The sequence below is a fragment of the Strongylocentrotus purpuratus genome, unplaced genomic scaffold, assembly GCF_000002235.5.
Source record: "Strongylocentrotus purpuratus isolate Spur 01 unplaced genomic scaffold, Spur_5.0 spur5_scaffold_12, whole genome shotgun sequence".
NCBI classification, from domain to species: domain Eukaryota; kingdom Metazoa; phylum Echinodermata; class Echinoidea; order Camarodonta; family Strongylocentrotidae; genus Strongylocentrotus; species Strongylocentrotus purpuratus.
In genome coordinates, this window is record NW_022145597.1 from 19806334 (window position 1) to 19942462 (window position 136129).

At 39.9% G+C, this 136129-nt stretch overlaps 5 protein-coding genes and 2 long non-coding RNA genes across 7 annotated transcripts; 2 read left to right on the forward strand and 5 right to left on the reverse strand.

Annotated features, from left to right (window-relative positions):
• Positions 1–557: 557 nt before the first annotated feature.
• LOC587139 (mediator of RNA polymerase II transcription subunit 11) lies at positions 558–5027 on the reverse strand. Its single transcript, XM_030982040.1, has 3 exons — positions 4802–5027; positions 2588–2718; positions 558–1466 (listed from the first exon to the last, which is right to left on the reverse strand). Exons 1-3 carry the CDS (start codon positions 4878–4880, stop codon positions 1338–1340), a joined length of 339 nt encoding a protein of 112 aa, XP_030837900.1. The 5' UTR covers positions 4881–5027; the 3' UTR covers positions 558–1337.
• Positions 5028–6253: 1226 nt separating this feature from the next.
• LOC100891984 (histone deacetylase complex subunit SAP130) lies at positions 6254–30135 on the forward strand. The gene is made up of 18 exons (XM_030982041.1): positions 6254–6377; positions 11131–11409; positions 12160–12715; positions 13746–13882; positions 14559–14698; positions 15448–15998; positions 16685–16783; positions 18285–18578; positions 19006–19080; positions 19333–19506; positions 20335–20485; positions 21183–21296; positions 21670–21945; positions 22797–22921; positions 23297–23455; positions 24727–24830; positions 25387–25506; positions 26472–30135. The coding sequence occupies exons 2-18, from the start codon at positions 11146–11148 to the stop codon at positions 26619–26621; spliced, it is 3489 nt and encodes a 1162-aa protein (XP_030837901.1). The 5' UTR covers positions 6254–6377; positions 11131–11145; the 3' UTR covers positions 26622–30135.
• A 4957-nt stretch (positions 30136–35092) lies between these two features.
• Positions 35093–38746, reverse strand: LOC115922869 (cholesterol 24-hydroxylase-like). The gene is made up of 3 exons (XM_030982622.1): positions 38664–38746; positions 36337–36403; positions 35093–35551 (listed from the first exon to the last, which is right to left on the reverse strand). The coding sequence occupies exons 1-3, from the start codon at positions 38735–38737 to the stop codon at positions 35408–35410; spliced, it is 285 nt and encodes a 94-aa protein (XP_030838482.1). The 5' UTR covers positions 38738–38746; the 3' UTR covers positions 35093–35407.
• A 1678-nt stretch (positions 38747–40424) lies between these two features.
• Positions 40425–45589, reverse strand: LOC115922870. Its single transcript, XR_004063644.1, has 3 exons — positions 45516–45589; positions 40961–41045; positions 40425–40554 (listed from the first exon to the last, which is right to left on the reverse strand). It is a non-coding gene; the product is annotated as an uncharacterized LOC115922870 (long non-coding RNA).
• A 1442-nt stretch (positions 45590–47031) lies between these two features.
• LOC115922488 (cholesterol 24-hydroxylase-like) lies at positions 47032–58670 on the reverse strand. The gene is made up of 4 exons (XM_030981415.1): positions 58504–58670; positions 57510–57648; positions 51205–51318; positions 47032–47367 (listed from the first exon to the last, which is right to left on the reverse strand). The coding sequence occupies exons 1-4, from the start codon at positions 58668–58670 to the stop codon at positions 47077–47079; spliced, it is 711 nt and encodes a 236-aa protein (XP_030837275.1). The 3' UTR covers positions 47032–47076.
• A 1892-nt stretch (positions 58671–60562) lies between these two features.
• On the reverse strand, positions 60563–61602 carry LOC115922681. The gene is made up of 2 exons (XR_004063551.1): positions 61539–61602; positions 60563–60724 (listed from the first exon to the last, which is right to left on the reverse strand). It is a non-coding gene; the product is annotated as an uncharacterized LOC115922681 (long non-coding RNA).
• A 33492-nt stretch (positions 61603–95094) lies between these two features.
• On the forward strand, positions 95095–109578 carry LOC582287 (replication factor C subunit 4). Its single transcript, XM_011665022.2, has 11 exons — positions 95095–95143; positions 101068–101170; positions 101492–101570; positions 102509–102588; positions 103078–103197; positions 104120–104189; positions 104893–104966; positions 105271–105391; positions 106379–106504; positions 107282–107407; positions 108482–109578. Exons 2-11 carry the CDS (start codon positions 101070–101072, stop codon positions 108650–108652), a joined length of 1068 nt encoding a protein of 355 aa, XP_011663324.1. The 5' UTR covers positions 95095–95143; positions 101068–101069; the 3' UTR covers positions 108653–109578.
• The last annotated feature ends 26551 nt before the right edge of the window (positions 109579–136129 follow it).

Here is a 136129-nt window from a genome sequence, read left to right on the forward strand (position 1 = left end):
AGGAACATTGAGATTTGTTGAGCTGAGTTTGATAACAAAAATCATGATAAAATCATTAAAATGTAATTAGTTTTTATATCTTTAGTTTTAAATGAAAAAATAAAAAGTATAAAAAGTGGAAACTGGAAAACCTCCATGTCACAGACAGAGAAGACACTTATCCGAGGAGACTCTGGCACTTCAAATAAATTTGGTTTGCTGAAAGTGTTTTGAGATCGAGATGGAAAAAGGAAGATTGTCTAAAGAGCTGAACATCATTCAGACATTCATTGCTACTTTAATGGGATCCGGTAACTTTGTCTTAGATCCTTTAAAAAAATCCTTGATTTAGCTCATGCTGCAATGATAATTATAAACCTTTAGGTCAGGAAGGAACCCCATGACTTTTACAAGCCGATCGCCTGCCTGATTATTAAGATATTTATGATTGAAAATCGAAAACAAATTTTGCGTTTGCCAAACGGTTTCATAACACTACACTCTATTGGGGAAAACGAATATGGTAAAATGGGTCACTCAAAGGTCTTTACTTTTTTGAGGCACTTCTTGATATTTTGAAGTGCAATTTTTTTAGGGCTTTAATATAACACCTTATCACAGACACTGATAACTTGTAGGGCCGTGCATCTCAGATTTAACATTGTTAAAAGATGCCTTTAAGTCTTGAACAAGCACCTATGAATACCATATCATCAATTCTACAGTTCTTTGATCTGCTGTAGATGTTCATTTGTTATCAGATGAGCATCACTGCACTGCTCCTACTTTTGTACTGTATCAGATTCTGAGCCCTAGATGTATGACATGGCATCACTAAGGGCAATGAGGTAGATGATCACAGGACTGGGTGTACTCCATCTCTACCAGCTTGCATGCTATCGCCTCTCTGCAGACAACTACACGAGGGTTTTGATGAAAATGCTCGGTCATTGGACTGAGAAGTACGTTCTTGATCTCTTCATCATGAAGCAGATGATGACAATATTGGTAGAGCTCACGATCATTGACTCTTGTAACTCTCTTAACTTGGTCTTGGCATGCTTCATCATGTACTCGTACCTCAATATGGCCTGACAATAATGCCCATGTTGACAATGGTAACACCGGTCGTCATTAAACAGAGTGTTTTCAAGTTCTCCATGATCATCTTAGCAAGCTCCGATCGTCACAAGCTGGGACTTCTTTGTACATGAAAATGTCCATCACGAACAACAAGCTAGTGATCAATGGATGGAGAATTATTTTCTTGCTCTCAGCATCAGCATGGTATGTGCTATGGTTGGCACACATGAAGCAGAATGACGACGACAACGTCCCCATCACAAAGACACCCCTGATCATTGGACTGTAAGCGTTTTCTTGATTTCCGTGAGTTTCGTCTTAGCATGCTCGAGTCTGTGTATCGCCATCTGGGCTTCTTTCTGAGCCGAGTAACTAGATCCCTCGTGGGGCTGTCCCGTCGATACCTAAAATTGTGAAAATAAGATCGAATTGATCAGCAAAATGTTGATAACAAAAGAATATCTAAAAGAAAGTAATAAAGAACATTAAATACTCTGAACTAGCAGAACAAATTAATCTCTGTGACTAGGTGCTGCCTGTAATTGTGTTTACATTTTTGCAAAGAAATAGATATCATGCCATCATGGTTTGCAGTTCTATTTAAACAATTATGTGTCAAACAACTTTGGCCCGAATTCACAAAGCAAGGTTTGAGCTCAAACCTCCTTTTGTTTCGCCAAACCTCCTTTTGTTCTTTACAAACCAGGTTTGTAAAAAACGCGTAAAACGCGTCATATGACGTACGAAAACCAAGGTTTGTCGACAAACCTCCTTTGTGAATTCGGGCCTTAGCTAGATGCCCCAATCCCCACCTATTTTTCAGATGTCTCTGATTGTATTCCATAAAATGCACAACATTAAAGCTCATCAGAAAACTGGTATTTTCATCAATGGATCACTACTACAGGACTAGAACTTAGAAGAACAATAATATGCCAAAGCCAAGGAGAGGTAAATCGAGCAATGGTATTAAAGAACATTATATTTTAATTGCAATTAGAGAAAGATATCTTACTCTTAGGGCGCGTTCATGCTTGATTTTGACGGCCAGAATCAGGCATCTGTTACGCGTTTAGTTTAAAACACGCTTGCGTTCATGCTCACTTTCGTAGAATCACCGAAAAAACGGCGATCACGATCGCCGATCGTAAACTCACAAAAAGATGCGTTTACAATTTGTAAACGCGTTTAAATGGGGTCAACGCACTGACCTCTAGTGGGTCTACGTAGCATGCGCACACAGGTTTGCGAATCCAGCTGAAGGCCACCCAAGGAGAACTGCCTTCAGAAGTAAGCATGAACACTACATCGTGGAACTGCGATCACGATGAGCGTTTACGATGAGCGTTTCAGATCGCTCATTCTGCCTTCAAAATTTAAGCATGAACGCAGCCTTAGTTAGGTTTAGGCCTTCAATTTCATGTATGGTACCTGGCCCTGACAATCATCGTTCTATGGGTGATGGGGGGGGGGGGATTTAGTCATGAATCAATGTAGATTTAACTAAGTTCCCCAAAACTCTTACCTGTGAAAGATAGTTGATCTGCTCCATGAGTCTCTTCTCAACAGCTTCCAATGTCTTTGCAAAGGTTTTGGTGTTGGAGTCAATCTGTTTCTCAACAGGTCTATCCTTGGACAGTTCTAGAATCACTTTTCCTGTCAATCAGAAGGAAAAAAAAGAAGAAAAAAAAAATCAGGAATTAAAATAAATATAGATAAAAAACCAATAAAGAGGGTCCAGACGCGGATCCAGGATTTCTTAGGAGAGGGGGCCCAAATTTTAAATTATGCGACCAGCAGTGGCGTAAGGAGAAAAAAGTTTTGGGGGTGGGGCAGACAAAAAAATCTGCATCACCCCACTTTTACATGCAGGTCCGATGAGCATATTTTTATACCTCATTCATGACACAGGCAGGTAACTAATTGATGAGGGGTCCAGGGGCGGAGCACCCAGAAGCTAGGGGGTCTTAGGCATTAAGATACTGTCAGATGGGGGGAAGGGGGCTCGAGGCCCCTGACATGTAGGCTTTTAAATAAGCATATTGTTTGCTAGACCGAAAGCTTCAGTCTCTATAATCGTCGGTTGTTCCACTGAGACTACGTCTGGCTCCACTAGACCTCCGGTTATAGAGACTGAACGATCGCCTATGCCAGCCTATGTTGAAGATATCACGGCTAGATTTTAGCCGCTAGGCCCCTCCCACAAACATGACAAACTTGCCACGGCCGTATTTGTTATGCCCCCAAAATCCCCCAAAATGTCATTTTACCTCGTCCATATCCAATTTTAAATTAGGCCTAGGCTATAATACATTGGTTCCACTTACTAATTTTATGGAAATAATCTGTTTAATGGTCCCTTTTAAGGAAATTATGGGTCAAAATCGACATCCATGTTGAAAATCTTGCAAGCCGTGTTAAACTCTCGCTGCCGTCAATCTCATCCCTTCTAGTCTACGCCGAAGGCAAAATGATAATGAAGGAAAAACTGTGCTCCATCTACACGTTCGTAATGGCGTTATCACAGTTTTTCCCTTCATAATCATTTTGCCTTCGGCGTAGACTAGAAGGGATGAGATTGACGGCAGCGAGAGTTTAACACGGCTTGCAAGATTTTCAACATGGATGTCGATTTTGACCCATAATTTCCTTAAAAGGGACCATTAAACGGATTATTTCCATAAAATTAGTAAGTGGAACCGATGTATTATAGCCTAGGCCTAAATTAAAATTGGATATGGACGAGGTAAAATGACATTTTGGGGGATTTTGGGGGCATAACAATACGGCCGTGGCAAGTTTGTCATGTTTGTGGGAGGGGCCTAGCGGCTAAAATCTAGCCGTGATATCTTCAACATAGGCTGGCATAGGCGATCGTTCTGTCTCTATAACCGGAGGTCTAGTGGAGCCAGACGTAGTCTCAGTGGAACAACCGACGGTATAGAGACTGAAGCTTTCAGGTCTAATTGTTTGCCTGACTGTAAATTTAGGAATTTCTCATTTTCCAAAAGATGCATAAAAAAGTATAACTTACTAAAAAGTGAGGAAAAATCTCCCAAAATTATGTCATTTCAGCAACATTTGTAAATCTTTTGTATTGAATTAGAAATAAACCATGTTTAAATCTTGTGGGGGGGGGGGCACCTGACCCCCCCCCCAATCCACAACTTGTTGCCGTGAAATTGCGAACTGATATCCCCCTTTTCTTTTCTTCTTCCTCTTTTTTTCCTTCCCTTTATCTCCTCTCTTCCTTCCTTCTCTCTTATTTTTTTGATGGGGGTTGGGGGAGGCAAGGCCCCTTTGCCCACCCCCCCCCCCTTTTCTTTTCTTCCTCTTCCTTCTTTCCCTTTGCCTTCTTTTCCTACTTTCTCTCTCTCTCTCTCTCTCTCGCTTTTTGTAGGGGAGGGGGGTGGGCGCAAGGCCTGCTCGCCCCCCCCCCCCCCCTGAATCCGCACCTGCTCAATGGAATGCAACCATTTTCTGATGAACTTGGGCATCGCCATGGGATTATTTATAGTTTATGCACAGTTCGAATAGCGCGGGCAGAATCACAATGGATGCACGCATTTGTATTCACATTTCCGTGTGCAAATTCCAGTGTGCGGCAACGTCAACGCAAAAGGCAAAGACACACTGCAAACCACGAACTCAACTCATCAATGTAATGTAGCAAACACACAAGTCTCTTTCAAGTCATAATAATGTCAAAAAGAAAAAGAATAAAATTATTATATTTTACCTGCATGTTGGACAACTAAGGCAATATCTGTTTCGATACTCTCCAGTTGCTTTAGTCTGTCTTCAAATCCAGATGACATGATGACAATTTTTATATCAACATGTGTTGTGGTGGAGATCTAGATAGCAGTAGTACATGAACGTTATCATCAGCGCGCGCTATATGCTAAGTGTATACTACATAGAGATTGAGTCCCTAGCTGGTAAGCTAGCTGAAACATTACAGTGCAGTGTGCAGTGAGGCATACGGAGGCATAATGATTACATTAGCTTATTGTAATATGGACGATTCCATTTGGACGGGGGTGTCAATCTCATTATATCTTGCAGGTGCGACGACCAACCTGGCTGGGACGATGGTTTCTTTTTACGGATATAGGAGCAAGGGCTTTAAAATAGGGGTGGGAGGGGTGAAATCAAATGCGATAAAACTAGGCAGAATTTGCCCTTCTAGTTTTTGCTACTTCGATAGCAACTATAGCCTTCAGAGTGATACCCTTTTCCCATCACTGAATTTTGAGAAAATCGTGAAGATCCACAATTTGAGAAAAGATGGAAGAGGAACTAATAAGAAAGTAAGAAAAAACGCTGGTAGATTATTTTGTTTTCTTAGTTGTCTTTACCTATAGTTTACCATTTTCTTTGATTTTTTCATGTGAGATATATGGCATGGGTTCACCAACACTATTTAAAACGCTATCCCTGCATATATAATTAAGTTATGTGTATTATAAATGTATACACAGTGGCATATATGTAAGTTTTTTTTTCAAGGTGGGGGGGGGGGGGGGGTTAAATTGGATTGCATGTGACCTTGCGGTGAATCAGCCAGTCGGGGGGGGGGGTAGGAGCAATAATTTTTTCTCGACGGGGGGAAGGAGGAGGTGAGGGGTAGTAGTCCTAGTGTTAAGATGTTGTTCAACACCCATCCTGCACCCCCCCCCCCCTCCCCTTGAGCAAAAAAAGGGGGAAAAAGGAGCTTTTAATTTTTTTTTGGTTTTTTTTTGGGGGGGCAGGGGGTCCGAGGCCCCTTCTCCTGGATCCGCCACTGACAGGAACATTGAGGGGGATGTTTACCCTCAAACACCAAACCCCCCCCCCCCCCCCCCCCCCCCCCCCCCCCCCCCCCCCCCCCCCCCCCGCGTTCGCGCCTTACCTTTTATTTGTAGGTATTTTGATCTAGCTGATGATTATTTTTCCCAACATCTATTAAAATCATAATTTGTTTAAAACTTTCCAAATTTACTGTACATTACACCCCCTCTAAAAGTTTCCAATTTTATATCAGATTTTAGCTTGCGCTGATGGAGAATATTTCTTTATCCCCTACAAGAAATAGAACAGACTGGGAATGGGTCACAATTAAGCCAATCGCAATCCTCGTTCTAGAAAGCTTGACCCTGTAATATTTACGTGGAGTGTTGGCCAATTAGACGAAGGCTACCAAACTCAATTCCTGGCGTGGTACACGGTTCAAACATCGGAAGTACGGAGAGGATCGTTTTGCGAAAAACGTAGTGTCGTATCAAACATTTTGGGAAATTTACGCAATTTACAAGGAAGAAGAAATTATCTTTGTAAGTATTCGAGATCTGTACTCTTTTTTCAACCGGGAGGTAAATTTAAAAGAAAATTTATCGTAAGGTATGTTGATGATTCTAGTGCAAACATGAGCCTTATTTTCATGTTTTCTTGTGTCTGCTGCCGGGAAACATGTACAATTACGGTGTAGATTGTACGGTACCGCGCTGTTGTGGCTGTCGGTGTAATTCGTGATCGTGGCAAGCCTTGCTATTTTTAATGGGAAATGACAGATGATATCTGCTTGATCTTGAGTCTGAGGAAGTTACCGTGGAATGTGGCAAATGAATGAATTTATTGCGAATCATGCCTTGCTGCATGTAGAACTGATATTAGTACATTTTATACTTTTTCGTCTTCAAATGTAATGACAATGTTGACATTTTTTTGAGGAATGAAATTCAATGTGGAAATGGGCTGAATGGAATTACATTGCCAGTGCATGGCAGATGCACAGAGCTGAGCTGAGTTGACGACGTTATTAAAAAAAAGCTAACTTTCCTTTAGCTTTACTTGGTAGTCTTTGTCTTTACTTGGTAGTTCACCTTCTAATGTTACTGGTTAATACTGACTTTTGGATCTGCTTTTTTCCCCACTTGGGAAAGGAGAAATAAAAGAAGATGGATTTAGCTAGAGTAGACCTACCAAAATGTAAGATTATTTTGCAATATGGTTGTTGTTGTAATTTTGGTCTTGATTTTATGGCTGATATCTGTGCGGTATGCCAATGCAATGCTGGCCACTGGCATGGCCATTTCACGAACACTGAAAATTGAAGTAATTCAATTACTGATGTCACATGACAGAAGACAAAATTGGTCATGATTTAAAAAAAAAATGATTAGGTATCTGTTTCTTAGTCTTACCTGTTTTGTATCTATTTTCTATAAACGAAGAAATTATTAATATAGACCTCTACACTTTCTCTGTAGTTTCTCACAGGTTTCACGGCAAACCGCTGCATGATACAAATATGGTACGGACAGTGGGGCACGCGCGTCCGCACTTCACCTTTGGTATGCACTTGTATTGTGCAGCGCTTTGCTGTGAAACCTGTGAGAAAATGTAAATTACAGGTACAGTATGTCTTCATTTTTGGGAAAAACACTCCAAAAAAGATCATAAATTTGACACAGGTGAGAAACATAGCGACTTTTAAATCATGACCATTATTTGAACAATTGATGAAGATTTAGTCGATCTTTGGTATGATTTTGAAGGGTATCTCCACCCCGAAGTTACAGGTCAAAGTCTGGATATGATTCTGAATATTACTATTAGTTTGTTTGGTTCAAATCTTTACTTATGAATTCGAAAGACCACATAACTTATTTGTTTATGTAATATTCTCACTAGAGTCAGGTAGGTTAACTAGAGTCTAACAAATTTGACTTCATAAAAGTTTACCAGTATTAATTTAATGAAGAGCTGTGAAAATAACATGGCATATCTCATGTCAAAATATGTGTACATGTACAGTATTTGATGAAATTGATGGTAATTCTGTTATTGTATAGCTAGTCAAAGCAAACATCTGAAATGAAATCGCTTGTTTTTAAACAATTCTGAATTTGTATGTAAATAAATTAAAACTGTTAACTCTGCAGGGTCTGTGTTGGGGTCCTCCTTTTGTCCAGTTCATATATTGCATCGGTTGGATCTATATTTAAGTTGGTCTATATCTACACTGGATACTGGATAGATCTAATCGAGATATCCTGGGATGGTATGAGAAGTAATGTTTACTGTTTATTTTAGGGACAGCACAACTGATCAAAATCATTGTGTTATTGATGGATCAAGGCAGCTGAATATTCAGATATCTGCACAAGCAGTACCATGTATGAAAAGTCAAAGTGTTTAAACAAATTTCTTAAATTACATTGACAATTAAAATTATTTCACCAGAATTAAAAGATGAAAATCAATATATAAAACATTAAAGGTAAAGACCAGTATTGGTAACGCCCCAATTTCAAAAAATGAAATGGAAGCTCTCATTACCAATCATGTGAAAGAATATGTTTTGACTAATACATGATGATAACAAATTTGACGGGAAACCGCCTACTAATTCATATATTTGGTAAATTTATCTCTCTCATGGTCGTGTGAGAGAGATAGGGTAGTCCCATATACATCTTTCTGTGTATAGTGCTTGTAACTTTACGAAGAATGGGCCAAATTTCTTATCATTTTGATGATTCCAGAACCTTGCAGATGCTAGATGCTAGATGATCAACCTTTTCTGATCGATTCCACAACGTTTCTTACTTTCTTTCACAATGCAATCGCATGACCATTACTGGTCTTTACCTTTAAGGATTTTTAAAGATTATACATGTATATTGTGTAAACTAAAAAGAAAAGAAAAGGGGAAAACCGGTAAATACTCACTGGATGCATACATGATGTTGACTACATTACCCTCAGTCTTAGCTCTCTGTAATTGTGATTTGTTATTACTCTTAATCTTTAGGCCAAACTACAGCATATATCTTGGACTTGATGGGCATTTTGTTTTGTGAAATCATCAAAATAGTTCTGTTTTTTACAAGAAAAAATGTGAGGGGATCAATTTGCAGAAGCAATTATGGACCATACTGCTCATCTTAAACCTGATACAGTGAAACCTGCCTATAAAGACTACCCAAGGAAGACAAGAAGTGGTCTTTATGTACAGGTTCCTTTAGTACATGTTTCAATGAGAAACCATTTTCTAGGGAAACAAAACAATGTAGTCTTTCTATACAGGTGGTCACCAATTATGCAGGTTTGACTGTTAAATCAGTTAAGAATAGATAAATAATGTACAGTAAGGCCTAATTGTCTATATACTGTAATTTAACATAGAGTAGTGTGACATGTCTGAATTACACTGTACACCTGTATATTTTTTCTTGTGTATTTAGTATTTACCGAGTGTGAGTTATAAGTATACTGATTTTGTGTAGATTAGACTTAGATTTATTTATGAGGGATTTTGTGAGTAGGAGGGATGAACTTTTGAGTTTTTACGCATGTGAGAGGAAATGTTAAAGGTTATTAATCCCATTTCTAATGCACATGTAGCCACACCTCATATTTTAAGGTCACATGTACATGTACATGTACATAGGAGAATGTTTTAATTTCTGCTTGATTCTTTAGTAGTAGAATCATTTTTTTTTAAATTATTATTTTTTTAATTTTATTTATTTTTTTTATTTTTTTTATTATTACTATTATTATTTTATTTTTTTGAGGGGGACGTTTTTGTTAACATTTTTTGTTAACATGATACAGAGTTTTTAAAACATGTATTGATTGGCATTAACATTAAGATGAAAAACTAGTTTAGTAAATGTGGTGTTTTCAGCAAATTTAATTATATAACTTGGCAAGTGGTTATTTTTTTTTTACTAGGCTCTTAAAACTGTACTTTCTTTTACTTTGATTGTTGTATGTAAGTCATTTTTCAATGATAATTACAAATGTAGAAAGCAATGCATTTTGGAATGTATTCACCAAGTCCTAATGTGATTAATTGGCTAATGTGCTCTCATTAACCATTAGCAACCAGGCCCATTATGGTGTTTGCTGGAACACCTTGCTCAATACTTAAGTCATCGCTATTTGCTGGGGGTGGGGGGGGGGGGGATACATAGTACAGTATGTACATTGTACGATCTAGGCCCACATGTACAGTTCATACTTCTAAGATAAAAGATTTGTGGTTGCAGAGTACAGGCACCATGAGTATCATATTGTGCTTTCCCAGGTAAAGGGTAATCTTGGCACTGTGCCAAGTTTGAATGTCAGAGTGAGCTAAAGAGCGATGATTCACCATAGGGGAAGTACCTTATGTCATGTGACCTGTGCATTGTGTATTCATTAGAACGGTGGGCTCATAGAGTGGGCAGTGTGCTTCTTTTATTTGTTTGTGTGCTTTTGTTTTTATTTGTTTTTATTTGTTTCTTTCTTATTTTGTTGTTCTAATCTAGTTCAGAATGTAGTTGAATAAATGAATTACTAAAAAAGAAATCAAAGAACATGAACAAGATAGGCAGTAACTTTATAAAAAATAGAAAGCTCCATGTAGAATGTACATGTGTATCTGCTAATTTTCCATATAGACAAATCACCAAAATGGCTCCTAAAATTGATTGATTGATCATTCATAAACCTGACTGCTGTAAATGCATGCTTTTGCATGTACATTGCACAGTATACAAAGTATCAACATTTTGTAGGGTACAAGGGGATCCCATAGCATTAAGTCCTCCCCAAGGAACTGGTCTGTCTTACCAAGGCCACTTGCACATACATCAAATTCAAATCCTTCTTGAACCTTGTTTCTTCAGACTTTGAGCCATTTATAAAAAGTAATTAAAATAATTAATCATATGCTTACATTACATTGTATCTACAATGTAGAGGACAACTTTGGGAGTGGGAATATGGCTATGTTAGTTGGGTTAGAGTGGCCCTTTAAGTCCTCTCCAAGGGACTTGTATACCTTGAAAGGCCTATAGCACATGAAACCGGTTTTTAAAGGGCCACTCTAACCCAACTCTGTCAGAAATTATTCTACATGTCTTTTTTCCCCATTTTTTAGCCCGTTTTGGTTAGAGTGGCCCTTTAAACTTAGACCTACTGTACATGCAGATGCTTTGGGAGTTGGGACAAATGCTCTACCACTGAGCCGTTTTTTTTTAAAGTAGCAAAGATAATTAATCATTCATTATTTGTACTCTCTTTTCTTCGCAGTCCAAAATTGGCAACATGAGTAGCCACACCCTGCCCCCAGAGGGAGGGGGCGGCAAGGGGCCAGCCAGCCAGACTTCCTCGTCCCAACCCCCCAAACAACAGCAGCAGCAGACCCTGACGCAAAAGCTCGTAGCAGAGAAGAAACCGCAGGAAAAAGCGAAAGTGATTGTGCAGCCGGTTCACCCACCGCTGTCCACTACTCTGCCGTTACTGAGACAGAATGATTCACCAACACCTGTACAACAGCCGACACCTGCCATCATTGAAACTACAGTGCCAGTGAGTTTTTCCTGTTTTAACAAATATTCACCCTATTAGTGATAAGGGATAGTAATATAGCGTACTACACTGTACATGAAAGTTAAGCCTGGCTTAACTTAGTCCAGATTTTTATGGAGTGCCTCTTGCTAACTCATTTACCCTGTACAGATTATTTTAATTCTGCAATGAAAAGTGGCCCAAAAATTAGTTTTGCAACGAAATGGGAAGAAAAAGATAGTATGAGAATGAACTAAATTTCAACAAAGTCTTTGGTAAATTATCTTTGTCATGAATATTGAAGAAGGAAGATGAAACCTGGCATTCCATAGAAGTGAGAACTAAATTTCTTGGTTAGTCTGGACTTAGTCCCGGCTTAACTTATGAGAATACCACACTAGGGGTTTATGTATAAATCAGTGGGTGTTTCTTGAATAGGGGATAGGGATACATGTCAAATGCAGAAGGAGCAACGGAGATACCATTGAAGAGAAGAACTTGTTAGAGGAATTACACCGTGGAAGAATTTAGAGTAATGATCAAAGTACAGACAAATTTTGAAAGCATAAAGAATGCCAGAGACATGAAAATAGCAAGAATGATTTATGTAAGCTTATTAAGGTTCTATGTTTGGTCTGTGTATTAAACCAAGTTAATGTAAGAGTATGAAATTCTTTATATAAAGTGCCTACTGTAAATTGAAGGAAAAAAACAGATTTTACTTGGAATTGTACAAACCCTTCTTTACTTTATTTGTTTTGTTTTAAACAGGTCATCAAGTCAAGCATTCCTAATCTGAAGCAGCAGACTGTACCCATTCTATCAGGTGTCGCTTCCACCAAGCCAGCTCTGATCCCTACTATTCCCATCTCCTACACCACAACCACCTCCACCGCCCCTACCACTACCCCCATCACACACCCCCATAGTACCAGCTCTGCCACGCCCAACACCCCTGCCGTAGTCACCACCCAGGCCCGTCTAGCGTACCCGCCTCTAAACGTCACCATGACCTCTGTTGTTCCAACAAGGATCACTACAACCGTTGCTGCGGCATCAGGCGCGACTGCAGCAGCAGCAGCATCAGCTGCAGGTGGTGTCCCTGTCTCAGGTGTCCAAGCCCAGTACATCCCCTCTGTGCAAAAGCTACCACCCAACTCGTTACCTGCTGAAGTACCTGGTCATACCAAAGCAGGCTTGGTACCCGCCTCACACCTGGTAGCGGGGGCTAATATGTTAACAGGGCAGGTGCCGTACATCAGCGGTTCTCCTCTGGGGCTACAGCTACCCCCAGGCACACATCCATACTCTACACAGATTCCACGTGGTACGTAAATAAGTTTCCTAACTCATATGTTACAGATCTGTCAGTCACAAACTCAGCCCCTAAGTTTTGTTTTTTGTTTTGAATTTCTTTCTTGTCATGCACAAAATAAAATGAAGGCATAAAAATCATCTTACGGCTCACATTTGTATAAAATATAACACTACATTAACATATCATAGACAATAACTACAAATAACATAAATAACATAACAATGTAATATCATTTAACCTCTCTGTTGAGAGCCAGGGGAATTATTTGATTATTTGTACTCCCCTGGCTCCCAACAGACAATACTAACTTAAATAAATTGCATAAAATGTACATGACAACAATCAATGTCATATAACATATAAATAGAACAAGTCACAGCAAAGATCTTGACATTCAAGCCACACAATTTCTTTTTTGAAAGAATTTTCTGAATGTTCAAAGGAATGAGTGTCATAATATTCATTAACTATGCAAGAATATCAGCTCTTTACAGTTCTGTGCCATATACTGTACTCATGACAATAGTTGTAGTGTTTTCAAATACTTTAAAGCTTACCAACTCCAAACCTTACCTAATTCCCAATTATAACGCTAAACCTATAGCTATGAATGACTTAGCTTAGAGCCTGTGTTCTATAATTAGTCTAGTGTCACATTGTGTACATTTGTATTTGTGGTTCCACTCCTGGGGGGGGGGGGGGGTGTTTCACAAAAACTAAAATGAACTATATCGATCAATCGGTCTCTCAATTATGACCTTTAGATAATTTATTGTCCTTAATAAGGAACTAACAAAAAATGTAAATTCTGTAGATTTGTTACCAGGATATATATATATACGTCCAATCATTGAGAGACCAATGCCAGGAATTGTTAAAGGAACCAGTGACATGAAAGGCCTACCATAGTTAAGTCCGACTTAAAGTTGATTTTAGTCATTGTGAAACACTCCCCTGGTACATTAATATCGGCCAATGATCTTACAAAATGACTTATTTATATCCGCTTCACCCAATGTTTCAATCTGTCTGTCTGCAGGACCAACCTCAACTAATCTTAGTCTGGCTGCCACTGGGAAGTCTGGGCTGACCACAGCCTTGTTGACCAGAGCTGGTGTCCCCCAAGGAGCAGTTAGTACTGCTGCATTTCCTCAGCAGTCCATCTATGGTTACTCTGTAAGTCATGTCATATTGCTTAGGCCTAAAAAAAAAAGATGTTGTATTGCCCGTTGCGACTGACCCCCAAATCTTGAAAGCTACGGTCTGCATTTTTTTTATTTTATTTTTTTTTACGTTTAAGTTTGCAGTCTACTGTACATAAAAATATGAATATAAAGGTGTATGCTTAACATGTCATAGCATGGCTCCTGTTTGGTACCGTTATTACAACCGTAATATAGCTGAGTCTCAGAGAATTCTTATATTTGAATGTCATACGTGTCATGACACTGTACAAAGACAGGTACAGGAGGTAATTGTTAAATCGTAAATTGTTAGTTGCAGAATCAGTTATTAAGGGATATAATGGATGTACTTTACATTTATTTATACTTTGTTAATCTGCCCATTTAACCGTATAATGATATCACCAGTGGTGATCTTGGGTATGTCTATGGTTGTTATTTGTGTTATTATGTTTCTATACCAAAGCCTACATGTATACCATTTTGTACTTATGTCTATTGTGTGTTGTATTTATTCCTGATTTTGTATTTTTTTATAAATTGATAGTGCATGTATGATAATTGATGTTTTACAAATTGAAGAAACAGCTGGAAAACGAATTTTATGCCCTGTAACTATGCATGATCAGTAAAAGAGAATTGACTAAATCTCTCTTGACTTTGAACAGCGCCACCATGCACCGGGTCAGGTCCATCTCTTAACGCAACAACGGGCAGGGTCACCAGGTGTCCTAACAGCTGGAGCCCTTCCTCGAGCTGCATCCCCAGCCAGTACTCTGGCTTCATCACAGCAACATGAATCATTAAGGTAAGTCTAGGTTGTTTTTAAGCTCACTGGTATTTTGTCTGATGCTCATTTTACTAAGATTCGTATCAGAATGGATAGGGTACTACAGAAACGGTCTTAATTTCCTCTCATGATCCTTCCAAGTCACTAATCCATGCCCTTTTTTGAAGGCTTCAAATTGATACCTCAGTTATTCCTTCCCAGTTTCTAATCTTAATCTCCTCATATATGCCTTACATGATCCCTACAGGGGCGTTGTAGCGTGCGCCTGTAATCCAGCTAACAATCAAAGTTACAAACTGATACAGCTGAGGACGCAGGTTTGAAACTGAGTCACGTCTTTCGGATGGTGACTTTAAAAGTTGGTCCCCAGGCGCAAATAATCATACCTGATTGATACACGTCTGTAAAAACCCAATTACACACACACACACACACACCTTCAAGACTCTAAGCCATGCCCTTCTTGGTCCCTTTTTGATCCCCTCAGATTGAAACCTCACATGATCCCTTCAAGACTCTAAGCCATGCCCTTCTTGGTCCCTTTTTGATCCCCTCAGATTGAAACCTCACATGATCCCTTCAAGACTCTAAGCCATGCCCTTCTTGGTCCCTTTTTGATCCCCTCAGATTGATACCTCACATGATCCCTTCAAGACTCTAAGCCATGCCCTTCTTGGTCCCTTTTTGATCCCCTCAGATTGATACCTCACATGATCCCTTCAAGACTCTAAGCCATGCCCTTCTTGGTCCCTTTTTGATCCCCTCAGATTGATACCTCACATGATCCCTTCAAGTCAAGGACTGAAACCCGACAGCTCGACCCAAGCCAAGGTTGAACTCAAGATGGTCATCAAGAAAGACACGACCAAGCCGGATTCCTCTACCAAGACCGACGCCAAAGCAGACACAAGGCCATCATCGCGGACAGAGACCACCGATAAACCTGGAGATGCAAAGAAGGACGGGAAAGCAGAAGAACGTATACAAGGAGTCAAGCTAGCCGTTGCCATGGCGTCTGGCAAGGGAACGTCGGCTTCGGAGAAGGACCCGAGGGACGACGTGGCTCGAAGTGCTGCAGAGGCAACAAAGGTCGAGATGCGGTCTTCGGAAGGCCGGGTGGAGATGAGGGTCGATGTGAGACCGATTCATAGAGGTCCGGAGGTGATGGGACCGAGATGGTCCGTACCGCAGAGATGGGGTGGTCTCCCACCGTCGGGGCCCACAGGGGGTCTACCAAGTCACATGATGACCCAGGTTGTAACCAGCGTAGGGGGTATGCTTCATCCAATCTCATCAGTCCCTGCAGGTACTCCAAACAGTAAGTAGCACCTGGGCCCTGTTTCATAAAACTTGATAACAATAACAAGTTACAAGCTACTGTTATAAGCTACTGAAATCGTGGCATCTGATTGGCCGAGAGCTAATTTGTCGTAGAAATTTAGCATTTGTTATACATAACAAGTTTTATGAAACGGGCCCCAGGCTTTGAAATTCATGTGTACTTTATGGTATGTGACAAAGTGATCTTCATATTCAGAGATATATCTTTTCTTCAATGTTTTTTCATAAGGGCCGGGCCCACATGACTTATATGACAATTTGTACAGCTAGTATATCCAGAAAGGATGATGGATATCTGTCTTGCTCACTGATTTTATGTTATTGAATCTTTATCACAGATTTCCTTGGATCAAATACCCTTTTTTACATATATTTTTTTTAGTATAGGGTGATGTGTGACCAACCCTGAAGAGAATTAAAAGTTTTCTTTGAATCTAAGAGCCACTCAAAATTCCATATTCTGCAATGTACATTTCAACACTTCATAATTGGGACTGTTAAAACAGAAGTTTTACCGGTTGGATACTTAAACCTTATGAAAATTCCTGTCCTTTTAAATAAAATGTGTGAGGTATAATATATTTTTTTCACTTAAAAGTCAGAAACGTGTCTTTTGAGATGGAAGTCATCACAATTTGTATATGTTAATTTTGTTTGTTTCAGCTTCATCACATCCAATGGTACGGGCACCCCCACCCACGACATCATCAGGCACAGGAGCATCACAGCCCACTGCAACCAATTCAGGCACCATTCCCGTTGGTGAGTTTTAATAAAAATAATAATAATTTCTTTCATAACTCTTACCAGTTACAATCTGACTTACCAAAGCGTGATAGTATTATCACCCTAGTCACTGGATTCAGTTAAGAGTACAATTTTGCACTGAACAGAACACACTCCACTGGAGAAAATATTTCCTTCCAGCCAGTTACCTTTTGAATGGGTGTGAACATGCTAATAACAATCATATTTATGTTCAATTAAGGTCCGTCTTAGAAATACTTTGTGACATATTTTCTGATTTCAAAGTAATATAGACCATTTTCGGATGTAGTGTCATTTAATATATCCATTGAACTTATAGATTTTTACATTGTCTAACACTACAAAATATATAAACAGAATATATTTGGATTTGGAGAATTCTTTTTTTAATGTCAGAAATATATTCAGCCACTGCTGTCTTTGAAGAAAATGTAATAATTATTGAAGATATTGTTGCATTGCAGAGGTTAGTAGGTCCTTCAGTCACATTACCATCAGGAAGTCCATTACATTGTTTGTAAGGATGTCTCTGTTATCCTGTAAGCCACCATAATGTTGGATAAAGTTGAATTACGATGTTCTCCATTCCAATGTCAAGTTTCTTCTCTCCAACTCATACCTTATTCTCTGAGTTTTGTCATAAATCAGTAGTATTACGCAAGGGATCTGGTAACTTTGTCTCAGATTCTGAAACAAAATCCTGGATTTAGCTCATGCTGCCATGATAATTATAAACCTTTAGACAAGGGGATCGCCTGTCTGATTATCAAGATATTTATGATTGAAATTACAAATTTTGAAAACCGTTTGCCAAACGGTTTTCATAGCACTACAGTCTATTAGGGAAAAGAGTACTTTTTTGAGGCACTTCTTGATCATTTTGAATCACAATTTTTTTTTTTTTTTTTTTTTTTGGGGGGGGGGGGGGGGCTTCAATATTACACCATATCACAGACACTAATAACACATAGGACCATGCATTTCAGATTTAACATTTTTAAACGATGCCTTTAAATTGTTTTAAATTAAAATTGTCATGTAAAGTGAGACCTGCTAGCTACCCCCTGTGTAGAAAAGCCACCTTCATGTTTCTTTTCAATGGTACATGTATTTCTCATATAAAAAATTACTAAAGTTACCTGTCAGTAAAGGCCACCTGTTAGTGAAAACATATTTCTTCTCTACCTTGAACAGAAAAGCCTCCTTCCTGTTTCTTTTCAATGGTATTTCTCATATAAAAAATTACTAAAGTTACCTGTCAGTAAAGGCCACCTGTTAGTGAAAACATATTTCTTCTCTACCTTGAACAGTCTTTATATCGTCTATTTTAAGTCATAAGGGCATTAACTCATATTAGTTTACAGAGGTAATACCCTTACCCATACAACCCTACAGGTTTCACTGTAAATTTCTGTAAAAAGTGTGTTGATTTCTCGTGCTATCTGGGTTCCCCAACATTGAGTTTATATCCTATATTTTTGCATTACCCCATCAGCTAAAGTCTATCCCCGCCAACAGCAGCAGCAGCAGACGCAGCAGCCCCCTCCCCAGGTACCCACCTCCCAGCGGTTCCCCATGCTCTCTGATCAGACGGCGGGGCCTGCCTATATCCAGATGCATCGGAGCTCACCGGGCGTGACCGCCAGTACCCCGGCCTCCACCCACCCTGCTACCATCTCCACCACGGTGCCGGTCCCCCACACCACGCCCGCGGGGGCAACAGAGGTCAAGATGGAGAGACCACCGCCCCACGGATATGCCCTCTCATATTATTATCATCCAGATTTAGGTGAGGAATGGTGGATTTCTAATCATTTGATAATAATATAATAATTACGTTTTATTTACCCAGGGTAGCCACTTCAGATATGAAACTGCTCTTCCAGCGAGCCCTGCATAACATAATATGTTATTACTACCCTTTTCCAATCTCATATGCTGAGCGCCTAGCTAGAAGGCAGAAGGTCCTATTGTTATAAGTCTTTGGTATGACTCGGCCGGGGTTCGAACCCACGACCTCCCGTTCATGAGGCAGGCGCTCTAACCACTGAGCCACCATCCCCGGATTATAATATTATAATTATTGTGTTAGAACTGATATTGACACAAAATAAACTCTCTTAGAATCCAAGAAAACTGCTGTTTATGTCATACGTCTGACTATGTTTAAAAGACGCGTCCTTCAAAATTTGTGCTTGTTTTTCTTTCTTTCATAGGTTACCAGCATGCTGTTGCTATGCAACAATATCCTGGTCGTCATGGTTACAACCCAATCATTAGACCGCCTGTTGGTAAGTAGGCATCTTGCTCTCTCTGTATTGTGCTAGAAATATCATGGGGAAAAATACTTGTGCCAAATCGTATCCATAATGTTCTGAGCAGAATTATTGGGGTATTCTTCAAATGATCCCTGTCCCCCACTCCACCCCCCTAACATTTATATGTTCTCTTGCATTCCAAAGCAATTAAGACTTTAAAACTATTGTGTAGATGTAATTTATTAATTTTCAACTCTTTCTGTTAATCTTATCTCTATTCACTAGACGGTCAACACCGATTACCTCATCACCCTGGCTCATCGTTGAATCAGAACAGTCCTGTTGCAGCAGCATTAGCAGCTACGACCCATGCAGCCAATATGGCTGGGGCCCCCGGAAGGCCAGGCCAGCTGACTATGATGGTTGGAGCAGATCACAGGCGGCCTATTGGATTGCAGGGTAATACTACCCCGGGGGTGCCCAGCAATAGTGTGGGGGAAGGTTGGTCAAAAATGCTTGTTGGCATGTCGGTTGACCCGTGTAGTCGTGTCCAATGGGATAGTTTGATGTAGATTTTAGCATGTTTGCTGTGGCTAGATTTGAAAATAATATTAAATTTGTTTGAGTATTTTCTTATGGTTTGCATGTTTTCCTTTACTTTCTATTTTATGTTATTTTGTTCAATTATTTTGTAGTGTGTATACCATGTTTATTCAGTTATGTGAAAGCTTGGCAATGTTTATATTTTTAGAAGCAAGTTGTCGATATTGCATGTGTTTCTTTTCATTCTTCTATAAGTTCAGCTGGATATTTTGTTTAACAATTATGGAACAAATGCCTGACAATTTTTGGGGGAATTTGTGCATGTTCAAAGATGAAAAACAATTGCCGAATTCTTTGCAAATCAATGAGAAAATTTTACATTTCTAATGCCTGCCTCTCATTTTACTATGCTTCTGGTGATTATTAATTTATGTAAATAGTTTTTTATTTGATCTTTTTTACAGCATACACATCTTACCTTATATAGGATAACCTTTTTTAAAGTGCTAAATACCAGTAGTTTTCAGAATATATGTAATGAGAATGGGTTTTTTATTCAAGCTTGTGATGAAAATCTTCATAATCAAAAGAAAACAGCATGAATGATCAGTTTGAAGACCTGTATGGATGTTTTAATGTTATGTGCAGTGGTTATGCATTCGCTCTTCTATATCTTGTTTTTTAGACACAGTTTGCAAATAGTGTTTCTATAAATATCCTGATTGTCTTGTTATCTCCCATCAGGATCAGCTGAGGGCAGTGTTCCTTCGTTCACGATGGCACAGGTACCGCCCGGAGCCCTGGGGTTGACCCAGGGTCAGATGCCTCCATCCTCCGCAGCCAATCCCGGTGCTTCCCCTCGACCTAGTATTCTCAGGAAAAGAAATAATGATAGGTGAGTTCAGAGCTCTTTTCCTTCTGTCCCACGGAATCTAAAATCCAGTGATCATAGAAGGGACCTCAGAAAGGTCATATTTAAAGAGAAGGTTGAGTTCTGGGAAGAGATGAAAAATAATTTGTGAGCGTTATCATTGTTATTAAGCAAGTGTGGAAGAACATCCGATAGAAAATGTTCCCTGAAAAGCATTACTCTTCAAATGCCCTAACATTCTAAATATGGCATCTAACAACATAAAAATCGGGACAGATTTTAAAGCCACATGTTCGTGTAGTCCCATATACATCTTTCATTCTTTCTGTGTACAGACTGGGCCAAATTTCTTATCACTTTGATGATTCCAGAACCTTGCAGTATACACCAATACCTGTATGCTAGATGATCAACCTTTTCTGATCCATTCCACACCTTTTCTTTCACAATGCAATCACATGACCAGAACTCAACTTTATCTGTAACCATGCTTCTTCATGACCTTGCCTCCTTATAAACTCTATCCCTATTAGTCACAGGTGTTTCTGATTAAAAAATAATGCACAAACACCAAAAAAGGCAACATTTTGGTGGGTTTAGGTAGCTATTTTAGTACTTCTTTTCTTCTAAAGCTCTTGCTTTCATGCTTTTATTCTTCCACTGTCTTTGAAGATAATATTTCAACTTATGAACACTTGATTATTTTTTCCTGTCTTTTTAGCGCATCAAGCCGGAAACCCGTCATGGCCAGCGCCGTCATGTCACAACCAGGTAGCCCAGGGGTCAAAGTTGAAATCACAAGAATACCGGTCACAAGTAATTCACCAAAGCCAAGGTGAGTGTTAAAGGGATTGGGTATCTACATCTGAAACAAAATCCTGGATTAAGCTCATGCTGCAAGGATAATTATAAACCCTTGGGTCAGTCAGGAACCCCATGACTTTTACAAGCGCCTGTCTGATTATCAAGATATTTATGATTGGAAATCAAAATTTTGAAACTGTTGTTCTAACCGTTTTTATAACACTACAGTCTATTGGGGAAAAAGAGTATGGTAAAACCGGTCACTTAAAAGATTTTTACTGTTTTGTAGCACTTCATTATGAAGTGCAATTTGGTATATGAAGACTACTCTTTACTTATTTCCTTGCTCTCTTGAGAAAATGATTCTCTGTTAATATCATCTCCCACTTTCAATTTGTGTACAGTGATTCATTACCCAGTAGTCAACATTCAGAGAACAGCAACGCCTCTGAGACCAGCACAGATACTGCACCCCTCTCTACCGGTAGTGGTCCCATCTCCACCGGTCCTGGTCCTATCCGCATCAAGCAGGAGACGGATACCAATGGCCTGGACCTGGTACCCCTCGGTGGTTCGGCCTCGACGCACGAGAACAGCATTAGCAGTTTGGCGCCCTCAGTAGGTAGTACGGAGGAAGTGGGTCCATCGCCGAGAAAGAAACCAAGGAAACAGCAGCACATGTAAGTAGTACAGAATTGGTATGATTGAATAATGGTATATACACGGCCAAACCTATTGATGTGGCCACCTCTCTGTATAGGCTTACTTTCAATCGTGATCACTTTAATTATGTGTCGGGTAGAGTTCAAACATCACTGGTTTACAAGTGTAAATCAGTTCAAATCCATCCTTGGGAATGTTGGTACAGCCACCCCTTTAAGTACAGTCCATACCAGAGAGATAGCATTACCTGGAGGGGCAAATAAGTTTATTTATATGCTTCAACATCAAAGCAAGTAAGCTTGTAAATTGGTAACTTTCTTGAATGCTCCTCTTCTCCTGATTAACTAATAGTGAGGATGTAATTATTCTGCGGACCTCCCAACTGTAAGCCTACAATCATTACCTCTATATTATTTCTCTTTGCATGTGAGAAATCAGTTAATTCCTTGAAATCCTAAAGATTGCATGTATTTTTTAAAACATTGTAAAATATTGTATATACAATCCAAATCTCTCATTCACCAGTAGTGATTGTAATGAAATTGAGTTTTGTCTTAAAGCTTTGTTTAAACTGCCCTCTGGGGGCGGAATGCGCTCCATTTCGTCATCCAACTTATACCTCGTCATCGTCATACTTGCGAGTGTGGCTACAATAACTAGATTGAATTGCTTGTCTCTTTGGCTGCCTCACATGAATGGAAAAGAATGTGTACAATCCATAGTGCATCTTGTATGACCTGTGACCTCTGAATGTTTTCTCGCATTTCAGTATTGCCACTTTATTAGTGGTAGTGGAGGATGCTGGATGATCAGTCAACGGATGATGAGAAGGATAATGATGATGATGATGATATATTTTGTCTTTAAGTATTGCCACGGAACATCCGATGATGCTGGATGATCAGTCAACGGATGATGAGAAGGAGACCAAACAGAAAGTGCCTTTCAAGCTGCATAAGAAAGAGAAGAAAGAGAAGAAAAATGCTGCTAAAGGTAATTCAAACCCTTAAGAAATAACAATAAGTAACTTAGTATGAAGGTTTCAGTTCTCTTTATGCATTAAAGGTATAAATAAAATGTAGGTGATTGTGTACTGTGTTAGGTGCACAGTTGAAGGTCAACATTGACCAAGAATCAATTGTCACCTGAACATGTCTTGCAACGTTCCCACGAACATGAGACATGGGGCCCGTTTCACAAAGCCCTTTTTCAATGACAAATGACATAATTCAGTGACAAATCTGCTGATAACCAATCAGAAGCAAGGAATTCAGTAGCTTATAACAAAGACTGTCATTTGTCACTGATGACAAGTTTTGTGAAACGCCCCCCTGATCTTACTTTCCTATCTCTTCCCACACCTAATAGCAGCAGCCGCGGCGGCAGCAGCAGCCAATGCAGAAGCAGAGGCCATGAAAGTGGTACAGTTCTTCAAGAGACCATGTCCAAGGCTGGTAGATAACTACAGACAATCCTGGAAACCAGCTCACAATCACTTTGAGAAGTACTCAGATGTCAAACCTAAAGGTAAGTTTTTATCTGAACTTCTGCTGTGCCCATGGCAGAGCTGCCAACTAGTATGGATTTCCCGTAATTGATACGGAAATTAACGATCATTACGGCAGTACGGAATGTTGTCTAAGAATTACGGAATTTATCATAGCGGGTGCTGTGCATTATGGTGGCCACCCAACACATGATGAAAAAGATGAAAAAGTATCGGGTATTCTCTTAATAGAAGCCATTTTTCATTGAAAACTGATGTATTGTGATGACCTGAAAGTCAATATTTCGCAACTTTGTGTGAGTAAAATCACCAAAAATTTCAAAAAATCATGCGTGTATGCGTCCGCGCAGTGTTGGCGTGCCGTTTTTTTTTTCAGATTCATAGCGCTGCATAGGAAATTACTGATTTATTCCCACAATTACTGATTTTGAGCCTTGTGATTACTGATTTTCTGTTCTGGAGGTTGGCAGCTCTGTCACTGGGGTTTTGCTTGTTTCAAGAGTTGACCAACACACGGTGGATGCTTACTTGCAACTCGTTCAACGAGAGTATAATACAAAGTGTGTAGGAATGATACCAAACATTAAAACTATTTGAAATGTTCATGCTTGGGGAGTATCATCATAGAATTATGGAAAGTTTTATTTCTGTTTCGTAATTTACATTCTCTCTCTCTTTTGTGTTGTTGTTGTTTATTTAGTCAGTGGGAAAGTTAGTGGTCTAAAATTATGATACATGTATATTGTCATTGAATTGGCAGCTTCATAGTAACCTGTCACAGAGAAAAACACAGAAATAAATTAGTATAAGATAAGTTAATGTTTTGGGGTTTTGTTCTTCTTTTTATCAAGTAACGATCATAGTGGAGGCCCTGTTCAAAAGCTCTGAGAAATAGCTTCATAATATATCTCTTAAAGCCTTTCTGCACTAGTTTGGCCAGGAGGGATTAGACCTCCCTGTGTGGTCAAAAGTGGTCACTGGCAGGTGGTTATCTCATCAAATCAGCTCTCAATTAACATAAGAAAAAGGGGACCATGGGGGATCAACGGGTACCGCTTAGGCATTGTTGGCAATATAGAGGGCGTAAGTAGCTACGAGTAGTGCAGTCCGGCTTAAAAGTTTATAGTGAGGAGAATTTTCATGAAAGTATTTCAAATAGGTTTTAAGTCAAGATTCACAATTTCAGAGTGTCCTTTTATTACAATATAAATATAATTTAATAAAAAATATAAGTTATTGATACAAATATATATCAAAGCAATGATGAATTGTATTTTTTTTTAATTTCCAGAAGAGAAGAAGATTGGTATTCATGAAATTGCCAACCAGCGAGGTATTCTAAAGAAGACGGATGGCTGGAAAATTCATCATATTGCCTACCAATTTGAGGATTTAGTAAGTACTCAGGACATCTTTTATATGTACACCTTGGTATAGATTCTGTTGCTATTTCCATTTGAGAATTTTTGTTATGAGGAGTAAATCTGAGGAAATAGAGCCATAGATGAAGTTACTGAGCTGAGTTTGAAAGAATGAGCGAGAGTCATACAGGTGACAGATCGGAAATTAACTTTAATCACTGATAGTAATTGAGCCATATCTTGCTATCTATAGTGAAACCTAAAGACCGCTCAAGGGAAACATGAAAAGTGGTCTTTATGTACAGGTTCCTTCAGTAAACTAGTAAAGGTTTAAATGAAAAACCTTATTCATGGGAAAGAAAAAATGTGTTCTTTTACAGACAGGTGGTCTTTCTATACAGGTGGTCACTAAAGCAGGTTTGACTTTATTTGCTTATTAGTGTCATGGTGAAACAAGCACCAACTTATAAACAAGTTAGTGATCTACCATTACATACAAATTTCACAGAATAAGTGTGTAAAACCTAGTGCACACTCAGAAACTGTGTCAGGCCTAATTGTAAACTGATTTCTTTGCTTCTTGGTTTCAGAATTCAATGGAGAAGGATTGTTATGATGAGATGAAGTCAATGAAGGATGGTTTACAAGGGATGAACAGCAACAGCAAACTGAAGGAATCAGAAACGCATAAACTCTCAGAACTCGTACAGGTGAGTCATACACTTCGTACATATAAGCTTTAAAGCCCATCTGTACTAGTTTACAGGAGGGAGATTAGACCACCCTGCAAGGTCACTGACAGGTGGTTATCTCATCAAATCAGCTCTCAATTTACATAAGAAAAAGAGGATCATGGGGGACCAATGGTCACCGATTAGGCATTGTTTGCTATATAGAGGGCGCAAGAAGCTATAAGTAGTGCAGTGGGGCTTTAAATGCCACACAAATAATCTCCCTGTGCCACACTGTGTTTATCATGTGATAGATATAAAAAAAGGCTACAAGATTATTGAACTTTTTCCAGTTGCAAGATTAATCTACAGGTATTAATAGGGTTGCCAATGTTTTGCACAAAGCAATTCTTCTATCAATGAATTGTTATTGTTTTGTTCAAAACTAACAAAAGGTAGCGTGGATCCTTGCATAAGGCTAAACTGTACATTACCACCAATAACCTTGAGTTTTGATAATGACCTTGAGCTTTGATAATGATGGATAATAGATGTCTCGTAATCAAACAAAATTTATCCTGGAATGGTGAGGACTTTAAATACATGATGCATGGCAGTCATTTTGTAAGATAACTTACTGTAGCTGATTTAATGAGGTTTATGAAATCAAGCTTGTAGTCTTAGTCCCCATGTGTAACATGCAGTTCCATTGAGAGTTTTTATTTTTAATAAATGTGATTTTCATTGAGTGTTTGTTAGTTGACTTATGCTTGTGTTGCTGCAAGTTGATAGATACCAATACACAGTGAAACCTGCCTATAAAGACCATGTAAGGGAGTCAAGCAAAGTGGTCATTATAGGCAGGTGGTCTTCATGTACAGGTCTCGTTATTACTTGTTTCAATGAGAAACCATTTTCAAGGGAAACACAAAATGTGGTCTTTGTAGACAGTTGGTAACTAAAGAAGGTTTGACTGTATATGTTTTTGTCATGTTTTTTCCCAGGGGTCGATACAAAGGAGTCAGTACGTGATGGAATATTTAGAGGAAGCGAAAGGAACAATACTCAAGATGCTCGACCACAAGACAAAGGTTGCCGGCATCGTCAAGAAACACGCAAACAAGAGACATGTCAAGAAAAAGCACAGTCCCTGAGTCCAATGGCCGGGCGTTCACGTCGTGTTCTCGGCAACAAAAAAACTCTCACCGTGGACAATCATTATTTATAGGGTCAGATGGGGTCAAAGTATGTTAAGGTCAAATCAAATGGCATCAGGTCAGTTCAGCAGCGGTTCAGCAGAGATTTTGCATCTATAATTGAAATATGGCGATACCAACAGGTTGGTCTCTATTTACAGGGAGCTCAATGCATGGTGAGAAAGCAGACTGGATCACAATGGGGAATCCCCTGCGAAAATGCAATCCTTGAAATCTACAAGCCATGAGGAAGTACTCTTTTGTCCTCCCTCTCTCTCTCTCTCTCTCTCTCCCTCTCTCTCCCCCTCTCTCTCTCTCTCTCTCTCTCTCTCACGCTAATCACCTGCAGAGTACAGCAAGGCGAGACCGAGCATTGGAAATGGATGTATCACACGCTCATATAGATATTGAAACTCCGAAGCCTTGTCCACACTTGACACGGTAGCCACCCTAAAGAAAAATGAGCTGCAGCAAAATGGAAACACTGTGCATGCAAGTAAATGGCTAGTGGAGAAGATTGAAAGTAGCTACAAGCTATGAAAGCTCCTGAGCATACCTGTTTATCTCAATGTATGAGATGCAGAATCATGAAGTGCACTACGTTTACTGCATTTTTGTTTTATGATGCTGCAGCATTTTTTGTTTGATGGTTATCATTTTGTGTGAACAAGGCTTCTGCATATCTGTGAGGGAAACTGGACACAAAGTGCACTGAATTTAATAGCCTAATATGAACATCTGGACCCTGTTTCATAAAAATTGATATCAATAACAAGTTACAAGCTACTGTTATAAGCTACCGAAATCATGGCATCTGATTGGCCGAGAGCAAATTTGTCATAGAAATATAGCGTTTGTTATTGATAAAAAGTTTCATGAAACAGGCCCCAGAATGTGTGACTTGTGTACTGCGAGTAAAACAAGTTATACTTCGAGCTATACCATTAAAAATAGATTTGATATGGATGAGTATTTAGACAAGATTTTAATTTCCTCACATTACAAAGCAACTGAGAAGTGTTATTGAAGAATAAAGCCATAGTTTACTGGAAGTTGACATTTATCGCACAAATACAAGGAGTGACGGGACGGGGTGTTAAGGGGAGTCGTTTATGAAAGAGGTGCTATTTTTGAAACCTTGGTTAGATGCATTTGATGTGAAAAACAGTTGATGAGTTTTTTTTTCTGATCATGAGATTTAAGTACAACTTCGGTGCAATGATTTTAGCAGGGAACAAAAATCATGATTTTATTGATTTGTTCTGATCAGTTTTCTTGAAAAACATTCCATGTTGGGAATATAAAGAAAAAGAGGGATGTAGCAAACTACAAAGTGTGTAATGTAGCATGGCCTGATACATGCATGGGCACAGTCTACATTGCCCCCCCCCCCCCCACCAATTATTTACATGGGGCCAATGCGTACAGACCCTAATACTGTCGCTCTGGGCATCGTTTCATAAAACCGTCATGAGTACATGTTCACCGAACATCCCATTCAAACGTGCGTTAAATTCAATACATTCGTTTCAATGAGATGTCAGTGAACTTGTACTCTTGACAGTTTTGTGAAACGCTCCCCTTCACCCCTTAATGACAAAAGGTGATATGGAGCCCAGAATATTGATTTCAAGATATTGTTTGTTAATGGCTCACCACCTGAAATGAGAGGGTGGAGGTTGTTGTGAGATATTTATAGAACAAACCAAAAACTATGTCTTATAGAACAAACATTCATTACTTCAGAGTTGGTGAGTGGCTTTGATATTTTGAAACTTATCAAGCCATTCATATGACGTCCCAGCCTCTTTTTCAGTCATGCTCAGATTAATTGATGAGGGTGCGACTCAAAGCATTCTCGACTAGAGACCTTTTTAGCGTAACCATAGATTTGAAGGCGTCGTTTAACAATGCCAAATCTGAGATGCAAGGCCCTACGTGTTATCAGTGTCTCTGATATGGTGTAATATCAAAGCCCTAATAAATTTGCGCTTCAAAAAAGTAAGAATCTTTGAGTGAACGGTTTTACCATACACATTTTCCCCAATAGACGGTAATGTTAAAAAAATCGTTGGGAAAACAGTTTTTGAAATTATCTTGATAATCAAACATGCGATTGGCTTGTAAAAGTCATGGGATTCACTTCTGACCTTAAGTTTTATAATTATGATAGCAGCACAAACTAAATCCAGGATTTTGTTTAGAATCAGAGGCAAAGTTACCCAATACCTTGAATGAAACTAAATGAATGGTGGCTTTAAAGGTAGTGTCAACTCTTTGCAATGGGTCACAAACAGTGGGAGAGGGGGGGGGGGGAGGGGGGAATAGAACTGAACATTGAGCGATTTTAGCTCTCGAAAGCTCCAAAAGAGCGCTGGTAAATTGTAATGGAGCTCTGGTAACAAAAAAACACGATGAAATACATTTATATCACTGTTGAAATATCACAACATTTCTTAAAAGGAGCCCCCGCGAACAGAACATTATTTTTGTACGTCTAAATGCCCTTTGAGAAGTAGAATGGTGCTTGGCAGACGACATGGTTTCATGCCGTGTCCTTAGCATACAAAGAATGTGTGTGACATTTATGATTGGACATGGCTGCAGCCTCTGTCATAGTAGTAATTGGTTACATAACCTGTAAGGCATTATGACAAAGAATTATGATTGCAATTTTATTAACGAATAAATGTTATGTCTGCATACTCGCTTCATCAAAGAAATCATTACTTGCTGCAGGAAAGGTTTTTTTAAGAGTAAAACTAATCTGAAATTTTGACAATTTGAGGCTTTCAGTCACACCATCTGGTAGCTATACTGAAAAGGCTATTGATGTAATAATCTATAATTGTCCTTTTCTCTAAATTAAAGCAAGCAGTGCGAGCTACAGTTGTTCGACACCTGCTCTCATGACAATTTTCTGAACTAAAAGAATTCCTAACTTCAACCTTGGCTACAACACAATCCCTAACCCTTACCCTAACTCTTATCCTAACCAAAAATCAACCTAGGACACAATCGCAGCCCTGACCGTAGACCGTAAGCTTCAATTCTTTGAATGTCTGTTGTTCCACTGACTGCCTCTTGATGGGGAAGGCTGAAAAATGTCTTTTCCCCCTTTTTGTAACAATAAAAGGAGGTTATTTCTACATCTTTGGAGGAAAAGTTGCCCAAATGTTAGATCCCCTGGCTGGAAGTACTGCGACACGATCCGAGAGAGTGAAGAAATTGCCACATTTGGAGATATTAAGAGAATGTTGTATACAAATGATGTCATAGTGAGTTTATGTTGTAATATATTGCTGTTGTCTAAGGACCAGTACTGGTTCATTATTATTACTTTGTATTATACCTGTACATAAAGATGTCAAATACCTGTAGCATTCAGTTGAATCTTTTGTTGTTGACTTTTTGAACAAAAAACAAAAAAATTACATATATCAGACGAACTATGATGTCTGGAGAAACTAAACAGTAAGTGCTGGTGTTCTTTTATTTTTTTGTCTTTTAGAAGATGAGATGATCAGTGAATGAATGAGATTAAAAAAAGAGGGAAAGTAAGAAGACAGATAGAGAGAGGGTGAGAGGTTAATAAGATGGAGAAGAGAGGGAGAGAGAGAAGGGGCACAGACTGAGAGAATTAAGGTAGATGAGACCAGCAGAAGAGAAAGATGTTGGGGGGGGGGGGGCGGGCGGTGGACTGATAGAAAAATGCTTGCGACAAATAGAGGACGCAATTAGGGTGAAATTATTAAAAGGATTATAAATGAGAAAAGCTACAGGAGGGAAGAGCTTTAAAAAATTTCTTCACTTTATGACAGTAGATTTATTATTTTTTTCCAATTCACCTTGGTTCTTTAGACCCCCATTGAAGAACAGTTTTGTCATGTTGCTGAATGGGCTATTCAACCATTCACTACATTCTTGATTTTACACATGCTTTTCTATGTGATTGTTTTTTATATTGTGATCTGCAAAACGAATTCTATGCCACACCCTACGACCCCTCATATTCTAAGGAAAAAAGCAGATTGAACATTTGTTGACCCAGTTCCATCCTAAATATCTCGATGCTTTTCAGCTCTTTTGAAGATGGAGGGCAAATCTAAAATAGAGAATGGTTGATTCTGGGCAAAGTTAGTTTGTTTCATAAATTATCAAGTTTCTGAGACACCGTACAGGCCGAAAGAAAGCATCGACGATGCCCCTAAAAGAGAAAAATATAACAATGGCAATATTTAGTTGGAACTACAACTCATATTTATTTTTCGTGTGGCACCAAGAAGGTTATGACCATTGGTTCATTTTCTTTGACAACAGTGTTTTCTAATATGCTCATGGCTATAGTATACGAGTTCTTATTCGAGCCTCTGGCCGGACCTGTGTGTTTTTGTAATTGGGTTTTTACAGACGTGTATCAATCGAAAGACGTGACTTAGTTTCGAACCTGCGTCCTCGAATCGAAAGACGTGACTTAGTTTCGAACCTGCGTCCTCGGCTGAATTATTTTAAGTAACTTTCATTGTCGGCTGGATTACAAGTGCACGCAACAATGCCCCCCCCCCTTTGTATTTTTTTTTGTTTTGTAGCATTCTTTATTGCATTCATTCAGTACAAAATATATTTAAAAAAAACATACATCTTCATTGATTTACATAACATATATCAAAATGTAAAGAAAATTGTACACCCCTCAAAAAAAAAAAAAAAAATAATACACAGTACATGATATTTTCTAATTAAGTATACTGGATGAATATTATAGATCAAAGCCTTACGCACAGACAGACACCACACCAGGGGCGGGTCCAGCCGGCCGCAGGGGAGAGGGCCCAATTCGTGGGAAAATATTTAGCGGCGAAACAGCCAGAAAATAAGCGGGGGGGGGGGGGAGCACTATTTTTAAAAAAAATTGGCCCTCAAAAATATGAAAATTCGCACCCCCATCCCTTCAGCGTCAGGGTAGGGGGCCCATCTATTTGAAGAAAAAAAAGGTAAATTTAATGTGTTTTTTCCCCAGGGGAGGGGGCCCGGAGCCCCCTCCCTGTATCCGTCACTGCACCACACACGCTTACCTCCCCCCTTCATTCCAAAGCACAACAAATCCCCCGTCCCTTCCCGAGCACAGTCACATCTACACATTTGTTGGAAATCCTGTCTCTAATTCCTTTTCCTTATGACCAAATTATATAAAAATGTTTGAGTCTGAGAAAGAAGTAATTGCCTCGGCGTCTTTAACTGTGGAAGTCGTTCCACTAATCATCATCATCATCACCATCATCAAAATCATCATCATCATCATCACCATCATCACCATCATCATCACCATCATCACCATCATCATCATCATCACCATCATCACCATCATCATAATCCTCATCATAATCATCATCATCAATTATTGTCATCATCTGCATCATATGGGCCTTATCATAATTATCATCACCATCATACTATACTTATTTTTTTAAAACTTTATGGAAGCATCTGAAGATCTGCTTAATCATCATCTGCATCATAATCACCACCGCTATCATCTGTAGTATAACCGTCATCATCACCATCATCTTCATTCTCACAATCAGTGACGGATCCATGGTAGTGAGCACTATCAGGGGCCAGTCTTTAAAAAAAAACCACCACCAGTGATCCTTGTTACCACCATCATCATCATCATATATCATCACCATCAGTGATCACAATCACATCATCTGCATATCAGGATTACCTCTAAATCCTGGTCAATCATTACAATTCTGATCAATAGGCATTTACTTCCACCAGCTGATACATGCAGCTGCATAACACTGGCATATCTAGGAATGATCATAGCAAGCTGCAGTGGCCCATTGGTCAGGAGTCGAGTCTGGAATTTCGGTGACAAGATCCCCCCCCCCCCACCTTCTTTTTAATTCATCAAGTTTTTAGTGTGCCACTTTGGCTTTGGCTGACAAGCAAACAAAGAAAAGTCTAATAGTACAGGCTTCTTCCTAAAATAAAACCACCTTTGATAAAAATCCACATACCTTAGGTTACACAAATGAAAGACCAAAATGCACACACAAAATGTTATACATTAAACAAAAATTATTTTGTCTCATAAACAAAGACAAAACATATATAAATCTCTACAAGAATATCACAAGGTATCTAAGGAATATTATTTTACACATAACATTACTTGGAATACTTGGTAGCTCTACCAATATGAAGAGCCCAGTAAAACAAACTTTGTTAAACAAATTCTTAGTAATATATTCTTTAATCAAAGAAAGAATGATTTTGTTGTTAAATGTCAAAGAAACAGGCCTTTATTTTAATCTTTTTTGCGTCAGATGTGCAAATTTCAGCTAATAAAGGCAAAAAGATTGTATAAGATGAGGCCATTGCTCAAGTGGCCTAATAATACTCCTAGCGAGTATTGCACAGCAGTACAATGACTCTACCCCTAAAGGCTCATTCAGATATGAAATGAAATGAAATTAAATAAACTGCAACATTTTTTTTAAAGCTTATCTGCCGTAGTTTACAGGGGGGATTAGACCGCCCTGCAAGGTCACTGGACAGGTGGTTATCTCATCAACTCAGCTCTCAGTTAACATAAGAAAAAGAGGATCATGGGGGACCAATGGTCACCGATTATGCATTGTTTGTTATGTAGAGGGCGCAAGTAGCTACAAGTAGTGCAGTGGGCCTTTAAACGATGCGTAAAAGAATGACAGCTTCACGCAATAAAGTTCCTACGCATTTTCACTGAGGTCTGTGAATTGAATATAATGTCTGGTATGAATATAATGAATTACTGGACTTATAAATGTCAAATGGCATCACAAATATATCAATACTTATTGCGACTCCTACCGATAAGAATACTGTCTCGCTTACTGCTACTAGAACATCAAACATATATTTGTCTATTGATTGATAAATGCAATTGGAAGACATGTATCAGGACAAAACAGGAAAATGGGTATGTATAAAGAAAACAACCTTCAAGGTTACGAGGTCTCTTCTGGCAAAATGCAGTATAGTACTTATATTTGTAAGTCTTAAGATGTACAAGTTACAAACTATCAACAAATAAAATATTCAAATATTCTCACATAGTACGTATCATAATAATAATAAATAATAATAATAATAATAATAATAATAATCTAATAGTCCACTCCAAATTTAATAATCAGCAAACAAGAAAACCCAATGCATGTAACTATAGAAAATTTGCCTCTGCAATATGTTTATGTGTTAGTTTATCTCCCTTTCAAATAAAACATAATAGCCTCTTTACAGTAGGATTATTAAATAAATAACAGCCTCTTCTAATCATTTGCACATATATATGAGCACATCTAATTTTTTTAACTTTCTGGGCAGGATCGACCTATATTAAAATAGAGTTGCTATTGATTCAACTTGACTCTCTTTTCCTCTCTTCTTTTCTCTTTTCCAAGCCCTCCGCTATCCTCCTCTCCTCTTTGCCTATCCCTTTTTTACTTTCTTCCTTTCTCCCATTTATAATGTATAATTGTATTTATGTATTCGGGCGTACCCAATGCTTATCGGGTTTCGCGCCTTCTTCCTTGTAATACAAGTTCTTTAATCATATTTATGTTCCTACTTATAAATTGTATTGTTTGGAAGAAAATAAATGTTCATTTGAATTTGAATTTGAATATAGGCTTACTACGAGATAGGAGATTGCATCTTTGTTATAGGTTGGAAGACTCATGATTGATTCACATCAGTCACATCTCTTTAAAATGGCCCGGGAATCATACCCCCTCCCCCTCCCCCTTTACATTGTGTATAGGATATTGCAGGAGAGTTATCGAGATACTTGACTAGAGATCCATATCCACAGGTTTGAGTTCTGGCACTATACTTGTGTTGTCATGAAAGAGCAGTTTCATCTATATTAATTATCTTTACCCAGGTGCATAAAGGATACCGTATCCAGAGTGATCCAAATATCATAGAGACTTGAGTTAGTATGTGCACAACTGTACAATATGTATATATATGTATATGTATGTATATGTGCGTATATATGGATATATATCTATAAAAAAAAAGTTTAAGCTCACTTCCTTATTTTGTATTCATTATGTATCATGACTATATTGTTTATCTTATGAATTGTTTTGTATATTATCTTTGTAAACACATTTTATATTATGTATTGTATTATTTTGAACGCAGAAATAAAAGCAAACAAACAAACAAACAAACAAACAATGATTACTTGTTAGAGTGCTCCTTAGTGAGTGTACTCTCTTAAAAAAAAAGAATGAATTTTCACTCTTTTTTCACTTTCTTGGGAGTGACGTCCGTGATCACTTGTTTAGGTGTGAAAATCGATTGATTTTAGAGTGCTCTCTAAGAAGAAAAGAGTGAATGTTCACTCTATTTTCACTACATTTTCACTCTCCAGAGGAGTGACGTCCGTGATCACTCGATTTTTTTAGAGAGTATCCAGAGTGATCCAAATATCATAGAGACTTGAGTTAGTATGTGCACAAGTGTACAATGTTTAGTGGTTAGAGTGCTCCTTAGTGAGTGTAGTTGAATTGTACCCCCTTGTAAGTGTTTAAACATAATACATGTACATCAAATCCACAATATAAAACAATAATAACAGTTATCACACAATGTGTTCTAATAATTATGATGTGATGTCACAGGTTTCTCAATGTGATGTCACAGGTTTCTCATTGTGATGTCACAGGTTTCTCATTGTCATGTCACAGGTTTCTCATTGTCATGTAAGTTTTGCAGCCATCCTTGGGCGTAAGAGTGACTGCTTCTACAAAATCAAAGCTCTGGTTGGGTACAAGTTGGAATTCCAGTTGCTGAATGAGCTTACATATGACCACCTTGGATTCAATCTAATAGGAATACAATCAAAATTACAAAAGGAATCTGCATCAAAGGTTGAAAATAATTTATATTCTAGTTGATGGTTTAAAAAAAAATGGAAATCTGTTTATTTTGTTTTCCAATCAATACTATTACAAAGATGAGAGGAAAATAAATATCAATAACGAACAAAGATTCCTGTTCATCTGATGACTGTATCCAGCCGACAGCCCTCCTAAAGCATGATTCATATAAAACATCAACAAAATAAATACCATATTGTAATGTCAACTTGTGTTCACAATTCCATAATGCAAAAAAGAGGAATGGGACATAGGAGTTCATTAACAAAAAATCATGTTTACAAGTATGAACTGCTATGGAATTTATATTGCCCTTAAAGGTAAAGACCAGTTATGGTCATGCGATTGCATTGTGAAAGAAACGTTATGGAATCGATCAGAAAAGGTTGATCATCTAGCATCTAGCATCTGCAAGGTTCTGGAATCATCAAAATGATAAGAAATTTGGCCCATTCTTCGTAAAGTTACAAGCACTATACACAGAAAGATGTATATGGGACTACCCTATATCTCTCACAGACCATGAGAGAAACAAATTTACCAAATATATGAATTAGTAGGCGGTTTCCCGGCAAATTTGTTATCATCATGTATTAGTCAAAACATATTCTTTCACATGATTGGTAATGAGAGCTTCATTTTCATTTTTTGAAATTGGGGCGTTTCCAATACTGGTCTTTACCTTAAGGGATGCCAACTGTAGATTGTACTACTTTGATTGATATACTCACCATAGCAAACGTCTGGCCGATGCAGGCTCGAGCACCCAGAGAAAATGGTATGTACGCAAATAAGGGGCTGCACGATCAAAAAACAAAGTTCACAATATAAGGCATTTTGGTCAAGGCCATGAAAAAAATCTATTTTTTTTGTTTTGTTATCGTCTTTCACTAGGACTTAATTTGTGGTTAGTTTCATCCTATTGGCTTTGAAAGCTATTAGTACAATAAAGGTCGGGGTCATTCCCATCACCAGGAAGAAAAAAAATATTTTTAAATCAATTTTTACCTTTTTACTGACTTGAGATTTATTAACATGTATTGTTTTGTGGTTTCACATCATTGATAATAAAAATGTATGACTTCTTATAAACTGAATATTAAGTGAGTGTCAATAATGTGACCCAGCTCCACAAACCATCAAAAAGTCGCCATATTACAATTTTATTTTAATAGCTTAGGTTCTGGTTCTAAGAGGAGATTCTTGGGTTTAAAAATCATGTATTTATTACTCATCAAGTTTCCTAACCCAACTAAAAAAGAGTAAAATGTCTGTTCCCAAATAATGTTCCTTCAGTTCGAGAAAAAGTTGGAGTATGCAGTCTATTGAAACACTCTGAATCTCAAGGTATTGTGCGAGGTGACAACTCTATTTATCTATCTGCGTATCTCCTCCCGGTTCGGAGGTTGATTGCAACATCTCGCCATTTCACTCTATCTTCTGCCATTCTGGTGCACTCTTGCAGTTTTAGTCCACTCCAGTTATTGCATTCTCTTCCCAGTTCATTCTGGGTCTCCCTCTAGGTCTACTTCCTTCCACTCTTCCTTCCAATACATCCTTTAAGAGGCTTTGGTGCCTTTTAACATGACCAAAGTATTTGATTTTTCTCTCCTTAACTAATCCTACTAGTGCAATTCGTTTACGCCCTGCCATGTGCAATATCTCTTTGTTGGTTTTCATTCGTTTCCAGGATATTTTCATCATTCTTCTGTAGATCCACATTTCAAAAGATGTTATTCTATTTTCCATGGCATTGTTTATTGTCCATGTTTCTGCTCCATACAATAGGACAGGGTCACAGACCATACATAACATTTTACTAGTCTCAACCTAGTCTCAACCTAGTCTCAACCTAAGCGCAAATTTCACCTTTCTATTTGTGAATAATCCTTTCATTGCCAGAGGTGACAACAGGAGGATTAAAACTTCTATCATAAAGGGATAAACTGATTAAATCTTATAATACCAGTGAAGCATATCCTGCTCTCTATTTTGTCTATGTATCAATAAAACAGCTTGCTCTATTTCAAGATATAGGAGATAAAAGTGAGACTAGTGGGCCAGGGTTGTAAAGAAATGAAAATTACAACACTAGACAGACTCAAAATCAGATAAACATAGGTCTATAAAATATGCCTAAATACCTATTTAAAGATATAGGAGATAAAAATGAGACTAGTGGGCCAGGGTTGTAAAGAAATGAAAATTACAACACTAGACAGACTCAAAATCAGATAAACATAGGTCTACAAAATATGCCTAAATACTTATTTTAGATTGTTTAATGCTTACAAATTTTGAAATAAGTAGAGAGTATTCTACAATTTGACGATCCTGACCGAATACATATTTATTCAACCCTAACTGAAAATCAAGAGCTTTAATTCAGTTTCCTTCATCATGATATCAAGGGTTAATCATTATGTTTTGGATATATTTTGAAAATTAAATTAATGCCTCTTATTATCACGTTATAATTGTTATATTCTGATCAACATTTTAGTCTTGTGTGTGGTACTTTCGTAACTTAATTGCTCAGTCTTCAGTGGGTCATATTTTGATTTGTGTTTCTGAACGCACTCGGTACCACGAAGCGTGATTCTTTTCTTGCAGCCTCAATTTTAGAGCGATAAAAACACCTACCAACAACTGAAACGATATCCATTTATTTCTAAAGCATATTTATTTAATTAAATTGAAATATAAGTTTGTGAATTGCATATTTTAAGTTCTTTATTTCAAAATATCAGTGTGAAATTTAATTTTGAAAACCCGAAACCCGAATATTCAAACCCGTGTTTCGGCGTGACGGTCGGGGACCGGGCGGGGAACCGCTTTGACTCAGGCCTATAGTACCATCATATATATATATATATATATTATTAAATTTAATTTTAGAAGGTCGGAGATGATCCAAACAAAGCAAAAAAATGGTTATGAAATATATTAATAGATTTCCCTGTTATTTTTTCTTTCTTCTCCAACTAACACTAATTAATATCCCTTAATCTATCAGGTTTTTCTTTGACAGTATAATTATGATTGATTTTATTCCTACCTGTCCTCATCCCTTGTGAATCTCTCCGGATCAAACTTCTCTGGATTCTTGAAATGTTTCTCATTCCTACCCATTCCATATACGGGTATCTGAATAGAAAGAGAGTAATAGGAATTGTAAAAAGTGGTTTCATTAATACACTATCATATCTTTATTACTTTCATAATCGTATACATTCTAATACAAAATTATAGTAAGCAATACAGAAAGGAAATACAGAGGAAGCTATCAAGAATAGTGTTTATAACTACCTCTTCTTTATATCAGGTTAAGTGTGCTGGTCCCATTGCTTTGTATTCTGTTCATTTTCATTGCTGATTTTAAAAAAATGATACGAGAAGGTAATTTCTTTGGCCATACGTAATTTGTTGAACTGCAACTTGCTCATGTTACTCCTGTACTGAGGAAGTCATCCCTAGATCTTGATGAGATGAGCAGTTATCAGCCTATATCTAACCTGCCTTTCCTCGCCAAAGTCCTCGAGAGAGAGAGGTCGCCAAAAGACTTACATCACACATTGAGACCATGCAATATCAAATGACATCTTGAGGGCAGAGGACGAAAAAAAGCAGCTATGGTAATTCTTTTGGACTTATCTGTTGCATTCGAAAGAATTGATCACAAAGTGCTTCTCCGGGGCCTGCAACGGGACTTCGAGGTCGATGACACTGCCCTGGAATGGTTCAGGTCATATCTTCACTGCAGACGACAGGCTGTGAACTTCATTGGAACTGTGTCGGATAAAGCTTCCTTAATGATAATCTACGGCGTTCCGCAGGGTTCCGTCCTTGGACCGGTACTCTTCATGTTGTACACTTCCCTCTTGGGAACGTAGCCTGCCAATATGGTCTTCAAGTCCACTTGTACGCAGATGACACTCAGCTGTATGTGACATTTGATCGAACAGTGGCAACTGATGAAAAGGCTGCAATGGATGGTGAAGAATTTCATGACCGAATACCTCATCATCTCTTCACCAAACATGAGGAAAAAGATCAAACCCATGGACCTCGAAGTTGGCAATGTGTCTGGCTCTCCTACTGTAAGCGCCTGTAAACTTGGGGTCTACTTCGATCAGTCCATGAAGATGTACAGGCACATTTCACAGGTATGTCAGACTGCTTACTTCCAGCTTTCTAACATTGCAGCTATTAGACCATTGCTTATAGGGTAGGCAGCAGAAAACCTTATCCATTCACGAGTTTCCTCACGGCTTGATTTCTGTAACAGTTTTCTAGCTGGTCTTCCTTCTGCAACCTTGAAAGAACATCAAGGAGTACAGAATGCAGCAGCACGTTTGCTTCCTGGGCTGAGGAAGCATGGTCACATCTTTCCTGTACTGGCTGAGCTGCATGTGCTTCCTGTCAAGAGCAGAATTGAATCCAAGGTCCTGCTGCTCACATTTAAGGCAATTCATGGTCAGACCCCAGGATATGTGTCATCTTCAATTGAGAGGCGCGTCATCTTCTCCCCGGTCTTCCCTCAGGTAGCCTTACTCTCCAGATGCCCATTACTCATCTCAAGGGATATGGAGACCGGGTACTTTTCTTTATTGCTTCTCGCCAGTGGAACTCCCCCCCCCCCCCCATCATTTCTTCGCGAAATTGACAACCAGGACCACTTCAAAGCTTCACTCATGACTCAGATCTTCCTTCAGACATTTAAATGTAAACTTTATCGGAGGAGCTCGCGCCTTTGAATGTTTTTTAAAAACAGATATATGGTGCCATAAAAATGATGTGAATCTTCATCATCATTGACTGTGGATATACATACTTACCATTACAACACTGCCTTTAGGTACTTTGTATCCACATAGATCCATCTCATGAGGTAAAAGTCTATGGATATGACCAAAAGGAGGGTTGATTCTAAGAGCCTCTTTCAAAACCTGAAAGAGAAGACAGTCAATAATATACTATCGATGTAATTAAAATGGATTTCCTCAAAGTTGAAGGGGGAAAAGACAAAAATATCCTGTAAATAAATGCCCTGTAAGGTAACAGGTGCGTGAAATAAGATTCAAAGCTCTTGGGAATTCATGTTTGAGAAGTACATTTTTGAACTAGGAAATCCAGAAGTTTAATCAATGATAAATTATAGGCATTGATGCAACAGCAAGGCCTACACAAATGGTTGCCATAAGTAAGATACTATTTTGTTTTGATTGTAAAAAAAAAAAAAATCACTGTTTTGTGTCTTCATCGGACATTGTTTTGTTAATGAAACTTTAGTCCTACGGTTCATAACAAAAAGTGTAAGCTTTTGATGTAAAAAGAAAAGAATTGCAGTCTTACCAAGGTTAGATACTTCATCTTGCTGATATCTGAATATTCAACATAGTTTCTCCCTTTCAATACAGAATCAATTTCATCACGGAGTCTGTGTGAAAATGAAATGATCAAAAGGATTTATAACTATATTTTAGTTGAATAAATTAATTTCTTTAGGATCAGCAGGTATCAGTAATATTTCTACTAGAAAAATAAATCCTAATAATTGTTAACTGAGAAGGAAACTTTAAGCTACAGTCCCATATACGTCCCGGACGCGTTATTTTTTTATGCGGCACAGATTGGGGCTTTTTTTTAAAAGGGGTCTTGATTTACAGACTAATACTGGTCGTGTGCGTACTAGACAGTATAAGTAGTAGAGGTCAGTTTTTAATAGTGTTATATTTAATCCACTACCGCATGGAAAATCATTACATCAACAATTAAAATCAAATTGGAAATCTGAAGAGGAGGCAGCACGTCAATAAGGAGAACATCACAATAATTAGCCAATAAAACTTAACTAATTTAAACGAAGAGGAACGTTATCTAAACACATAGTTCGCGATGGATATACAAACTTCTTCGCAGCGCTAATGCGCTAGCTATAAACATGACTAGTCTCACGTACGTGCAGACACTATTCAGAGGGGAAAGAACGTACTTCCCATAGGTTTAACACGCGCCATGCCCCAATCTGTGCCGCATAAAAAAATAACGCCACCGGGGTGGTCCTGGATGGTCCTGGATGGTCCTGGGCGGTCAATAACTCACTCCCGGACTGCCACGGATCAACACGGACCGCCCCGGCGCCACTACGGATGACCCCGGACCCAGCACGGTGGCTACACGGATCACCCCGGATCAAACTATTGTCCCGGACCGTCCCGGACCACCCCGGCAGTTTTTGACCGTCAAAAACATCCGGGGTCGACTCCCGGACCGCCCAGGACCATCCAGGACCATCCAGGACCATCCAGGACCATCCAGGACCACCCCGGTGCCAACACGGTGTCAACACGGACTGAATCCCGGATCACCCCGGATGGGGTCCGGGATGGTCCGGGACGGTCCGGGACGCGAATTTTTTTTCCGTACTCGAGAGAGCAAAAATCCCATGTGCGCATGCGCGTGGACTTATGATTTCTCTGCTACTTCCCATACGAAATGTACATGTATTCGCATGTACTGTGCACGATTCGCGTTCTACGAGTAAACGATGGCATAGTAGTCTTCAAACACAGACTCTGATTTGCCAGTTTGACAAATCAATATGCGTATGTGTCGCGATGTGCTTATTCAAGTCTGTGTAGTTGTATGATTCAGACCCAGTAGTGCATATGGAAATACATTGCAACTTGTATAGAATGGTATAGTAGTCTGCAAGCACAGACGCTAATCTGACAGTTTGACAACATACTAGTAGTGTGCTGAGAAGTACTTTATTCAAGTCGCCAACTTGTATAGAATGGTATAGTAGTCTGCAAGCACAGACGCTAATCTGACAGTTTGACAACATACTAGTAGTGTGCTGAGAAGTACTTTATTCAAGTCGCCAACTTGTATAGAATGGTATAGTAGTCTGCAAGCACAGACGCTAATCTGACAGTTTGACAACATACTAGTAGTGTGCTGAGAAGTACTTTATTCAAGTCTGCGTAGATGTATGATTCAGACCCTACTGGTGCGTGCGTTAGAAATGCATCTCAATGTGTAGAGTGTAGTATAGTAGTCTGCAAGGACATAATAATATATTGTGTATTGATGAGTAGTGATTTTATGCAAGTTTGTGTAGTTTAATGATTCCAGACCCCATGGTAGGCCTATGTATTGTGCCACTGCTCTCTCACACTCTTTCTCTGCTTGCATACTACTATGCCACTCTATAAGTTGAGGTGCATTTCCAATACACGCACCAGTAGGGTCTGAATCATAAAACTACTCAGACTTGAATAACACTATTTTGTCAAACTGTCAGATTAGCGTCTGTGCTTGCAGACTACTATGCCACTCTGCAAGTTGAGATGCCTTTCCAATACACGCACCAGTAGGGTCTGAATCATAAAACTACACATATTTGAATATAAAGCACTACTCAAGACACTATGTTGTCAAACTGTCCGATTAGCGTCTGTGCTTGCAGACTACTATACCATGCTATTCAATTTGGGATGCATTTCTGTAAGCACTAAAATGTCTGAATCATACAACTACTCAGACTTGAATACTAGTACTATTGCTACGCACGATATATGCGTAATTGTTTTGTCAAACTGGCAAATCAGAGTCTGTGTTTGAAGACTACTATGCCATCGTTTACTCGTAGAACGCGAATCGTGCACAGTACATGCGAATACATGTACATTTCGTATGGGAAGTAGCAGAGAAATCACAAGTCCACGCGCATGCGCACATGGGGTATTTGCCCTCTCGAGTACGGAAAAAAAATTCGCGTCCGGGCTAATTATTGTGATGTTCTCCTTATTGACGTGCTGCCTCCTCTTCAGATTTCCAATTTGATTTTAATTGTTGATGTAATGATTTTCCATGCGGTAGTGGATTAAATATAACACTATTAAAAACTGACCTCTACTACTTATACTGTCTAGTACGCACACGACCAGTATTAGTCTGTAAATCAAGACCCCTTTTAAAAAAAAGCCCCAATCTGTGCCGCATAAAAAAATAACGCACCCCGGTGCCAACACGGTGTCAACACGGACCGAATCCCGGATCACCCCGGATGGGGTCCGGGATGGTCCGGGACGGTCCGGGACGTATATGGGACTGTAGCTTTTAAAGCATCACACTTTTTTGAACAAAACATCCCGGACCATCCCGGATCACCCCAGACCATGGTCCGGGATGGTCCGGAGTGGTCGGTGCTCGTCCGTGCTGGTCCGGCTTTATATGGGACTGGCCCCAGTCCCATATAAAGCCGGACCAGCACGGACGAGCAAAGCCCCAGTCCCATATAAAGCCGGACCAGCACGGACGAGCACGGACCACTCCGGACCATCCCGGACCATGGTCTTGGGTGATCCGGGATGGTCCGGGATGTTTTGTTCAAAAAAGTGTGATGCTTTTAAGCTACAGTCCCATATACGTCCCGGACCGTCCCGGACCATCCCGGACCCCATCCGGGGTGATCCGGGATTCGGTCCGTGTTGACACCGTGTTGGCACCGGGGTGGTCCTGGATGGTCCTGGATGGTCCTGGATGGTCCTGGGCGGTCAATAACTCACTCCCGGACTGCCACGGATCAACACGGACCGCCCCGGCGCCACTACGGATGACCCCGGACCCAGCACGGTGGCTACACGGATCACCCCGGATCAAACTATTGTCCCGGACCGTCCCGGACCACCCCGGCAGTTTTTGACCGTCAAAAACATCCGGGGTCGACTCCCGGACCGCCCAGGACCATCCAGGACCATCCAGGACCATCCAGGACCATCCAGGACCATCCAGGACCACCCCGGTGTCAACACGGACCGAATCCCGGATCACCCCGGATGGGGTCCGGGATGGTCCGGGACGTATATGGGACTGTAGCTTTAGCAAATTGATAAATACCAGAAAAAGTTTCCAAACGTGAGTTTAATAGTATGTCAGAAAATTATTGCAATTTTAAACTTGCCCATAATAAAGGTATTTCGACTTAGATCAGAAAATAAAGCAGCAAAGGTTACCGGAAGAAGCAATTTATGTCTCAATAAAAATTTCTGATACTGCTACTCAAAATCATCATTTATAACTTCATCAGCTATTGCAATTAACAAAATTTTAAAAAAAAACATGAGGTCTCATGAGGAGAACAATTCTGTGAACATCTGTGAATGATTTAGGACCATCATTGCAGAGATGCCAACCTTTTGACACAAAAAACAGACCGAGTATCCTAGAAAATCAGATTTTGGAAAAAGAAATCAGATTTTCACGAAAACTTGACACTACCACTGGTCCGTCGGCCCCGGGCCAGTAAAATTTCAGAAAAATGTTTTACTGGTAAGTACGGTCAAGTAAAATGTTTGCTCTTTCATTAGAATTTTAAAAGAAAAATTGTAAAGCAAAGTTTTTTGTTGGTGTTGCGGGGTTTTACTTGTACCTGTTTCAATGCAATTCCGCTGTTTTTATGGGTTTTAAAAAAATAATTAAAAAAAAAAATTTAAATCGCATTTTAAAAGGTGATATCGTATTACACTCTGATTATCGTACTAAATATGAGTACTAGATATAATCGTACTGGTTAGCATCTCTGTTTTTGTTTCAATCCCTAACAATAATCCTGATCACACTTATATACGATAACTCTGTGGTATATAAGGTGGTACATCTATGTAAGGATATGGTACCATTAGATACAAACAGGAGGTACATCTATGTAAGGATATGGTACCATTAGATACAAACAGGAGGTACATCTATGTAAGGATATGGTACCATTAGATACAAACAGGAGGTACATCTATGTAAGGATATGGTACCATTACATACAAACAGGAGGTACATCTGTGTAAGGATATGGTACCATTAGACACAAACAGGAGGTACATCTATTTGAAGATACGATATTCACTTTTTCATGACTTGAGGATTTCTACCAAGATGAAGAAGAGTGAAGGAGAGAAGGTTGAATGTTGTTTCCTGACCTGGTGGGTACAAATATCATTGAAATGTTATATCGTTCAACAATGTAGCATTAAACACTAGATGGTAGATATGCAAACCAAACTACAACTTACAAAGAAATCAACCTGACTTCCAAAAACATCCCTGTCATGTCATATTTACACAAAATCTGATATATGTATATATATATATATATAATTTTTATATATATATATAGGCGTGAAGAAAATGGTCTAGAACGTGAGACGTAGCTGTACTTTTCGCACTGTCTCGCACTTTTATATGTATATATATATATATATATATATATATATATAGTCTTGTTTTGATAAGGCCCCTAAAACAAATCTACTGTTATTTCAGTCAATATAGAGCTATATTAGAGAAGGGTAGCGTCTTCAGTTAACAAACTGCTATCCCAGGGCCTGGCATAATAAAAGAACAATAAATTTAACACATTTGCACACTCGAAAAGTATAAACTGCACACAACAGCAGTTATAAAATATAAGAAACGAGATTATGATTTACAAAATGGTGCGAAATAACTGATTTTACACATATATTTAATTAAAACATCAAATAATTGAATCAATAAATTGTTTAAAATGTAAAATATAAACACTTGGATTACATTTGCAGTCTATTCTAGGATAGCACGTATTGTAGGAAGATTTAACATAACCACAATTTTCTTACACTGACAGTTATATCAACTTCCTTGCTAACTTTTCATACTGTAAAAGCAGATTTACCTCATAAACTTTGGAAATTAACTTAAGAAATAGTCTATAATGTGCAAAGCGGTCAACCATCTCCTTTGGAAGATCAGAACCAATGCTTCATACTTTGAAAACATCCTTAGTAGGCATAGTACTATAAAGGTGATTCATGGATCTGTGTTAAAGGTAAAATGTGTAATTAGGATTCAGGGTTTTATAGATACTGTACAGTGCGTCCTAGAAAAAACGAAACCGAGAATTATCGATGTTTTATTATAACTTAATCACAATTATAATTGATAAATGACACATTGTTAAGCTCAGATCCTCCTCTTTCATTTGATGCAACTCATATAATGCATATTTCAAGCAGGAGTGATTAAAATGAATTTGAAGAGAGGAAAGCAAAAAGTCATTTGGCGGACGGTATCTGAACTTCAAAAAGAAAATTATATTTCTAGAAAGTTGAGTTTCTGCCCTTTCATATGGTAACTCAGTTAGGCAAAATGAGCTAGGAATAACAAAGTTCTGTTTGTTTAAAGTAGTGCTTGCATTTCCATCATTTCATTAAACGAATTCGTTTTCACGGGCTGCCTGCCGTAGAAACAAACTGAATTAACAAAAGACTTAACTCTGTTTCGTTGACAATCGGCCGTAGACGAAAGACTTCATGCATGGCTGATTTTCAACGAAACGGAGTTAAGTCTTTTGTCAATTATGCTGTGCAGTTTTGAAACTGGAGTTATCAGAATTGGATTGAAGGTGCATGGAGACAAATAGCTGACCACTAGACCAGTTTATTATAAGAATAAGAAAGAAAGATGGTGCACAAAAAGTTACCAGCTCCAAAGAAGGTAAAGAACTCATCGACCAGTTCTTCTAAGTCAAAGTCTTTGATTCCTCCTTCCGAGTTGTTTGACTCCTGCAGGATGTAAGTTAGAATGTCACGAGGAACTTGGTCACCCCGTCTAAGAGCATCCATACGAGCCAAGATGCAACGCCGACCCATCGCTCGGATCTCATTAGCAGCTGCTCTAACCTCACGTTTGTATTTGAGGTCTTTGGGAAGGATGCTGTACTGTACGGTAAGAATACATGAATAAACACATACATTATAAACATACAGCAAACCCGTTGGTTTTATCCAAATACCTTGAAAAGAGACTCATACACTGTATAAAAATAAACAGCCTGAGAAGTGTCAGAACCATGGGATGATCACTTATGAACATAATTTCTTGTTGCTTAATGAGTAAAGATACATTTTAAATGTATCACATTGTCATACATGAATCTCTATCCCCATCATAACTTAGAAATTTACCAATTCTGTTTGCAGCAGTAAATACCGACCATGCATTATGGCTCAAGGCATGGGCACACAGAAGATTTTTTTTTTATGTTGGGGACCGGGGGGAAATTCAATGAATTATTGGAAATTTATTGCATTTTCTTGTTTTTCTTTTTTTCTATTTGTGGGAACTACCCCCTACCCTAGCCCCCTGCTGCGTACAGTCAAAACAAAAAAAATCCCCATCACCCCCACTCTTACATGCAGGCCCCGCTAAACGCTTCTCGGCGGGGGTCAAGGGGCGGAGCCCCCTAAAGCTCAGGGGTTTTGGGCAATAAATTACGTTCAGATGAGCATAGTTTGATACCTTATTTGTGACACTGGCAGGACACAAATTGGTGTTGGGTCCAGGGGGCGGAGCCCCAGAAGCTCAGGGGTTTTATACATTACATTATCGTCAGATGAGCATATTTTTATACCCTATTTGTGACACTGGCAGGTCACGAATTGGCCTGGGGTCCAGGGGATGGAGCCCCGGAAGCTCAGGGGTTTTATACATTAAATTATTGTCAGATGAGCATATTTTGATACCTTATTTGTGGCACTGGTATGTCACTAATTGGTGTAGGGTCCATGGGGCGGAGCCCCCAGGAGCTGAGGGGTTATAGGCATTAAATTACCATCAGAATGGGCATTCAGGTGCCTGACTTTGGGCACTAGGTGAAATCCAGGGGGCAAAACAAATCTGTCCCCTTTTTTTTCCTTCTTTTTTTGCCACTGGAGCGTAGATCCCCTAGCATATTGCCGGCGTTTAGTCTCATTTGACAACGCCTAATTGAGTCAGCAGCCTAACATATTAGCTTATGGACGTTTACAAAAAGAATCGTTAAAAATTCATTTTTTGTTTAAACGAAAAGCACATCCACCCCGACGTACGTTGTCACTATCTCTTTCATTGGAACCCTCATGATATGATCCGTCCAGGAGGTAGAGGTCAGTGGTTTGTGCTGGCAATGTTCCAGGGAGCGAAAATGAGACAACCGGAGCCATATGTTGATAAGCATAGTAGCATACACATGCTTTAGCAGTCACGCAAAAACAAACACTGGCAAATTATTATTCAGATCTATTAGCAATAAATCATTGTCAACATTTTTTCATAAATTGGGGTAAAAAAAAAATCCAACTATATGAGCGACAGTGTAGGCCTATGACATGAGAGCGCACACTAGACACCCACCAAAATATTACCTTTTTACCCTATAGAAGACGGAACACTGGGGGCAGCATCACCAAAAGTTGTAGGTGTGTAGATTATACCAAGATACACCTCCATACAAAATTTGAAAGAAATCTGTTAAAGGTAAAGACCAGTATTGGAAACGCCCCAATTTCAAAAATTGAAATGGAAGCTCTTATTACCAATCATGTGAAAGAATACGGTTTGACTAATACATGATGATTAAAATTTTGCCGGGAAACCGCCAACTAATTGATATATTTGGTAAATTATTTTATCCATTGGTATGTGAGAGATAAACGCACGTGTCGCGCACGTGTGCGTAGTCCCATATACATCTTCCTGTGTACATTGCTTGTAACTTTACGAAGACTGGCCAAATTTCTTATCATTTTGATGATTCCAGAACCTTGCAGTACACACCAATACTATATGCTAGATGATCAACCTTCTCTGATCGATTCCACAACGTTTCTTTCACAATGCAATCGCATGCTGGTCTTAATCTTTAAGGAATGATGCAGTTATACCGCAAACTAGTGCCACGAAGACATCTATCAAAATATGACCTTTGACCCTGTTAAAGACAGAACACTGGAAGCAGCATCACCAAAATCTATAGACATGTAGATTATATCAAGATACACGTTTATTGAAAAATCGAACAAAATCCCTTGAAAAATGTGGCCTAAAGAGCACACACAAACCATCAAAAAAATATGGCCTTTTAGCCTATAAAAAACGGAAACTCTGGTGGCAGCATCACCAAAAGTGCTGTAGACCAAGATACACCTCCATACAAAATTTGAAAGAAATCTGTCAAGGAATGATGCAGTTAGAATGCACACTAGAGTACACACAAGTCACCTATCATAATATGACCTTTGACCCTTTAAAAGACGAAACAGTGCATGAGGCATCATCACCAAAATATATAGGCTTGAAGACTATTCCAAGATACACCTTCGTTCAAAATTTGAACGAAATCCTTTCAGAAATGTGGGTCATAGAGCGCGCACAAACCATCCACAAAATATGGCCTTTTACACTATAGAAGACGGATCACTAGCTGGGGGCAGCATCACCAAAATTTATAGGTGTGGAGACTGTACCACGATACGCCTCCATACCAAATTTGAAAGAAATCCGTCAGGGAATGTTGCAGTTAGAGCGCACACAAGAATATGACGCGGCGACGCGCCGCCGTGTCATATTCTTGTGTTACGCTGCTGAATCCAAAGTACCCCACCGGCATACTGCGGGGATACAATAATATAAAATAATCTAAATTTTAAACAGACCGAGAACATTTATATTGCGAAATATTGTAGAGCAAGCGCTATGAGCGCCCAGCAGAAGTTAGCCCGGCGCTATACAGTGCGTCCCAGATAAAACGAAACCGAGAATTATCGATGTTTTATCATAACTTAATCACAATTATAATTTATAAATGACACATAATATTATTTGGAAAGCAACTTTGATGCAACTTATAATAATGCATATTTCACGCATGAGTGATTAAAATCAATTTGAAGAGAGGAAACCGAAAAGTTGTTTGGCGGGCGGTATCTGAATTTCAAAGAGAAAATCACATTTCTAGAAGGTTGAGTTTCTGCCCTTTCATATGACACCTCATTCAGGAAATATGAGCTAGGAATAACAAAGTTCTGATTGTTTAAAGTAGTGTTTGCATTTCCATAATTTGATTAAACGAATTCGTTTTCACTGGTTGCTTGCCGTATCAACAAACGAAATTAACAAAAGACTTACTCTGTTTCGTTGACAATCAGCCGTAGACGAAAGACTTCATGCATGGCTGATTGTCAACGAAATGGAGTTAAGTCTTTTGTCAATTCTGCCTTTTGCTACGGCAGGCAGCCAGTGAAAACGAATTCGTTTAATCAAATTATGGAAATGCAAGCACTACTTTAAACAAACAGAACTCTGTCATTCCTAGCTCATTTTTCCTGATTGAGGTGTCATATGAAAGGGCAGAAACTCAACTTTCTAGAAATGTGATTTTCTCTTTGAAATTCAGATACCGCCCGCCAAACGACTTTTCGGTTTCCTCTCTTCAAATTGATTTTAATCACTCATGCGTTAATTATGCATCATAGAGAGTTACATCAAATGAAAGAGGAGGGTCTAAGCTTTCCAAATATGTGTCATTTATTAATTATAAATGTGATTAAGTTATGATAAAACATCGATAATTCTCGGTTTCATTTTTTCTGGGACGACAACAAGCCACTGTCATCATCATCATATTGTGAAATATCGACTTCAAATAAATTATCATCCCAAGAATTAACAGACGTATGGAGGGGGGTTCATTTTGGGATTCTGACCCCTACATGACATGTGGTATGTGATTGACATACCTTTAGTAGTGGATTTCTGTATACAGATAGCAAGCCAGACATAACCTTTGGAAAGAGCTGACAAAGAGGGGAATCTGGGTTCCCAATGATATCATCCTCCATTCCAAATCCAACCTAAAAAATAAACAAATACTTTGAATCAATACTAAAATCATATTATAACACGAAATACGTACTTATACGTTACTTTAAATGTATTTGGTAACATTGTAGAGCCCCCATCACACCTGACTTTCTCACTACGTTCTCGAAAATGTTGCCAAACGGGCTCAAACTGTGTGCGAACGGAGTTGAACGTAATAGCAACTGTTTGCGACCTGTTTAAGGACTTTATGGACGGGCTAGGACTGGACTAATGTCTCTAATACGATCCTAGTTCGTTCATTAACAGTCAACAATACGTGTAACTCGTCTGTACCGTCCACAGTCAGTTCATATCAAGTTCAGATCGAATAAATTTGATATTTCCAAGCAGTCCAAACCATTTTTACTAGTTCGGAACTTGTTCTAACTATAGTTTATAACCCAACCACCCCGTTCAGAGACAGTTCAACTCGTCCTCATCTCGTTCTTAGTGCGTTCGAACGCGCTTCTATCGCTTTGCAATCCCGCCCTGGTTCGAGTGCTATACAAACCCAGCATGTTCTTCCTCATTGATGCTCCACCACATCACGTGGTAACACGTTCCTATAGTAGTATCCAAGTACGTCCATCTCGTTTAAGTTCGTTGTCACTCCGTCCAACTGCAGGACGGGGAGAATTTTGAACAGGCTCAAAGTTCTAGACCACCCTTCCCGTCCAAGCCAGTCCGAGCCCGTCCATGAAGTCTTTAAAAAGATCATAGTTGCTAATACGTTCTCTCCGTTCACACACAGTTCGAACCCGTTCGGCAACATTTTCCAGATCGTAGTGAGATCTAGTTTGGTGTGATAGGTGCTTGACTTGAACGTCTTGATCTGCAAAGCCTAAAGCGTTGAAGTTGAACGGGAATGAGGAATGGCGAGAACGCGCTGAGTTTTTACAACTCCCGAGTCAGGACGGGATTACACACGCTCTAGGAGCGCGTTCGAACGCACTCAGAACGAGATGAGGAAGAGTTGAACTGCCTCTGAACGGGGTGGTCGGGTTAAAAACTAGTTAGAACAAGTGGCGAACTAGTTAGAATGGGTTTGGACGTATTGGAAACGAGGTAGAACTAGTTAATAATGGGTTTAAACTGACAACAGACTGGTTTGGACTGCCTAATCTACCCGATCTGAACTTATTATTATGAAAATTACATTCTATATAACAGAAAGTTGATAGGAAAGAACAAAAATAGTAAATGGAACAGAGAGAAGAAAAAAATGAGGAGAGAAATAATTATAGGAAAGCATGTTCACTTATGAAGAGAAAGTTACCAATTGGGCTGTTCATGTGTCTGTGATTACATCATAAAAATAACGAAGTACCAATAGGCAGCGGGTACATCATTAAAAACAAGCAAAATCATCAAACAGACAACAGCTTTATCTGACATTATTGTCCTGGGAATGTACTAGCAACAGCTGAGGCATGTACGTAAGTGATCAAAATACTAACATGTCATTGAATTCCACAAGAGGTCATTTCACACATAAATACAAGAGAGGTATCAATATCGAGCAATTAAATACATTTTCGCCTTAAGGGAAAAAGTCTCCAAGGAGAGCGATATTTGTAGAATAGATGGTAAGGTGTTCCAAAATTTTGGCCCAGAGTATCGAATGTCAAATTGAAATCTTCGGGTTCTATGTTAAGGGAGATGAATGTTTGCAGCGCTTCTCGTATTATACGTATGGGTTTCCGAGTTGCATTGAAAATTGATAAAATTACTAAATTGTGATTGGAAGATGTTATTCATGCTTTTATACATGAAAATACCCTGTTGATGCAAGTTGATATCACTGAATCTCAAGAAAATAATTTGTTTAAAGATGGGACCAGTTTGGGAACGATAGTGCATTCCGGGTATTATACGAATAATCTTCTTCTGCAATAGTGTAAGCGTTTGTATTTTGTACTTGCAGGAATTCGCCCAAACAAGATTACAGTAAGAACTAGATTTGTAATACTTGTTTGGATCAAGTATAGGTGGGCTGATCCAACTAAAAGTTGAGACAAAATAAGGGCACATTAGAGATATCTTATTGTCTCAGCTAAAACATACTCGAAGTTCAGCGTAAACGAAGCTAAAACGACGTAGATATTGCTCGCGAAAGACGGGAATGTAGAATGTAGAATCGAGTTTTGAGAAAAAGTAATGTCCCATAGAGAATATACGCAAAATGTGAAAAATTGACATGCCTCCTTTAATTGCAAAAATACGCCACGATGCCTTTGTCAAAATGAAGAATAATAACCACTGCTTTTGTAGAGAATTGTCTCAGGTAGAACATATCAAAATTTTGGAAGAAAATTGATCAATATTTTTAGAGATACAATCAATTTTCAAAAAATATGCTGACATCATAATATGCAAATTGAAATTATGAGTTCGGAGGCCATTATGATGACGTCATGAGAAAATTGAGAGTCAAATGAAACATGAAATCATATCTCCAATTTATTCTCTATCAAAATATGAAGAAAAAAATTGGGGTCACCTTGCAGCCTAAAGAGCTACAATGGATTTTGTATAGGCATGTTTTGCCCATATATGCTATGTATAACAAGAGCTCGCGCGCACGGAAATTTTTGTTAAACGGTCGATCATTCCGTTATTAATAGTCATAAAGAGACAAACATGGTATCAATTTGTTTGTAAAAATATGTGGAATATTATGAAAGAAAAAAAAATGGCGATCCTATGTTGTGTAATAGTTTTACGCGCGAAAACGCGCGCGCATGCACGTGTGCGCGATTTTATATAAAATGCTTAGAATGGCCTTAAACGTATGCAAAATTATTTTGAGACGATTTTGAGCATTTTTAAATTTTTACGCGCGCATTGACGCGCGGACGTACGCACACGCGCGCGTTATTTGACCTGAAATTGACCGGACTGATATTGACCTTGATCATGATAAATATGAATGAGAAATACCTTTTGGTTATGAAGATATGATCATGAGTCGATTTTCCGAAAAATTTACAAAATGGCGCCTAGATGACGTCATCAGTCAAGGTCAATGATGAAAACGTTATTGTGCTTTGAACATATGCCTATACATATGTGTGCCAAATTTGAAGGCATTTGATTGAGCCATTTTCAAGTCATCGTGCTTACAAAAAAGTGGTTAGATGTAAGAAAAATAAATAAAGGCAATTCTAACGAAATTATAAGGTGGTCTGTACGATATACAGCCCACCTGATAAATAAAGGCAATTCTAACGAAATTATAAGGTGGTCTGTACGTTATATACAGCCCACCTGAAAATATGGAAGTATAAGAGCACAATGATAAAATACGTAGAATGTGATTGGGCAAGAGATGTTTGAGTCTGGATATAATGCCAATGTTTTTGGACACCTCACTTTCAACTTCGTGAATATGGTATTTCCAAGACAAGGAACTATCTAAATAAACGCCAAGAAATTTGACTTTATCTACCCTTGGCAATATGACATTATCAAGAACAATATTGAAATCATTTAAATCTGCATTCTTTTCATTGTGAAAAATCATATAATTACATTTCTTTACATTTACAGATAATTTATTAGATTTGAACCATTCACATATATATGCAAGACCTGCATTTACTGTATCCATAAGAGACTTCAAGTTTGAATCTCTGTGAAATATGTTTGTGTCGTCTGCATACAGTATAAAAGGCAATTCATAAGCAGATTTATAAATATTATTCACATATAATATAAATAACAATGGCCCAAGCAGGCTACCCTGTGGAATTCCGCATGTTATTGTCCTAAACTCCGAAATAGAAGATTGATATTTGGTACATTGTAATCGATTGTTAAGATAGCTGGTAAACCATTTAGGAGCTACACCACGTATTCCATAACGATATAGTTTAGATAGTAAAATATTGTGATTAACTATTGTGTCAAATGCCTTAGACATATCTATAAAACCTCCAATTGCAAATTCATTTGCCTCAAAGGCGTCTATGACTTTACTAGAAAGACTGGTAAGAGCTATACACGTTGAATAATCCCTACGGAAACCATATTGATGTTTATTGAGAATAGAATGTTTGTCAAGAAATTCAATAGTTCTTTTATAAACAGTGCGCTCGAATAATTTAGAGAAGACTGACAGTACAGAAATGGGCCTATAGTTTGTAAATTCACGCTTGTCACCAGATTTAAACACCGGTGTTACTTAAGCTTTCCTTAGCTCATCTGGAAAAATTCCGTTTAATAATGAAAGGTTGAATATATGGCATAGGGGTCTACAGATGTACATAATGACCTGTTTAATGACTCTTGGACTGTATTCGTCCAAACCTGCAGCTTTATTGTTTCCAAAAGTACTACCAATGTTACAAATTTCGTTTTCCCTAGTAGGATATAAATACAAAGAGTCAACAGGTGGATCATTCATATACTGTAAATAATTCGTTTGGGTACCTGGGATTTTATTTGCTAAAGATGGACCAATATTGTATTGAAGTCATTAAAGGAGTTCGAAATAATGTCTGTTTCTGTAGCGATGTCCCCGTTATAATTAAATACAGAATTCTCAGCTGGCTTACTTTTGTTAAGTATAGTGAATTGATCGTTTGCCACGTACGATTTACATTAGATTTATTAAGTAAAAATTTGTCATGGAAATACTGAGATTTTGCTTTACGAATTAATCTGCTGTGAGTAGGTTACGATAGTTTTTATACACATAAGCATTTTGGTCTGATGGGTTACGTAAATACATTTTGTATAATTTATTCTTATGACGGATCGACTGTAACAGTCCATTCGTCATCCAACATTTTAATTTCTTGTTTTGTTTTTCTTTCTAATACAATTGGAAAATGCGTATCATACAATGCACGAAATTTATTTTGAAAAATATTATAACTATCGTTTGGATCTTCTGCAGCATATACATCCCTCCAGTCGACTTCGTGCAAATTCCTAATTAAGGCCTCAATATTTCTCTGATTTATAATTCTGTGACCTATGATTACTTTCGATGATTTGATATTAGCAACATTTAACTTTGAAATGGTAAAGACAGGCAAGTGATCGGATACATCACAATACAATAGACCAGTATCATGAAATGAAAGTAAGTTATTTGTAAGTATATTATCTATTTAAGTGGCAGATGACTTCGTAATTATCTCTGTTCCATTTACTATTTTTGTTCTTTCCTATCACCTTTCTGTTATATGAAATATAATTTTCATAATAATATCTATAATGTTCTCTCGGTAACTGTGTTAATGTATTATGGGCGTTCCCAACTCAAGCTATGCTTTCCGGGTTTTCGCCTCCTTCCGTATCTGAAGTATTTACTATATACTCTATGTTGAAATAATTGTTACATATATACATTGTGTTTCATATTGTACTGTTGAGAAGTAAATAAATGTTAATAAATACAATACAATACAATAGTTATGAACAGGCTGTGGACGGGGTACAAACGAGATGGACGTATTGAGGACTGTTTACGATCGAACTAGGATCGTATTATAGACATTTTTTACACATTCTGCCCCGACCACAACCCGTTTTACGAATTCTAGGACAGTTCCAGAACGTAGTGAGAACTAGTTTGGTGTGATGGGGGCTTAACCTGAATGGGGGGGGGGGGAGAATGGTCCCAGTTGAATTACACATACCGGTATACTACATGTATTTCTACTCAAGGACCCTATAAAAGGCAGATTTAAAAGTATGAAAGAAAATATGAATAAAGTGTGTAAAAGAGACAAAAAGAAACATTTGATTTTTTCAATAGCTGTGACTCAAAGTACACCAGGGTATGCTCTAGATCAAGAAGTCCAAAAAAGCTTAGCCAATGGTTTAGATAGCTTCCGCAATCATTATACCACAAATGAAGTCAAGAGGTAATTTTAAGATTACATTAAACAAAAATTGAACTAAAGCCATTTCTAAAAAGGGATGGCATTCTGAAAATTATTAATGTCATAACAAACTGAAATTAGAACAAGTCATTTGTCAATTTATGCACAAAGCTGGCTGTGTAAATGAACAGTTAAGAAAAACATCTGCGCAAGCACCAACACTAAGAGTCTATTCCATGCAATTTCAGTTTCCCATAATAACTTATTTCTCAATAACATGAAAGATAACACAGTTTGTAACATACAAGAATGGCCCCAGTTAATAAGAGGACTTTTAGTACACTGACCTTTCCAATGACTTCCATGGTCAACCTTTCAAATTCCTTGGTCATGACAACCTCAGTCTGACCATCACTTAATGGGATCAAATGAGTGACCAATTTATCTGAACAGCTATTGAACTCGTTCATCATGCCTATTAAATATCTGCAGAAAAGACATCACAAATCAATTCTTAGTAGTTTAGCAAAATGTATTGGCACAAAACTTGAAAAACATGTATATAGAATGCAAAAGGCATTATTTTTATATAGATGTTGGTGCATCTAAAAAAATAAACCAAATAATCTGAATAACTGGTTTGGTATTCTTTAACCTAATTGAGTCAGTAGAGGTTTAGCGTAACTTTAAGTCCCTACACTGTATATCATGGTTCTTCCTCTAATATGAAATCTAATAGTGATTTCTCAATTTTTCTTTCAATGGTGTTCCGGATGCAAATCTGCAAAATCACATGCCACTACATTTCACTAAGATATATATATTTTTTCATACTACATGGAATTAACATTGACTTCTTTATACACTTCTTGATCTTCTTCCACTCTAATCCTCATTTGCCTCGTACTTCATGTTAAATTTGAAAGAACGTGAATATATCTGTTTTCTTAGGATAAAGAGTTTGAAATTGTCACTGTTACTAATCTGTTGTCCATGTTTCTACAGATCAAAAGAAATATTAAAGAGGAAAATGGCATGGACAGATTGATAACTATACCGTTCCGATTAAACAAAAGACCTTTTACTAGTAATCATAAGAAAACATGTTCACTTGTGACAAATTGGGGAAAAGTCCTTCTTAAGCAATTCAAAATGGATTAAATCAAACTGTGTTCAATTTCTAGTTGGCAGGTCAGGTGCATATGCATTGGTGGAATTATGGTTGGGACTTGGTAAACAAGCAGAAAGTAAAATATGACAGAATTATAAAATGACTGTTACCCTCCCCCTCTCCCCTTTCGTCTTATGAGGCAATTAGGCCTGCATTTGTAGGAGTCTTACTTGCGATGGAAAGCAGGATTAAAGAGAGCACGTTTCTTCATCCAGACCTCATGGTTCATCTCAGAGAGCAGACCATTACCTAAGGTCCTGGCTCCATACAAAGACTTCAAGGCACGGTACTGATCAGGCGACTTTAAGTATTTGCTTCGTGTCAGAATTTCCTTCATAAGAGAAAAAATTACTCAGATTGCATCATGATCGAAAGTAATTAAAAATCACAAGGTGCCATTTGTACAAGAAATGTTCATCTCACTCTGCTTAAATAGAAGGTTATTAAGTAAATAGGTTAGTTAAAGGTAAGACCAGTACTGGAAATGCCCCAATTTCAAAAAATGAAATGGAAGCTCTTATTACCAATCATGTGAAAGAATATGTTTTGAATATTACATGATGATAAAAATGTTGACGGGAAACCGCCTACTAATTGATATATTTGGTAAATTAGTGTATCTCTCGCCTGTTGAGAGATATGAAATGCACGTGTCGCGCACGTGTGTGTAGTCCCATATACATCTTTCTGTGTACAGTGCTTCTAACTTTATGAAGACTTGGCCAAATTTCTTATCATTTTGATAATTCCAGAACCTTGCAGTACATCTATGCTAGATGATCAACCTTTTCTGATCGATTTCACAACGTTTCTTTCACAATGCAATCCCATGACCATAACTGGTCTTTAGCTTTAAAGATACTCTGTCCCTTCTGCACTGAGCCAACATCAAATTCTGTAGAACTTTGCAGGAATTATGAATATGTCATGTATGTCTTACATGTATCTGTGAAATTTAAACATTAGCAGTGTACTAATATTCAAATTAAGCAAGGACATCCGTTTACTTTCTAGACTTCCCTGTCAGACACTATTGAGTGACTGACTGACATCTTTTTTTATCTTTGGTAATAACATACATAAAATGAGCTGTAACCACTACTTGTAATGGCCAAAATGTAACTGTTGAATCTTTGAGCAGCACAAAACTTATGACCATAAGGATATTACTTAGGTGATTACAATCACTTATGTCGATTCGACAACTAATGGTCATTATTTTCCTACAAAAAGCCATTTTCAAACCCTTTTATTTTGAGGGAAGTTTTAAATTTAAGCATTGTGTTTCAAATGCCATTGGAATTTAACCTTTGTATTTTTTTAACCTTTAAAACATGAAAAATAATTTGTGAGCTTTCTTGTTCTTTTCATGTTAGTTTGGAAGTGTGTTATTGTATAAATGTTGCTCATAAATGCCCTCACATTCGAAATATGATGAGAAATACATGTAGCTTAAACGTTTGGACCAAACTTTCATGTCCTGTGTATGTAGCCTTGTAATACACATTTTTGGGTGCAGTGCATGGGCCTTTCAGAAATACTGAGTCAATTTATATCATATTGCGATCATATCAAAACCTCACAGTACATCGATTCTGAAGTACTACATAATCACCATTGCCCAAATGGCTTCCAGTTTATATTTAATCACATGACAAGACTGGTCATGACCTAACTTCTTTAAGTACATCGATCGATGTTGGGAACTGGTCATAACTGGTGTCAGAAATGAATGTGTAGCTGGGTTATTTGTTTCTAGTCTAGATGTCTAATACAATGAAGGTTTACAAAATAATGCTAATAATGTGAATTTTCCCTTCCTGTCATGACTTTTGACAAATTACATTTCTAATCTTTCAGTATCAGGGATAATCTTGACCTGAAACCTTGCCATCCATATATCCTCTCTTTTGTTTTGTTCTTTTCTGAAAGGGGAGTAGTACTAAAGGATGGGGGGGGGGTGGTAAAAATAAATTATGTACTTATACACTCAGGCATTTCTCCATCCATATTATGAAGTGATTAGTAAAGCAAATGGCTCAAGAAATCATGAAATGATTTTGACAATAAATTCAGGAAGCTATACAATCGAGAAACAATTCTATCCACAGTTGCAAGTACAACCATTGCCCTATTTGAGGTATACATCTAATATCAATTTGTAGTCGAAATTGAAACTGATAGCAAAATGATGGAGTGCTATTTATGGGTAATAAAAAAAAATTAAAAACTCTCCTCAGAATACCCCCTATGTTTTAATACAATAATAGTTCAATCAGAATAATAATTCAATTCTAAACTGAAGTTACCTTGATAACTGTTGAGTCATCACAAACGATTGTAGTTCTGAAAACAATGTGGAGACAGTACACTGGACCCAGTTCTTTGCTCCTAAATATTAATCAATAAGTAAAGGGGAGACACATCGATTAAAAAAGAAATCTGGTTAGTACTTCAGCACCGCCTGTATATAAAGTTGCCAGTCAGTTTAATGAATTGCAAATAAACTATCAGAAATTCAAACAGTGTTTTTATCCATTCAGCATGCCAATACTGGGGGTCCTAGGCCCCTAGGAATGAAGTACAAAACCATAACTTCTACACTGCTTCAATTATAATCAATAATAAATCATGACGGTAGTCCAGTTATATGATTTACGTTGGTTGGCATGGCTCAGTAATATAATAGTATACAAATATACAGTGCCTTGAGAGGTTCTGGTTAAAACTATGCGCAAGAGGTGACTCCAATAGTACTATTTGCTGAGGGGCGCAGCCCCGAAGCAAATGGTACTTTTGGAGTCGCCGAGGCCTATAGTTTAACCAGTACCTCGAATAGAAGGCATGGTATATTTGTTTTATATCCTGCATCACAAATTTATTTAAAAAAAAAAAAAAAAAAAAATGTCAATTTTTATCTAAGAAGATTTAAAATATTTTATTTTCATTAAATTAAGATTTGAAGAAAAAAAAATTGATTCAATTCAAAAAAAAAAATTCACATTTTTTTTTCAACTCCCAAATAGTAAACCAAAATAGTACTCTCATATAGTACTTTCTAAAAATAGGTCAAATATTTCTGGTCATGTGACGAGCTCTCAACCAATCAAAAGCCAACAAATTTTTGATGCAGGATATAATAGCAATTATTACTGCAATGCTTTTTCCAAAAAACCCAATTGAAAGGTAGAAGAGTATTTCTTACCACTCAACCATTTTTTTCGTAACTGGTCCATTTTTGGCAACCTCTTTGAAGAGGGGTAGATGTCCAAGCAAGAAGCTGTGCATAAATAAGATAATTGAAACTATAATTATGCCATTGATTCATTTTTTCTTTTCTTCTATTTGACTGTTCTATTTCTCTTGGGACAAATGTTAGTCAAAATGAGGAATAAAGAGCTGATGGTGTCGAGGGAGGGGGAGGGGAAGGGATGGGGTGAGGGAGGGAGGCGGGGAAGGGAGGGAGGCAAGGTCTCATATGTCAGTTATATATAATAGAATTCCCCACACCATACAATTATTTCTGTCTAATTATCACCTAGCCCTGGCATTGAGGCTAGTAGTATGGTAGCAAGGCCAAGATCAGATACGCCAGAGAAACCACAAATTATACAGCCAGGAATGTAAGCACAATCCCTGACTGCCGTCAACTCAAAGTTATTGTGAAAAAATTGCTTGTAAGTTGTACATTAATTTGAGTTAATTTCATTTAAATATATAATATACCAGGCCAAGTCTCACACTTTGAGCCTTTTCCAAAAATTAGCGAGTCTGTCCTGCGGCAAATTAAAATGTCCAAATTTGAGTTTGCTCATATTTATACAGATTAGCAATGTGACATGACACAACCCATCTAAGGCCGCACGGAAAAACCTAACGTTGAAATAATGACCTGATGACACCACTAACTTTAGCCTAGGCGTTTAGCAAAGTATCTCCTTTTGAAGGCGTGTTTTGAATCGGAAAATCATCGATAATTGAGTTTGCCATATTTCAACATTGCCTTTTATTTAGTTAAGCCCATTTTTAAAAATCACAGTTCACAAAACAAGGGATAGCTTGCAGAAGAATCTTCGAAGACCTAAGACTAGAGTAGCTACTATATAGTAGACCGAAAGCTGCAGTCTCTGATATCGATGGTTGTTCTGCTGAGATTACATCTCGCTCCTCTGACCGCCTCTATACATAGACTGAACAAGGGCAAGTCCAGTCCAAAAATAACTTTACTTTCAATAAAAGCAGAAAAATCAGACAAACCAATCAAAAAAAAATTTAGCAAAATCGGATAACTAATAAGACAGTTATGAATTTTTGAAAAAGTATGTAAAACTATGGAACAATGAGAATCACAACACAAATTGCCAAGATGGTTATCAGTCTGTGACGTCATGTCCTCACAACTTATCAATTGCTTTACATAGTTTAATCCCATTAATTTGCCTTTTTATCACCCAAAACTTGATTTCCCCATGCCTTTGCAGGGGCGGATCTAGCTTTTTGCTAAGGGGGGGGGTTGACCAATAATGACGATGCAGAGCATCGTCCACGAGCCGCGAAGCGGCGAGCCGATTTTTTGGGGGGTGTTTATTTGAACCCCGTAAGGGATGTTTTCCTGGCATCTATTAACACAATGGAGACCATAAAAAGCAGTGCATGAACACGTCCGTATTACACCCCCATGTATGGTAATTTACCCTGTATGCCAACTTTTTTGCATGATTCAAACATAACTTCCAGTAAAAAAAGATGCGAGACTGGATTGCCGCAACTTCTTTGCCCTGTTTGCTTCCATATTGCTTGTCACTACACTCAGACCAGACTGATAAAAAAGTGAGCAACTTGAACAAGTAATCCAGGAAATCTTCACAAAATCCCCACCCAAACGACACTTAAAATATCCCCAAAGTTGCCAAATTTTGACAGAAAATCCCCAAATTCGTTTTTCATAAAACTCAATATTATTTTCATTCCCAAATATTTATTTTTCATCCCCAAAGACTTCAACAATCCCCCAATTTTTTTTTTTTTTTTTAATGTGGGGATTTTGGGGATGAGAATCGGCAACGCTGGCCTAGCTTGTCACTTCGGCGGTGGCCCGTGTCCTCAAAAAAGCTGATGGGGGGGGGGGGGGGCAAGGGACTCTGTGACATTTGTTCGCCCAACCCCCCCCCCCCTCCCCCCAAAAAGAAATAATAATAATAATAATAATAATAATAATAATAATAATAAATGAAATAAATACATAGAAATAGAATAAAATAAAATTACAAGTTTTAAAAAAAAGATAAGATTTAAAAAAATGGTCCCCAGATTTTTTTTTTTTTTTTTGGGGGGGGGGGTTGCAACCCCCCCAACCCCCCCCCCCCCCCCTCTAGATCCGCTTCTGCTTTGCCCAGGTTATATAATTTGTGTCATATTGCGTGCATGACATTTCCCAAAAACCTTTATGAATTTTGAAGAATTGATATGATTTTCTGAATATTGTATTTCATATTATTGATTTTTATATAAATAGTTTATCAAAATCATTTTTTTCTTGATTTAATTGGACAAAAATTACTTTTTATTTGTGCATCCACACAAACACATATTTCTAACAATCTAACTTGGATGCTGGTGTGAAGAAATAAGATTCTTAGGATGAAAATAGGATATTTATATTATCAATATACAAAAAATAATTAGTGGATAGTGAGGACCATACGTCACAGACTCATGAGTGAGTTGCCAATTTGTGTAGTGATTTTTAAAGTTTTTCATGTCATTAAAAATTCATAACTTTCTTATTAGTTATCCGATTTTGCTCAATTTTTTTTTATTGGTTTGTCTGATTTTTGTGGTTCTATTGAAAGTAAGTTATTTTTGGAGTGGACTTGGGCTGAAGTACTTCCTATGGGGTACCGTGTGGAATGAATGGTTTGGTTCGGCCGGACTGATATGATGAGATATGCAACAAGTTTTGTTTCCACTCTTTACGTCTTCACTTATCCACTTTGGATTCAAAATTATATTACATATTAATTTTAAAAGAAAAGATTTACGATAGCTTGCCGAGTTAGATCCTAAATTATTGTTTAATCCGAGAAAGACTTGTCGTCAACATTGAAGGCATGAATACATAATTATTATTGTTTTAAACCAAGAAGGTACACCATGGTAATAAATTTTAACAAACACATCAACATATAGACATCTCGCAACCATAGCCATTGTAAAACCATATATTAATGATACATGTAAAATATAGATTGGAGCAATTCTCGTCAATTGGCTGAGTGTGATTTATATAATGAGTAATATTTGCATCTACCTGTAGTTGAAGAATAGATACAGTGCATAAACTGGAACATATGGAGATGTGGAGAAATCAAGTTGGAGCTCAATTGGAAGGAAGTAACGAGGATTACTAAAGCAAGGGAGACTGGGAGACGAGGAAAGCAAGAAGTTATGGAAATCGAGAGATGACTCGCGAGATAGCCTTGCATTAGTTAAGGAATTAATCCTTTATATAATTTTGTCTTCAGAGGAAGTAGACCAATTTCTTTTTAAATTGGAGATAAGTGTAAGTATTAGACAAATCGGAAAAAGAATTAATGAGAAAATTATTAATTTTTTTAAATGGAGATCAATACATGTAAATTAGATGGGGAATCTCCAACTGGCATTTATGTGCGATGTCACACGTACGTGTAACGCATGTCACACACAAAAAATGAGAAGATAAGAGAGAATAATGTAAAAGAGAAGAAGATAGAGGATGGAGGGAAAGGGGAGAGACAGAGAGAGAGAGAGCGAGAAAGGAAGAAAGGAAAAAGCAAGAACATGAAACTGAAAGTACGAAACGAAACGAAACGGACGAAAGTACAACAATACGAAAACAGAAGTTCTATAAAATTGTCTTTAAGGATACTATTTCCCTTTTGCAGCCAGCATCAAATTCTGGAGAACTTTGCAGGAATTATGAAAATATCACGTATGTCCTATCTGTGAAATTTAAACATTAGCAGTGTCTTAGTATTCAAATTATGCAAGGAGACCCGTTTACCTTCTAGACTTCACTGTCGGAAACTATTGAGTGACTGACATTTTTCTTTGGTAATAACATACATAAAATGAGCTGTAACAGGTACACGAGCAGGTTGGGATGGGGGGGGGGGGCAAACATTCCAGGGGGCTCACATTCCAGGGGCAGTGACGTAGTGAGAAAAAAGTTCGGAAGGGGGGAGGGGGGCAGACGAAAAACCTGCATCACCACCAGTCTTACACGTAACATGCAGGTCCCGCGGAACGTTTTTCAAAGTGGAGTATTATCGATCAGGTAGAGCGTAAATTGGCGTGGGGGTCCAGGGCATGAGCCTCGGCAGGGGGTCAAGGGGCTGAGCCCCGGAAGCTCAGGGGTTTTAGGTATTTAATTACGGTTAGATTAGCATCCAGGGGCCCTCTGTAAGGCAATTGACGTGTTCCAAGGGGGGAGAGCCCCCAGAAGCTCAGAGGTTCTAATATTTAACTACGGCCAGATGAGCATCCAGGGGCCCGCCTTAGAGCCCTTGTTGGGGTCCAGGGGGAAGAGCCCCTGAAAGCTCGGGGGTTTTAGGCATTTAATTACGGTCAGATGAGCATTTTTTATACCTTATTTGTGACATTGGCAGGTCACTTATATTTTTCTCCGTCTTTCTTTCTTTTTCTCTTTAACATACTTTTTCAAAAAGGAGGGGGGGAGGGGCTCAAGCCCATACACTTTGCAGACCATGACATAAAGGCTTCTAAATAAGCGTATTTCGCCTGACTGTAATTTGGGAGTTTCTTATTTTCCAACAAACGCATAAAAAGGTATGACTTACAAAAAAAATGGAGAAAAAATGCCGGAAAATCATGTCACAACATCAACATTTGTAAATCACTTGTTTGGAATAAGAAATACATCACCCCCCCCCCCCCCCCACTCGGTACGCCAGCGTTCAGGGGCTCATGTCTTCCCACCCCTATCACAAAAAAGCGGACACGCTTTCCCATTCTCGCACAATATGTCCACGATATGCGCGTATCGCTATTATAGAGACCTCCATTGATAAATGCCGTATAGGTGGCATGCGCAATGTTTATGAAATGTAATTCCTGTGAACTTTCCTTTTTCTTTGAATGGAATTGTAAATGTGATTTAATTCAGGTTTTTATTATTGTTACGTTCTTTTGGTTTAAAAATACAAACCATGTTTACTCCTTTACTTTTTTTTTTTGGAGGGGGGGGGCGTTTTTTTTTTTGGGGGGGGGGGCAAAAATGCGTTCCCCCCCCACTTCCGGCGCCTTTGTACACGAGCATTGAATCTTTGTGCAGCACAAAACGTACGACCATTCGGTAAAAGGGTCTGAAAATCAGACTATTACTTAGATGGTTGCAATCACTTATGTCGATTCGACAACAATTACTAATGGTCGTTATTTTTCCACTAAAAGCCAGTTTCAAGCCCCTTCGTTTTGAGGAAAGTTCTAAATTAGTATTGTCTTTCAAATGCCGCTGGGATTGAACCTTTTCTTCTTTTTTTTTCGCCTGCAATTTGGGACATAGTACCTTTAAGAGAGAAAGAGAGGTTATTTCTAAAATTAAATTTTACAATTTCTATCGCTTGTGACGACTACTTTGAATTTCCGGGAAAAAAAAAAAAAATCAAGAACTTCCTGGGGCTCCGCCCCAAGACTCTCGGCAAAGGCAATTTATTCACACAATTTCTTGCTGTATGCTGCCTCGAGATCACTGGAGCGAAGGAAGGTAACAATAAGAATCCATATTCAGTGAAGGATTCACTATGAATATGACTGACAAAGAAAGCTGCCTTGAGATCACAAGCGAAGAAAGGTAAGAATCCCTGAGTGAAGGATTTATCCTTTGTATGCAGACGGATTCTTTTACCATCCTTGACCAATTTTATGAGATGGAATGTTAAATCTGAGGGCTTTTTGTCCTCTTTGAAAAGAGCACACAATAAGGGCAGTGCAACTTAAATATCAAGGGATGGATTCAAGATTAATTCTAGAATGAAAGGAAAGGCTATTCGACTTTCAAGAGCGATAAAAACTCTAATCCATCCCAGGCCTTGAAATTTAAAGTGCACTTCCCCCACTGTGTGCTCTTTTCAAAGAGGATTAAAAAAATCTATTAAGAAAAAAAAAAAAAAAAAATCACTTTTATAAACGATTTCGTTTTAAGCCAACGTGTGTGAATGAAGCAATATATATACGAAATATCGTTATAAGTTAAATACACTTCTACGTTTTGCTAAAAGAAAATATTTCTATGAAAAATTTGACAAATTCAAAGGAAATTTAAAGAAAACGAGGTAATTTTTAAACGATATTCTAGGTAGAAACAAACCATCAAAAGCCAATGGAATTATTCACCAAGATATCAAGGTAGAAGATCCGTTTGATGTGGCAAATAAATTAATGAATTTTTTGTGAGTGTAGGAGATAACCTTACACGATCTTTACCAAATCCATGTGCAATATTCTCTGACTTTATGCCTCAAATGTTTGACAAATCTTTGTTTTTTAACCCTATATACCGAACATGAAGTTGTTGATGTTATAAAGAATATTAGTTCCGGAAAGAGCCCTGGATACGATAACATATCTCCCGATATTCTTAAACCTAGTATATATTTCATTATTAAAACCTTGACTCCAGTGGCGTACCTGGGGTACTCCGTCAGGGGGGGCAAGCGTCCGAAACAAACAAAAAAAGGCGATGCTAATTTTCACTTCTGGCGAGCCAGCGAGCAAAAAAAAATCTTTAAGTAACGTTTGGTATATAAACTGGTATTGTTGCAAGTTGGGGGTGGGAACATTCACTTCTTAGCGACGTTAATTTCATTTTTTTTGCAAACGAGCGTAGCGAGCAAGAAAAAAAAATCGCTTCTTTTTTAATAATTGCCACTTAGACTTGGTTCAATTGTCCCATGCAGGGCCCGGGAACAATATTGTGTTTAGGGTGATTTTATACCCATTTTAGCTAGCGAGCGAAAATACATCTTTCTCTCAATGAATTGCTATATAAAATTTGTTTCATTGTTGCAGGTCGGGGCGGGCACAATCGTGTTTAAGGCAATGTCAATCCCATTTTGGCGGGCAGGCAACCCCCTACATTTCTCTTTTTAATGATATTGTAGCAGGTTAGTGGTGGGCACATAATTCCACGAGCTGGCGAGCGTAGCGAGCGAGCGAAAAAATTCACTTCTCTTTTATAGGGAAAATATGGTACATAAAACTTGGGTTCATTGTTCCATGTCAGGGACGTGATTATTAAAAGCGGTGTTATTTCTATTTTGGCGAGCGAGCGAGTAAAAAAAAAAATCACTTCTCTTTTATAGGGAAAATATTGTACATAAAACTTGGGTTCATTGTTCCATGTCAGGGACGTGATTATTAAAAGCGGTGTTATTTCTATTTTGGCGAGCGAGCGAGTAAAAAAAAAAAATCACTTCTCTTTTATAGGGAAAATATGGTACATAAACTTGGGTTCATTGTTCCATGTCAGGGACGTGATTATTAAAAGCGGTGTTATTTCTATTTTGGCGAGCGAGCGAGTAAAAAAAAAAATCACTTCTCTTTTATAGGGAAAATATTGTACATAAAACTTGGGTTCATTGTTCCATGTCAGGGACGTGATTATTAAAAGCGGTGTTATTTCTATTTTGGCGAGCGAGCGAGTAAAAAAAAAAAATCACTTCTCTTTTATAGGGAAAATATGGTACATAAACTTGGGTTCATTGTTCCATGTCAGGGACGTGATTATTAAAAGCGGTGTTATTTCTATTTTGGCGAGCGAGCGTAGCGAGCGAGCAAAATGTTTGTAATGATAATTGGTTCATAAATTTCAGATATTTTTGTTGCAGGGCAGGGCTTACACAATCATGTCTAAGGTGATGTTAATTCCGTTTTGGCGAGCACGAGCACACCAAAGCTTCTTATTCGCGAGCGAGTGTAGCGAGCGAAAAAAATGAATTAGTCGCTTTTAGTAACATTTGGTACATACATTGTGTGTTATTGTTGCCATGGTTGCAGGTCAGTGCCCGTCGGGGCAGGCACAATTGTATTCTAGGCAATGCTAATCCTTTTCTTTTTTCAAAAATAGGCTAGCAAGCAGTTCGCGCCAGCGAAGAGTTTCAAATTATTATATAACTTATATTTTCCTATTTTCATTTGTCTTATTTTTTCAGGGCCGTATGCGGAATATTTTTCTGGTGGGGGAGTGGGAAAGATGAGTTAAAAGTTTTCGAAGAATCTCAAAAGCAAAAGGAGTGAAGGGAGTTCAAGCGACCGAACTGGTCATGAGGGTACTTTTGCATTTTCAAAAGTAGAATTGAAGGATTTGGTATAGGCCTACACTACATTTTCAGGAAAAAACTGTACGTTTTCAAAATATCTGGGGTCAACTGCCTTCCCCCCCCCCCCCCTGTTGCGTACGGCCATGGTCTTTTTTTTTCAATTTCCCCATTTTTTCCTTTCCTTTTCTTTTCCCTTTTTCTTCCTTTTCTCTTCTTCTTCCTTTTTTCTTTTCTTTTCCTTTTTTCTTGTTTTCTTTTTCTTTCCTTTTCTTCTTCCCTTTTCCTTTTTTCTTTTTCTTTCCGTTCCTTTCTTTTCTTTTCTTTTCCCTTTTTCTTCCTTTTCTCTTCTTCTTCCTTTTTTCTTTTCTTTTCCTTTTTTCTTGTTTTCTTTTTCTTTCCTTTTCTTCTTCCCTTTTCCTTTTTTCTTTTTCTTTCCGTTCCTTTCTTTTCTTTTCTTTCCCCTTTTTCTTTTTTTCCCGTCAGGGGGGGGGGGCACTCTGCCCCCCTGCCCCCCCCATAGGTACGCCAGTGCTTGACTCACATATGTAATCAATCTATTTATACAAACCGGCGTCTTTCCTGATAAGATGAAAAAAGCAAAAGCTACTCCTATTTATAAAAAGGGTGGTAAATTTGACTGTAATAATTACAGACCAATATCTGTTTTGCCATCGTTTTCTAAAGTTCTCGAAAGACTCGTATATAATACATTGTGTAATTTTTTTTATCATGAATAATTTGCTTAGTCCTAACCAATATGGTTTTAGGAAGAACTGTTCAACTGAATTTGCATTGATTGAACTTTATGACATATTCTTAAATGCATTAATACAAACAAACATGCAATCACTATTTTCATGGATCTATCGAAGGCGTTCGATACTCTCTCACACTCAATACTGTCATCTAAGTTATCATTTTATGGAATAAGAGGCTTCCCACATTCTTGGTTTTGTAGTTATTTAAGAAATAGGAAACAGTTTACTCTATATGATGGTCAATCATCAAATTCTAAAATGATTTCATCCGGTGTTCCTCAGGGGAGTATACTCGGCCCACTTTTATTTTTAATATATATTAATGACATAGTAAACTGTTCAGATTTCTTTAAATTTGTCTTATTTGCAGATGATACGTCACTGATAGCCTCTGATGTAAATTTTAATTCATTAGTCCGTAAGATTAATATAAACCTGGAACATGTGTATAATTGGCTTGTTTGTAATAAATTGTAGTTAACTATTTTGAAAACTACGTTTGTAATTTTTAGGAATAAACAAAATAAAAGACCTGACTACTCTGACGTAAAACTGTTACTAAACAGGTCTGAGTTGAAACAATATTCTACTTTTACATACTTAGGCGTACAGTTAGATGAATTCTTAACATGGGACTCTCACATTAATGTAACTTATAGTAAGATATCAAAAATTACTGGGATAATGAACAATGTGAAATGTATATTACCACCTAAACTGCTATACAAGACAATTTTCTCTCTTGAAAGTGAAATAACACTTTCAATTCATTTTAGAAATAACCTCTCTTTTCACCTAAAGACAATTTCTCTCTTGAAAGTCAAATAAACTCGAGAGCATCGATCCTGGGGCTCTGCCAGGCCCCTCAAGCTCTACGGATTCATTAGAAAGCAAAATATAAGCCCACTCAATAATTAATATATATTCAAACTTTATAGCGATTCATCCAAATGAAAAATCCACGTAAGAGGCATTTTGAAAGTTTTAAGAGAATTCCTTCAAATTCCAGGAATGGGGTGTTCTTTTTCAGGAAACTCTATTTAAACGTGTGGAAGCACTCAGGGCGGCTCTGTTTTTTTCTTCAACTGTAACAACTCTCCTTGAATCAGATATGGACCATAAACAAGCCTCATTATCTTCAGTAAACACGTGTCATTTCGGACCTTAGAGCTATAATTATATAGTATAATAGAGGCTAAGTGAGTCTTCCCTGGTCCTAGCTGGGCCTAGGGGCTAGACTACGTGCGGCTCAGCTTCCGCGCCGTGTCAGAGAACAAGTGTCACGCGCCCCCATGCGCCGTGATTTATGACCGCGAATCCTTCATGATTCAGCCGCGGACCCCCAAAAAACACATTTTTCGGGGCAATGTGGCAAGGGAAATCGGCTCTAACATAACAACGGGCAAGATAGGGCAGCCAAATGTGGTATCAAATTAAAGCTTAGACATCAGAAAAAATGGTGGTATTAAAATTGAAGCGAAAATCCCTGGAAATTCAAACATTTCCTCTGGATTTATAAAAAATAAATCCCCAAACATGAGTTTTGGCGTACTTTGGTTCCTCCCTGGCCCACTGTGCAGTGGGCCAGGGAGGAACCAAAGTGCGCCAAAGTGCGCCGCGGCGTGGGCTAACATAGAATTCCCGTTATGACTTACTGAAGAGGTTTCGGTTGAGGAATGTGACTGTAAATGTTCCGGACGTACGAAATGTAGAGGATAATTCCAAGGAAAATGGAGAAAAATGCCGTCACAAGAAGACCAAAACCAAATAAAATCAAATTTCCCTCCATTACAAGTTATTCCTCGATCTAGTTTTCTAGTCTTTCCGTGAAGACTCGGCTCCGGGCTCCCACAGTTAGTACGAAATTTAAGAAGGTTATACGATATACAACTAGAAGTAAAACTAATATTGGATAGAGTCATGGGTGTCGATACTTACGTAATACCTATTCATCAGGGGGGGATGAATGAATAGATCATCCCCCCCTGATGAATAGGTATCAGTTACGGATCGACAGCCTCGAGATCACCGGAGCGAAGATAGGTCAGGAACGTGATTAGCAGTGGCGGATCCAGGGGTGGGCCGAAACGGCCACGGCCCCCCCTATTGGCGGCGCAAAAAATTGAGAAGGAAAAAAGAGGAAGAAAAAAAAAAGAAAAAAAGGGGAAAAAAGGAGAAGATAAAAGAAAAGAGAACAAAAAAGTAAAGAAAAGAGAGAGAGAGTTCAAAAAAGAGGAAAGAAAAAGAAGAGAGGAGCCGGGGAGAAAGAAAAACAACCGGTCGGCCGGTTGTCTTTCTTTGCCGGTTGCCGCGGCCCTACTCAAATGGTAGTGACGGTAACGATGGATAAAGTGACTCTCACACTCTGCCGTGTAGGCCTACCGTGTGCCACCGTGCGCGAAAATGTCTGCGGACGGTGGAGAACGGCGAGGGCACACGGTGGTTCGTTATCAAAGCGGGCAACACGTTAATAGGGCGTTGGCGCTTATTTACACCCGGTGGGACCCGGCGAAAGTTTTGGGCATGTTCAAAACTTTGGCCGGCTGGCACCGGCCGCAAGTAAGCGGCAAGAGGACGGTGTTGAACGGTATGAGGACGGTATGAATACGTTATGAAAACGGTCACACTGTATGAGAAAACGGTCACACTGTATGAACACGTTCACAACACGCTCATAACCCGTTACAGATCGGTGATGAAAAATGGAGAGCGGACTGACCGTTGCCGTTCAAATCGGGGTATTTATGGCAGTCGTGTCATGACGTCAGCAGTCCGGGGACTCGCTCACAGGACGCTCCGAGCGGTGAGGGGACGCTAAGTGACTGGTAGGTGGCTGCTACAAACCCGGTGCACACGTTCGAGACCCGGTATGGGCCCGGTATGGAAACGGCCAAAATTTTCAACAAAAGTCAATCTGGGCGGTGAAGACGGTAGAAGCACGTTCAACATCCGGTATGCGCCCGGTGAGAACGGTCAGAAGATGGCAACGAAACGGTGAAAAGATTAATTTTATGATTTTTTTTTTTTTGCAGCCGGGGACAAGTTCGCTCAAAACCCAACGTTCTGGACTCTGTTTTTTTTTTTAATAGCCCGGCAGGTGGACGGTAGGCCTACACGGCAGAGTGTGAGAGCTCCGTAAGGGAATAAGGAGGAAGGGATGCACATGCAGGCGTGTACGCAGGGGGGGGGGGGGGGGGGGGGGGGGTCGAACCCCCCTCAAATTTTTGTCAAGTTGTCAAGTTGGTCCTGAGGTGTATAATGCGTAGACTAGGGGTTTTCAAACTTTTTCTTTGACGGTCCAGAAGCGATTTCTATGAAAACTGTAAGGTCCGAAATGACACTTGTATACTGAAGATAATGAGGCTTGTTTTTGGTCAATAAACAATTTGTATATATTATTGTATACATACATGTATATATATATATATATATAGTTCTCCTATTCAAACTTCGTCTGTAAAATGCATAATAAATTCGTTTTCGAGGGTTGGCAATGAAAATAGATAAACAGTAGAAACAGATCATGAATAAAGAAATAAACAGCTTGTTCGATTTGTTTTGAAGCATTATCTTTAAAAACCCGGACAGCTTTATCTTTATTATCCTTAAAAAATAACGTCTATAATCACTCTGAGATGGAATAAAATACCAATACGAATTGCATTATGCAACGTCTAAACATAAAGGTCGAGTCCCTGGGGACTTGGATCACGATAATGCCGATAATACTTTACCGATGACCAGATTTCAAGTAAAGTTTACTATAAAGAACCAATTCCGACATTCAGAAATGATTTTCGGTGACTGGTGTGTCAGATGTGATCATTCACAAAGGAAAGGCCAGCACATAAAAAAATTACAGTTCCTCTCTCAGCTCTCTTTACTCATGTGACCTTTGAAAAAGTTCGTTCCCGATTTTGGCGCATGCGGAGTGTGCAATTACGAACTCGCTTATGGATAAAAGAACATCATAATCAGATTATCCGACCCCGGAAACCCAATGAATTCATCAACTTTTATCATACTAGCCCATTTCCTTTCATAACTATACTTGACCTGTAATTCAGATGGCGGTCATTTTGGATTTGACCAATATGACCAGTAAGGCACCCCCAAGGAGACCTCAAATCAGTGAAAGAACATCAAAATCAGATTCTCTGACCCCCCCCCCCAACACTATAATATAAACTATAATCATACAAGCGCTTTTCCTTTTGGAACTACGCTTGACCTTTAACTCAGATGGCGGCCATTTTTGGATTTGCCCAATATGGCAGTCCCAGAGAGCGCCCTTCTTGGCGTCCGGCAGAAATCGTAATAGTATGGTATAATCTACCTCTGGGGCAAATTTTGTGCTTTTAGAAGAATCTGCACCAAAATATTTCTAACCGCGCCCCACTAATACAAGTATAATTATACTTAATGAATGAAACGACTGGATAACCCATATTCAGCTTTGCCAGCTAGCTAGGGACCACACTACAGGTCTTCCTGGCGCGGGTCCAGGGGGGAGGGGGGGCGGGGCGAGAGGGCCTTGACCCCAAACCGCCAACACAAAATGAAGAGAGAGAGAGAAGGGAAAGGGAAAGAAAAGAAAGGTACGGGAGATGTTTCCCACCTACGCGGTGTGGATCGGGGGCGAAAGGCCTTCGCCTGCCCTTCCCTGGCAAACAAAAAGAGAGAGAGAGAGAGAAGGAAGGAAAAGAAGGGAAAGGGAAAGAAGAGAGAAGAGGAAAGGAAGAAGAAAGAAAAGTGGGAAAAGAAGGAGATCGGGGGGGGGGCCGGAAGGGCATTGCCGCCCATGCTGTTGCCTCACCCCCCCCCCCCGCAAAACAAGAGAGAAGGAAGGAAAGGGTAAGAAACAAAAGAAGAAAAGAAAAGAAGGGATATCAGTTGGATCGGGGGCGAAAGGCCTTCGCCTGCCCTTCCCTGGCAAACAAAAAGAGAGAGAGAGAGAGAGAGAGAGAAGGAAGGAAAAGAAGGGAAAGGGAAAGAATAGAAAAGGAAGAAGAAAAGAAAAAGGGGAAAAGAAGGAGATTGGGGGCCGGAACGGCCTTGCCGCCCATGCTGTTGCCCCCCCCCCCCCGCAAAACAAGAGAGAAGGAAGGAAAGGGAAAGAAACAAAAGAAGAAAAGAAAAGAAGGACTATCAGTTGCAATTTTTCTGCAAACAAGATGTGGATCGCGGAGAAAGGCCTTTGCCTCTGCCCCCTCCCCGACCACCCACCCCCTCCCCGCCAAAAAAAAAAAAGAGAGAGAAAGAAGGGAAAGGGAAAGAGGAGAGCTAAAATGGAACACAAAAGAGGAAGAAGAAAAGAAAAGGGTGAAAAGAAGCATAGATCAGTTGCGATTAATCCCACCAAAATCGCGTGGATCGGGGGGAGGGGGCGAAGGGCCCCTGCCACCCTCAGCAAACTTAAACGAGAGAGAGAGAGAGAGAGAGAGAGAGAGAGAGAGAGAGAGAGAAGTAAGGGAAGTGAAAGGGAAAGAGGAGAGAAAGGGACAGAAAACAAAGAGGAAGGGGAAAAAAGGAATTAGGGAAGATCAGTTGCGATTTTCATTGGTTCTTCTATCATCATTTTACAATTATCATTGTACAAATGTATTTATATATTCATTTATTTATTCCTGTTTGATAACAAAAATATGAATATAAACTCATAAACTCAAAACAGCAACAAAATTAAATGTAGGAGGAAACTATCTTGCTAGGAGCAAGAAGCGCAAAAATGATCATTAATATAATTCATATTGTTTAATTACATCTTGTGAAATAGTATGCATTCAAGCTTTGGGGATTTTTTGTTGGTGTATTTGTATGAAAGAAAGCGTTTGAAGCTTATAATGCACATGTTGCAATTTCAGGTGCAACTTAGTGTTCAAATATGGGACACGCACGGCCAGGCACTAGTGTAGGAAATCTTCAAATGTTAATCAGGTATATGACTAAATTATTTGTCTGTTGCCTTCCGAAAAAGTTTATATTTAGTCAGGCCTGAATTGAGTCGCAAAACAATTATTATTTTAAAAGGAAAAAAAACATATTTGATGACATTCAAAATTCCCCAATAACCAATACGATTGGAGAGCGAGTACTCGTTTTGTTTTTCTTCAAAACTTACTTTACTTAAATAGCTGGCCCGGATACTTGAGCCTCTCACAAAACGCAAGTATAGGCCTGATGTGTCATATAAGGTAGATGCAGGCGCGGATCCAGCGGGGGTGAGCGGGCCTTACCCCCCCCCCCCCCCTTCCGCAAAAGAGAGAGAGAGAGAGAGAGAGAGAGAGAGAGAGAGAGAGAGAGAGAGAGAGAAAGAGAGAGAAGGAAAAGAGGGAAAGGGAAAGAGGAGAGAAAGGGAAAGAAAGAAGAGGAAGAAGAAAAGAAAAGGGGGAAGAAGGAGATCGGGGGGGGGGGGGCGAAAGGGCCTTGCCTCCCAGGCTGTTGCCTCCCCCCAATAAAACAAAATAAGAGAGAAGGAAGGAAGGAATAGGAAAGGAAAAGAGGAGATAAAGGGAAGGAAAATTGAGGAAGAACTAAAGAAAAGAAGGGGGATATCATGCAGTTGCAATTTTCCCGCCAACAAGTTGCGGATGGGGTGGGGCAAAAGGTCTTTGCCTCCCCCGCCCCCGCTAAAAAAAAGAGAGAGAAGGAAGGAAAAGGAAAAAGGAGAGCTAAAAGGGACCAAAGAAGAAGAAGAAGAAGAAAAAAAAGGGTGAAAAGAATTTTGATGCGGTGTTCGAGTAGAATTCTGTGAGATGATGATATACTTTCTCGTAGCTTGATGTGACGAAGTGTCTTTATCCAGATATCTGTTGATAGTATTAAAGAATATAGAAGCCTGATATGACCTTCTGCTCGTAACCGACACATCACCGCATTAAAATTAAATTGCAAATAGGGAATTCCAATGTTTTATGGCATTGTAATAAAACAAATTTCCAATACTACCTACTCTTTCTGGTAAGTTAAAGTTGAATCGGCTATTTCTTGTATTATAATCATGTAAGTCAGTAACAAGATGGAAGTTGGATCGAATATAATGATTCGACCTAGTATGATATATTTTATGCACGTGATGCAATACGAGTTGTTTTGATCTTTGGTCGACTTCAAGAAAACCAGCTTTAGAAAGTTCGCTGTAGCCAACATGAGTTCTTGGACCAGAACAGTTGATAAATCTCACCATTTTGTTCTGTATAATCTTCAACTTCTTTTGATCTGACTTTGTTTATGTTACTATACCATGCAGGGTTAGCAAAATTAAAGCAAAATTAGTCAAATAAACATAGAATAAGAGCAAAACAGAGTGTACGTCTTGCTTTTAAATCCATACAACTTTGATACCTGTAAAAAAATATTCTAGCATATTGACATCAATGATGCTAATTACCATGGTAAATCATGTGGCCGGCCCGGTACGTATTCGGTACTTGGAGGCTTTTTTTCTCAACGATATCGAAATGAGCGACGCGAGCGCGAGCGCGAGCCCGAATAGGTGTACGAAATAACGAAACGATGCCGCAGCTAGGCGACTCGATCGGCTCTGATAATTTGTCTTCCCGGTTTTCTCTTTTCCTTTTTCCTGACCCCTATTTATCAATTTCGAGGACACCTGTGCACATAAGCGCCGGAATTGGGGGGGGGGGGGGGCAGTTGCCCCCCCCCCAGTCAAAATAGTGGGGGGGGGGGGCAAAACGCATTTTTGCACCCCCAAAAAAGATACGCCCCCCCCCCCTCCAAAAAAAAAAAAAAAAGCAGTAAAGGGGTAAACATGGTTTGTATTTTTAACCCAAAAGAACATAACAAAAATAAAAAACCTGAAAAAAAATCACATATACAATTCCATTCAAAGAAAAGGAAAGTTCACAGTAATTAAATTTCATAAACATTGCGCATATGCCACCTATACGGTAATTATCGATGGAGGTCTTTATAATAGCGATACGCGCATATTGTGCGAGAATGGGAAAGCGTGTCTGTTTTTTTTTGTTATAGGGGTGAGAAGACATGAGCCCTTGAACGATGGCGTACTGATGGGGGGGGGGGGGGGAGAATTTTTTATTCGATATCAGTGATTTACAAATGTTGCTGTTATGACATTTTCCGGTATTTTTTCTCCATTTTTTAAAAAGTCATACCTTTTTATGCGTTTGTTGGAAAATAAGAAATTCCCAAATTACAGTCGGGCGAAAAATACGCTTGTTAATAAGCCTTTATGTCATGGTCTGCAAAGTGGCTGGGCTCGAGCCTGTGCCCCCCCCCCCTCACTTTTTGAAAAAATATGTTAAAAATAAAAAGAAAGAAAGACGGAGAGAAAAAATAAGTGAACTCCAAATGTCACAAATAAGGTATAAAAAATGCCTAAAACCCCAGAGCTTATGGGGGCTCTGCCCACGGACCCCACCAAGGGCCCTAAGGCGGTTCCCTGGATGCTCATCTGACCGTAATACAATACCTGAAACCCCTGAGCTTCAGGGTGCTCCGCTCCCTGGACCCCACCAAGGGCCCTAAGGCGGCCCCTGGATGCTCATCTGACCGTAGTTAAAAATTAAAACTTCTGAGCTTCTTGGGGCTCTCCCCCTCCCTCCCTAGAACACGTCATTAGCCTTAAAGAGGGCCCCTGGATGCTCATCTAACCGTTATTAAAAACCTAAAACCCCTGAGCTTCCGGGGGCTCTGCCCCCTGGACCCCACCAAGGGCCCTAAGGCGGGCACCTGGATGCTCATCTGACCGTTATTAAATACCTAAAACCCCAACGCTTCCGGGGGCTCTGCCCCTGAACCCCACCAAGGGCCCTAAGGCGGGCCCCTGGATGCTCATCTGACCGTTATTAAATACCTAAAACCCCTGACCTTTCGGGGGCTCTGCCCCCTGGACCCCACCAAGGACCCTAAGGCGGGTCCCTGGATGCTCATCTGACCGTAATTAAATACCTAAAACCCCTGAGCTTTCGGGGGCTCTGCCCCCTGGACCCCACCAGGGGCCCTAAGGCGGCCCCATGGACCACGTCAATAGCCTCAAAGAGGGCCCTTGGATGCTCATCTAACCGGCTCAGCCCCTTGAACCCCGGCCGAGGCTCATGCCCTGGATCCCACGCCAATTTACGCTCTGCCTGATCGTTAATACTCCACTTTGAAAAACGTTTCGCGGGACCTGCATGCGACGTGTAATACTGGTGGTGATGCAGATTTTTCGTCTGCACCCCCCCCCCTTCAAAACGTTTTTTCTCATGGCGTCACTGCCCCTGGAAGGGGAGCCCCCCCCCCCCTGGGCCCCTGGAATGATTGCCCCCCCCCCCCAATCCCAAACTGCTTCCGGCGCTATATTTCGAGAAATATTTTGTCCGCGGACATTGCTTGAAATTGACCCCTTTTTCCGCGATTTTGGTAACGATCATGGTGGTCCCTAATTCACATTGGTGATCCCAACGGGCAAATACTCAGTGTCAAGCCAAGATGGCGAACCGTGACGGTCACAGTATTAACGATCAGTTAGAGCGAATTGGCTTGGGGTCCAGGGCCTGAGCCCCGGCAGTAGGTCAAGGGGCAGAGCCCCTGGAAGCTCATGGTTTTTAGAGTTAAATTACGGTCAGATAAGCATATTTAGATACCTTATTTGTGACGCTGGCAGGTCACTAATTGGCAGGGAGTCCAGGGGCAGAGCCCCCGGAAGCTCGGGGGTTTTAGGTATTTAATTACGCTTAGATGAGCATATTTTGATACTTCATTTGTGACATTCGTAGGTCATTTCTTTTTTCTCTTTCTCTATTTCTTTCTCTGTAATATACTTTTTCAAAAAGTGAGGGGGGCTCGAGCCCCCGAGCCCAGCCGTTCTTCAGGTCCTGACATGAAAGCTTCTAAAAAAGCATATTTTTCGCCTGACTGTAAATTTGGGAATTTCTAATTTTCCAACAAACGCATAAAAAGGTATGACTTACAAAAAATTGAGAAAAAATACCGGAATATCATGTCATTTCGGCAACATTTGTAAATCACTAGTATCGAATAAAATACCCCCCCCCCCCCATCAGTACGCCAGCGTTCAGGGGCTCACGTCTTCTCACCCCTATAACAAAAGACACACACGCTTTCCCATCCTTTCACAATATTTCCACGATATGCGCCATAAAACCTCCATTGATATAGGTGGCTTGCGGAATGTTAAGGAAATTTAATTCCTGTTAACACTTTCCTTTTCTTTGAATGGAAATTTATATGTGATCTAATGTAGGTTTTTTATCATGGTTATGTTCTTAAGGGTTAAAACTACAAACCATCTTTACTCTATAACAGCTTTTCTTCCCTTTTTTTAAGGGGGGGGGGCGTTTTTTGTGGGGGGGGGGGGGCAAAAATGCGTTCCCCCTCCCCACTTTTTTTTGTTAGGGGGGGGGGCGAGTGGCCCCTGCACCCCCCCTCACTTTCGGCGCCTATGACACCAGTCCTACGTATTAACTCTTCATTTTCGTGATATGTTTCCTGTTCTAGAACTTCAGTCAGTGCCAGCATTTCACACGCCTATAGATAATATGGAACTGTGAATTAATGACTTCATAATATGAATTTATAGAATTATTGATAGATACTCCCTAAGAAGAAAAGATTGAATGTTCACTCTATTTTCACTCCCCGGTAGTCACGTCAGTGATCACTTGTTTAGGAGTGAATATCGATTGATTTAAAAGTGCTCTCTAAGAAGGAAATGAAGAGTGAATGTTTAATTTATTCTCACTACATTTTCAATCTTCCGAGCTATAGGAGTCACGTCAGTGATCACTCGATTTTTTTTAGAGAGAATATGATTTTATTGATTAGAGGTAGAAAATCTAATGACAACCTTGCTCTAAAAAATAAACTAGATGATATTACTATAGAGAGAAAGATATGTAGGCATCATAGAGATAAAAAGTGTTAGTAGTATATATCTCTATGGTAGGCATCCATCTTGATCTACTGAAGATCATACCAGCATGCATGCGCAGGTGGCTGCGGTACATAGTCTTACCACTGAGGGCGATTATTACCCCTTTTTCCTTCTTCCCTTCCTTCCTTTTTTCCCTCCCCTTTATCTCCTCTTTTCCTTTTTTCTTTCCCTTTCCTTCCTTCTCGCTTATTTTGTTGATGTGGGGGGGGGGGGGGGGGGTGGGGAGGCAGCGCCGCACTGGGAGGGTATAGGCCCTTTCGGCTCCTCCGATCTCCTTCTTCCCCCTTTTTCTTATCTTCTTCCTCTTCTTTCGTTCCCTTGCTCTCCTCTTTCACTTTCCCTTCTTCTTTTTTCGTTCTCTCCCCGTCTCTCTCTCTCTCTCTCTCCCCCCCCCTCTCTCTCTCTTTTTTTGCGGGGGGGGGGGGGGGGAGGCAAGTGACCCGCTCGGCCCCCCCTGGATCCGCGCCTGGTTAGCACACATCCCTTCCCCCCCCCCCCCCCCCCCCATTTATTCAATTTGAAATGACAAGGAAAATATTTTACTTACTTTACTTACTTACTTTAATACACGATGTTGTAGGTCTACGATCGATGAGCAGGCATGATCCTATTAAATCAAATTTCAGGCAGTGGTCTAGCTTAGAGGGCAGCATACACTTATTGGGCATATATTTTGATAATTTTCCCGGGAAATTTCTTACTTCTACTAAAAAATGGGTGAAGCTTTTCTTCACACACCTAATCGGAGATGAAGGTAGCCCATCCAATGTGTAAAAATTGCCAATTTGATAAGTGTAAGGATCGCATTTTACACATACAACCGCTATACTATACACACGCAATATATTCTTTGTGTATTGTATCCGTCAGGCATGATCAGTGCAACGATGGCTGGCTACCAATTAAAATAGGCATGGTGGTCGGATAAAATAAGAGTAGATGATGGAGGGGGGGGGGGGTTAGGCGCAGTACTTAGGGGCAAATCAAAGAATTATACTAAGACCTCACCTCATGTATGTTAGAAATTAAAAAGTTATTATCTTCTTTTGAATTCAAGATTCAAGATTCAAGATTTGTTTATTTCTTTCCACTTGCATAAAAAAAACATTTCATTCAGTAACAGTAGTAACAAGTTCATCGTAAACTAGCATAAAAACATTAACAATGAAACAGTTATAAAGACTTTAACAAATGTGGAAAAAGAGGTGGTCTGTTAAAAAAGCACAGCTTGTTAAAACACAGATCACCTTTACAGAAACAACATTTTTTTTAAAGAAGTAGGTTATATTACAGGGGGAGGGGGACTAATACTAATCTAGTTACCTATACAGACTATAAATAAATATCAGATCTACCACTAATTTACAAAATATGGTAGACTAAAAAAGAAAACAGAATAAAGATAATGGTAAAGTAAAGAAATAGGGGAAGGAGGATAATGTACAACACGGGGGGGGGGGGGGGGGGACAATGCTATTTCAGTTACCTATATTGAATACTAATAAAAATCAGATCTATTCACTGTAGGTGTACAGTAGATGAAATTTCAGCTACAATAGAATTGCAATATATCCCCGCACCATAATTATAAGTCATGCATGAATGTTATTTGTCATAGTCTATGTTATATATTTGAAAGGTGGTACACGATTCAAGCTCTATTTGCTTATGTTTCATCACCTTTGTGTGTTCTTTCTTCAAACTGTATATTAGTTGCAACGTGTGTATGATAAATCATTGTTATATTCTTTTTCATGTGAAGTCAATTCAAATGGATTGTAAAATTGAAATGATTTGTTATATTATTTTATATTCATTTTTCATGCGATGTTAACTTCAATGAATTGTGAAATTGTGAACATGCATGCATGCATAAATAAATAAATAAATAAATAAATATGCCTTCTCTGGAAAAAGGGGCATTGACTCTTTAAATACCAAATCACATAAACTATTCACCATTATGTCACCGTCATGTACATATTTTCTATGGATATAATTTTTCACGATCTCAACTTTTCACCACCCTAGCGTCATGTACATTGTCTATGGATAAGCTGGAATATTAACTCTTCACCACCCTACGCTAACGTTCACCACCCTAGCGTCATGTACATTATCTATGGATAAGCTGGAATAATAACTCTTCACCACCCTACGCTAACTTTTCACCACCCTAGCGTCATGTACATTGTCTATGGATAAATGGTAATATTAACTCTTCACCACCCTACGCTAACTTTTCACCACCCTAGCGTCATGTACATTATCTATGGATAAGCTGGAATAATAACTCTTCACCACCCTACGCTAACTTTTCACCACCCTAGCGCCATATACAGTGTCTATGGATAAACTGGAATATTTATTCTTCACCACCCTACGCTAACTTTTCACCACCCTATCGTCATGTGCATTGTCTATGGATAAGCTGGAATATTAACTCTTCACCACCCTACGCTAACTTTTCTCCACCCTAGCGCCATGCACATTGTCTATGGATAAGCTGGAATTAACTCTTCACCACCCTACGCTAACTTTTCACCACCCTAGCGCCATGTACAGTGTCTATGGATAAACTGGAATATTTAATTTTTCACCACCCTACGCTAACTTTTCACCACCCTAGCGTCATGTACATTGTCTATGGATAAATGGTAATATTAACTCTTCACCACCCTACGCTAACTTTTCACCACCCTACCGCCATGTGCATTGTCTATGGATAAACTGGAATATTAACTCTTCACCACCCTACGCTAACTTTTCACCACCCTTCCGTTATGTACATTGTCTATGGATAAACTGGAATATTAACTCTTCACCACCCTACGGTAACTTTTCACCACCCTACGGTCATGTACATTGACTATGGATAACCTGGAATATTAACTCTTCACCACCCTACGCTAACTTTTCACCACCCTACGGTCATGTACATTGACTATGGATAAACTGGAATATTAATTTTTCACCATCCAACTACAATACAGTTTATTGAAGTTAAAACGGTATTATGTCCTATGTGCAGGCCAAAAATAATGACGAGGTTAAATTCCAACGTAATTTGAATGATAATAATAATTTAGAACTTCCTTCAAAACCAAAAGGTTTGAAAATGTCTTTTTGTGAGAAAATAATGATCATTAGTTGTCGAATTGAATTTAGCGAGCACGCTCGTTTAATTAGTCTGATTTATATAATAGACAAATGTACATTTAGTACATGTAGAGAGGCGCGGATCCAGGGGGGGGGGCGAGCGGGCCTTGCCCCCCCCCCCCCCCCCCGAAAAAAAGGAGAGAAAGAAAAGGAAAAGAAGGAAAAGGGAAAGAGGAGAAAAAGGGAAAAAAGAGGAAGAAGAAAAGAAAAGAGGGAAGAAGGAGATCGGGGGGGGGGGGGCAAAAGGAATTGCCTCCCAGGCTGCTGCCCCCTCCCCCAATCAAAAAATAAAAGAGAAGGAAGGAAAGGGAAAGAAAAAAAGGAAAAAATGAGATAAAGGGAAGGAAAAAAGAGGAAGAAGAAAAGAAAAGAAGGGGGATATCAATTGCAATTTTCCCGATCGGGGGGGGGGGTGGAGGCAAAAGGCCCTTGCCTCCCCCCCCCCCCCCCCCCCCCGTCCCCGCGTTAAAAAAAAAGAGAAGGAAGGAAAAGGAAAAGAGGAGAGCTAAAAGGAACAAAAAAGAGGAAGAAGAAAAGAAAAGGGAGAAAAGAAGGGGAGATCAGTCAACAATGTGTGGAGCGGAGTGGGGCCAAAATGACCTTGCCCCCCCCACCCAGGCAAACTTAAAAGAGAGAGAAGGGAAGGGAAAGGGAAAGAGCAAAAAGAGAATGAAGAAAGGTAAGGGATATCAGTTGTAATTTTCTCGTCAACAAGGTGTAAATCGGGGGGGGGGGGCACTGGCGTACTGATAGGGGAGGGGGGGGGGGGCTTTGGGGAAATAAAATTCAAACGTTGGTTTATTTCTAATTCCATAACGGTGGTTTACAAATAATGTTGAAATGACATAATTTTCCGAGATTTTTCATCACTTTTAAGTAAATTGTACTTTTGTATGCGTTTGTTGGAAAATGACAAATTCCTAAATTTACGGCCAGGCAAGAAAATGCTTTTTGAGATGCCTACATGTCAGGGCCCGCAGAACGGCGGGGATCGGGATCCTCGAGCCTCCCCCCCCCCCCCCCCCCCCCACTTTTTTTGAAAAAGTATATTAAAGAGAAATAGAAAGAAAGAGAGCAAGAAAGAAACAATAGTTAACTGCCAGTGACACATTATAATGATGTATCAAAATATGCTCATCTGACCATGATTAAATTAAATGCCTAAAACCACGAGGGCTCAGCCCCCTGGATTCCACCTAGGGCCCTAAGGCGGGCCCTTAGATGCTCATCTGACAGTAATTAAACGCCTAAAACCCCTGAGCTTCCGGGGGCTCTGCCCCCTGACCCCAACGAAAGCCTCAAGGCGGGCCCCTTGATACTCATCTGACCGTAATTGAGTGCCTAAAACCCTTGAGTTTCCGGGGGCTCCGCCCCCTGAACCCCACGCCAATTAGTGACCTGCAAATGTCACAATTAGGTATCAAAATAATGCTCATCTGACCGTAATTAAATGCCTAAAACCCCTGAACTTCCGGGGGCAGACAAGGTATCAACATAAGTTCATCTGACTGCAGGCGCGTAGCCAGGGGGCGGTGGGGTGGTCCCCCAAAAAACGCGTAGCGAGGGAGCGCGGGAGGGGGGAAACTGAATTCAGACGAAGAATATTTTCGAGAGCGGTACAACGAATCGTCTTCTTTCTCTAAAAATTAAATGAAACGTCGAAGCTTCCGCGCTTCGCACGGGAGGGGGGGGGACTGAATTTAGACAAGGATTAAGAGTCGAGAACGGTACAACGAATCGTCTTCTTTCTCTAATGATTTAATAAAACGTAAAAGCTTCCGCGCTTCGCGCAGGAGGAAGAAAATAATTTCAGACGAGGATTATCTTCGAGAGCGGTAAAACGAATCGTCTTCTTTCTCTAATAATTTAATGAAACGTCGAAGCTTCCGCGCTTCGCGCGGGAGGAGGGGGAGGAGACTGAATTTAGACAAGGATTAAGAGTCAAGAACGGTACAACGAATCGTCTTCTTTCTCTAATGATTTAATGAAACGTAAAAGCTTCCGCGCTTCGCGAGGGAGGGGGATGGGGGAACTGAATTTTCGAGAACGGTACAACGAATCGTCTTCTTTCTCTAATGATTTAATGAAACGTAAAAGCTTCGCGCGGGAGGGGGGGGGGACTGAATTTAGACGAAGATTAAGAGTCGATAACGTTACAACGAATCGTCTTCTTTCTCTAATAATTTTTTGAAATGTCAAAGTTTCCGCGCTTCGCGGAGGAGGGAGGGGGGAAACTCGCCCCTACTTGCACCCACCCCCTCCCAATTACGTCACTGCTGGTCACCATAACGTACCAATATTTGGCTCGCATGATTTCAAATTTGCCCCCCCCCCCCCCTAAGAAATCCTGGATCCGTGCCTGCATGTAATGCTCATGTACCCCTTACAGCTCTATTTATTACCAAAGCAAGTCAATCATTCATTCAATAGCGTCTGACGGTCAAGTCTTAAAAGTAAACAGGTTTCCTTGCATAATTTGAATTCTATAGGACACTGCTAACAGATAGGACATACGTGACATATTCACAATTCCTGCAAAGTTCTTCAGACTTTCATGTTGGCTGAAAAAGAGATCATGGGGTTCAAATAAGAACCCCATGAGAGATCATGGGGTTCAAGATTTATTATTTCCGATCGGTGGGTTTATGCATAAGCAATAATGCTTCACGAGGATGAACTGAAATAAACAGATGCGATCCCCTTCTGTCGCCTATATAAATTTAAAAAAATATATATAGGGCTTGATATATAGACGGGTGAGATACTTTAACAATGAAACAGTCCTCTTCGTTTAACAGACTATCAAACAAATTATAAAACTTGCACTCTCCAAAATATTATCGTCAAGAATTTAAAATTCTATTGTACTAGCTTGTATATCTTTTTCTAATACAACTGTAGAGAAAACATATATTGTAACATTCTGTAATATGTGGAATATATTTTACAAATGAACCTCAATATACCTGGCAAATGCGCAATTACACCTTGTTCCCGAAATATTTTGCGGTACCGCAAGACCTTATGCAGGTACATGCAACTGGGAAACTGTTAATTCGTCGGAAGTTTGCAACTTGAATGGATCTTATTTCAGTCGTTATGAATTCAAGAGAATCGGAAATGAACGGCGAAATTGTTGTGCTGTTTATGTAGGACCTCCACACAATTCCACATTGATTCCAAAGGGATGACAACATAATGAAGCACGAAGGCAAAGCTGGTCTCGTAAATGTTTTTAATAATATGTGGTTTTCATCGTGACTTGGTTAACATGTCTAATGTTTTAAATATGTGCACAGCTGCATTTGAGATGTAAACTGACTGTACAACATTGAATTTATCTCCCATATAATTATACTAGAGAGAATGTGAATAACAACGAATTTGTTAACAAAACGCATTTTGCCCCCCCCCCCAACAAAGACGCCCCCCCCCCCTCCAAAAAAAAACAACAAAAAACAGTAAAGGAGTAAACATGGTTTGTATTTTAACCCAAAAGAACATAACAATAATAAAATCCTGAATTAAATCCCATATACAATTCCATTCAAAGAAAAGAAACGTTCACAGGAATTAAATTTCATAAACATTGCGCATGCCACCTAAACGGTATTTATCAATGGAGGTCTTTATAATAGCTCATATCATGGACATATTGTGCGAAAATGGAAAAGCGTGTCTGTTTTTTTGTTATATAGGGTGAGAAGACATGAGCCCCCGAACGCTGGCGTACTGATGGGGGGGGGGGGGGTGTATTTCTTATTCGATACCAGTAATTTACAAATGTTGTTGTTATGACATGATTTTCCGGTATTTTTTCTCCATTTTTTTTTGTAAGTCTTACCTTTTTATGCGTTTGTTGGACGATAAGAAATTCCCAAATTACAGTCGAGCGAAAAATACGCTTATTTAGAAGCCTTTATGTCATGGTCTGCAAAGTGGCTGGGCTCGAGCCTCCCCCCCCCCCCCCCCACCTCACTTTTTGAAAAAGTATGTTAAAGAGAAAAAGAAAGAAAGACGGAGAGAAGAAATAAGTGACCTGCCAATGTCACAAATAAGGTATAAAAAATGCTCATCTGACCGTAATTAAATGCCTTAAACCCCAGAGCTTAAGGGGGCTCCGCCCCGAACCCCACCAAGAGCCTTAAGGCGGCCCCCTTGATGCTCATCTGACAGTAATATACCTAAAACCCCTGAGCTTCAGGGGGCTCTGTCCTTTGGATGCTCATCTGACCGTAATTAAATACCTAAAAAACTCGAGCTTTCGGGGGGTTATGCCCCCTAGACCCCACCAATGTCCCTAAGGCGGGCTCCTGGATGCTCATCTGACCGTAATTAAATACCTTAGCCCCTGAGCTTCCGCGGGCTCTGCCCCCTGGAGCCCACCAGGGGCCCTAAGGCGGGCCCGTGGATGCTCATCTGATCGTAATTAAATACCTAAAACCCCTGAGCTTCCGGGGGCTCTGCCCCCTGGACCCACTATAGGGTGTGCTCCTTGATGCTCATCTGTCCGTAGTTAGATATTAAAACCTCTGGGCTTCTGGGGGCTCCCCCCCCCCCTGGAACACGTCAATGGCCCTAAGGCGGGCCCTGGATGCTCATCTGACCGTAATTAAATACCTAAGCCCCTGAGCTTCCGCGGGCTCTGCCCCCTGGACCCCACCAAGGGCCCTAAGGCGGGCCCGTGGATGCTCATCTGACCGTAATTAAATACCTAAAACCCCTGAGCTTCCGGGGGCTCTGCCCCCTGGACCCACTATAGGGCGGGCCCCTGGATGCTCATCTGACTGTAGTTAAATATTAAAACCTCTGGGCTTCTGGGGGCTCCCCACCTGGAACACGTCAATGGCCTTAAAGAGGGCCCCTGGATGCTCATCTAGCCGTAATTTAATACCTAAAACCCCTGAGCTTCCGGGGCTGAGCCCCTTGACCCCCCTACCGAGACTCATGCCCTGGACCCTATGCCAATTTACGCTCTACCTGATCGTTAATACTCCACTTTGAAAAACGTTCCGCGGGAGCTGCATGTAACATGTAAGACTGGTGGTGATGCAGATTTTTCGTCTGCCCCCCCCCCCTTCCGAACGTTTTTTTCTCATTACGTCACTGCCCCTGGAAGGTGAGCCCCCTGGAATGTTTGCCACCCCCAAACCCCCCCCCCCCCCATCCCAAACTGTTTCCGGCGCGCCTGATCTATACAGTACTAGCAATGATTCTTTATTCTAATGTTGCCATGTATTACCGTAGAGGCTATGTCTACGAGAACGAAGAAGAGAAAATAGAATTGAAAGGAAAAAAAAGTCATATATGCATTGGCATTTCCTGTAAATTCTCAATAAATGTTTATTAGTTTTCAAAATATTCTGGTGTCCGCAGTCTTAATATTGTTTTTAAACTTCATATGTGTATCATTGTGAGAATTTCATGAGAGCTTTTGTCCCCGTCTTATAGAGTTACGATTGATCCAAATCAGACGTAAGTCCTCCAATCAATCGCAAGTTTGTAGTCTCCACTCACTGGGGAAAAGGGGCGGCCGAGCGACTTCAAAAGTTGGGGGGCGGGGCACCAAGAAAAAAGGACACTTTCTGAAGAAAAAAGGCACCTAGGCTACAAAGGGAAATCTCAAAGAGAAAATAGACATTGTTTAGACTTCGGTATATACCCCTACATTGTGTTTACATTATCAGGGATGATTTCAATATTTGTTTCACTTTATACACCATACAAGATATTGCATAATGCATCATGCTTTGCAGTTGGGTGTGATGGTCTGAACATTTATTTGCGAGCGAGGAAAAGTGTTAAGATTTGTGAGGTCGCAGTGCGAAAAATTACATCTTATAAAGAGGAAAAAACCCAATCCTGATAGGGTTATAAGTACATTTTCATAACGGAAGACTGAAAAGACCTTAGATAAAATAACATAAGTATATTTTGATTTGATTATATTTTCTTCTGCATTCGTGTAATCATACAGTTTTTCGATAACAATAATAATATAAAGTACAATAAGTATTTTTCTGACAATGAATCATAAATTAGCAAATACATATATATATATATATATATATATATTTATATATATATATATATATATAGATATAAAATGTCATAAATACTAAGTTTCCTCAAACATTATAAAACATGATACAATTATTTGCGGAAGAAGGACTGTCATTGTAAGCAGATTGCTTGATAATACGACAGCCCCAGACAAAAACTCATGAATATATTAACACATATTAAGCAGATACGGATAGGTAATTGAAAATACAAATTTCGATGATGGTGATATTGACAATGCAGATGAGGATGATGATGATGATGAAGACGATGATGATGATGATGATGATAATGATTCGAATGAAAGAAGAGATGACATGATAAACAATGAAGAGTTGACACAGAAATTCTACCTTGAGTATATGATAACATCGTTTTAACTTTGGCCTTAAATGAGTAGAGTGAGCAGGCCCGTAGCCAGGGGGGGGGGGGGGGGGCACGTGCCCCCCCCCCCCACAAAAAAATTGAAATTGTTTAGACCCCTCCCCAGAACGTCGATCAATTACATGTATGTGTCCCCCCCCCCCCCCCCCCTAAACATCAAACTCTGGCTACGGCCCTGAGAGGGAGCAACATGATTTAATAGACTCTGGGAGAAAGTTCCATAGGTCAGGACCATGGTGTCTTATGGATTTATTTCGGGTATACTAGATGAAAATTTGAGGAATTACGAGTAGGGTAAGAGTGAATAGCTTTATTCATAGTGTAAAAGTTTTGAAATGAAAGAGGGAGCATATTTTTTAAATACTTAAACATGATCAGTAAACATTGTAGCGAATTTATGTCAAATACTGTAAGGGTTTTCAGTTTGTAAAATATTGGACTTGTGTGAGATAAATAATGGTGAACCAGTACAAAATACGAAGGGCTTTCTTTTGCAATAAATAAATAGAGTTGATTTTGATTTTGGCGCTGGTGGCCAATACCAAATTGCAATATGTTATATACTGTAATATCAATAAATTATAAAGCATAACAAGCGGATAACATGGGATTAATTTCTTCTTTCAAAATCGTTTCAAAATTACAGTAAGTTCATTGGCTGCATGTATCTCTTTCAAAAAGTGTTTGAACTAACTATAACAATCCCATTTTTGTCTTGATGTCTTGATTTGAAATGTCTTGATTTGTAACTGTCCCTTATTACCTACGCATGTTGGTAATGAGAGACCTTTGGTGATGACGTCATAAATTATTTTTATCTTATTAATCAGTTACATCATGACCACAATTTTGTTTCCCAATAAAGAGAAGAAGTTACTAAAGAGAAAACAAAACTTTCTGTATGTGTAACATTTTTCATGTTTATGTAAATTATGGAAATGTGCTTAAGGGTCTCCAATTCCCCACACCTACCCTAGTACTAGAAATTAAAGAGGGCACTTACGAGAATGGAAAATGGACACTTATTGCAATGGAAAATGGGAACTTGTCGAAGGAAAAGGGGCACGTGTCAAAATAAAAGGGGCACTTATCAGAGTAAAAGGAGCACTATTCCTATGTAAAAAGGGGCACTTTTCGAGTGTTTGAAAAAGTGGGGGGAGGGGGCACTGTGCCCCTACTCCCCCAGGAGTGCGGCCTCTGCTGGGGAGTATTCCTACCATTATGGTCACCGTGAAGGCATAGGCATAACTAACACAAACTAACACGGTAAAGAGTTAATATTCCAGTTTATAGACTATGTACATGGCGCTATAGGGTGGTGAAAAGTTAGCGTAGGGTGGTGAAAAATTAAGAGTGCAGTTTATCCATAGACAATGTACATGGCGCTGTAGGGTGGTGAAAAGTTAGCGTAGGGTGGTGAAGAGTTAATATTCCAGTTTATCCATAGACAATGTACATGGTGCTAGGGTGGTGAAAAGTTAGCGTAGGGTGGTGAAAAATAAATATTCCACTTTATCCATAGACAATGTACATGACGCTAGGGTGGTGAAAAGTTAGCGTAGGGTGGTGAAGAGTTAATATTCCAGTTTATCCATAGACAATGTACATGACGCTAGGGTGGTGAAAAGTTAATATTCCAGTTTATCCATAGACAATGTACATGACGCTAGGGTGGTGAAAAGTTAGCGTTGGGTGGTGAAGAGTTAATATTCCAGCTTATCCATAGACAATGTACATAAAGGAAGGGTGGTGAAAAGTTATCGTTGGGTGGTGAAGAGTTAATATTCCAGCTTATCCATAGACAATGTACATAAAGGAAGGGTGGTGAAAAGTTAGCGTAGGGTGGTGAAAAATTAATATTCCAGCTTATCCATAGACAATGTACATGACGCTAGGGTGGTGAAAAGTTAGCGTAGGGTGGTGAAGAGTTAATATTCCAGTTTATCCATAGACAATGTACATGGCGCTAGGGTGGTGAAAAGTTAGCGTAGGGTGGTGAAAGTTAATATTCCAGCTTATCCATAGATAATGCAAGGTGGTGAAAAGTTAGCGTAGGGTGGTGAAAAATTAATATTCCAGCTTATCCATAGACAATGTACATGACGCTAGGGTGGTGAAAAGATAGCGTAGGGTGGTGAAGAGTTAATATTCCAGTTTATCCATAGACAATGTACATGGCGCTAGGGTGGTGAAATGTTAGCGTAGGGTGGTGAAAGTTAATATTCCAGCTTATCCATAGATAATGCAAGGTGGTGAAAAGTTAGCGTAGGGTGGTGAAAAAATAATATTACCATTTATCCATAGACAATGTACATGACGCTAGGGTGGTGAAAAGATAGCGTAGGGTGGTGAAGAGTTACTTTATCCATAGACAATGTACATGACGCTAGGGTGGTGAAAAGTTAGCGTAGGGTGGTGAAGAGTTAATATTCCAGTTTATCCATAGACAATGTACATGGCGCTAGGGTGGTGAAAAGTTAGCGTAGGGTGGTGAAAGTTAATATTCCAGCTTATCCATAGATAATGCAAGGTGGTGAAAAGTTAGCGTAGGGTGGTGAAAAATTAATATTCCAGCTTATCCATAGACAATGTACATGACGCTAGGGTGGTGAAAAGATAGCGTAGGGTGGTGAAGAGTTAATATTCCAGTTTATCCATAGACAATGTACATGGCGCTAGGGTGGTGAAATGTTAGCGTAGGGTGGTGAAAAATTAATATTCCAGTTTATCCATAGACAATGTACATGACGCTAGGGTGGTGAAAAGATAGCGTAGGGTGGTGAAGAGTTACTTTATCCATAGACAATGTACATGACGCTAGGGTGGTGAAAAGTTAGCGTAGGGTGGTGAAGAGTTAATATTCCAGTTTATCCATAGACAATGTACATGGCGCTAGGGTGGTGAAAAGTTAGCGTAGGGTGGTGAAAGTTAATATTCCAGCTTATCCATAGATAATGCAAGGTGGTGAAAAGTTAGCGTAGGGTGGTGAAAAATTAATATTCCAGCTTATCCATAGACAATGTACATGACGCTAGGGTGGTGAAAAGATAGCGTAGGGTGGTGAAGAGTTAATATTCCAGTTTATCCATAGACAATGTACATGGCGCTAGGGTGGTGAAATGTTAGCGTAGGGTGGTGAAAAATTAATATTCCAGTTTATCCATAGACAATGCACATGGTGCTAGGGTGGTGAAAAGTTAGCGTAGGATGGTGAAGAGTTAATATTCCAGTTTATCCATAGACACTGCACATGACGCTAGGTTCGTGAAAAGTTAGCGTAGGGTGGTGAAGAATAAATATTCCACTTTATCCATCGACAATGTACATGTACATGACGCTGATGTGGTAAAGAGTTGAGATTTTAAAAAATATATCCATAGAAAATATGTACATGACGGTGACATAATGGTGAATAGTTTCTGTGATTTGGTATTTAAAGAGTCAATGCCCCTTTTCCCAGAGAAGGCATATTTATTTATTTATTTATTTATTTATTTATGCATGCATGCATGTTCACAATTTCACAATTCATTGAAGTTAACATCGCATGAAAATGAATATAAAATAATATAACAAATCATTTCAATTTTACAATCCATTTGAATTGACTTCACATGAAAAAGAATATAACAATGATTTATCATACACACGTTGCAACTAATATACAGTTTGAAGAAAGAACACACAAAGGTGATGAAACATAAGCAAATAGAGCTTGAATCGTGTACCACCTTTCAAATATATAACATAGACTATGACAAATAACATTCATTCATGACTTATAATTATGGTGCGGGGATATATTGCAATTCAAAAGAAGATAATAACTTTTTAATTTCTAACATACATGAGGTGAGGTCTTAGTATAATTCTTTGATTTGCCCCTAAGTACTGCGCCTAACCCCCCCCCCCCCCCCTCCATCATCTACTCTCATTATATCCGACCACAATGCCTATTTTAATTGGTAGCCAGCCATCGTTGCACTGATCATGCCTGACGGATACAATACACAAAGAATATATTGCGTGTGTGTAGTATAGCTGTTGTATGTGTACAATGCGATCCTTACACTTATCAAATTGGCAATTTTTACACATTGGATGGGCTACCTTCATCTCCGATTAGGTGTGTGAAGAAAAGCTTCACCCCTAAAAAATACGCAATTAGTCTACAGCGATTTGAAGCTTGACGTATTATTATTAGGTGAGGTCGAGTCAAACATGACATACATTCCATTGTAATGATTGAGATGGTTATTTTGAGTGTAATTCGTTTAAAAACGCATTTTAAAATTAACTAGATCTAGAGATCTAGATCTAGACCCTTTCGTGTAATATTTTGAGGATCGGTCCCATATGTTGATATCCATGTTTGTCGTGAATGTTAAAGTGCTGTGAAACTGAAAGTTATGAATTTTTGAAGGTGCGATCAATCAAACACACATTGGCAGCTATGTGACGTATCTTGCGAGCTCCCCTCCCAATTGCCCTGTACTAAAATAAATTCAACAATGTATAGTCTAGATTCCCTAGATTCTAGATCTAAGCATAGGAAATTTAATTAGGGAGGCCAATGCCCAAATCTAACTTTTTAATTACTAATTTGTTTATACTAAAACTAAGATTAAAAGAAAGCATTTACTTTCACTAAGAAAATCCACCCATCTGCCGACTCCATAGGTTCCATCAAATAGGAGATATCCAGCTGGTTTGTAGCCATTTCCTTCTACGCCTTTCCGTACGTAAGAGCCTTGAAACAATTATATTTCATGTCGCAAAGTTACGTTCATAATTAGACAGGCCCGAGGGACAAAGTTCATGATGAAGTTTAAAACTTCGCGCGAAAGTGCAATCACTCAACAGCGGCTAGCCTTGAATCGGTCGCACACGTACACACCTTCTTCTTCTTAGTTGATCCCTCCACCGACACAGGCAAGCCCCGATGCAGGCTGAAGTCCAGCCATCAATGTGCGAACGATTACATCTTCTACTACTACGAGCCGAAGACGATGGTTCAAAAAAGGAAAGAAATATATATAATTCATTGATATTTACCTTAGATGTGTATTCCAATAATTTGATTTCCTCATGAGTATTCCTTATTATCAACGATCGAGAAGTTACGAGGTCCAATTAAAATCCATCTTGCAGCGAACACAATCATAGCGCACATCCATGCATGCAACGTACGTGTACTAATATTTCTCTCACTCTCTCTCTCTCTCTCTCTCCCTTTCGCTATACGTAACATACACACTCACTAACCATGTATCATATACAACACACACCTTCAAATCATGGCTTTCATTTCAATTCTCAATTGGAGTATAGACTGCTCACGTAGACTTTTTTTTTACTGAAATATCTTTTTTAACACTTCTCATACATTACTGCACGACACTCGTATCTAGTGCTGTGAGAATAAGGTACTAGGGTCTATAAATAAGACTACGCTTTGGGCACGCTCTGACCGGAGCTCAGATTATGTCGCAATACCCTTTATTTTTGGCGCGAACAATGACGTCACTGTTCACTGTTTTCCTTCTCATTTTGAGATGGATGTAGCTATAGGGCTCAAACCAACGCAAGATTGACAGAAACATCGTACTCTATCTACTTTCGAATGTTCAGTTTGTAAAAATCTGTATTTAAAAAGATATAATCTTTTTTCTTTATATTTTCTAGTTGTTAGAAGTGGCAATTGTGAACATCTGAAATGTTGATCTCTATCAAAAGTTCTTTACTCAAAACGGATCCCATATTTTTAGGGTCTACCTTCTGCCAATGAGAAGGTTTTTAGTGAGCAAACCTCTACGCCCTCTAGGATTTTCTTAGTCGGTGGTGCGAGTGCGTCAAGGTCGTCTGCAACCACAATTATTGGATTAAAAAACGTCAAAATCTGCAAGATTGTCAACAAATGGTGAAAGACTGTTACAGATCCGTGATTATAGGTATGTTGTGAAATGTATAATTGTATTTTCTTTTCATATTTTCTTCAATTTTTATTTTTACATCATTTTTTTCCCTTTGCTAATTTTTTGAAGTGGGCGACGAGCGCACAAATCGTAGGTGTAGAAGCCTTACGCCCGGGCATTGGCCTCCCTAATTTAATGTTCAATCATTCATAATCATAAGATAGGTCTAGGCACATTCATGGGGCACTAGAGGGCGCTTTGCGTGCGTACGAAAATCTGAATGGCCTTGCTGCGGTGGGTCGGCAATAATCAGCCCAAAACTTGGATATGAGGGTGGAAGGATATATCTTTTTTATAATGTTATCTGGTCTTACCCTTAACCATCCTATGTTTAATCTAGATCTAAGTAGGTCTAGTCTATGTAGAAATAACATGCGAGTACGATAAGAGAAACATCGGGCCCATTACTATACTGATGCAACTTTTAAAATATTAGCCTAGAAATGACCACCAAATGGAAAAAATTGACATTTTTTCCCGACAAATCTTCATAAAATCTGATTTATAAACAAGTCACATCTAGGTACACTAATACAAATACGATTTTCTGAAAATTCAGGTATTCTTTTTTAAGTTTCTTTCAAGTATATTTCTGCGCATTGCAGCGCCAATGTTCTCCACTGCTTCAAAATCACCCTTGAAATTTTTTTTTTGCAACAAATTTGTTACAAGGTCCGCGAGTGTTCCCCGTTCCTTGCGTGTTGAAAGTTTGGTAATACATAGTTTACATTGACTCGCGCACGAAAAAATGGTCGAAAACAAAATGTCAAATGAAGAAATAAACAAGCTTTTGTATAGTTATAAGAGTTCTACCGAGGTTTCTTTGTCGATTTAATTTATTATATAGTCTCAATTAGAATTCAGAATTATCTCACTGAAAAGTTAAGAAACCGACGATGTTCTCGATCGTAGTTATTTTCATTTTGCCAGCAGCCGATCTAGCGTTGTTTGGGCAAAAAGCTAGGCCGCTGCCTTCCCATCGCAAACCTTTCCGAGTCCCGCTAAAATGGCGCGCTGCGGAGCTCCGAAGCTGCGTTGGTATCGCTGCAAACTCTCAGCCGGCTAGCTCCCCAAGACGGACCATTCGCGGTATGGCGAGATTGTGTGTGTGAGGTACGATTTTGGATTCGAGAACGCACGTAATGCAACCGTGCGCGTCATATTCAGCTGTCGAATGTCTACGACCAATTTTACATGTACGATTTTTAGTACAGATACTTGGTCAGTTTTCTTCTTATATCTTTGTTTTTACAACATTTAAAAATATAATTTCTTCAAATTTGCTCCTGACTCAGTTCAGACTAATTGTGTGATGTGTTTTCAAGTCAATTTTTTTAATATATTTTTTTGCATGAATTTGCCTATCATAGATCTAATTCATACATTTAGAATTCACCCTAAATTTTCGGCGCTTGTTCAGAAACCTATCAAAAATTTGACCCGTAACTCCGGCGTGGAGATACCCTACTAAAACATACCAAAAATGAAGTAAATATTCATGAAATGTCCAAATAAAGATCATGAGTTAAATGTCATTATGTTTATTACCTGTTTCACTTTCATCAGTAGGGGTGCTGGTCCGAGAATAAGGATCGTCTTCATAAACGTGGATCGTCTTCCTTAAAGGTAAAGACCAGTTATGGTCATGCAATTGCATTGTGAAAGAAACGTTGTGGAATCGATCAGAAAAGGTTGATCATCTAGCATCTAGCATCTGCAAGGTTCTGGAATCATCAAAATGATAAGAAATTTGGCCCATTTTCCGTAAAGTTACAAGCACTATACACAGAAAGATGTATATGGGACTACCCTATATCTTTCACAGATCATGAGAGAAACAAATTTACCAAATATATGAATTAGTAGGCGGTTTCCCGGCAAATTTGTTATTATCATGTATTAGTCAAAACATATTCTTTCACATGATTGGTAATGAGAGCTTCCATTTCATTTTTTGAAATTGGGGCGTTTCCAATACTGGTCTTTACCTTTAACACAGACCGATGCGTCTTCAAAAATAAGGACCGTCTGCATTTTTACAGACGTTTCATATTTTTGATCGGCACATTGGCGATGCAAAAAACGGATTCTGCAATGATTTTCTTGATGCAATTTACATTGACATTGTACAGAGACTTTCACATTATAAGCAATAAATCCTTGGGAAGACGAACAACCCATAAAAGTAGACGGTAAACTAGGGTTATTTTCCCCCGGGGAATCTATTTTTGGCATCGCCAGCAGGCCATTCTGTAACATGAAACCCCCAGAGCGCCGATGAAAAAAAACGTCCTCGAAAATGCAGACGACCCTTATTTTTGAGGACGCATTTTGTCCTCGTTTATGAGGATATCCTTGTTTATGAGGACGATCCTCATTCTTGGACCAGCGCCCCTACTGTTCATGTCAATTTTCTTGTTATTTTCTGAGTATTTTTCGGAAAAACATTGATACTAGTAATAGTAGACTTTTTCACAGGTTAGGTTTCACGGCAAATCAATGCACAATACAAGTGCATACTGATGTTGGGTTGTGAGCGGGTGCGTGCCTATGTGAAGTTTTCTACCGTAATGAGGAGCTGAGACATTACGGTAGATTAGGGTAGAGTGCCCAGTATTTGGTCACTTAAAGATAAACTCCAGTTCTGGTAAAAAAAAAGAAAATTAATTCTCACAGAATCAAACAAAACTTACACTGAATTTTCAAGATTACAAATAAATGACATGTGCCAAACTATTTTGGAAGAAAATGTATACTGGCTGAGTAATGAGCATAGAAAGACAAAAATATCAAGGTAGTAGTAGTACTAGCCCCGACACCATGTGTGTTGTCCCATATTTAGCTTTCTGTTTACAGTGCTTGTTACTTTACCAAGACTCGGTCAAATTTATTATGATTTTGATGACTCCAGAACCTTGCAGTGCACACCAATACTTACATGCTACATGATCAACTGTTTCTGATCCTTTCCACACCTTGTCTTTCAAAATGCATCGCATTACCAGTACTAAAGTTTATCTTTAATAGGAAATCGCTTATATTTTGAATTCTTACTTCTTTTATTTGGCAATCTACCCATCAAAAGAAAAGAAATTTATTCCTCTAACAGGATTTTATAGTCACTTAAAATATAGAATGATGATAAGTGTGAGGGAATGAGAATTGGGTATGAAGCAAAATACTTCCAAAAGAAGACGGAGCATTTTTCTGCCCAGAATTCAGTCGCGCCTAATAGAATTCAGTCACATGATTTGTGCGTGGTATCTCCATTGCCATTTGCGCACAATTTCACACAATTGCGCGATAAAGCACTGAATGTCAATGCGTTGACCGAATACTGGACGAGCGATACTGCATGGCAAGGGTATCGTATAAATACCTCTTGCACATCTGCAAGTGCGTCATTTGCAAATTCGCTGCGATGGAGTAAACACGGAAGTGATTCTCTTCACACACATACTAAATTCATTGCGACAGCACTCGTAGTTGTTTCGCAATAGACTTCTACATATGGCTATGCATGTTAGCGCATGTGCTAACAGAACGCGGAAGTGCAGAAAGTTGTGCAACACTGACCAATTTCGAGCTAAGTTGGAGATCTTTCCGGGGCCCTAAATCTGATTTAATTTTGAGAGTTAAGAAAAGTTGTTCAGCTGCCTGATTTGTGCAAGTTTCGGGGCTCATAAATTATTTTTAAATTGTTACAGCTGTTGAAATGGCTGTCTGACCGAATACTGGGCACGCTACCCTACTTCACACAATTTTTTAAATTAGTTCTTCATATTGTTGCAAATAATTTTTTTTTTTATAAAACCTGTGCATCGATAAGTAAGAAAATGAAAATTTATGAAAATTTTTGTAGAGAGCTCTGCAAATTTGAGTACGTCGCACTGAATCATGACAGTTTTGTCAATTTATTTTCTTCACAAATGACAACTTAAAAAAATGAAAACTTTTCTATTTCTAATCGGAATATTGCTCAAGCTTTTACTAATTTGTTTCTCTCATTTTTCTCCTTTTTTTAAAACCAACTTAATATCAGGGTGGACTTCCCCTTTAAATCTAGTATCTTATTATACAACTTTATTTTGATGCTATCACTAGAAAAATAAAAGAGGATTCTGATAAATTATTTTTCCCTCTTCTGACCTAGAAATGGATGCTTTTCTTAAAGGAGGTAGCTTTAAATCCAAGGCTGCAGCGTCTTCAACAGGAGGATCCACTAAACAGAGACAAGTTCCTTGGGTTGAAAAATAGTAAGACGATTCTTTCATTTATTTAACACACATGTATCAAATTAATCTAGGTGTAATGTTGATGTTTATCAGAATAAGTGGGAATTTTACTTCATGTACCCTTTTCGACTGAAGTATTAAATTATTAATTTGGGCTTTCTATTAGGTGGCTAGACAATTACATAATATATTAGAAATATTACTGTGCTGAAAATATGAAGCTTTGATGAAAATAACAAAGTTTCATTGTTATAATACATAAATAGATCAAAAGAAAAGCCTATCTTTGTCTTATTCTTCAATTTAGAAAGTTTTTTTTTTTTTTTCTTCTTGATATTTTAGCCGACCCAGGACTGTCGATGAAGTGGCTTATCAAGATGAGGTTGTTGCTGTTCTTAAGAAATCGTTACAAGGAGCAGATGTAAGTTATTTCAACACGTGTCCAGTGTGTTCCTCCGAGTATGCAGGCACAAACCATTGACAGTTTGCTTGACCTGTGAGACTATGAAAACTAAAAAAAGTCTTACAGCACTCCTTACACCCTGGACTGTAGCTGTTCTTATTTGACACAGCCAGAGACTGACTTAGGTCTGCCCAAGGCTTCATGGAATTGTATTAACCCTTTCCTGACGGGAACCTGGTGGTCCCTGTGTTAAACCTATGGGACCTTTACATTTCAGTAGTTAACGGGCTAAAGCGTCAATTAGAGTCTTTGCCTGCAGACTATGTTTCTCAAGATTAAAGGGATAGTTGAGTTCTGTTGCAGAGGGCGCTACACAAAATTATTTTTTGTGAGATAATGACAAACTGATTGTCAAATTTGAAAGAACATAATATTTAAATGACAAAATCATCTTTGTTTGATCAAAATCGGTTCAGAGACGGCTGAAATATAACGATTTCTAATACTTGTGCACCACCACAAATATTGGATATTTTGAAAAATTTGAAAAATTTGAAAAAACCATTGGAAAAAATGAAATAACGCCTTTTACGCTGTATTTCAGCAAATGCTGATGTTGGGTTTTTTGTTGGCATTTTCGTGTTGCTTATATTACGCACAACCAGCCGACCCATGTATTGTTATTTTTAATTAAATAATTAATTGAAGGTCACCATGTTTCTTTTAAAGTGGAGCTGAATTGGTATGCTCGTATTGGCTAAATTTCACACATTTGGGGGTCTAAAATGACCTTCATAGCAATTTTAGGTTCTAAAAGGGTACTAGAAATGTCATAGATAAGAATAAGAGCGATAACCATGCACTTTGAAGGCATTTGCAGTCTGAAAACAGAACGGAACTATCCCCTTAATTGATTTGATTGAGATTATTGATTAATTGTAATGTTTATTCTGCAGCTTCCTAACATGCTATTCTATGGACCCCCGGGTACAGGCAAAACATCTACCATTTTGGCTGCATCAAGAGAACTGTTTGGGTGAGTTATCTGCAAAGTAGCGAATGCTGTGTGGCAAAGCTTCCAGTGGTCTAGAGAATTAGTGAATGAAATTGCTAATACAATGAAGAGATAACCCAAAGCTGTCATACACAAATTAATATAAACTGGACTGTAAATGTTTTGGGGGATGGTTCGCCACTTCATCAAACATTTTTCTGGATTGATATGTTTGATGATGGACATGCGTGTGTATGTGTAGGAGAGAGAGAGAGAGAAGGAGAGAGAAGGGGAGGGGGGAGGGAGAGGGAAAGCGAGTGAGATTAAAAGAAAGACAGACAGACAGACAGAGAGGGAGAGACAGAGAGAGAGAGTGGAGATTAAAGTAGCAGATGAAAAGATGGGGAATTGAAGAAAATAATGCATACCGGTATTAGTATCTTGTTACTTGATAAAGTTATTAGTACCGGCGATCGACAGAAAAAAAAAATGTCTAAAATCATATTTTTTAAATCTCTTGTTTTTGATCAGTACTGACATGTATCGGAGCCGTGTTCTGGAACTGAACGCCTCCGATGAACGAGGAATCCAGGTCGTTCGAGACAAGGTCAAGAAGTTTGCTCAGACAGCAGCAGGTGGAATAAGACCAGAGTATGTGTACAAACATTCGTTGAATCCCAGAATAAATTGAACCTATGGCCTAGTTCGCTATCAGTAATGTATAAAAGTTATAGCAAGTGTAAAATAGTTCATTATTAATTATTTAATAATACTGAATGGCCATGATTGTTATACAAGGGTATTTCCCACAAGCTGATTTCAAGATTTAAATATTTTCAATGCGAGTGTGAAAAGCCCTTAAATACTATTCTTGATTACAAAATCTAGTACATCACTTTTCCCTATAATAATAATAATAGGCATTTATATAGCGCCGTCTATCTAGACAATTCTATTCTGAGGCACACAAGAAAAATAGAAAGTATTAGAGAGTTTGGACGAGTGTCATAGTGCCAAGTACAGGTATTGTTCAAAAAGATGAGATTTCCTTGTGGATTTAAAGGTCTCTAAGGAAGTTATTCAAAAGAGACTGAAAAGGCCCTTTCACTACAGGCTACTCGCGTCTTGGGGATCTTAAGAAGATGTTGGTGTGATGATCTTAGACTACATTACATCCTTATGTTTTTTAATTAACTTTTATATTAAACACTGGGAGAAGCAACATGTTTAGTCCTTACCCAAGCATTTTGCAATGGCTGTGTGCATACATCCATCGTCTTAACTTTTGCATATTTAATTTTTTCAATCATTTGTGCAAACCATGAGATATGGAAAAAGACTGCACGATCATGTGGGTACTTTTTCACAACCCATCAGATTTTATTTTAAAATCGCACAGTCATCCGGTTACTTTAGCCTAAAGCATATTCTAATTGGCGCAAAACCCTTCGTACAAATGATCTTACGGTTCTCAATATTTTTGTTTCTGGTATGACTTGGGTATTACAGTAATTCATAGCTCAAATGATATTTCCTTTCATTCGTTGTTTAATCTTGTTTTGTTTCTCTTTAGTGGGAAACCCTGCCCTCCATTCAAGATCATCATATTGGATGAGGCTGATTCAATGACCTATGATGCTCAGGTATCCAATTCTTTTTGCTCACATGTCTTTCTGTAACTCTATACTAGCCATTCTCTTGGAGTCTGTTCAAAATTAGATCTCTTTTAAATTAAAGTCTACCAATCACCAACAAGTATTTTGTTCTGTATACTTTGTCATTGTATAATATTCAAAATAAGAAAGTCAGATATTACTTTCACAGAAAGATATTGCAAGTATAAATACAATCTCATTAACCAAAAAAGGTGACTTAGGAATAGAATGTTCGCATAGAAGAGGGCCTGTACAGAACCAAAGTCTGAATTTGGTTCCTTGTGCTGAGTTTGATGTTATTCCTCATACTCCTTTTTTTCAAAGTCCATTTGATTTATTCTAGCTCTTTAATTTTCTTTTTTAGTTGATTGCTACACTTTAAGGGTTGACACCATGTACACTTATGGTAGAGATCGCAATGATAATAGGAATGATGTGGGATGACCAATCATGTTTTCTCAATGAAAAGTGTTGGGGAAAGGTTCAGATCTAGAGGCATACCGGTAGTATTTCTCTCTCTGAAGGCAAGGCCCCACATAAAGTTTGTTATGAGCTGAAAAGAGCCCTGCTTATTTGAAACTTGCCAGGATAGATTTAAAGACCTTTATAAGATTTGAGAAAGTTGATGTAATATGCTTTCTGGTGTTTTTTTTTATCTTACTCTTTTGTTGTTTGTTTTGTTATGTTCCAGGCTGCCCTCAGAAGAACAATGGAGAAACAATCCAAAAACACAAAGTTCTGCCTCATCTGTAACTACATCAGCAGGTATGTTTCTCTTTGTCATCATATTAATAGTATTAATAAATATTAACCTGTTAACATCTAAACTTTCTCATTCCCACTGAGTAAATACATGAGCCACCTAGTTCTCATAGGCTATGGGTTAAATCAGCTATACATATCAGCTAAGGCATTGTAGTGAACCTTTCCAAGTGTTTGTTTTTTCCTATTAAAGAAACTCATCTTGCTGATTAGAAATTGTCTTTATTGTCTTAAGTGTGATACTAGTTGTAATTGTTTATGTATATGGTGTGAAACAATCACCTAAATTCCATTTTGTTTGTAACAGAATTATTGAGCCTCTGACATCCCGCTGCTCCAAGTTTCGCTTCAAACCTCTCAGTAAACCCATCCAGGGGAAGAAGCTGAGAGAGATCTGTGAAGCGGAGAACATCAACTGTGGCGAAGAGGTAAACTTCTATGAAATCTTTGGGTAGTATTCTTGAAAGCGGACTAACTTTAGTCCATGGTTTAATCCTCCGACTAAGTATGGAATGCCAAGTGTCCATATGAATATATTTTTGAATAATTTAATCTGTTACTAAATTTAAATGAAATATAATAACATAATTGATAAACAACAGTATAATTATAAAATAATTGTGTTATCATGGTAATTTAGTGATCAAATTTAAAAAAAATATATTCATATGGACACTTGGCATTCTTTACTTAGTCGGAGGATTAAACCATGGACTGAGGTTAGTACGCTTTCGAGAATACCACCCTTTGTGATCAACTTGACTTCCATCTAGCCACCAAATTTGACTCTTTGATTCCTATAACTACATTGATTTGTCTCATTTGTTTGTATTTCTTTTCGTCACTATGATTATCATTGACACTGAGTTTTTCGATACCTGTATGTACATTTTGTTTCAAATTCATATACCGGTTCTGTATGCAATCATACTACAAAGTGACATCAAATAATGAGTCATTTTTAACAAAACAGAACTGGAATGAAAAGTTACAAAAGGAATCAGTTCTGTTTTTAGATTTATCTCTGTGAATCCTACAAGAAATCACAAGGTTAGCTATGTGCAGTAAATCTTACAAGTAGGCATGGTGTCTTCTATTCAGTGTTTATAATCAAGATTCTGCATCTGCTGTAATGGTTGGTAAATTGTGGCTTGAAAATTGGAAATCTGTCCGACGGAGCTTAAAGCTTATCTGTACTAGTTTATAGGTGGGATTACACCACCCTGCAAGGTCACTGGACAGGTGGTTATCACATCAACTCAGCTCTCAATTAACATAAGAAAAAGAGGATCATGGGGGACCCATGGTCACTGATTATGCATTGTTTTCTATGTAGAGGGAGCAAGTAGCTACAAGTAGTACAGTGGGTCTTTAAATCTGTGGTTTTAATGTAATCTCCATTTGATCTCCCCCAGGCCTTGGAAGCCATTTTGAAGTTGTCAGAGGGAGATATGAGGAAATCTATCACCTTCCTTCAGAGCGTTCATCGTCTTCAACGAGAAGATGGCATCCGAGTAGAAGATGTTTATGAGATTGCAGGGGTGAGTGACAGGTGTCAATGGGGAGGGGAGGGGAAGGGACAAGGGGCTCTGTTATTGTAATTAGGAACTCCATCACATTCCTAGAGAGCATCCTTGGACTTCAGCGAGAGGGTGGCATCTTATTAAAAACTTGTCTACAGGAAAATAATTATATTTTGCTTATATCAGAAGTCTCCAAGCGCTCTACAATAAAGCAGCATAGTTACCTTGGCTTTAGCAGTGCACCTGTTACGCGCGCTGCGTTTCAAGGACTAAATTCCTACCAGGTCCCCATTTACTTCACCTGGGTGGAGTGTGGCAAATGTAGATCAATGTCTTGCCAAAGGACATTAGTGCCGCGGCGGGATAGCAGGGGTGAGTCACAGGTGAGGAAGGAATCTTATCAGGGTTTTACTAAATGCCGACCACAGCTAGTGTACCTTTGATATGGAAATGTAATTTTATAGAGGTATCTATGTAAATACTGTGTTGCAAAGATATTGGCAAAAATGTGATGGTAGGAAGTAGATAAATAATGAAGTTGTGTCAGCTGCCATAAATTGGAAGCTTTTACAAAAATGTGATCTTAATTTTGGTATTTGTTATGGCCTGAGGAGGCTGAATAGAGAGGGAAAGGGGGTCAAACTTGAAATTTAAAGGGTTGTACTTCATGTTGATACTTTGACAACTTGTAACAAGTGGAAAGAAATTGTGCATGTTATAATTTGAAATTTAAATAAACAGCTTATGGATAACAAAATCTTGTATTCTTTTCTTTTTCCTTTTCATGCTTTCAAGGTGATCCCAGACAAGATGATAGACGATCTGATTCAGGCCTGCTACGGCGGATCGTATGAAAAGCTTGACGAGAAGGTCCAAGAACTACTCCAAGGTGGCTACTCGGCTTCACAGGTCGTCAACCAGGTTAGTAGTCCTTCAGACATCATCATAATTGTCATTGTTTAGTGTCAGTTTTTCTCACCCTATGATGTTGGAAATGTTGTTTCCTCATGGCCCTTCTCCAAGCCTTCTCGGGCTGTTTCTCGAAGCCGTCTAAACTCTTAGACATCTTGTTGAAACGTGTGTTATAGAATTAACATGGCGTTTCTATGGGATGTCCATGAACTTTTACTTCTGACGGTTTCGTGAAACGATGCCCTGGGACCCGTTTCACAAAACTTGTAATCAATGACAAATGACAGTTTTTGTTATAAGCTACTGAAATCCTTGCTTCTGATTGGTTATCAGCAGATTTGTCACTCATTTTTGTCATTAGTCAATGAAAAAAGGCTTTGTGAAACGGGTCCCTGGTCTTCAGCATTCACCTGGGTGAAACCAGATCCCCTCATATCTTCTTCTAGCATCTCTTTCCAGGTTTTGTAAGGTTTGCAACAGGGTTTTGAGCCCAACCTGGAAATCCATTTTTTCAGAAGCCAATGCCTTTTTTTTCTTTCTGACCATACCATCTTAACCAACCCATCTATGAACATTTGAAAGTACAAAATATGAACTTTCCTGCAAATTTGCTAAGTTATATCTGAACAAATACTATGGGTAATATTGATGTTCCATTGTTTTGCTAAATTGTTTTTGTGAAATTATGTTCTTGTTGAATATTAAATAAACACCTCATTTAAAGGCAAAGAGAAGAAAAAAATCTCAACCAACCCATCTTTATCTCCTATGAGATTTTTTGTCTAGCAAGACATTAATCTACATTTGCCACTCTCCACCCAGGTGTAGGAATGGGTCCAGTAAACCCAGAAACTCATACAAATTTTGAGAGTGGTCCAGCATTGTGAAATAACTGAATCATGACATTCAATTTTTGTACCTTACATTTAAAAAATATTTAAAAACAGCTGCCCTTATGTTTTAATTTGTAAACCTGGGGTTTCCACTACCTGATAGAAATAATTCCACAAATCATGTGAGAACCCATATAGGACAAAATACCTTGGAATTGCTCTAATAACTTCTCTGAATCTCTTGCTCCAGATCTTTGACATCATAGTGGACAGAGGTGAGCTGACCGATAAACAGAAATCTGCCATCGCTGAGCGTCTCGCTGTCATCGACAAACGGCTGTGTGACGGAGCAGACGAGGGCTTGCAAATCATGGATCTGTTCACATTGACCATGGATCAGTTCTGCACTGTACAGAATTAGGACATCTTTAGGGCTGTATGTGAATGGATTACAACTAGTTCTGGACATTGTGATGTATATCTACAACATCTATGTGCAGATGATTGTATACATTGCTCATGGAGCTGTATCCCATTTTGGAAAATCTTTTGAAGGGCAGTGTAGAGAACACTAATCGTTGTGAAATGTTATTTTAAAACCATGACACACCTTGATAAATCTCACACTAATCATGTTGCATTGTTGTCCATCAAAATATACTCTTGCATTTTCAAGAGAACCAAACAGTCACATAGCTTGTAGTAATGAATGGCTATTCACAGAATGCCAAACGGGTATTTGCTATATCACATGTTCATGAAATGTTTTGCTATTCCGCACACCGTCACTAATAAGATCTCACTTTTGAAAGCTTATCTTAAAAATGTAGATTGGAAGCATAAAATACTTTCCATTCCTGGAAATGTAAGATCACTTATCTTGCAAGTAAATCATATTTCATGTAGAGCTATGAGCTTCAGTCTGTCTAAAGAAAATATTGTGTTGTGATCATGGCATTATATTGTGAAAGAAACTTTCCAGAAGCAGTTAGGAAAGCTATATTTATGTATTGGTGTATATTGCTATGTTTTGGAATCGTCAAGATGATAAGAAGTTGACCTAATCTTGCTTCAAAATCCTGTGCCCTGACTGAACACCAAAATGTGTGAATGGGGCTACACACACATGAAAGTTTGGTCCAAACCTCTCAGCTATTTCCCATCATATTTTGCATATAAAGAGCAATTATTTTCACTTTGTCAGGTGACGTTTGTACTTGGGGTACAAATATGATATTCTTCCAAACTATCTCATGGAGTACTTGACTTTTGTGACATGGGTCGCAATAGTCTTCCTGGAGAGAAAGATATAAGAGGAAGAGAGAGAGAGAGTGAGAGAGAGAGAGAGAGAGAGAGAGAGAGTGAGTGAGAGAGAGAGACAGACAGAAAAGAGAGACAGAAACATACAGACAGATACATAGATAGACAGAGAGGCAGAGAGAGAAAGAAAAAGAGGGGGGGGGGCTGGGTGGACAGTAATAGGAAGAATATCTTTTTGTCTGATTTCTCAACCTACTGCGCTAAATGTTTGGATGGAATGGACTTCTAAAACAGCTAGTCTGCTCTTGATTCTAAATGTGAGAATAATAACTCCTATAGTCTGAAAGTTATGTGTAGTTTTACAAATGCTAACTTGAGATGTTCTGTCAGCTATGCAGAGGTGGCATGATAGATATAAAGTATAAAGATTCCTTTCCATAGAAATCACAATGAATTAGACTATATGTACAAATGTTTTTGTAACCATTCTTTTTTTTCTTCTTCTTTTTGTCTTTGTAAAATATACATGTAATAAAAAATAAAAGACACCTTTATAACCTTGTATGAAAAGACTTATTTTCCAATAAATTTTGTACTGATAGCTCAAATAGTTCAGTGTAAAACATCAAGTGGATGAGGTTTCTCTTTCTATATATAGATATACATGCAAGATTGAGAGAGAGAGAGAGAGAGAGAGAGAGAGAGAAATTTATTGAATCGGTTTACTATGATAAAATAACATTGAATATGCAGCCCATATACTTGTAAGCTGAAGTTATTAAATTTTCAAAATAAAATATACAGAATATATTTAATAATTTTGGAGAGAGTGTAGGGGGGGGGGCGAAGATAAAGAGAGGCTTGGGAAGAGGGGAAAGAGAGATACAAAACAAAGAAGAGAGAATATATACCCATATAGAGATAAAAATAGTACAAAATTAAAAGAAGCAATGATTTAATACTGTCTACTGATGCATGTATATACAGGCATATGTTTGAATGTTTTTTTTTTTTTGTGTGTGTGGGGGGGGGGGGGGGGGGGGGGGGGGAAGGGGCTTCCTATGGGGTTTTAATCCATTTTCATCATGTGCTTTAATTGCTTATAACTTCATTTATATTTGGGGGCTCGCTCGTGGAAGAAATATGCTATAATAAGAAACGGAAAGCATGCATGAAGATAAATTGAAAAATATAGAACAGAACACAAAAATGCACAAAAAATGTCTTGCAATTAAAATGAGGGGTACAACAAACAAGCAAAATAAAATGATCAGAAATCTGTTCTATAGAGAAGATGAAAATGAATGAAATGGTAATTATAAGGAGTGGCAGAATATTTTATGGGATTACAATTGATGGGAAAGGATCATCATGTACAGTCATACTATATGTAAGGATCGTTTCTTGTATGATAAAACGAAGAGTAATACATAAGGAGCTAGTTGTCCGGACATTCATATGCAAACTCTGCGAGCACGGTCACGCCGTAAAAAAGGGAAACCCCCTCGAACGGCAGCGCACGTTTGCACGTGGTCTTCCAGAGGTCGCGAAGGTCATAGAACGGAATCCCAAGTTTAGAGCTACTGACTGGGAAGTTTGAACTTTGAGGCAGATACGAGCACTGTAGATCTAGTTGCTTTTTGATTGGAGATTGATGTTGATGTAAGTAATCATCAGATACTATCTGCATTGTTCTTAACTGTTTTATTTCGCTTATATTGAACCGCGACCGTAACCGGCGTGAAGTTAGTTACTTTTTCCTTATTGGATATTCAAAATGTGAAGTTAGTTACTTATTCGATATTGGATATTCAATGTGAAGTTAGTTACTTATTCGATATTCGACATTCATTGTGAAGTTAGTTACTTTTTCCTTATTGGATATTCAAAACATGAATTTAGTTATTTATTCAAAATTCAAAATAAGAATGCCGTTTATTACAGGAGTTATTGGCCTACTATAAGGTCAAGAGGGATGAGGGCAACCCAGAATCAGTCAGCTGGCCGTCAAAAGGTGCGCCATATGAACCAGAGTCCAAGGACAAGTATATTCAATTTTTGGTATAAGTTCATCAATCAAAGACTCATGGCATGAGCCTGACGGCCTGGGCCGGGCAACCACTGGTCCCTCAAGGTCAAGGACGATGTGGGCAACCCAGAAACAGTCAGCTTGCCCCGGCCCAGGCCGTCAAAAGGTGCGCCATGAACCAATATCCAAGGACAGTTAATATTCAATTTTTTTGGAATATTTTATTTCATCAATCAAAGTCTCATGACAAGAGCCTGACGGCCTGGGCCGGGCAGCCACTGGTCCCTCAGGGTCAAGGAGGATGTGGACAACCCAAAAAAAGTCAGCTTGCCCCGGCCCAGGCCGTCAAAAGGTGCACCATGAACCAATATCCAAGGACAAGTAATATTCATTTTTTGGAATATTTTATTTCATCAATCAAAGTATCATGACAAGAGCATGACGGCCTGGGCCGGGCAACCACTGGTCCCTCAAGGTCAAGGAGGATGTGGGCAACCCAGAAACAGTCAGCTTGCCCCGGCCCAGGCCGTCAAAAGGTGCGCCATGAACCAATATCCAAGGACAAGTAATATCCAATTTTTTTTTAAATATTTTATTTCATCAATCAAAGTCTCATGACAAGAGCCTGACGGCCTGGGCCGGGCAGCCACTGGCCCCTCAAGGTCAAGGAGGATGTGGGCAACCCAGAAACAGTCAGCTTGCCCCGGCCCAGGCCGTCAAAAGGTGCGCCATGAACCAATATCCAAGGACAAGTAATATTCAATTTTTTTGGAATATTTTATTTCCTCAATCAAAGTTTCATGACAAGAGCCTGACGGCCTGGGCCGAGCAGCCACTGATCCCTCAGGGTCAAGGAAGATGTGGACAACCCAGAAAGAGTCAGCTTGCCCTAGCCCAGGCCGTCAAAAGGTGCGCCATGAACCAATATCCAAGGACAGTTAATATTCATTTTTTTTGGTAATATTTTATTTCATCAATCAAAGTTTCATGACAAGAGCCTGACGGCCTGGGCCGAGCAGCCACTGATCCCTCAGGGTCAAGGAAGATGTGGACAACCCAGAAAGAGTCAGCTTGCCCTAGCCCAGGCCGTCAAAAGGTGCGCCATGAACCAATATCCAAGGACAGTTAATATTCATTTTTTTTGGTAATATTTTATTTCATCAATCAAAGTCTCATGACAAGAGCCTGACGGCATGGGCCGGGCAGCCACTGGTCCCTCAGGGTCAAGGAGGATATGGGCAACCCAGAAACAGTCAGCTTGCCCCGGCCCAGGCCGTCAAAAGGTGCACCATGAACCAATATCCAAGGACAAGTAATATTCAATTTTTGGAATATTTTATTTCATCAATCAAAGTATCATGACAAGAGCATGACGGCCTGGGCCGGGCAACCACTGGTCCCTCAAGGTCAAGGAGGATGTGGGCAACCCAGAAACAGTCAGCTTGCCCCGGCCCAGGCCGTCAAAAGGTGCGCCATGAACCAATATCCAAGGACAAGTAATATCCAATTTTTTTTTAAATATTTTATTTCATCAATCAAAGTCTCATGACAAGAGCCTGACGGCCTGGGCCGGGCAGCCACTGGTCCCTCAAGGTCAAGGAGGATGTGGGTAACCCAGAAACAGTCAGCTTGCCCCGGCCCAGGCCGTCAAAAGGTGCGCCATGAACCAATATCCAAGGACAAGTAATATTCTTTTTTTTTAAAATATTTTATTTCATCAATCAAAGTCTCATGACAAGAGCCTGACGGCCTGGGCCGGGCAACCACTGGTCCCTTAAGGTCAAGTAGGATGTGGGCAACCCAGAAACAGTCAGCTTGCCCCGGCCCAGGCCGTCAAAAGGTGCGCCATGAACCAATATCCAAGGACAAGTAATATTCAATTTTTTTGGAATATTTTATTTCATCAATCAAAGTCTCATGACAAGAGCCTGACGGCCTGGGCCGGGCAACCACTGGTCCCTCAAGGTCATGGAGGATGTGGGCAACCCAGAAACAGTCAGCTTGCCCCGGCCCAGGCCGTCAAAAGGTGCGCCATGAACAATATCCAAGGACAAGTAATATTCAATTTTTGGAATATTTTATTTCATCAATCAAAGTCTCATGACAAGAGCCTGACGGCCTGGGCCGGGCAACCACTCTTCTCTCAAGGTCAACAAGGATGTGGGCAACCCAGAAAGAGTCAGCTTGCCCCGGCCCAGGCCGTCAAAAGGTGCGCCATGAACCAATATCCAAGGACAAGTAATATTCAATTTTTTTTGAATATTTTATTTCATCAATCAAAGTCTCATGACAAGAGCCTGACGGCCTGGGCCGGGCAGCCACTGGTCCCTCAAGGTCAAGGAGGATGTGGGCAACACAGAAAGAGTCAGCTTGCCCCGGCCCAGGCCGTCAAAAGGTGCGCCATGAACCAATATCCAAGGACAGTTAATATTCATTTTTTTTGGAATATTTTATTTCATCAATCAAAGTCTCATGACAAGAGCCTGACGGCCCGGGCCGGGCAGCCACTGGTCCCTCAGGGTCAAGGAGGATGTGGACAACCCAGAAAGAGTCAGCTTGCCCCGGCCCAGGCCGTCAAAAGGTGCGCCATGAACCAATATCCAAGGACAAGTAATATTCAATTTTTGGAATATTTTATTTCATCAATCAAAGTCTCATGACAAGAGCCTGACGGCCTGGGCCGGGCAGCCACTGGTCCCTCAAGGTCAAGGAGGATGTGGGCAACCCAGAAACAGTCAGCTTGCCCCGGCCCAGGCCGTCAAAAGGTGCGCCATGAACCAATATCCAAGGACAAGTAATATTCAATTTTTGGAATATTTTATTCATCAATCAAAGTCTCATGACCAGAGCCTGACGGCCTGGGCCGGGCAGCCACTGGTCCCTCAAGGTCAAGGAGGATGTGGGCAACCCAGAAACAGTCAGCTTGCCCCGGCCCAGGCCGTCAAAAGGTGCGCCATGAACCAATATCCAAGGACAGTTAATATTCAATTTTTTTGGAATATTTTATTTCATCAATCAAAGTCTCATGACAAGAGCCTGACGGCCTGGGCCGGGCAGCCACTGGTCCCTCAGGGTCAAGGAGGATGTGGACAACCCAGAAACAGTCAGCTTGCCCCGGCCCAGGCCGTCAAAAGGTGCGCCATGAACCAATATCCAAGGACAAGTAATATTCAATTTTTGGAATATTTTATTTCATCAATCAAAGTCTCATGACAAGAGCCTGACGGCCTGGGCCGGGCAGCCATTGGTCCCTCAAGGTCAAGGAGGATGTGGGCAACCCAGAAACAGTCAGCTTGCCCCGGCCCAGGCCGTCAAAAGGTGCGCCATGAACCAATATACAAGGACAAGTAATATTCAATTTTTTTTGAATATTTTATTTCATCAATCAAAGTGTCATGATAAGAGCCTGACGGCCTGGGCCGGGCAGCCACTGGTCCCTCAAGGTCAAGGAGGATGTGGGCAACCCAGAAAGAGTCAGCTTGCCCCGGCCCAGGCCGTCAAAAGGTGCGCCATGAACCAATATCCAAGGACAGTTAATATTCAATTTTTTTGGAATATTTTATTTCATCAATCAAAGTCTCATGACAAGAGCCTGACGGCCTGGGCCGGGCAGCCACTGGTCCCTCAGGGTCAAGGAGGATGTGGACAACCCAGAAACAGTCAGCTTGCCCCGGCACAGGCCGTCAAAAGGTGCACCATGAACCAATATCCAAGGACAAGTAATATTCATTTTTTGGAATATTTTATTTCATCAATCAAAGTCTCATGACAAGAGCATGACGGCCTGGGCCGGGCAGCCACTGGTCCCTCAAGGTCAAGGAGGATGTGGGCAACCCAGAAACAGTCAGCTTGCCCCGGCCCAGGCCGTCAAAAGGTGCGCCATGAACCAATATCCAAGGACAAGTAATATTCAATTTTTTTTAAAATATTTTATTTCATCAATCAAAGTCTCATGACAAGAGCCTGACGGCCTGGACCGGGCAGCCACTGGTCCCTCAAGGTCAAGGAGGATGTGGGCAACCCAGAAACAGTCAGCTTGCCCCGGCCCAGGCCGTCAAAAGGTGCGCCATGAACCAATATCCAAGGACAAGTAATATTCAATTTTTTTGGAATATTTTATTTCATCAATCAAAGTTTCATGAAAAGAGTCTGACGGCCTGGGCCGGGCAGCCACTGGTCCCTCAAGGTCAAGGAGGATGTGGGCAACCCAGAAAGAGTCAGCTTGCCCCGGCCCAGGCCGTCAAAAGGTGCGCCATGAACCAATATCCAAGGACAGTTAATATTCATTTTTTTTGTAATATTTTATTTCATGAATCAAAGTCTCATGACAAGAGCCTGACGGCCTGGGCCGAGCAGCCACTGATCCCTCAGGGTCAAGGAAGATGTGGACAACCCAGAAAGAGTCAGCTTGCCCCAGCCCAGGCCGTCAAAAGGTGCGCCATGAACCAATATCCAAGGACAGTTAATATTCATTTTTTTTGTAATATTTTATTTCATCAATCAAAGTCTCATGACAAGAGCCTGACGGCATGGGCCGGGCAGCCACTGGTCCCTCAGGTTCAAGGAGGATATGGGCAACCCAGAAACAGTCAGCTTGCCCCGGCCCAGGCCGTCAAAAGGTGCACCATGAACCAATATCCAAGGACAAGTAATATTCAATTTTTGGAATATTTTATTTCATCAATCAAAGTTTCATGACAAGAGCCTGACGGCCTGGGCCGGGCAGCCACTGGTCCCTCAAGGTCAAGGAGGATATGGGCAACCCAGAAACAGTCAGCTTGCCCCGGCCCAGGCCGTCAAAAGGTGCACCATGAACCAATATCCAAGGACAAGTAATATTCAATTTTTGGAATATTTTATTTCATCAATCAAAGTTTCATGACAAGAGTCTGACGGCCTGGGCCGGGCAGCCACTGGTCCCTCAAGGTCAAGGAGGATGTGGGCAACCCAGAAACAGTCAGCTTGCCCCGGCCCAGGCCGTCAAAAGGTGCGCCATGAACCAATATCCAAGGACAAGTAATATTCTTTTTTTTTAAATATTTTATTTCATCAATCAAAGTCTCATGACAAGAGCCTGACGGCCTGGGCCGGGCAACCACTGGTCCCTCAAGGTCAAGTAGGATGTGGGCAACCCAGAAACAGTCAGCTTGCCCCGGCCCAGGCCGTCAAAAGGTGCGCCATGAACCAATATCCAAGGACAAGTAATATTCAATTTTTTTGGAATATTTTATTTCATCAATCAAAGTCTCATGACAAGAGCCTGACGGCCTGGGCCGGGCAACCACTGGTCCCTCAAGGTTATGGAGGATGTGGGCAACCCAGAAACAGTCAGCTTGCCCCGGCCCAGGCCGTCAAAAGGTGCGCCATGAACCAATATCCAAGGACAAGTAATATTCAATTTTTTTGGAATATTTTATTTCATCAATCAAAGTCTCATGACAAGAGCCTGACGGCCTGGGCCGGGCAGCCACTGGTCCCTCAGGGTCAAGGAGGATGTGGACAACCCAGAAACAGTCAGCTTGCCCCGGCCCAGGCCGTCAAAAGGTGCGCCATGAACCAATATCCAAGGACAAGTAATATTCAATTTTTGGAATATTTTATTTCATCAATCAAAGTCTCATGACAAGAGCCTGACGGCCTGGGCCGGGCAGCCATTGGTCCCTCAAGGTCAAGGAGGATGTGGGCAACCCAGAAACAGTCAGCTTGCCCCGGCCCAGGCCGTCAAAAGGTGCGCCATGAACCAATATACAAGGACAAGTAATATTCAATTTTTTTTGAATATTTTATTTCATCAATCAAAGTCTCATGATAAGAGCCTGACGGCCTGGGCCGGGCAGCCACTGGTCCCTCAAGGTCAAGGAGGATGTGGGCAACCCAGAAACAGTCAGCTTGCCCCGGCCCAGGCCGTCAAAAGGTGCACCATGAACCAATATCCAAGGACAAGTAATATTCAATTTTTGGAATATTTTATTTCATCAATCAAAGTTTCATGACAAGAGCCTGACGGCCTGGGCCGGGCAGCCACTGGTCCCTCAAGGTCAAGGAGGATATGGGCAACCCAGAAACAGTCAGCTTGCCCCGGCCCAGGCCGTCAAAAGGTGCACCATGAACCAATATCCAAGGACAAGTAATATTCAATTTTTGGAATATTTTATTTCATCAATCAAAGTTTCATGACAAGAGTCTGACGGCCTGGGCCGGGCAGCCACTGGTCCCTCAAGGTCAAGGAGGATGTGGGCAACCCAGAAACAGTCAGCTTGCCCCGGCCCAGGCCGTCAAAAGGTGCGCCATGAACCAATATCCAAGGACAAGTAATATTCTTTTTTTTTAAATATTTTATTTCATCAATCAAAGTCTCATGACAAGAGCCTGACGGCCTGGGCCGGGCAACCACTGGTCCCTCAAGGTCAAGTAGGATGTGGGCAACCCAGAAACAGTCAGCTTGCCCCGGCCCAGGCCGTCAAAAGGTGCGCCATGAACCAATATCCAAGGACAAGTAATATTCAATTTTTTTGGAATATTTTATTTCATCAATCAAAGTCTCATGACAAGAGCCTGACGGCCTGGGCCGGGCAACCACTGGTCCCTCAAGGTTATGGAGGATGTGGGCAACCCAGAAACAGTCAGCTTGCCCCGGCCCAGGCCGTCAAAAGGTGCGCCATGAACCAATATCCAAGGACAAGTAATATTCAATTTTTTTGGAATATTTTATTTCATCAATCAAAGTCTCATGACAAGAGCCTGACGGCCTGGGCCGGGCAACCACTGGTCCCTCAAGGTTATGGAGGATGTGGGCAACCCAGAAACAGTCAGCTTGCCCCGGCCCAGGCCGTCAAAAGGTGCGCCATGAACCAATATCCAAGGACAAGTAATATTCAATTTTTTTGGAATATTTTATTTCATCAATCAAAGTTTCATGAAAAGAGTCTGACGGCCTGGGCCGGGCAGCCACTGGTCCCTCAAGGTCAAGGAGGATGTGGGCAACCCAGAAAGAGTCAGCTTGCCCCGGCCCAGGCCGTCAAAAGGTGCGCCATGAACCAATATCCAAGGACAGTTAATATTCATTTTTTTTGTAATATTTTATTTCATGAATCAAAGTCTCATGACAAGAGCCTGACGGCCTGGGCCGAGCAGCCACTGATCCCTCAGGGTCAAGGAAGATGTGGACAACCCAGAAAAAGTCAGCTTGCCCCAGCCCAGGCCGTCAAAAGGTGCGCCATGAACCAATATCCAAGGACAGTTAATATTCATTTTTTTGTAATATTTTATTTCATCAATCAAAGTCTCATGACAAGAGCCTGACGGCATGGGCCGGGCAGCCACTGGTCCCTCAGGGTCAAGGAGGATATGGGCAACCCAGAAACAGTCAGCTTGCCCCGGCCCAGGCCGTCAAAAGGTGCACCATGAACCAATATCCAAGGACAAGTAATATTCAATTTTTGGAATATTTTATTTCATCAATCAAAGTTTCATGACAAGAGCCTGACGGCCTGGGCCGGGCAGCCACTGGTCCCTCAAGGTCAAGGAGGATATGGGCAACCCAGAAACAGTCAGCTTGCCCCGGCCCAGGCCGTCAAAAGGTGCGCCATGAACCAATATCCTAGGACAAGTAATATTCATTTTTTTTTGAATATTTTATTTCATCAATCAAAGTCTCATGACAAGAGCCTGACGGCCTGGGCCGGGCAGCCACTGGTCCCTCAAGGTCAAGGAGGATGTGGGCAACCCAGAAACAGTCAGCTTGCCCCGGCCCAGGCCGTCAAAAGGTGCGCCATGAACCAATATCCAAGGACAAGTAATATTCAATTTTTGGAATATTTTATTCATCAATCAAAGTCTCATGACCAGAGCCTGACGGCCTGGGCCGGGCAGCCACTGGTCCCTCAAGGTCAAGGAGGATGTGGGCAACCCAGAAACAGTCAGCTTGCCCCGGCCCAGGCCGTCAAAAGGTGCGCCATGAACCAATATCCAAGGACAGTTAATATTCAATTTTTTTGGAATATTTTATTTCATCAATCAAAGTCTCATGACAAGAGCCTTACGGCCTGGGCCGGGCAGCCACTGGTCCCTCAGGGTCAAGGAGGAAGTGGACAACCTAGAAACAGTCAGCTTGCCCCGGCCCAGGCCGTCAAAAGGTGCGCCATGAACCAATATCCAAGGACAAGTAATATTCAATTTTTGGAATATTTTATTTCATCAATCAAAGTCTCATGACAAGAGCCTGACGGCCTGGGCCGGGCAGCCACTGGTCCCTCAAGGTCAAGGAGGATGTGGGCAACCCAGAAACAGTCAGCTTGCCCCGGCCCAGGCCGTCAAAAGGTGCGCCATGAACCAATATACAAGGACAAGTAATATTCAATTTTTTTTGAATATTTTATTTCATCAATCAAAGTCTCATGACAAGAGCCTGACGGCCTGGGCCGGGCAGCCACTGGTCCCTCAGGGTCAAGGAGGATGTGGACAACCCAGAAACAGTCAGCTTGCCCCGGCCCAGGCCGTCAAAAGGTGCACCATGAACCCAACTTTTATTGTACAATCTGCAAGCTAGACAGAATTTCAATTCAAACAACTTCACACTATGAAAACACAATTAGTTTAGTTTACGACTTTCTTTGGAGATACATTGCATTCTCTGATAAACACCGCCCCCTCTCTCTCTTTCTCTCTCTCTCTTTCTCTCTGATGCAAATTATGTGCTCGTAAATTAACAAAATGGCCTGCGGGAAGCGGGAAGCGTCTGAGACGTAGATGGTTCGACTATACATTCTAGCTTTGTTCTGTGTACCTTTTTCATCCAATCGGTGTTTTCTCTTGGGAATCATATAAAATACATTCATTGATACAAACTTAATGATGTATAATCGACCTACAGTTTCGGATAATCATCATTAATCTTGGACGGGGTTCACTTCAAATGGAGTAGGCCTACTAATTGGCACCAGAAAATGTAGCTCTTGATTGTACTTGTTGTATAAAGCAAATAAGATGAAATGCAGTGTATCATAAAGATATCTAATATAATTTCTATATGGTACGAAAAACACAAAATCCTTTGCAAAAAAACAATAAATAAAAAAACTTAAATATCTTCCCCGTCACAATTATTAGAGCATTTAATTTTAGGCACGATGTAGGCCTATACAGTGTGTCTCAAATAAAATGGTACAAGCGGATTTTTTTTTTTTTTCATACTATGAAGTTCAGTCACAACCCCAAAGTGTTTGATCTCATGAAAGCAAGAAAAACGTACTTTCTTAAGTATTTTTTTCATCTCATTTGGTGGTGTACATTTTGAGATATGAGTAATTTTCTCAAATTATGAAAAATCCATTTTGCGCCTGTAAGTGCATGTCTATGGCATTGTGGAGGTTTCGGACCACAGAATTAATTCTGTGTTTCGGACATATTCTACACTATACCCTTTAACCATACAACCCATTAGAAAGAGCTCGAATAATGGATTTTAAAGGATATAAATTTCTACTATCTAACTCCAGTTCATAATAGGATACATAACAAACGACTTGAAACTGTTCAATACGTAATTAGTGTGAAAGTTGTTCAGTAAAGAGTAGGACATAACTATGGCTGCACTTGCGCAGCAGAGGCCGGCTGCACATCAGAGACCTCAGTTCAATATTGAGGAGAGTGTGGTCACGGTGTTTAAATACTATGAATTAGGTTAGGGACACCTGGCCATCTGAGAAGACAATTTCAAGAGAAATTTCCATTTCGCCATCCAATAACGCAAAAGTACAAGGCATCAGGTACAAGCAGAAAACCTGAACTCAGGTTGAGGGAATAGCCGGACAGTAAACACTCACAGAAAGTTTTTGTACTAAATTTATGATTTTGATAATTTAATTTAAAGGTTGAGATCAGCAAGAACTAAATAATTTTACTGCACATTTTTTTTTTCTTAAATAGATTGTTTGTTTTTTATTTGATCTTTGTTGCAAAAAGTTTGTGACATTATGTTTTCTTTAATTTGAGTAAGTTGTAATCCAAAGAAGTGTTATGTATGGTATGCAAATGTAATCTATTTCATTATTTTACTCAGTAATAATAAATATGTTATCAAAAGATCAAGAGAAAAGTGCGTCCTCGATTTCTTTCATTATTGTGTTCCCAATTTATATTGTCAAAGCTGATAGAAACCTTGCTACGTACGTGACGATTTGGTCAATGAATACAAAAGCTTGCGCAATTGCGATTTTTTTTCTTATCGCACAAAATTTAGCCTAACTTTTGTTTTACGAAAGCAAATTATACGAAATAAAGTGTATTAGCAAGAAAAATATTTCTGATTCAATGTGATAGCAAATACACATTCCCTTTGAGAAGATTTGATACCTAAATGATCCCCCCCCCCCACCGCTTGTACCATTTTTTGACACTATATAGCGCTTTGGTTAATTAGTTATACTTTTTTTTCATTCAGATACTATAAAAAATACTGCTCTCGGCCGTGAGGGATCGAAAAACATGACTTTGCTCGTTTTTAAATTCGCGTATACGTGAATAGTGCAGCTGTCCGATAACATTGGTTGTGTAATATTTTCGCGCCCTTCCTGTTGAGCGAAATGCGCGAAAATTACCACAACGCGAATATTTCCACTTTTACAGTATGCACGAAGATAACTAATTCTAATTACTCTCAAATCCACAAATTGCAAAAATAAGAGAAATTACAAGTTTACAAAAAAGAAAATAAAATGACACAGAAACTAATAATTGTGAGGGGAAAATAGAAAAGTTTATAGGGAATATATTTTCATTATTTTCAATATATTTTAACACAGGTCACATTTCAGGTCTTTATCGAGGGATTTTTTTTAGCTAGCATGTTAAGTTTGAAAACTTGCTCAATGGAACCAGGGGTTAATTAGAGCTGAGCCCCTATATCTTGGATGGGGGCTCAGACATTGAGCACCCAATATCTTGGTTGGGTTGAACTGAAATGTTTTTGCTGCAGTTGGGTTCAGATATAACTGACCTCTTTATAACTTTGGTGTGGCTGTGATATGAGACCCCAGATAGTTTTTGTTTATGTGTGTGTGTGTGTGTGTGTGTGTGAGGGGGGAGGGGGGCACATACATCATTAACTCCCTCCCCTATGTTTTGGTGAGGCTCGGATATAAATGAACCCCTCCCCCCCCCCTCTTGGTCCCCTATATGTTAAAACGAGTCAGATTTCGCGTTTTTATACAGGGCAGAAACTCAAATATTAAGCACGCACATTATCTTGGTTTGGGGGCTCAGATATCATTTAGCCCCTTATTTTTTGGTGTGGTTCAGATATTTGTTGAGCTACCAGAGAGAGAGGGGGGCTCAGATATCATTGAGCCCCCAAATTCTAGTGGGGATTGGATATCATTTAGCCCCCACCCCCCCCCTCTCCTCTCAATATATTAACCCTATCAAGACCAAGGTATTTTGATCATTCACATTGTGCACTCCTCAATAATTACGTTATTAATTGACCATTCATCTTCTTATTTGGCATGACGATAAAGCTCTACAATTTTGTATTGCTAAAATTTATCAAGGTCACCACATGGGGCGCTATTTGCAGTAAAAATTAAGAAATAAATACATAGAAAATGGACAAAAATGAGTTAAATTAGTTTATTTCTATAATTATTACACTTTGATGATGGAGAATATTACAAAACTGTCTTATGATTTATTCATTGTTTATTCATCAATTGAAATTTGTCAAGGTCATAACATGGGGGCGCTTTGTGCAATTATATAAGAAAAACCAACAAAAAAAATATATACAAGAATTACTATACAGAGAAGAAAAAAAAAACCTCGCGCTTCGCGCTCACATTAGGCCTATACTATATGCTCGCATGAAGTTTGTTAAAAGGGCTATGATAATGGGGTTTTTTACGAAGAAAGCGCTTAAAATGTTCCTTTTAGGTCAATTTAATTTAATATGGACAAAAAACAAAATCACTCGAGCTTCGCCGTCGCATGATTGATGGGAGAGGGTTAATTATTATTCAGGGGGATTAAAAAGAAGGTTTTTAAACTAAGAAGGGCTGAAAGTTTATTGTTTTCAGGTCACTAAATGGAGATAAAATGCTCTGTTTTCAGACCACTTTTTTCAAAAATTTCCGCTCGTGCTTCGCGCTCGAAATTTAATTTGTTAAAAGGGCTATCTATTGGGGTTTTGAACGAAGAAAGCGCGTAAAATCCACTCCTGGCCTAAAGCCATAGCCGATTTTTGTTCGATAGTGACCCGAAAACAAATTATGTGATGCCCTCTTTTGTTTGAATTCCTTCTTTTAAGCGCGTTTCTGGGGAAATCCTCATGAATATGATATATAACCCCTTTGAATAAATCAATGCGAACGCGAAGCGCGAGAGGAAAAATTACTTTATGATATTGACCTAAAACAAAGACGTTTTATGCACCTTGGGGGTAAAAAAATCCTCAGTTTGTGTGAATCTTCTGAAGAAAACAAAATTGGATGAACCAGAAATTCAGTCATGCGAATGTAAAGAGCACACCGAGCGCTCTATGTTCAGTTGGTTCAATTTTGCGCCTCTAAAAAAGAAAGTATTTTCCGCCCTCAGTTCTAAATCAATTTAGCGCCCAAATAAAAGATCAATTTATTGACCCAAACAAAAAAGATCAATTTTGCGCCCCAAAGTTTCCGATCAATTTCGCACCCAGTCAATTTCAGTTTGTCCCCTCAGTTTGAGATCAATTTTGCGCCCCTCAATAAAAAATCTATTTTGCATCCCGTCAGTTCCAAATCAATTTTGTGCCAACTTAGTTTAACATTAACTTTTTCTGATCAATTTTGCGCCTCTCAATAAAAATAAGTATTTTGCGCCTTCAATTTCAAATCAATTTCGCGCACAAATTAAAGATTAATTTTGTGCCCCCTCAGTTTAAGATCAATTTTGCGCCCCTAAGTTAAAGCTTAGATTCTCGTCCCCTTACTTTGAGATCAAATTTGCGTCCCTCTATAAAAAAAAACATATTTTGCACCTTCCTCAGTTCCAAATCAATTTGGTGCCCTCCCCCTCAGTTTAACATCCATGTTTCAGACCTATTTTTGACCCCCTAAGTTTAAGATCAATTTTGCGCCCCTCAAAAAAAGAATTTTTGCACCCCTCAATAAAATAATTTTTGAACCCCACCCCCTTCAGTTTCAAATCAATTTTGTGCCCCCACTCAGTTAAAGATCAATTTTGCGCCCCTTTGTAAAAAAAATTTTTTGTTTGCACCCCACCCCTTAGTTCAAAATCAATTTTGTGCCCCCCCCCCCTCAGTTTAAGATCAATTTTGCGCCACTTTATGAAATCCTTTATTTTGGCACCCCATCCCTCTGCTTGAGATCAATTGTGCGCCCCCTTTATGATTTTTCACTTTCAGATCAATTTTGCGCCCCTTTATAAAAAAAATATTTTGCACCCCACCCTCCTTCTTCCAAATCAATTTTATGCCCTTCCTCAGTTTAAGATCAATTTTGCGCCCCTTTTTGAATTTTTTTCTTTTTTTTTGCACCCCATCCCCTCAGTTTGAGATAAATTTTTGCACCCCTTTATGAATTTTTTAAAATTTTGCACCCCACCCACTCAGTTTCAAATCAATTTTGGGCCCCCTCAGATTAAGATCAATTTTGCGCCCCTAACTTTCCGATCTATATTGCGCCCCCTCAGATTAAGATCAATTTTGCGCCCCTTTATGATTTTTTTAAAATTTTGCACCCCACCTACTCAGTTCCAAATCAATTTTGGGCCCCCTCAGTTTAAGATCAATTTTGCGCCCCGTTAGTTTAAGCTTAGTTTCACTTCCCCTCAAAAAAAATTTTTGCCACCCAAACAAAGATCAATTTTGGGCCCCTCAGTTTAAGATCAATTTTGCGCCCCTAATTTAAAGCTTAGTTTAACGTCACCTCAGTCTGAGTTCAATTTTGCGCCCCTCAATAAAAACAATTATAATTTGCACCCTCCTCAGTTTAACATCCAAGTTACAGATCTATTTTGCATCCCCTAAGATTAAAATCAAATTTACGCCCCCTCAAAAAGAAAAAAAAAATTGGCACCCAAACCCCTCATTTTCAAATCAATTTTATACCCCCCCCCCTCAGTTTAAGATCAATTTTGCGCCCCTATATAGAATAAATTTTTTTCACCCCGTCCCTTCAGTTTAAGATCAATTTTGCGCCCCTTTATATATATATATATAAGATTTTTAAAAAAAATCTATTTTGCATCCACCCCCTCAGTTCCAAATTAATTTTGTGTCCCCTTCAGTTTAACATCAATTTTCCGCCCCTTAAGATTCAGATCAATTTTGGGCCCCCTCAGATTAAGATCAATTTTGCGCCCCGTCAGTTTAAGCTTAGATTCACGTCCCCTTAATTAAAAAAAAAAAAATCTATTTTGCACCCTCATCAGTTCCAAATCAATTTCTTGCCCCCCCCCCCCCCAGTATAATATTTTACTTTCAGATCTTTTTTGCGAATTTCACGTCCCCTCAATTTGAGATAAATTTTGCGCCCCTCAATAAAAAATATATTTCGAACCCCCTCAGTTCCAATCAATTTTGTGCCCCTTAGTTAAACATCAATTTTGCAGCCCTAAGTTTCAGATCAACTTGCCCCCCCCCCCTACTAAAGTTTCATATCTTTTTGGCGCCATTCAGTATTAAAAAAAAATTGCATTTCCTAGTTTCAAGTCAGTTAAACATCACGTCCCCTTAATTTGACATAAATTTGCGCCTCTCAATAAAAAAAAAGTATTTTGCGCCCTCAGTTCCAAATCAATTTCGCGCCAAAATAAAAGACCAATTTTGAGACGCAAACAAAAGAGTAATTTTGCGCCCCTTCAGTTTAAGATCAATTTTGCGCCCCTCAATTTTGTGGGCTTAATTTCCGAAAACAAAATTGACTGGCGCAAATATTCTTTGAGAGTGAACATGTCGAAGAGCGTCACCTAAACGGAGAACCAACCAACCAAACGACCTAAGTTTCCTATCAATTTTGCTCCCTGTCATTTATTAAGTTTGGTTGTTCACGTCCCCTCAGTTTGAGATCAATTTTGCGCCCCTCAATAAAATAAAAACAATTTGCACCCTCCTCAGTTCCAAATCTATTTGGTGCCCCCCCCCCTCAGTTGAACATATCTAGGTTTGAGATCTAATTTGTGTCCCTCAATTAAAAAAAAAAAAAATTGCACCTCCACCCCCTCTGTTTCAAATGCCCCCTCAGTTTAAGATCAATTTTGCGCCCCTTTATAAAAAATTGTTTTTTTCACCCCATCCCCTCCGTTTGAGATCACTTTTACGCCCTTTTATGAAAAAAAAAATCTATTTTGCATCCACCCCCTCAGTACCAAATCAATTTTGCGCCCCTTTATGATTTTTTTAAAATTTTGCACCCCATAAGATTCAGCTAAATTTTGGGCCCCCCTAAATTTCCGATCAATTGTGCGCCCCATCAGTTTAAGGTGAATTTCACGTCCCCTCAATTTGAAATAAATTTGCGCCCCTCAATAAAAATTATATTTCGAACCCCCCTCAGTTCCAGTCGATTTTGTGCCCCTTAGTTAAACATCAATTTTGCAGCCCTAAGTTTCAGATCAATTTGCCCCCCCCCCATACTTAAGTTTCAGATCTTTTTTTGCGCCAGTCAGTAAAAAAAATATCTTGCATTTCCGAATTCCAGATCAATTTTGCGCCCTCAAAAAAGTCAATCTGATGCCCAATTTTGTGCCCCCTTCTGTTTAAGATCAATTTTGCGCCTCTCAATAACAAAAAAAAGGATTTTGCGCCCTCCGTTCCAAATCAATTTCGCGCCCAAATAAAAGATCAATTTTGAGACCCAAACAAAAGATTAATTTTGCGCCCCGTCAGTTTAAGCTTATTTTCACGTCCCCTCAAGTGAGATCACTTTCGCGCCCCTCTATAAAAAAATTATTTGTCACCCCACCCCCGCCCCTCTGTTCCAAATCAATTTTGCGCCCCTTCAGTTTAACATCAATTTTACGCCCCTCAGTTTTGTGGGCTTAATTTCCGAAGCCCACGCCAAAGCTATTGATAATTTGAAATTGACTGGCGCAAATTTGAAAAATTGAAGAGCGCCACCTACACGGGTAACCAACCAACCAACCATGCAAGCAACCAACCTAAGTTTCCAATCAATTTTGCGCCCGGTCAGTTTAAGCTTGGTTTCACGTTCCCTCAGTTTTGAGATCAATTTTGCGCCCATCAATAAAAAACAACAACAAATAAACAAAACAATTTACACTGTCCTCAGTTCCAAATAAATTTGGTGCCCCCCTCCAATCAGTTGAACATCTAAGTTTCAAATCTACTTTGCGCCCTCTAAGTTTAAGATCAAATTTGCGCCCCTTTATAAACAATTTTTTGCACCCCACCCAGTATGTTCTAAATCAATTTTGTGCCCCTCAGTTTAACAACAATTTGGCAGCCCTTAAGTTTCAGATCAATTTTGCGCACCCTAAGTTTCAGATCTATAATGCGCCCCATAATCTTAAGATCCAATTTGCGCCCCTCAAATAATCTTTTTTTGTTTGCGCCTCTCTCAGTTCGAGATCAATTTTGAATCCCCAATGAAAGATATAAATTTCGCCCCCTAAGTTTAAGATCAATTTGGCGATCTTCTGTTTAAGATTAATTTTGCGCCTTTCAATAAAAGTAGTATTTTGCGCCCTCAATTCCAAATCAATTTCGCGGATAAAATAAAAGTTCAAAATTAGGCCCCCCCCCCCCCCCCCGAGTTCGAAATCGATTTGGTGCCTCCTTAATTAAACATCAATTTTGCAGCCCCTAAGTTTCAGATCAATCAAGGTGCGCAAATTTGATCTGAAAATTATGGGGCGCATAACAGATCTGAAACTTAGGGGGCACAATATTTATCTGAAACTTGGTGGCTGCAATATTAATCTGAAACTAAGGGGCTGCAAAATTGATATTAAACTGAGGGGCCGGGGCACAAAAGTAATTTAGAACTGAAGGGATGGGTGCACACACAAAAAAAGGGGCGCAAGATTGATCTTTTATTAAGAGCGAGAAACCTTGACAGACCGTTAGGCTCTTGTCATAAGACTTTGATTGATGAAATGTAATATTTCAACATTCGAATTCTACTTGTCCTTGGATATTGGTTCATGGCGCACCTTTTGACGGCCTGGGCCGGGGCAGGCTGCCTGTTTCTGGGCTGCCCTCATCCTCCTTGACCTTTAGGGACCAGTGGTTGCCCGGCCCAGGCCGTCAGGCTCTGGTCATGAGACTTTGATTGATGAAAAAAAATATTCAAAAAAAATTGAATATTACTTGTCCTTGGATAATGGTTCATGGCGCACCTTTTGACGGCCTGGGCCGGGGCAAGCTGACTGTTTCTGGGTTGCCCACATCCTCCTTGACCTTGAGGGACCAGTGGCTGCCCGGCCCAGGCCGTCAGGCTCTGGTCATGAGACTTTGATTGATGAATAAAATATTCGAAAAAATTGAATATTACTTGTCCTTGGATATTGGTTCATGGCGCACCTTTTGACGGCCTGGGCCGGGGCAAGCTGACTGTTTCTGGGTTGCCCACATCCTCCTTGACCCTGAGGGACCAGTGGCTGCCCGGCCCAGGCCGTCAGGCTCTTGTCATGAGACTTTGATTGATGAAATAAAATATTCCAAAAATTGAATATTACTTGTCCTTGGATATTGGTTCATGGCGCACCTTTTGACGGCCTGGGCCGGGGCAAGCTGACTCTTTCTGGGTTGCCCACATCCTCCTTGACCTTGAGGGACCAGTGGCTGCCCGGCCCAGGCCGTCAGGCTCTTGTCATGAGACTTTGATTGATGAAATAAAATATTCAAAAAAATGAATATTACTTGTCCTTGGATATTGGTTCATGGCGCACCTTTTGACGGCCTGGGCCGGGGCAAGCTGACTGTTTCTGGGTTGCCCACATCCTCCTTGACCTTGAGGGACCAGTGGTTGCCCGGCCCAGGCCGTCAGGCTCTTGTCATGAGACTTTGATTGATGAAATAAAATATTTAAAAAAAAATTGGATATTACTTGTCCTTGGATATTGGTTCATGGCGCACCTTTTGACGGCCTGGGCCGGGGCAAGCTGACTGTTTCTGGGTTGCCCACATCCTCCTTGACCTTGAGGGACCAGTGGCTGCCCGGCCCAGGCCGTCAGGCTCTTGTCATGAGACTTTGATTGATGAAATAAAATATTCCAAAAAATGAATATTACTTGTCCTTGGATATTGGTTCATGGTGCACCTTTTGACGGTCTGGGCCGGGGCAAGCTGACTGTTTCTGGGTTGCCCACATCCTCCTTGACCCTGAGGGACCAGTGGCTGCCCGGCCCAGGCCGTCAGGCTCTTGTCATGAGACTTTGATTGATGAAATAAAATATTCCAAAAAAATTGAATATTAACTGTCCTTGGATATTGGTTCATGGCGCACCTTTTGACGGCCTGGGCCGGGGCAAGCTGACTGTTTCTGGGTTGCCCACATCCTCCTTGACCTTGAGGGACCAGTGGTTGCCCGGCCCAGGCCGTCAGGCTCTTGTCATGAAACTTTGATTGATGAAATAAAAAATTCCAAAAATTGAATATTACTTGTCCTTGGATATTGGTTCATGGTGCACCTTTTGACGGCCTGGGCCGGGGCAAGCTGACTGTTTCTGGATTGCCCACATCCTCCTTGACCCTGAGGGACCAGTGGCTGCCCGGCCCAGGCCGTCAGGCTCTTGTCATGAGACTTTGATTGATGAAATAAAATATTCAAAAAAAAATTGAATATTACTTGTCCTTGGATATTGGTTCATGGCGCACCTTTTGACGGCCTGGGCCGGGGCAAGCTGACTGTTTCTGGGTTGCCCACATCCTCCATGACCTTGAGGGACCAGTGGCTGCCCGGCCCAGGCCGCCAGGCTCTTGTCATGAGACTTTGATTGATGAAATAAAATATTCCAAAAATTGAATATTACTTGTCCTTGGATATTGGTTCATGGTGCACCTTTTGACGGCCTGGGCCGGGGCAAGCTGACTGTTTCTGGGTTGTCCACATCCTCCTTGACCCTGAGGGACCAGTGGCTGCCCGGCCCAGGCCGTCAGGCTCTTGTCATGAGACTTTGATTGATGAAATAAAATATTACCAAAAAAAATGAATATTAACTGTCCTTGGATATTGGTTCATGGCGCACCTTTTGACGGCCTGGGCTAGGGCAAGCTGACTCTTTCTGGGTTGTCCACATCTTCCTTGACCCTGAGGGATCAGTGGCTGCTCGGCCCAGGCCGTCAGGCTCTTGTCATGAAACTTTGATTGATGAAATAAAATATTCCAAAAAAATTTAATATTACTTGTCCTTGGATATTGGTTCATGGTGCACCTTTTGACGGCCTGGGCCGGGGCAAGCTGACTGTTTCTGGATTGCCCACATCCTCCTTGACCCTGAGGGACCAGTGGCTGCCCGGCCCAGGCCGTCAGGCTCTTGTCATGAGACTTTGATTGATGAAATAAAATATTCAAAAAAAAATGAATATTACTTGTCCTTGGATATTGGTTCATGGCGCCCCATTGACGGCCTGGGCCGAAGCAAGGTGACTGTTTCTGGGTTGCCCACATCCTCCTTGACCTTGAGGGACCAGTGGCTGCCCGGCCCAGGCCGCCAGGCTCTTGTCATGAGACTTTGATTGATGAAATAAAATATTCCAAAAATTGAATATTACTTGTCCTTGGATATTGGTTCATGGTGCACCTTTTGACGGCCTGGGCCGGGGCAAGCTGACTGTTTCTGGGTTGCCCACATCCTCCTTGACCTTGAGGGACCAGTGGCTGCCCGGCCCAGACCGTCAGGCTCTTGTCATGAGACTTTGATTGATGAAATAAAATATTCAAAAAAAAATTGAATATTACTTGTCCTTGGATATTGGTTCATGGCGCCCCTTTGACGGCCTGGGCCGGGGCAAGCTGACTGTTTCTGGGTTGCCCACATCCTCCTTGACCTTGAGGGACCAGTGGCTGCCCGGCCCAGGCCGTCAGGCTCTTGTCATGAGACTTTGATTGATGAAATAAAATATTCCAAAAATTGAATATTACTTGTCCTTGGATATTGGTTCATGGCGCACCTTTTGACGGCCTGGGCCGGGGCAAGCTGACTGTTTCTGGGTTGTCCACATCCTCCTTGACCCTGAGGGACCAGTGGCTGCCCGGCCCAGGCCGTCAGGCTCTTGTCATGAGACTTTGATTGATGAAATAAAATATTACAAAAAAAATGAATATTAACTGTCCTGGGATATTGGTTCATGGCGCACCTTTTGACGGCCTGGGCCGGGGCAAGCTGACTGTTTCTGGGTTGTCCACATCCTCCTTGACCCTGAGAGACCAGTGGCTGCCCGGCCCAGGCCGTCAGGCTCTTGTCATGAGACTTTGATTGATGAAATAAAATATTCCAAAAAAATTGAATATTAACTGTCCTTGGATATTGGTTCATGGCACACCTTTTGACGGCCTGGGCCGGGGCAAGCTGACTCTTTCTGGGTTGCCCACATCCTCCTTGACCTTGAGGGACCAGTGGCTGCCCGGCCCAGGCCGTCAGGCTCTTGTCATGAGACTTTGATTGATGAAATAAAATATTCAAAAAAATGAATATTATTTGTCCTTGGATATTGGTTCATGGCGCACCTTTTGACGGCCTGGGCCGGGGCAAGCTGACTGTTTCTGGGTTGCCCACATCCTCCTTGACCTTGAGGGACCAGTGGTTGCCCGGCCCAGGCCGTCAGGCTCTTGTCATGAGACTTTGATTGATGAAATAAAATATTCCAAAAATTGAATATTACTTGTCCTTGGATATTGGTTCATGGTGCACCTTTTGACGGCCTGGGCCGGGGCAAGCTGACTGTTTCTGGGTTGTCCACATCCTCCTTGACCTTGAGGGACCAGTGGCTGCCCGGCCCAGGCCGTCAGGCTCTTGTCATGAGACTTTGATTGATGAAATAAAATATAAAAAAAAAATTGAATATTACTTGTCCTTGGATATTGGTTTATGGCGCACCTTTTGACGGCCTGGGCCGGGGCAAGCTGACTGTTTCTGGGTTGCCCACATCCTCCTTGACCCTGAGGGACCAATGGTTGCCCAACCCAGGCCGTCAGGCTCTTGTCATGAGACTTTGATTGATGAAATAAAATATTCCAAAAAAATTGAATATTAACTGTCCTTGGATATTGGTTCATGGCGCACCTTTTGACGGCCTGGGCCGGGGCAAGCTGACTGTTTCTGGGTTGCCCACATCCTCCTTGACCCTGAGGGACCAGTGGCTGCCCGGCCCAGGCCGTCAGGCTCTTGTCATGAGACTTTGATTGATGAAATAAAATATTCCAAAAAAATTGAATATTACTTGTCCTTGGATATTGGTTCATGGCGCACCTTTTGACGGCCTGGGCTGGGGCAAGCTGACTGTTTCTGGGTTGCCCACATCCTCCTTGACCTTGAGGGACCAGTGGCTGCCCGGCCCAGGCCGTCAGGCTCTTGTCATGAGACTTTGATTGATGAAATAAAATATTCCAAAAAATGAATATTACTTGTCCTTGGATATTGGTTCATGGTGCACCTTTTGACGGTCTGGGCCGGGGCAAGCTGACTGTTTCTGGGTTGCCCACATCCTCCTTGACCCTGAGGGACCAGTGGCTGCCCGGCCCAGGCCGTCAGGCTCTTGTCATGAGACTTTGATTGATGAAATAAAATATTCCAAAAAAATTGAATATTAACTGTCCTTGGATATTGGTTCATGGCGCACCTTTTGACGGCCTGGGCCGGGGCAAGCTGACTCTTTCTGGGTTGCCCACATCGTCCTTGACCTTGAGGGACCAGTGGTTGCCCGGCCCAGGCCGTCAGGCTCTTGTCATGAGACTTTGATTGATGAAATAAAAAATTCCAAAAATTGAATATTACTTGTCCTTGGATATTGGTTCATGGTGCACCTTTTGACGGCCTGGGCCGGGGCAAGCTGACTGTTTCTGGATTGCCCACATCCTCCTTGACCCTGAGGGACCAGTGGCTGCCCGGCCCAGGCCGTGAGGCTCTTGTCATGAGACTTTGATTGATGAAATAAAATATTCAAAAAAAAATTGAATATTACTTGTCCTTGGATATTGGTTCATGGCGCACCTTTTGACGGCCTGGGCCGGGGCAAGCTGACTGTTTCTGGGTTGCCCACATCCTCCATGACCTTGAGGGACCAGTGGCTGCCCGGCCCAGGCCGCCAGGCTCTTGTCATGAGACTTTGATTGATGAAATAAAATATTCCAAAAATTGAATATTACTTGTCCTTGGATATTGGTTCATGGTGCACCTTTTGACGGCCTGGGCCGGGGCAAGCTGACTGTTTCTGGGTTGTCCACATCCTCCTTGACCCTGAGGGACCAGTGGCTGCCCGGCCCAGGCCGTCAGGCTCTTGTCATGAGACTTTGATTGATGAAATAAAATATTACCAAAAAAAATGAATATTAACTGTCCTTGGATATTGGTTCATGGCGCACCTTTTGACGGCCTGGGCTAGGGCAAGCTGACTGTTTCTGGGTTGTCCACATCTTCCTTGACCCTGAGGGATCAGTGGCTGCTCGGCCCAGGCCGTCAGGCTCTTGTCATGAAACTTTGATTGATGAAATAAAATATTACCAAAAAAAATGAATATTAACTGTCCTTGGATATTGGTTCATGGCGCACCTTTTGACGGCCTGGGCTAGGGCAAGCTGACTCTTTCTGGGTTGTCCACATCTTCCTTGACCCTGAGGGATCAGTGGCTGCTCGGCCCAGGCCGTCAGGCTCTTGTCATGAAACTTTGATTGATGAAATAAAATATTCCAAAAAAATTGAATATTACTTGTCCTTGGATATTGGTTCATGGCGCACCTTTTGACGGCCTGGGCCGGGGCAAGCTGACTGTTTCTGGGTTGCCCACATCCTCCTTGACCTTGAGGGACCAGTGGCTGCCCGGCCCAGGCCGTCAGGCTCTTGTCATGAGACTTTGATTGATGAAATAAAATATTTAAAAAAAAATTGGATATTACTTGTCCTTGGATATTGGTTCATGGCGCACCTTTTGACGGCCTGGGCCGGGGCAAGCTGACTGTTTCTGGGTTGCCCACATCCTCCTTGACCCTGAGGGACCAGTGGCTGCCCGGCCCAGGCCGTCAGGCTCTTGTCATGAGACTTTGATTGATGAAATAAAATATTCCAAAAAAATTGAATATTAACTGTCCTTGGATATTGGTTCATGGCGCACCTTTTGACGGCCTGGGCCGGGGCAAGCTGACTCTTTCTGGGTTGCCCACATCGTCCTTGACCTTGAGGGACCAGTGGTTGCCCGGCCCAGGCCGTCAGGCTCTTGTCATGAGACTTTGATTGATGAAATAAAAAATTCCAAAAATTGAATATTACTTGTCCTTGGATATTGGTTCATGGTGCACCTTTTGACGGCCTGGGCCGGGGCAAGCTGACTGTTTCTGGATTGCCCACATCCTCCTTGACCCTGAGGGACCAGTGGCTGCCCGGCCCAGGCCGTCAGGCTCTTGTCATGAGACTTTGATTGATGAAATAAAATATTCAAAAAAAAATTGAATATTACTTGTCCTTGGATATTGGTTCATGGCGCACCTTTTGACGGCCTGGGCCGGGGCAAGCTGACTGTTTCTGGGTTGCCCACATCCTCCATGACCTTGAGGGACCAGTGGCTGGCCGGCCCAGGCCGCCAGGCTCTTGTCATGAGACTTTGATTGATGAAATAAAATATTCCAAAAATTGAATATTACTTGTCCTTGGATATTGGTTCATGGTGCACCTTTTGACGGCCTGGGCCGGGGCAAGCTGACTGTTTCTGGGTTGTCCACATCCTCCTTGACCCTGAGGGACCAGTGGCTGCCCGGCCCAGGCCGTCAGGCTCTTGTCATGAGACTTTGATTGATGAAATAAAATATTACCAAAAAAAATGAATATTAACTGTCCTTGGATATTGGTTCATGGCGCACCTTTTGACGGCCTGGGCTAGGGCAAGCTGACTGTTTCTGGGTTGTCCACATCTTCCTTGACCCTGAGGGATCAGTGGCTGCTCGGCCCAGGCCGTCAGGCTCTTGTCATGAAACTTTGATTGATGAAATAAAATATTACCAAAAAAAATGAATATTAACTGTCCTTGGATATTGGTTCATGGCGCACCTTTTGACGGCCTGGGCTAGGGCAAGCTGACTCTTTCTGGGTTGTCCACATCTTCCTTGACCCTGAGGGATCAGTGGCTGCTCGGCCCAGGCCGTCAGGCTCTTGTCATGAAACTTTGATTGATGAAATAAAATATTCCAAAAAAATTGAATATTACTTGTCCTTGGATATTGGTTCATGGCGCACCTTTTGACGGCCTGGGCCGGGGCAAGCTGACTGTTTCTGGGTTGCCCACATCCTCCTTGACCTTGAGGGGCCAGTGGCTGCCCGGCCCAGGCCGTCAGGCTCTTGTCATGAGACTTTGATTGATGAAATAAAATATTTTAAAAAAAATTGGATATTACTTGTCCTTGGATATTGGTTCATGGCGCACCTTTTGACGGCCTGGGCCGGGGC

Coding starts and splice junctions, on each gene's coding strand:
- LOC115922488 (XM_030981415.1), bottom strand. CDS start 58,670: ATGAAGGAAATTCTGACACGAAGCAAATACTTAAAGTCGCCTGATCAG. Junction 57,649..58,503: donor AATCCTGCTTTCCATCGCAA/GTAAGACTCCTA, acceptor TCTTTTCTGCAG/ATATTTAATAGGCATGATGA. Junction 51,319..57,509: donor CCATGGAAGTCATTGGAAAG/GTCAGTGTACTA, acceptor TTTATTTTTTAG/GTTGGATTTGGAATGGAGGA.
- LOC582287 (XM_011665022.2), top strand. CDS start 101,070: ATGGATGCTTTTCTTAAAGGAGGTAGCTTTAAATCCAAGGCTGCAGCG. Junction 101,571..102,508: donor AATCGTTACAAGGAGCAGAT/GTAAGTTATTTC, acceptor TTTATTCTGCAG/CTTCCTAACATGCTATTCTA. Junction 102,589..103,077: donor GCATCAAGAGAACTGTTTGG/GTGAGTTATCTG, acceptor GTTTTTGATCAG/TACTGACATGTATCGGAGCC.
- LOC100891984 (XM_030982041.1), top strand. CDS start 11,146: ATGAGTAGCCACACCCTGCCCCCAGAGGGAGGGGGCGGCAAGGGGCCA. Junction 18,579..19,005: donor TTATTATCATCCAGATTTAG/GTGAGGAATGGT, acceptor TTTCTTTCATAG/GTTACCAGCATGCTGTTGCT. Junction 19,081..19,332: donor AATCATTAGACCGCCTGTTG/GTAAGTAGGCAT, acceptor TCTATTCACTAG/ACGGTCAACACCGATTACCT.
- LOC587139 (XM_030982040.1), bottom strand. CDS start 4,880: ATGTCATCTGGATTTGAAGACAGACTAAAGCAACTGGAGAGTATCGAA. Junction 2,719..4,801: donor CTTAGTTGTCCAACATGCAG/GTAAAATATAAT, acceptor TCTGATTGACAG/GAAAAGTGATTCTAGAACTG. Junction 1,467..2,587: donor AGATCAACTATCTTTCACAG/GTAAGAGTTTTG, acceptor TCACAATTTTAG/GTATCGACGGGACAGCCCCA.
- LOC115922869 (XM_030982622.1), bottom strand. CDS start 38,737: ATGGGTAGGAATGAGAAACATTTCAAGAATCCAGAGAAGTTTGATCCG. Junction 36,404..38,663: donor TTCACAAGGGATGAGGACAG/GTAGGAATAAAA, acceptor TTGATCGTGCAG/CCCCTTATTTGCGTACATAC. Junction 35,552..36,336: donor TCGGCCAGACGTTTGCTATG/GTGAGTATATCA, acceptor TATTCCTATTAG/ATTGAATCCAAGGTGGTCAT.